Here is a 101,959-nt window from a genome sequence, read left to right as displayed (position 1 = left end):
TTAAATAGAGGTTATTAATAACTTTAATACCAATTGACTAAATTTTTCAGAACTTGAATGAAGAAACTGATGGGTCCATGAAATTAAGATCAAGTAACAAAAAAAGTTACATGAGACTGAGTAACTGAAGATTTTGACTTTTATTTGAAATATTTTTACTTAAATGTTTGTTTTCCATATTTAAGGAAATTCTCTCATGCTGTCTACAGTTTACAGCAATTTGGTAAAGTATACTTTCATGAACAAAAGTGGAAATATTTGCTTTTTCTTTCTTCTTGATCGCTCCAAGATTTGGAAATTGAGTATTCTTTCTGTTTTTGAGATGGAGTCTTGCTCTCGCCAAGATGGCACAATCTTGGCTCAATAAAACTTCTGCCTCCCTAGTTCAAGCAATTCTCCAGCCTCAGCCTCCCAAGTAGTTGGGACTACAGGTTTGCACCACCACACACAGGTAATTTTTGTATTTTTTAGTAGAGAAGGGGTGGGGCGGGGGGCTCATCATGTTGGCCCGGCTAGTTTCCTACTCCTGACTTCAGGCGATCTGCCCGTCTTGGCCCCTCAAAGTGCTGGGATTACCAGCATTAGCCACCGTGCCCAACCTATTTGTGAGTATTCTTAAGGCAATATAATTTGCTTAAGTTGAATAAAAATCTGCTCTCTTTATAACAGGATACGAATGGAAACAGTGGTTATATTACCAAGGCTTTGTCTGAAATATCATCTTTGAGAATGTATAGAATGCCTGGCTTCAATGGTTCTCAGCATTACAATGAGTTAAAAATTGTGATTTCCTGGCAGGCCCAGGAAACCTTAAAAATATAGGTAAAATTTAAAGTCTACCTTGATTTAGCTTCCTAGCCTCAAGGGAGGTTTTTAAATCTGAGATTACTGTGACCATGCTACTATTCTTGCAGACAAAATCTGACAAATTTTATAAATCGGTTTTATTCTGAACATTATTGGTAAAAATCAGGGTAACTAGGTTTCCGAAGAAAGCTATACGTACCTGTTACTAATAGTATCACAGCTCTGTACCCTTTTTTGAAACTCCAGTTATCCACCTGCAGACTGGATTCTCTCCTGAATTCTAATTTCCTTCAGTATTTGGCTACATCTCTCTAAGAAAAAACAAAAAACAAAAAACAAAAAACTATTTACATGCTCTGAGGCCTATAAACTAAGATGCGATGAATTTTTAAAGGAATAAGTCTCATGCTGATGTATGGGTCACACAAAAGTTCACACCAACCAATGCCATAACTAGAGACATTCGAACTGTAAACCAGGACAAAAAGTTGATGCTTTCAGGCTTTGACATTTTTCCGAAGACATCTGAGCAAGAATTGTATTATAATTTGGTTTATTCAATTGGTTGCCTTTAAGCCTACACTCAGGGCTCAAAACCATTATGCAAACTGGGAGTGTCACATTACTATTAATTTTACTTTGTGTATTCCCTTTTTACTTTGTATCTGTTGTTAAATTTTTTGCAGAAAGAAGCACAATTTCTAACAGACTAGCCCAGCACTTTGTGGTGACAGCAAAGGACTAAGGAAAAAAATTGAACTCGGTAATGCACTCCAGGTGGATCTAGCCTGGGTGCCACTCCCTTCAAGCCTCCCTACCCTCAAATGTGGCTAAAAGGGTTTTAACACTGACTTAGTTGCCAATCACTCCTGCCAATACAGGGCCAGACCAATAATCTGGAAAAGGTCTATTCTGTCACCAAGGGACAATCTAACTACAGGGTGACTGATCATAGATGCTTTTAAGAAAAAGATCTTGATCAAAAGAGGGAAAGGTGAAAGCTGTCAGATTCAAAACAGAGTAATGTTTCCAAAAGCCCTGACAAGTGGAGCCGGGGAAGTCCATGAAGAGAGGGTTCTTACGCACTACCTCAAAAGACCCTGAAGACATCAGGCCAGCTCGCACGACTATTTGCAACCTTACATAGAAAATACTTTAGCGAGGACATGTGCCCAGAAGCTGATTGCCCAACCCTGAACTGGCAGCATCCTTGTTATCAATTCCTGTAGCCAAGAATAATTATTTCAAGACAACTATACAAACCTCTTTATCTGTCATTTAGAAACCTGTCTACCTTCCCAAACACACAGTTTACTGCAACATGCATATTCCCTTTGCAATGCCCTATTCCCAAATCAACATTTTCTTTTAGAAAACCTGTTATTTAGGTTGACAGTTATTATATCTGAAAACTAAGTGCTAGCTGATCAATACAATTCTTTGGTTCTACAGTATACTTTTATTTTGGGACATCTGCTTCCAAAAACACTAATTATAGTATACTTTTTAATATACACAGTATACATTAAAAAAGAATCACACAAGTATGTCTAAAATTTTTATATTTAATTTGAAACACCAAATTTAAATAGATTAATAACACAGATCTTTTGTGGTCCACAAATCATGGTAAAAAACTTTTATGTTTTCATATGCCCATTAGCTTGCTGACTGGATTACTGCATTTTAGATTTTCCTTATGATTTTAGTAGTTTTCTCCAATGGAATGTGCTGTCAGTGAAGCTTCAAACATTTGCTATTGAATATACACAGACATTCAAATAAAGACTGGAGAAAAAATATACACCAAACAGTTGTTTTCTCTGGTTGTTGGAATCTGGGTAATTTTTTGTTGGTGATGCTTTCGTATTTTTTTTTTTTTTTTTTTGAGACAGAGTGTCGCTCTTGTTACCCAGGCTGGAGTGCAATGGCGCGATCTCGGCTCACCGCAACCTCCGCCTCCTGGGTTCAAGCAATTCTCCTGCCTCAGCCTCCTGAGTAGCTGGGACTACAGGCACGCGCCACCATGCCCAGCTAATGTTTTGTATTTTTTTTAGTAGAGACGGGGTTTCACCACGTTGACCAGGATGGTCTCGATCTCTCGACCTCGTGATCCACCCGCCTCGGCCTCCCAAAGTGCTGGGATTACAGGCTTGAGCCACCGCGCCCGGCCGATGCTTTCGTATTTTACAAAAATAATGGGTATAGTAGAAAGGTTGAAACCAACAGCAACAACAAAAAGATTTTTAAAAGTTCCATCCATTGGGCTGCCAGAAGACCACAAAATATTTTTGTGTATTTACAGGAAGGTGATAATCAAAAGTTGTGGGACCATTCAAGATGAGTGTGGGGAGGGGAAGCCCATTTAAACATACATTCAAGGAAAAATGTATTAAGTTACCTGAAAATTTTGGTAGAAATATTGCGCACTGCTATGGTTCGTCTCCCAAACTGTCCCTCAAACACATTGTGAGATTTTCTCTTCATTGTGGTGGTGCTGAGAGCTGGGGCCTAGTGGGAGATGTTTGGTTCACGGAGGCAGATGCCTCATGAATGGCTTGGTGTGGCTCTTGCGGTGAGTTCTCCCTCTCTCAAGGCTAGATTAGTCCCCATGAGTGGGTTGTTAATAAGAGACTTGTTTAGTTGTTGTTAAAAAGTGGGTTGTTTGGTCTCTTTGCACGTCTGCTTCCCCTTTAACCTTTTCCATCAAGCTATGAAGCAGCAGCAAAGCCCTCGCCAGAAGCCAGGGCCATGCCCTTGAACTTCCCAGCCTGCAGAATTGTAAGCTTTCTTTGTAAGTGACTCTGCTTCAGATATCTTACTATGGTAACAAAACAGCCTAAGACAGGCACACAAACACTGAAGACTGATGTTGACTCCACTTTCTAGGCTACCAAGCACAGCCAAATCACCAAAAAGAAGCTTACTTCCTGACTTCCTTGGAAGCAAAAACTTGACTCTCCAGGTAAGATAATTGCTGTCTTTTAAAAATTTCCGTGTCAAAGTAAAACAGACCTTGATCAGTCAACCAAATTACTGCTAAAGCAGTATTGGAAAGTTTCCTAAAAGCACTCCAAGCTTCTAAAAACAGTCAGCATGTATAGATAGCAGCTTTGTATCAAGAAGTCCCAGAAAGGTTTTGGAAATGGCATTAATGTAAATGTTCACATTAAGAGAAAAAGGTTTCCCTGAATTGAATGACTCTTTCTTCCTCATATATGAAGTGGACTCTTCTAGTGCTATACAGGATAGGCTCAGAGTTAGTGGGTGTTAACTTCCAGTCATGTGATAATGGCCAGGAGCAACCACAATAATGAACTTTTAGATAGAAAACACATTCATTTGCTTTTGTCTTCCTAATGTATGTCAGATTAGGCTTTTACTTGATGCTCCATGAGTTAAAACACTTCGAACCAAACAGACCACTCTATTAAGACCCAGCTTGTGCAATCTTTAGCTTCTCCACATTTCTATTACTTGCTAGCAAACCAGTACAGTAACCTGTCAAATACAAAGCAAGGGTGTAGTAGACTGCACTGCACTTAAGGCTCCAATTCTTTGCCCCTGTGTTCTCTCCCTTGGTCTAAAAACTCTGTAGTACCTTTCCACACTGGGTTTAGCCATGTGGCTTGCTCCTGGTGAATACTGTAGCAAGAGGCATGCAGACTTGAAAGGGAGTTATGGGATTGGGCTTGGTTGTTATTGCCTTCTACAACCTCCACAAAAACATGCTTATTTAATGGAGGATAGGAGGCATGTGGAAAAATGCCAAGTCCTTCCACTTGAGGCCAACTCCCTCATTAATGAGGAAAGATTGTAACTGATCCAGAGACACCTACCCAAAATCACTTATCAATTCATAAACTGTTTATCGCTGCATACCACTGGGTTTTTGTGGTTGCTGAGTTACTTTTGTGGCAATAATTGCTCCAATATGTTTTATGTGACATTTCTGAGTTTGACATCTCATTTGCAAACTTTCTTAGAGAAAGATTCATTATTGGCAAAGACCTTCAGAGTAACCTTTGCCTTGTATTCTGCAGACTGTGCAGATTCAGCCATCTAATATTGAGTACCCACTTTGGACTGAATGCTCTCTCAAGTGTTCTCATTTAATTCCGATAACCACCCTGAAAATTAACTTCCTCATTTTTGGGGAACTGGAGGAAAAGAGGAACTTTAAAGCACACTGATGAAAAGATTTATCTAAAGTCACATAAATTGGCACAATCAGGGCCCAAACTCCAGATCTCTGACTCTGAGTCAAACTGCATTTTCCATTACGTCGGAAATAAGCAAGGTTTAAAATTAGCAGAATGTTATTCTGTCCAGCCATTAAAATCCAAAAAATTTTGTTCAAAGTAGGCAACTGAGTTTTCATTCTATTATCCAAGATAACTGAAGTATTTGACTGTATAGGACGGTTTCCTTCAAGCATTCCATCCTTAGCATTCTTGTTAAAAATGGCCTTTAAGATACTGCTATTCCCAGTCGAGAAACACCAACTAGATAGAGACTAAAATTGTGTAAATCCTCCATTTCTCAGTTTAATCTTAAAAATAAATTTATGTTCAATACCCCTCTTTAGTCAATCACTATGTAAAGTGTGAATTAAGAGATGATTACTTGGTGGCAATACAGGTTATAAAAAAAAGCACATCCAATTTTACGACAGTCATATACAAATTGGGAAAGAGTGGATATAAAAAATATGCACCCACCTTCAATCAAATGTGATCTTTTAAAGAATATCAACAAGCCAGATTCCTAGGTATCTCTCCCTTTTGTAATTTTGATTCTGAAAAAATATTTTAAAAAATCAATTAGGTATTCTAAAAGAGGGCAGTTTTCTAGGTGTTTAATTATAGGGGGTTAGGAGTAGAGAGATAAAAAGGGGAAGCAGCACCCAGGTAGTATGAAGTAGACATTTTGGCAAATAAAAATTGTCCCACATGACACGTCACAGAGAGACTGTTAAGAGACATTGAATCCTAAAATTTGGCTTACCAAATGTAGCTTGATTTTTGTCTATAAACTTTTATGTTAAATTTAAGAACCTGAATCCTGAAATGATAAAGAACAGGAAAATAATGCCTATGCTAATGACTAAACTTTTCACGTTTAAAAGTTGGTTAGTGGTTTTCATTTTAGAATTAAAAATATGAATTTCCCTTTGCCTACAAGTGCATGTAACTTGTGGCAGCAAATTCCCCCACTGACAACTTCAAAGCATAGCAAGAAACCACAGTGGTTTGCAGGCCACTAATTCTTTTACAGATGAAAGCATTCAATTATCTCTGTAAAATTCAATTTTTTATGTGTTTTTGATTAACTATGTTCATTTTTAAATGTGGTGATAACATGCTATTATTCATGATTTAAAAGTTGAAGTAGTACTTGGGTAAAACAGATATGAAAATGCTTTTTTCAATATAAAAGAGCAATGTAGGTATTCCTATAAAATATTTATATTCCAGGTGGTAAGCTAGGCTTATTTAAATTTTCATTTTTTCGGCCAGGTGCAATGGTTTATGCCTGTAATTCCAATACTTTTGGAGGATGAGGAGGCAAACCACCTGAGGTCAGGAGTTCAGGACCAGCCTAGCAAACACTGTGAAACCCCATCTCTACTAAAAATACAACAAGTAACCAAGTATAGTGGTGTGCACCTATAATCCCAGCTAGGCAGGAGGCTGAGGTCGGAGAATCACTTGAACCCAGGAGGTGGAGGTTACAGTGAGCTGAGATCATGCAACTGCACTTCAGCCTGGGTGACAGAGGAAGAATCCCTCTCAAAAAAAAAAAAAATCGTTTTTCCCACTGAAGCACACTTTCAAATGGCAAACTATGTAAAAGTGCGTCATCCTTTGTATTAAAATAGTACTTATATCTCAAGTAGTTTGATCAAATACCTCCACAGTATAAAGACCTCTAATGAAGAAAAACTTTGTAAGATTTCAAATCAGAACAAATGAATTTCTTGCTTAAGTTCAGGATATGTAGTCTCAATGGAGAACTGCTGTTGGGCAGTGGTTAAGGCCTCTGATTTGCTACTTATCAGAAAAATCCACATACATATAAAACTCTGCTAAAATTCCAATGGCTTCTCTAGAATAATCATCTTTGGCTGTGAGCAAAAAAATGTTTCACACACACACACACACACAGAGAGAGACAGACAGACACACACACAGAGACACTAGTGTGTGTATGCAGCAACTTCCTCATCATTCCACATCGCCCATTCTTGGCTAGGTTATGGCTTGTATTCACAGAATGACTGTCCCCCAAAATGACTGCTCAGTAGCACAATCTCACTGTAAACTATGGAATCCAAACTATACAGCTATCCTTGGCTTTTAACTCCAAGCCACCTAGGCCTTGTGATTAGATGTGAGCTTCATAGCAGAACCTACCCAGCTTGTGATTATCAATTTTCTGCTCACCATGTAAGTAGCTCAATAATACTGCTCAGTTTTCATGCATATCCATACATACAGGTGAGAGTTCTGTTTCAGTGTCTCATTTTGACCTGCTTCAAAAGTCCTCCCCATCTCTCTAAATTCAATGTATTCTTCAACCCTGGGCTTAAACTGCATTGTGCCCATCTTCTTCCTGGACCAACGTGTTCAGAAGTTAACTTCTCTTTTATCTGTCATCACACTTCTTTCCTAAACTACTTTAAAACTGAATTGTATTTTCACATAACATTTAGAAGGTGCAGAGGCAGCCAACAAAACTATTGCAGACTGTAAAAATTGGCAAACCCCCAACTCAAATTCCATTTATTCTATAACCAATAAAGTCATGCAGCTTGGACTGGAGCACAGTAACACATTCTGTTCCCATGCAGCTTCCTAAAGAGCATGCTTAGTCTATTGTTCACTGAACTTGTTATCCGCTAAGTCTAACTCAATGTTCTTACCATCTACTAACGTGATTTTAAGAATTGCTGCATGTCTCACTATGGCAAAATAGCATGACATTTGTTTTACAAAATCAGTTAAACCAATTCTACAAATATTTCCCTATCTATTTATTGCAGCAGAAGATAATCTTTATGTGTAAATTAGCTTTCTGGGTTTTTCTATTCTTACATTTATAAACTTTAATTTTTAGGTTGGGCTTACTGTGTATTTTGAAGAAAAGGATGAGTCTGTCAAAAAAGAAGCTGGATAGCTGTATGTTGCAAACATGTTCTTGAGTAGCAAATTAACACATTCTTCACCCAAACTTAGACAAACCTGGAGCTTAAAATAACTGCACTGGATGACATCAGTTTGATACTGGTATGTCTGCTTTAAGCACTAAGAGGGTTTCAATCCATTTTGAAGAAAAAAAAAAATAAAAAGAATAAGCCAAGTGTGGAAACAGCTCACAGACTTTAATACTTCTCTCACACTCTCCAGCCTCTTGATGAACATGTGGAATTATGGATGCTAGGGCCACTATAAAAATCTCCTGATATAGATCAGTGTCACCTTCAAGCTAAGCAGTGAAAGGCAATGCCAGGGCGAAGTGACAATGTAGAAAGATCTCTAGTCATCCCTCAATGTTGTTCAACGTTGTTCAATGTTGGGAGGCTCCTTTCAGATTTATATAGTGGCAGGTGGTAGCAATTATAGTAAATCTTCTTGGCTTTCCTCCTAAAAGGTGTTGATAAAACTGCACTAGTCCCAGGGCTATTCTATGCCAAACAGGATACTGTGATGTAGTATTTGAGGTCGCTTTTTATTGCATACTGAAGCATGTTTAAAATGGTTTGCAGAAAACAGTCTGCTAACCAGAAAAATACTGATTCATCCACAGAAGTGAATTCTTGCAAGGCACAAAGGAAGCATGGCTGATATAAATATTTCTCATTTTAAAAATTATTTCATAATTATATATTATGAGATTATATCTTATCTAGTATTTTTCAATGGAGCCTTAAAATTTTTATTTTGCTAAAAGTACATTGGAGCAAATTTCAACTTTGAATTTGTTTTTGTTTATGGCATAGATCTTATGTATTAGAGTGCTAATGTGGCATAGGCAAGCTCAAATAAATCAAAATGTCTAACTATCACTGTGCAGTGTGTGGCGTGTGCCTGTTGTGGGCTATATTAAGTAGTACAGATTTATCTGCCGGGAGAATAGGAAAATTTTTTATGTAACACCAAATTAAAAAAACAAAAACATGCACTCTTAAAATCGTATGCCCATATGTGAAATATAATCACTTTTTTTGGTTTCCACAAAATTTAGGGAGTGAACACCAAAATGTAATCCCATCTAAAAAAAAATAAACAAAAATTTGTCCCATAAATAACATGGTAAACAACTCAAATGGCTTTCTTTTAATGCTAGGAAAACTGTCCACCTTTCAACGGTGACAGTGCTGTTAACACAGGTAAGATCAAACAAGGTAAAAAGTGAAAGCACATACAGATGATGCACACAAATATATATAAAAATTGACCAGAAATCACAGGACATGTAAGCAATGCTTTCTTAAGCAGAACTTTTTTTTGTACTTTAAACAGAATAAAGTATTTGGTGTAGGTGGGGAAAAGACATAAGTATTCAACAATTTTAACTGAACCAGCTGTAATACAGCCTCAGCTCATTGTTTAATAGAAATAAAAAAGGAACTACATCGTATTTTTGACAGTCATAGAATGAAAGCTTACAAAGAGCACATTTAATATCTCCATCACAGTGCACCAAGGATGCAGCCACTGAGGACTACCAGAGAGAAACAACAACAGGGTCTGCATCCATCATATTGCATTACAAAGTTAATCCCATCAGAGGAAAAAAAAAATCTCACCTTACGTGCTCAGTGTTCCAGCTGGTAAGCACCTTATAGGAAGGAGGCTATAAGAATTGAAAGCAACTGCTCAGTCTGCATCAGGACACTCGTGATTCCTTCACTTGCCATTGGCTGATGCACTTAGTCATTTCAACACAACATTCACTGAAAAATGTAACAACACATTCTAGCTTCTTGAGCAGGACAGACTGGGAAATGCAGAAGAGGCCAGAGCATCAAAGGCCATGTATTTCCTCACAAGAAAAGAAATCCACAACCACAATTGGTTTCCTTTTACTATGAAAAATCTAAATTTCAGATGAAGTTTAACCATGTAAGGACACATGATTTGTACTTACATATACACATAGGTTCAGAAGAACTTAGCTATCTAGTTGGCCCCTTCTGTTCCATTAAAACATTTATCTTTGCTGGATCACTGTGTGAGAGTCTCACCACCATGCTGGTACCTTCAGCTACCACTTGTGTTATAAACCTCATGTTCTATTCACAGTAGTAAGTGACTAGAGGACACATATCCCAGTATCAGAAATGTTGACAGCCATGGTGCAGCTGAGTTGAGAAGCAACTATGACAACGTAAGGAAGTGAGGGTAAATCACAAGAACACCTAAGGTGGTCAGCTCCTTCTGGTGTGCCTGGGACTTGCTTGGGGTTAGTACTGAAAAGTCCCACATCCAGGGAAACCCTCAGTCCCAGGCAACACTAGGGCAACTGGTCACCCTGAGAACACTACACTCCTTCCTTAATATCACTAGAGAAAAGGTAAGAATTTTCAAGAGCATAAAGCTACCTTTAACGGCTTCAGTCCCCAAGATATCACTAGCTAATGGCTAGTTCCTCCAAGCTTGCTAAAAGGCGAGGAAGTCCAGAAAAACCTTATTTAAAGGTGTTAACATTAAGAACAGTTGGTAGTAATCAAGCAAATTAGTGAGCAGTGTATAAAAGCTCACTGTTGAAACCTGTTTTCAGACAAATCTTCTAAAGATTATTCTAGCTTTGTCCAGTTGTATGGTATTTTACTGTATTCTCTTTTTGCAATTAATCCAGTTCTATAAGCCCTGTCTTTTTTTTTAGGTGAAAATATTCTATGCCAACTGTTTTCCACCATCTTGCATCATACTAAAACAAAGACTGGCTGGGTGTGGCAGCTCACGCCTGTAATCCCAGTACTTTGGGAGGCTGAGGCAGGCGGATCACCTGAGTTCAGGAGTTTGAGACCAGCCTGACCAACATGGTGAAACCCTGTCTCTACTAAAAAAAAAAAATACAAAATTAGCCAGGTGTGGTGACTCATGCCTGTAATCCCAACTACTCAGAAGATTGAGACAAGAGAACTGCTTGAACCTGTGAGGTGGACATTGCAGTGAGCCAAGATCACACCACTGCACTCCAGTCTGGGCAACAAGAGTAGAACTTCTTCTCAAAAAAAAAACAAAAACAAAAACAAACAAACAAAAAAAGAACTGCCAGCTGGAGAGACAGCCCTCTGATAACAAAGGCCCAGAATGTTACTTTTAAATGCTCTCCACCAGGAGGTCTGGCCTTGGGAAAAGACGGCAAAAGGAATATTCTCAGATAGGAACATTTTTATTCTGCCCACCATGCTGTGATCTAATTCAACAACTGTAGAACTGTTTTCATCTTAATCTGTGTAGTTTTTCTTTCTTTACTCTTTTGTATAAAATGGTTAGTGTCACATCTTCACTATCACTAATAAAAAGATACAAATATGCCTTTAAAGTCAGGGTTGGAAAAGAAAGAATGAGGCATGAGGTAAAACTGGTCTAAGAAAGTACCAATTTGAGTTCTGCGTTTTGTCAAAAAGCTGAGTTTTTTTTTTTTTTAAATTCAAAACTCAGCCATGTTACCTGTTATGTGTAAAGTATTTTTCACAATTTTAATTAATCTGTGTGTATATTAGTTGTATAAAGCAACAGATTTCCAATCGTAAAGCAGGAACCTATTCACCAGAAAAGGACCCTATTGTTTCTCACCAAAATTTTTTTTTTCAGCTTGAACAATCCAAGATTAGGAATAATAAGAGTGGCAAACAAATATTTTCTTAGGGACTTAAAAAAGAACAACCTTACTGGAAGAACAGACTTAGTAAGATTTCTATTGCTACAGACAAATGCTGAAAACCAACTTTATAATAACAGCATTATAAAGGGTAGAACTTAATATAGAACCAGAAATATGGCAAGTTACCTACTAACATTATAAAATAGTCAAAAACTTTAAAGCTACAGAGAAAACAGAACAATTATGAAATGGAAAATATATAATATTTAAGTATTTTTAAAATTCTAAAACTTCACTTTTGTCCTTAAATCAATATATTATAAATTTCATTGTTCAATAAATTACCATCTTTAATTAAAAATAAGAAGTAAATCAAAGAGCATATTTTGGAGAAACTAACAGCTCTTACTTTTTTGGAGGGTAAAAGAATGATATTTTTCTTGAACATTTTTGAAGAACATCTAAAAGCCTGTATATTGAGTTAGTAACTTTCTGATCCCCATCATTAGTGGCATTCTTCTTCCAAGAGACTCTTACATCTAAGCAATGGTGAAGTTCTGGGTCCATTATGGATCTCATGGCAGCAAACCAACTGACACTGAAGTGAATATACTCCAGTGAGATCACCTGTGGGTCAAGGATGGCCCAGAGAATCTTGGAAAATCCATTTATGTTGAGCAAAGATAAAGTCAGAGCTGAACCACCTTCAATCAGGCTGTCAGATACAGGAAAATCTGACCTTGCAAGTAGTACTTCCCAGGGCAACTTAAGCAGCAACCTTACACCAGGGGAGAATTAAAGAGGAAGCAATCTAATATTATCAACAACAACAAAATTAACTGTAAGTTAGTACATCCCAGAGTCTGCTGAATGTAGAATAATTTAGTAAAGGGGTTTATGACAGAGCATTTTTTGATGTTAATGAATTTTAGCTGTGAGTCTTAGTTACCAAGTTGCCAAAAAATGGTATAATAATTGAACTGCCAAATAGCAGATTAAGAAAATTAATGTACTTTGATGGTCTGTCCATGAAAGAAAAATGTACACAGACAAATTAAGAACACTTTACTGAGATCTGAGATTTAAACAATGGAACAACTGTTTTAACACTGTTAGAATAACCCCAACTGTTAGTTTTTCTATGAGTGTATATGTATATATAAATTCATATACACACACATTATTTCCTACTAAAAAGACTGAGGCAGTTCTGCTATATACAGTTAGCTATAATATTCAAGATAAAACAGTTCCTACTCAAAAAATTACATAAACACACAAGATAAGTTCTTATCATAAATGCTATCATGAGGCTATCTAGTATAGCTCATATTTCCTGGTTGTAAGGCTCAAAACACAGGAATTCCACTCCGAGAGATAATTTCCCCTCAATCCCCACATACAAAGTGTAGTCTAAACAAACAAAATTTGAAAAGAAAGATATAAAAAGAACTCAATAGCAGGATTCTGACTACCTCTGGAGACCACATAGTATCATTACTCCCGATTGTCCTAAATCCAACAATCCAATATGCCCCAAGATGGAAATCTGGTATCGTAGGGAAAAGATTGGTTAGAAGTGTCAGAAAAGTTCATCATCTTAAATTTATACCATTTGCCTGTCACAAAGACATTTACTAAACAGAATTTTTGAGCCATTTGTAAAATTAAAGCGACTGATCAATTTGAATAGCAACCTTCATAATGAAGAAATTAGGACTCTAGGTATGAAAAGCACATTCCTTTTTTGTTAGTAAGTTCAAAGGAAACACTTTGATATATGCAGATAAAAACATGGCTAACAAGAAAGAGGGTAACCAGCAAGTACCACCTGGATACGTGTTGTCAGGAGGGGAGGAAGAATAAAATTCAGGTAATGAAAATAATGATTTAACAAAGTAAAGTATATGACAGGAAGAAAATGTTTGCTATGTCTAAGTATCAATGCCTTAGATCAGTAAGAAAAAAGTCATTCATTGTTCGTGTTCACAGACTAGGTATCTAAAGAGATACTTGGTAGAGAGGGGCTTGGAATGGAGGGGGCAAATTAGGAAATTGGAATGTTCAGATTTTAAAGCAAAGACTGTACATGAAGACATATTTTAAGTACAGTGAAGATTGTCTTGTATTACTTCATATCCCACCAAAAACCTACCCTACCCTCAGACCAAGACGGTATTTAATGCTGAACAAATGCTGAAAGTATTTACTAGTTAAAAAAGAAAAAAAGGGTATTAAAGGTATGTATGGGAAGCTTTTGGAAGAGGTAGAGAAACCAACTGGGTATATATTCTCTTTTATTTGATTTCAACTAGCAAGAGACTAAGAATGATGTTTGTTTGTTTTACCATCGAAGTCTTAGTCTTAAACTGACAAAGGCACAAATAAAGTGAAATTAAAATAATTTTAACAAAAGAGAAATCATGATAGTGTTCAAAAGACAGACAAATCAAGCAAAACTGAATGTGGTTTAAGGTAAAAAATACAACTAGATATTAAACAATTTGTAAAACCATACAAAGAAAATTTAGTTTTCAAGAAAATTAGGAAGATTTCCTTCTGGCAAAGTGACAGGTCCCCAGGAAAAAACATAACCTCTACAAGACCAAGCACAGCTCAAGGGTCAGGGCCCCATTCTAGTCATCTTTTTATAATTCAGTATCTATCACAGTGGCTGGCAAACAACAGACATCAATAAATGTTTATTGACTGAATGTATATCATAAGGTATAACCAGTATAATTGGTAGAGCTTAAATCTAATCAGGAAAGCTTCTTTAAGAAGAAAAGAGCACAATCAATGGTATTCCAGAAGGTAGGCATAATTCCAGTTATATTTTCTAATCTCAACCAGTGGTTATAAAGACTTTGAGTTTCTTTTTAAAGCAATGAAACTCTTTCCAAAAGAAATCTCATGCAGTATATTTCAATACAGAATAAAAGTGCCACTGGTTATACCAAAATCAGTGGGAACCCCAAAAGCCTCCCCTAAACCAGCCCCCAAGGTGTCCCTGTGAAACCTACTGGAAAAACTACTACTCATCTTAGAAATCTGATAGAAAGCACGGGCATTCAATTCTCAGGTCATCAAACCTAGAAAATTACCAGTATTGTGGAGAATAAATCCTAAATAATGTTGCTAATTTAAATAAAGATAAAATTCAACAAAGAGAGCATTCTATCACTTACAAAAATGAAAACCACACCTATAAATGAGGGGCAGGGGGCAGAAATCAATAAAAATTAGGCCACAGTAGACAAAACGCAAAAAAATCATCTCATTAAAAAGCATCATGTTCACACAAATGTAATTATGACCATGAAGTAAACTGCTCAATAGGTATAACTGCTCAACAGGTGTTTTCAAAGAGTTGAGTCCCAATTTCATACTGCTCAGAAAAATCACACCAGAACTGTAGAGATGTGCTCCACTATTGAAACAGCACAGTAGGCACTGCTTCACTTAACACAGTAATGCAAGAGTAACCACCAAGACCAGAACCTTCTAACACTTTCAGAGTTGTTTTCTGCCCCTAGAACTGTTGCCTAACACCACTGCAAGCTCTCAAGTAAGTAAAAGGGCAGAGGCTCCAATGAGTATCTCCCACAGGCCTGACAGCGGTAATACCTAGGACATTTACTCTGCTCACAAGATGGGTAGTAGAAGACATAATTACCGGGCAGCACGAAGTCTGGAAGCAAGCAGCTGGGCACTATAACGGTGAGAGTTTATACAAGAAAGGGTTGTTAAGTAGTACTGAGGTGGTGCAAATAAAATTTTTACAGCAAAGGTTGAGGAAGAAGATACATTAGTGAGAATAACATGAAGCAGACTATCACAAAATAAGGCTACCTTGAAAATATCATAAACTGTAGAACCATTCTGATCTTCAAGTTTGGATTTGTATAGTTTTCTGTATAAAGCATTAATACCTAATCATGAGTTTCCTTTAGTGTGAGCCTTTTTGCATTTGATGCTATTCTCTTTGCCAGGAATGATTATCTTCCCTGGCTCATCACTTGGCTTGCTTCTTTAATGTCAGGTATTAGCTCATGAATCGTTTCCTTAGAGACTTTCCTTGATGTCCTACCTGAAGCATCCCTCTGTTATTCTCCAGTTCAAGTACCCTGTTTATCTCCTTCAAAGACAAGTAAGATGATTAAGGATTAGTGTAACTGCTGTCTCAGCAAAGGCAGGAACTGTAGCTGTCTTGTTCACCTTTAACCAAAGACTAAGAAAGTTCCTGGTACAAACAGGTGAACAATAAATATCTGTTGAATGAATAAAAAATTACTGTACCAAATTTACATGAACACATACATATACACACAAATACAGGAAAATGGGGAGTATCCAATAGAAAACTACCAAATGTTGAAAGTATCGAAAATGATACCTGTAGAGACAGGTTGAGTATGATTTCAAAGAACAAGTACCAAAGATAGCTTCAAATATATGAAAATTTATGAAAAGACGACCAGGAGTGGTTATTTTCCATTTCTACTAAGATGCAAACAAGAAGAAATCTTTAAACTGCAATGAGTCAACATTAGACATAATAATAATTTGCTGCAGAATGAACTGCCAACAGAGTTTTGGAAATCTGCTCTCACTACAGAGTATGAAATATGCTCAACCACAAACTGAGGATCAGTTAAGAACAGCTCAGACTGCAGGTAACTGAGAAGCTAAAAAACTTGCTAAAGAAATGGCTTTTCCCCCAATTTTTAAAATTCTGAATTCATAATTACAGGTAGAATAACAATCAATTTACAAATTGAATACAACATACTTTAAAAACAGATGGCCCATATCTGCTGATCGTACCTCAGCATCGCTTTTCTAGGTATTATGCAGAAACAATTACATCTACAAAAGGTCCATTTCATAATACAATCTGGTAACTAAATCAAATGAAACTACTTGAAGACCAGAAGGTCTGCTGTTGAAATATTTTAAAATACCTTTTGAAAAAGGGTTATTTATAGATTAGCTTTTTTAAAAAGGGAAAAATATGTGGAAGTGATTCTAGCATATCCCTGAAAATAATTACATTGCCACCTATGTATTTTTTATAGGTGTAAGGTTAAATCAACAGACTGCTAGGTTATACAAGCTAATTATTCCTGTTGAAAATTGGGTGTAAGACAAAGGGACTTTCTCCATATGAATTTTTCCTGTACCCCAGAATTAACTGGTGCCAGCAGTATCAGTGCAACTATTACTGGTGAAGAGGTCATGCTATGCTGTTTTGATTATCAGGACAAAAATGGGAATGGAGAAAAGAGGCCTGAAAAGATTTTCAGTATGGTTTCCTTATAGTAAGATTTAGCAGGAAAAAAACAACAACAAAACAACAAAAAAATCCCACACACAAAAAAAGAATGACTGTTTAAGCCCCAATGAACACATTAAGGATAAGAATTTCAAAGTTAATCCACTTTTCTTCCCCCAAGAGTTTATTTTTGGTAAAAGGCAGAAAAATTAGTTTTTCTACAAGGAAAATCTGCTTCTAAATAATTTGAAAATCTTGATATATATTATATATTAAAAAAGACACACAAAAATAACAGAGAAGTGGAAATAACAGATTAGGTACTGTAACTTTATAAAGGTTTGCCTAGATCAAGAAGCAGCGCACACACACCTCATCTATGCAAACTAAAAATGTATATAAACAGCACAATACTGTGATACTGGATCATGATACATTACCTGTACACATAACTACTACTGTTATTAATAAACCTTTGGGACACTCAGTTTTATGCCCAATAAGACATCACTAAGTCTTTAAAATCTTCTCTTCCTCTTTTATGGGAGAGTATTTCTAGACACTAATTTTCCCATCTAATATTCAAATATAGGAAACAGATTCCACAAGGTGCTTTAATTGATGAGACCTCAAGTGCTGTTTTCTCTCTTGAACTTTTGGATAGTAAACAGTCCATGGGGACCACACACAATACTATGACAGAAGAGTTGTTACATTAAGTCTTTTGATGGAAACTGATTGGTGATGAAGCTTTATGACATGCTTGAGCAACGCACTGAAGGGGATCCCATCTGAGTTAATACTTTGTCCAACCACTGAAGAGGTCCATTCAGATGAAGTTCAATCCAGCAAGGAGTACTTGTTACCGTCTGCCTTCTGTTTAAAAGAATATAGGAAAATGATTACAAATTAAAGTCCACAAGCAGGGAAAATGGCTGTTTATGTTCACTGCATTAAAAATTTACAGAAATTAAAAGGTTGAGTATATAATTTTGGACACATGATTGTTTTGAAAAACGGTTGATCCAGAGTCAAAGTACTTCTGATGACCTTGTTTTAAAAGTGATTTACAAGAACATCTTTTTCTCATCAAACTAAAATTAATAAGGTGATCTTATTATTCACCATCATCCCAAACTGAACACCTGAGAGAGACTGTAGGTATTATTAGTAATCAGGCCAGGGCTGAGTGCAGTGGCTCACACCTGTAATCTCAGCACTTTGGGAGGCTGAGGTGGGCGGATCATGAGGTCAAGAGATCGAGACCATCCTGGCTAACATGGTGAAACCCAATCTCTACTAAAAATACAAAAATTAGTTGGGGTGGTGGCAGGCGCCTGTAGTCCTAGCTACTTGGGAGGCTGAGGCAGGAGAATCGCTCGAACCCAGGAGGTGGATGTTGCAGTGGGCCAAGATCACACCACTGCATTCTAGCCTGGCAAGAGAGCGAGACTCTGTCCCAACAAATAAATAAATAAATAAAAATAAATAAATAAATAAATCAAGCCAGAAGGAGAGACATGAATCAGGATTCTCCCAAGCAAACCAAGACATACCTACAGTCACTGTATGTAACAAATCAACTACAGAATCGTAGATACTCAAATAATCAAATGGAGTCTAAATAAAAGTATATCAAAACAAAAACAAAATCCTGGCCCAAGCTAAACCCTTACCACAGAGAGTGTTAAAAGCTGAAGTTTAACTTTCCCTGACAAAGCCAATGAACATCCCTCTTAGCAACACCATTCGGGCTTTTAATAGTGCTTCAACAAAAGGGGCAACTCTATGGGAATTACAAATTATTCAATGATATCCTGTCCCTTCCATGCACTGATTTTAGTTCCATCTTATCCGCTATACAGCATAAGTCAATAAACCCACTTGCTTCTATAGACTAACAGCCCTTCAATTATGAGAAAAGCCCATTATTAACTGTTCATCTCCAAGTGACACAGGTTCAATATAATTTAAAAATGTACTCCCAAGAATGTCATTTTCTGAGGCAGATGGTATCAGTACCACACCATACCCTTCAGATTTTTCAGTGTGCTCTCGGCAACTTCCAGCTGCAGGTATCTGCATTTCTGTCCCCAGGAACTTCTCTGATATATCCAGAGAAGCAGGCTAGAAGTACCAGGAAATTAACATCTCCAGGAGCAGCCCTCAACCAAGGAAACAGAAATTGACATTTACATGCCCAGCAATTCTGTTCCCCTGGGTGGGATAATTCTGCACACTGTGTACTGTTTCCCTAAAGTTTCCCCAAGGGTGTCAGTTCTAGTGACCCACCCACTGTGGCAGATGGCTTAAAAATGGTCCTGGCTGCCCTTGTCTCCCCTGTCCAGCTTCCCTTTCAAGAATAATTCATAATCCAGGTCACGCAAAGGGAGTAGGTTTAAGAAGGCTGCCACTCAGATATATTTCTCAAATATGAATTCTTCATACATCTAAATTCCCTGTTTACTACATTTCCGAATTTTTATGCTATCAACCAAGATGGCATTAAAGAAATTAAAAAAAAATAGCTTTAGAAACCTGAACATTAGGTCTATTTCCTCAGCTCCAGAATGATTAATGATAAAAAGTTCCTGGTGGCTACCCACAAGTCCACAGATAAATGGGTATTTGCCATTTTGATTTGTAAGTGTTACAGGAAACGACTTGATTTTCCAAAGTCAGATGTACCTGACTCCAAATATTCATAAAGACATACTGTATATTGCTGCTTCTGTAATTAAAGATTTTACTTTATATCTTAAAGAACAGCAGAGTCCACAGTCAATGAAGGGTAGTATCTTGACCAATTAAAACTGTTCTTAGAAGATTTATAGATACACATTTAATTCTCTCTGCAGTTCACTCTTACTTACACTAAATTCCTACCACATTTTGCATTATTCTAACCTTTGGAAGAAAAAGAAAAGTCTGACCTGAAAACTTATTATTAGACAATATAATTTAAATCCAATTTTGCTGTCAACTCAGGTCAAGTCTAAAGTTTTGAAAAATGGCATTCAGCATTCTTTACAGGTAACAACATCTCAAAAGGGTAATACTCAAAAGAGAACTACAGCAAAACCACAAAATGAATTATTCTACCAATACAGCTCAGGCAAAATAGTGACAAGTCTTGATTCTCAGACAGAAACATATAACATATTTTTTAAAAAGTATTCAACAAGTAGACCTCACATTGCACAATCTCAAAGCCAGATTTCTGACAAAACTTTAGACAAGCAAGTCCAAAAGAAATAAAATAAATTTGGAAGGCACCAAATTGCTGGAAGAAGCAGGAATACAATCACTATACTACATGAATATTTCTTAAGCAGGCGTACAAAGAGTAAGCAATACAAATTGAAGGAAGACTAAGTATTTTATTTAATTTCTACCTTTAACTATGGTAAAGAAGTCTTCCCTCTGATGTGAAATCCAATCTATAGCTTATCAATAATCTAGTCTGTCTTATCTAGTGATGGCAAATTAGTTTTTGTAAAACTTAAATATATAACTGAATAGGTTAAGAGTCCAGAAGAACTATCTTCCAGTCCCATCTCAACCAATTATAATGTAACCTTGGGCAAATTATTAGTTTTCTATGCCTATTTCCAAATATTTATTAGTTTGAACCATTTGTTACCTACAAGGACAGCAATTTCATTTATTTCAACCTTATAAAGATCTAATTAAGAGAGAGAGTAATTTTTAGATACTACACTTTAAACAGCACAGTGTCTGGCACATTAGCAAGTATCCCTTCTACTTCTGAATGAAGTTCCTCCTCTTAACCTACGTTTAGTTTGTCTCAACTTATTTGTCCAGCCTTATTTTTTCTATACTCCATACTGAATTGCTAATGCTATTGTCAAGATTATCACTTCTCAACTCTGCCCATCCCATTTATGACTAATGAAATCCAATACCCCTTTTACAACTAGATCATGTGCCATTGAAGCTTTCCTTGAGCACCATCTCTCCTTCCATAAACTGACATAATCCTTCATATACACCCCTTTTATGATACTTAACACTGTGTTATGTTAAAATGCATGCCTGTACATATTTTAATGATATCTTCAATAACGGCAGCCCAGTAATTTTCAACAGTTTTGAATTTGGAGGCCTCCAACTTTTTTACATAGAGATCAGCTGACACTATAACCTCAATGAAAATAAATACAAATGAACTCCAGAATATGCAAGACTAGAATGAAACACAATTACACTGTGGAAATTTAAGAAACGAATATGCATTTCATACCGGTATTCTGCTCCCCACCCTTTCACAAAACTCATTCTTATGGTGCACATTCTAGTTAGCTGATAGACGGCTTCAAAACCCTGATTAACAGACTGAGCCAGAAGAGCAGCAAATTCCTGGTTGTTGAAGATCTTCAGATTACAGCCTATGATTCAAAAAAGTACAAGAAACTGTCAAAAAAGAGTATCATTATTAAAAATAATTTTAAAAGGTTACATGTTTTAGAATATGAGCATGCAATCATCTCCCGATTCCTAAAATAAGCAACTAGAAAAACAAAGCAAGTTGACGTAATAGGTTTATTTACATTATTGAATCCATACCTGGTGGAATTTTACACACTGTTGCAGGGTGCCAGCCATATCTCTGATTACAATTGGGGCTCTGCACAAAGATTGCACTATCACTTAGGCACTCAGCAAAAACTTCCCCACCTATGTAATATAAGCGCACTCCTCTTCCTGAAACAAAATATGTAAGAGATTAGTTTTGCAACATTTACTATTTCAGTTTGACTTTGGAAGTATTTTCTTGGAAAAATTCTAAAATGATATAAGGTATTTCCAGGATCTTTTTCACAGATAAAGTCTTTCTGAAATCTAACTTTAAATATACTACGGTATATTTCTCTAAGTATTTTCTAACAATAATTTGATTGATTTTAAAATACATGCATATCAAAAGTATTTAAACAATGTAGAAAAAGTAGACAGTAAAATAGTTTCACACAAATGATATATATTATTTTAAAAGAAGTAAGATTGAGTTAACTTTGAAGGAATTCACTAATATTTGGAGAAATATATCTTCATTACAACTGTATTTTTTTTAAAGATGCCACTAAGGTTAAGAAAAATGATATCAAGAGATTAAGAGTCATTCACCATTTTAAAAACTATCTATTATGGTAGAAACCAAACCTCTAGATGTATAAGCATAATTAGGTGAGAAAAAATTCTACTGGGAGATTTTTAATATGTACTTCTTTCAGAACTTGACAGATCACAGATGCAAAATAACATGATATAAGGATATTTAAAAAACAATTGAGAGGCAGAGTTCTAACAGCACCTAAGAGTCTCAGCCTTGATATGCACATACATTCTGTTAATCAGACACTAGGTGCTGCTGTTCAGAAATTTCTCAGATGTAATTAAGGCAGCAGATCAGGTAATCTCAATAAAGGGAGGTTAACTTTGGTGGGCCTGACTTAATCAGGCAATCCTTTAAAAAGGACCAGACTGTCCTAGGCTAAAGTGATTCAAAGCATGAGAGGGATTCAACACAAAGGCATGCTCCACTGCTGACTTTGAAGAAGGATGGGACCGTATAGCAAGGAATTCAGGTGGCACCCAGGAGCTGAACTCTGCCACAACCATGTGGGCTTAAGAGGACCTCAAGCTCCAGGTAAGAACACAGGCCAGCTGACACCTCAATTTTTGCCTTGTTAAACCCTAAAAAGACCACCTAATCCATGTCTGGAATCCTGATCCACAGAAACTGTGAGATAAAAAACTGGTATTTTAGGCGACTGAGTTTGTGGTAATTTGTTTCACAGAAGAAAAAAAAAAACTGAAACTCATAAAACAACATGCCAGATTTAATAACTACAGAACCTGGTACCCTGGTTCTGTTAAGATTATGGAATATTTGTAGAACAGTCATGCGCATGGTCATTGGGAAAACATTAAGTCCAAAAAGTAGAGCTTTTTCAGGCTATATTCCCTGACCGAAATCAGCTGCAAAACTAGAAATCAAAAATGAAAAGATAACCTAATAATTACAGCAATCTAAAACTTTGGAGGGAGAAGTAAATAGAGCAGAGAAAACCGATTAAATTTTTTTTGCAGACCCTCAATTAAGACAGAAGAACAAAAAACTCTTAAAGCACCTACAGTGACACCTGGGTATCTGGTATCTTAACAAGCTCATCCAAATTTATACATCAAGCAAGATTCGAGAACTTCCACATGGAACCAAGTAATAGATCTAGTCACTATCATTTTGCAGTATCAAAATCACCTTTTGGTAACCAGCATTACATCTCACAGATGATGGTTAATTAGAAGAAAAAAAAAACAGAAGCAAACTATTGTTAAACGAAGTTACTGTAAGGTGGTAAGAATGGTGTTCAATTATTAGTGGCTCTCATACTTTTTCACTTCATTGTTAAGGAAATACTGAAGACCCCCAGAGTTTTTGTTTATGTGAATATTATGAAAAATGGCCAATTAGATATAAAAACTGAGATTTTTAAAAATTCATTTAAAAATCACACAATAAATCCATTACGTATTAACACAACGTTTATGAAACTGTTTCCAAAGCAAAAAAAGAGTAGCGACATTTCACATTTTTGCAAATCTCTTTAATGTCTAGTATAACAAAGTTGGAGTCTCATTACCAAATCTACATTTCATCTCTTGCAAAATCATATGCATATAGGCCCTGGAATATTCCACTGTGTACTCATGAGAGAATGAAAGTAAAAATGGTAAACAGCATCTCAGTACTACTATGAAAATAGCTTTTTTTTTTGAGATGGAGGCTCACTCTGCAGCCCAGTTGGAATGCAGTGGTGCCATCTTGGCTCACTGCAACCTTCACCTCTGGGGCTCAAGCAATTCTCATGACTCAGCCTCCCAAGTAGCTGGGACTAGAGGCACACACCACCAAACCTGGTTAAATTTTTTTTTTTTTTTTAAAGTAGAGATGGGGTTTCACCATGTTGCCCTGGGGTGGTCTCAAACTCCTGAGCACTGGTGATCCACCCGCCTTGGAAAAATAACTTTGACCTCAAAAACTAGCTGAAAGGGTTTCTGGGACTACCAGAAGTCCCCAGATCACATTTCGAGATCTCCCTGAATTACATTTTCAACTATATTAAATGACATTGCTTGTTTCAGAGATCTCATTTCAGATGAATAGCAAGCAAAGCAGATTTGATTTAATACATGAGTTCACCAAAGGGGGAAAAAAACCCCAGGAGATACATAAAGAAACTGGGGAAAAAAAAAAAAAAAGATTTACAAAAACGTATTAACACCAAAATCTGAACATCACAATTTTATGACTGGTAGAGATTCAGCAAATTAAACTTATCTTAACACATATTTATTAAAGAACTTTCCAGTATCAAGGATGCCAAATAAAAGTTGTAGAGTTTGCAGCTGAAGAATCACCAGGATCGATTAGAGGCAGTGAAGCCTGTGCACTTAAATATGCTGGCACTTAAACTTCCAGAGAGAGTCCCGGTTTTACTGCACAGAAGCTCTTCATGTGGCACACCATGCAGTATCTACATTATGAGTATACAGCACTGGTTCTTCACAACAAGGGAAATGAAACATACCTATGTGCCTTCTTGTCATTTCTACTGTGGCATTTCGGTTAACATTGGAGAGTAAACCTAAGCAGAACCTCTCTGAATTTGATGGGTCTGTAAAGCCATCTACAGTGAGTGAGGGCTGTGATGCATGGAAGGTTTCTCCAACCCTCTGATTTAATTCGTAATACGCTATTGAACACCAAAATGCAGGTTCTGAGTAAGTAACTGGCTGTAAATCTGAAAAAGAAAATAAGAAAAAGAAAAAGAAAATGTGTGAACAATTTAAGCCAATAATGGATTGCATACAATCATCTTTACATGCTCTATGCAAGCATGCATTGGCAAAAGCTCAGAAGTAGACATACATCCGTATCAGTTTCCATAGATCATACTAGATTCTCAGTATTTTTCACTCAAAACTCCAGTCTCATAGATCATACCAGATTTTTTCCAATTTCTCCCATGTCATTAAATCACTTTATGTTGGATTATTTGTTTTACCAGTAGTTTTAGTCTAGCTACTGTTCAACCACAAAACAATCACAAAGTCAACTTGCCATACTTGATACATTTCTAAAGCACATAAAAAAACTAATGTGAGGTAAGATAAAGCTGGAGCAAAGACGAGTCAAAAGCCACACAAAGAAAACATTCATGATAAAAGTATACAAAATATGACATTTTTGACATTTGTCTATTTTAACATCAAATTTTTGGTGAGATACCCTAGCTACAAAAATAGAGAACCCATTCATACATAAGAACTGGAAAGCATCAAGCAAGTGGAAACAGACCATAGAGTCAAGAGACTACTTTTTTCACTGGAAAACTATATATTTAGCTGCTGCAATTTTGACTAAAACATATTGTTAAGAAACATTACAAAAGAAAAAACTTAACAATTTTGTAGAATAAATTCCAAACATGTAACAACCAAAGAGAAATAGTGAAACAGCAGGATAAAATGATGGCAAAAATAGTAACAGTAATACAGAAATGTATATATAGTCATCCTTTGGTATTTACAGGGTATGGTTCCGGGACTGCCCCCCGCCCTGCTATCCAACTAAAAACCCTAAGATACTCATGTCCCTGACATAAAATCGCGTAGTATTTGCATGTAACGTATATTCACATCATCCTTATACTTTAAATCATTTCTAGATTATTTATAGTATCTAACAATGTAAATGCTACATAGTTGTTATACTGTATTTTAAAATTTGGGCCAGGCATGGTGGCTCACACCAGCACTTTAAGAGGCCAAGGCGGGTGGATCGTTTGAGGCCAGGAGTTTGAGACCAGCCTGGTCAACATGGTGAAACTCTCTCTCTACTAAAAATACAAAAATTAGCTGGGTGTGGTGGCATGCACCTGTAGTCCCAGCTACTCAGGAGGCTGAGGCAGGAGAATTGTTTGAACCCAGGAGGCAGAGGTTGGAGTCAGCCGAGATCATGCCACTGCATTCCAGCATGGGTGACAAAGCGAGATCTGTCTCAAAAAATATGTGTTAGCTTTTATTGTTATTTTCATTTTCTCCTATTTGCAATCTGCAGTTGGTTGAATCTGGAGATGCTGAACTCATGGTTATGAAGGGACTGAACACATACACATTTGTACATATACACACACACTCTCATTTATATCCCCATACACGTGTATATATATTTATGTCAATGGGTATATATGTACTGCACATCTTTTATTGCTACAAGACATCATAAAATAAACATAACCATAAAAATCTAGCCATAATACGTTATATGATTTTCTATGAGGAATATGATTTCAATAATAAAAAGATCAAACCCATTTCTTTTTCCAGCAGAAAAGACTTTTAATAATATTGAGGGATGATATCAGTATTCTTTTTTAAAAGCATCATTGTAAACCACATACATAATTATTTGATTATTCCTTAGGATTTCTTTCTCATATACATATATATAAACTTCTAGAGAGGATTTTTATTATTAAGCAGATGATACAGTATAAATATGATGAGGGGAACGTATTTGCAACTTACCCAAGCTATGATTAACAGGGGAAAGAGTAGTAGGAGACAGTTCTGCTGGAGAGCCTAAAACAAAAGGATTTAATTTAAAAATAAATGAAATATTTCCAGAACTTCTGATCAAGTAATCATAAAACTAGCTGTATCTGGTTATAATTATCAACAATAATACAAAGATAATTTAAATACTAAGAATTCAGAATATGTAAGTGCTTACATTTAATTGGGTGGGGAAGAAAGGGGGCTCCTGTATAAAAGGTACAAAAGGGTACAGTTTTGGCTTTTAGCCTACCAGTTCATCTTCCCAAAGGTATCTAATGTTGACAGTTCCTTGGGTATCTTTCCAAAATATTCTATGAACCACACAAGCAGATATATTTTTGTTCTGTGCCTTTTCTTTTCACACACAAGTGGTAATAGTTTATTCTCAAATTGTTCACGATGTGTTTCCTTATTTGTCTGTCTATGTTAATTAGTCACATAAGATTGGGATCCCATATTGATGAATATTCAGGCTATTTTTTTATCTTTTGCTATAAGAACCAGTGTCATAAGATCACAATAACTAATCGTGACCACTTTGCATGTTTCCAATCACATCTGAAGGATAGACTCCTAAAAAAGAAACTGCCAGGTTGAAAGGTTTGTGCCATGTGCAATTTTGATAAATTTAGGTAAAATTATCATGCATCAAGGTTGCACCAGTTTACATGACGAGTCACAACATAGTAAAGTGATACCTGTGGTGCTACTGCTTATAGATGAAGACATGGTTGCAAGTACAGTTTTAATTTTGAGTGGCTTTACACGTTTATATTGTGTTTCCTTTCTCTATAGTCTGTTCTTTTCTTTTTGCGATGTTGATCATTTTCTTACTGATTGTTTGGAAGCTCTTTATATACATTAGGGATATAAGTCTTTTTACAGTATGAGTTACAAATATTTGGTCACTGGTTTTATGACTCTTAATCCTCATTTTGATCATGCAGCACTAAAAAAACCCTTCTACATGATTTATCAATCATCTTTGGGTTAGTGTCACACTTTGGGATGAAACAGTGATGACAGTGGATGTTATCTTACTCTGGACTTTTAGGGTAATGTTTCTACCATTTTTCCAATTAAGCATGGCATTGGCTTTGAGGCTGACAGCAATAAAATACTTATTTAGGAGTTTTGCATCAATAGTCTCAAGCAGTATGAGCCTAATTTTACATGAGTGCTATGTTTGTAAGGCTCTGTGGTCAATGTTATGACAATCTAGCAACTTTATCTTCTGTAAAGGTTCAAATAGCATTGTAACAGTATATTCTTTAAAAGTTTGGTAGAATTCTTCTGTGAAATTATTTATAGTTAGTAACGTTATAGGGTTTACTATGGGACATTATTCTATGAAGGGTGACTTGTTCTGATCAATTTTCTAGAGTCAGTCTTGGTAAACTGCACCTTCTTAGAAAACGATCCGTTTCTTCTTTTGAGTAAACAGGCTAAGTCTACTCAAGAAAATAAGGGGGTACAAGTACACAAAGTAAGAACCACCACAGACAACAGATGAAGAATCATGGCGCAACTACTCTGTTCAATTCCATGCAACTCAATTTTAAAACACATTGGCTGTAAACATTGTTAAATAATCGTATTAAAAATATAAAAATATATTTTATGAACATCATTCTCTGTATGTTTAGGGAAAGTTATCTAAAAGAGCATGACCCAAGTTTCAAAGGTATGCCAAGAACATAAATGTAGAATAAGATAGGTCAGGCCAGGCATGGTGGCTCACACCTGCAATCCCAGAACTTTGGGAGACTGAGGGAGACGGATCATGAGGTCAGTAATTCAAGAACAGCCTGGCCAACACAGTGAAACCCTGTCTCTACTGAAAACACAAAACTTAGCAGGGTGTGGTGGTGAACACCTGTAATCCCAGCTACCTGGGAGGCTGAGGCAGAAGTATCACTTGAACCCAGGAGGCAGAGATGCAGTAGGCTGAGATCGTGCCACTGCACTCCAGCCTGGGCGAGAATGAGACTCCGTCTCAAAAAAAAAAAAAAGAATAAGATAGGTCAGACTGCCTTACATACCTCCTCCCTACCACACACCATTATGACCGTGACACAAAATACCAGGCAATAAAGGTGAAATGGCAGCCCGTAAATAAATGAATCAGAAATAGAGAAAAAAGGCTTATTTTTTAGAAGACAGAACAGTCTTCCACAACACAATTAAGTTATGTTCATTTTTTATTTCTCAGTTTGAAAAATCTGCTAGCAAGTCACAACAGGTATAACTATGAAAGGTCAAAATATATTTAGAACAATGAGCTAAAATTCACTGCTGTTTCCTGAAGCCAACATAAAATAAACAAAGCCACTATTAGAAATGGAGGAAACTGCCCAATTATTCATATCTTTTAACTGTTTACTCGTCTATTAAATACTTAGAAATGACCAGTAGGATCACTTAACTAATAGGCGTTCCGTGAGATGTGACAAGCTAGAATTACAGATTATAAAAAAAAAAAACAAATGTTAAAACTTGAAATAAGCTAATAGAAGCCTTTTTTTAAAAAAAAATTTTTTCTGAAAAACAACAGAGGCAAGGAACTGATAATTAGCTATGAATTATTCATACATAAATGCTGCTACTGAAGTTTCGCCTACCACAGGCCTTCCACTTAGGAGAGGTAATATTATAAATATCCTATTTGAGAGCCAGTGTGAATATTAGCAGTATCTACTTACAGCTAAACCACCTAGAGAAATCCTTGTGCATGTATCTTTATATACAAGTTTACATATATTTGTAGAACACATTTGTCAAACCTTTGTTTGACAAATTAACAAATATCAAATGAAATGTGTTAAACTTTTGTTAAGTGCCAAAATACCCTCTCAAAAATATTTCATCTTATCAAGAATTTATAAGCTAGTGTTTCACATTGTGTCACTGCATGTTGACACCTGCCGATATAATAGGTTTAAGGGGAGCAACTTTTTATTGTTGTTGAAATAGTGTATTTCTGTTCTTCTAGCCAATTCTATTTATTTTTTTCTTGATATGTAAATTTTCAAACTTAAAAATCAGTTTTAGACTTGTCATCTGTTTGCAAATATTCACCCAGGTTTTTTTTTTTAAATCTGTTATCTTTTAAGGGGACATTAATTTTTAATTATAGACCATGTTTTTAAAGAGTATTTTCAAGATAACACCAAAACTGAACAGAAAGTACAAAGAGCTCCCATATGACCCCTGGCCTGCTTCCCCAAGTTCCCCATCGACACCCGCACACCACAATGGTCCATTTGTTATAATAATGAACCTATACAGACAAATCGTTATCACTGAAAGTCCATAATTTACATTAGGGCTCACTATGTTAACAAATTCTCTGGGTTTTGACAAACGAATAATGACGTGTATCCATTTATAGTACCAAGTAGAGTAGTTTCACTGCCCTAAAAATGCCATGTGCTCCATCTAGTCTTCCTTCCCTCCCACACAGTCTCAGTAACCACTAATCTTTCTGTCTGCATAGTTCTGCCTTCTCCAGAATGTCACATATAGTAAGTCCTCATTTAACATCTTCCATACATTTTTGATGACTTTTAAAGCAAAATAATTGTACAACAAAACCAACTTTCCACAATCATTATAACAAAATGACATTACTTGAAGACATGTTGTACATTACTTGGATGTATCAGTTTATTTACTCAGTCACCTATTAAAGACATCTTGGTCGCTTCCAAGTTTGCTAATTTTAGAAAAAAACTGCTATGAACATCTATCTGCAGGTTTTTGTGTAGAACTAAGTTTTCAATTCATTTGGGTGAACACCAAGGCGAAGCAAGACTGCTAATCCATACATACAGTAAAAATATGGTTAGTTTTATAAGAAATCACCAAACTGTCTTCCAAAGTGGTTATACCATTTTTCATTCTAACCAGCAATAAATGAGTGTGCCTGTTACTTCCCATCCTCACCACACCAGCACTAATGAACTCCCTCGGCTTTTGTTTGAGAAATTTTTTATTTCTCTTTCATTTCTGGAAGACAGCCTTACTGGTTATAGTATTCTTGGTTGGCAAGCGTACTTTCTTTTTTAGATGAGGCCTCACTCTGTCACCCATGTTAGAGTGAAGGGCAGTAGCACGATCTTGGCTCAGTACAATCCCTGCCTCCTAGGCCCAAGCAATTCTCCCACCTTAGCCTCCTGAGCAGCTGGGACCACAGGTGTGTACCACCATACCCAGCTAATTTCAGTTTTGTTTTTAATTATTTCAGCCCTTTAAATACACCACCCATCTCTCCTGGTCTGCAAACTTTCTGCTGAGAAATCTGATTGTCTAATGAAGACTCCCTTATTATGTGGCATATTGCTTTTTCTCTTGCTGCTTTTATTCACAATAGCAAAGATACAGAAAACAACCCAAGTGTCCCATCAACGGATGAATGAATAAAGAAACAGTGGGTTACACACACAACTGAATGTTATTCAGCTTTAAAAAGAGATATCCTACCACTTTTGGCATGGATGAATCTGGAAGACATTATGCTAAGGGAAATAAGGTGGACACAGAAAGAAACATGGCATAATCTCCTATGTGGGGTTTTTTGGTTAACCAAACACATAGAAACACAATAAAATGGCGATTACAGGTTGGGGGGAAACAGGAGGATTATAGGTCAAAGGGTATAAAGTTGTACATATGTAAGATAAGCCTAGATATCTAATGTACAACCTGAGGACTACAGTTGCAATATTGTGTTGTACACTGGAAATTTACTGACTTGATTTTAGGTGCCTTTATCACACACATAAAGAGGTGACTATGTGAGATGACGGATTTAGTTTACTATTGTAATCATTTCACTACATACACCAAACATCATGTTATATACCTTAAAAATATACAATAAAAATGTATGCTTTAAAAAGTCTCATTTACTAAAATACAGACCTAAGTGTTCACAAACCTTCCAGCAAACTGGGAATCATCCTGGATTGGTCTTTCGACCTTATCCCAAAAATGCTCACTAATTATATTCTAAACCTCAGGAATATGTACCAAAAGCACCCATTTCTCCCCCATGTCACCTAAAATGAGCCAGAGATAATAGTGCAGTAAACAAGAACAGGAACTCTAGAATCTGACATCCTACTGAATTTCTCTGCATTTTCTAGCTATTTTTCTGAGGTTAATTACAGTGTTGTTTTTTTAATTTCTGGTAAAAGTTGAACCTTTTAAAATTTTAATTTGTTGCTAGATACAATTACATGTAATGCTTAGGTTTTCCTGTTCTAACTATTCTAATTTTTTATAATGAACATCCATTTGTTGTATCATTTTAAATGTTACACCATAACCTTATGTGTAGAACACTGTTTAACTTTTATCTGACATAGAATGGTAGAAATAAGAGGTTAAGCCTCCCTGCCAAAATGATTGTCAAATTCAGCTTATGAAATATATAATGCATGAATAGCCATTTTCTCATTTCTTGTTTTAAAAAACTTAAATCCCCAATGTGATACTATCTTAGGTTTTATATATTCCCAAATTTTCTATGAGCATAATTCCATTCATAATAAGAAAAAAAGCAGCTTTTCTTTTTATTAGAAACTCCTATAGAGTTCCCCTTATAGTTAGTAGGTAGAAGACTGGGGAAAACCTTTGCTTCTGAAATAGAGGTAAGACAACAGATTTTTAAAATCCTATTTTTCTTTAAAGTTATCATACAGATATAGATCCAAATAAGTCTGCAGGAACTAATTTAGAGAGAGGGATGAGTTCCTCCTCAGTTAAGACAGTGGTAATCACTTTCACTACTGATAGCATCTGCCAAATCAGGACACAAAGGACTGGGCCTGCCAAAAGTGAAGCCAATTAAAATTTCAATGGCCATGCAAAGACAATGGGAACCTAAGAAGCTGCAAGCACAAAGCTAGTCCTCTTCACCAGTCAGTTCCAACACGTTTTTAGCTGAGTACATGGTCGCACAGGAAGTCTTGAGCAAGGCTGGAAAGCAATGAGAATATGCAGTTTTGCCATATGCATACCTCAAAGTCCTGCTGACGTAGAGGACTGATCCTCCCTGAAACCTGAGTGATGTGATATTAAAGCATGGAATTATCACGTTTTCACCTCAAATCCTAAGAGCAGGGAAGGGATCAGCTCCTCAACTTAGCAATTGGAGAGAGAAAAGGGTGAGTCTTTCCAAAGAAAGTATATTTATTTTAGTCTCTATTATTTTATATAAAATACCCAGTATCTAGTTAAAAACAAAAGATATTCAAAGATGGAGGGAAAAAAAATAACCCATAATCAAGAGATAAAACAGTCAACAAAAGCAGGCCATATTACATATTAACTGGACATAAATTACCAATGATTTTTACATGAAAATTATATAGCTAAAAAATAAATTTCTGAAATAAGAAATTCATTTAACTGGATTAAAAGCAGACCCGAACTCAGACTCACATACATATTATCACTTGATTTTCAACAAAGGAGCCAATGTAAATCAATGGAGAAAGGAAAGCCTCTCCAAGAAATGGTGCTAAAACAAATGAAAGAAATGTCCGTAGGAAAGGAATAAAGAGCAGCAAAAAGGAGCAAACAATGGTATATATGTGGGTAAATACAAAACACTCCTTTTTATCCCTTCTCATTTTCTTTAAAAATCAACTTAAAGTCTAAAGCAAAAATAACACTGTACCTTGGGGGTCATACATTTTTATTAAGTAAAATCCATGTCAATAATCGCACAAACAACAGAGGTGGATGAATGAAATTAGAGTAGTGTTAAGTTCTTAAATTTTTCAAGATGCTGTAAATAAAATATTACAACTTAAGTAACGTTCTAGGTATAACACGGTAAGTACAATGTAATGACCAGAATACCAACTGAGAAAATAATACTGTTATTGGTAAAAAGCCAAGAGAGTAAATAGAATGAAACAAAAATTATTTGATTAGTCTAAAAGGCAGGAAAACTGAAAAACAAAAACTAGAGAGAAAAAACAGAAAAACATCTGCAAAATGGTAGCCTAAACCCAATGGTATCAATAATTCCTCTAAACATCAGTGGATTAAATTTCCCAACTAAAAGACAAAAATTGTTAGATTAAATAAAACCAAAAAAATGCTGTCCACAAGAAACACACCATAAATATAAAGATTCAGATAAACTGAAAGAATTAAAAATACATCATGTAACCACTGAGGTAAAAAGAAAGATATGGTGATGTTTATATTAATTCATTAGGATGATGTTGTAATTCTAAATGCATATCATCTCTGTATCATAGTAACAGAGATTAAAGATACATGTAACAAAAACTCACAGGACTAAAGGCAGAAACAGGTGACTCCAAAATCAGAGCTAGAGATTTTGTCATCATAACTGACAAAAGAGATTTTAAAAAATCATAAAGGATTAAGAAGATATAAACACCATCAACCACCCTAACCTAAATGACATTTAGAACACTATAGTACACTATTTCCAATGAATATATGAAACGCTTATCAAATAAGCTACAGGGTTGTAGCATAAAATAATTTTCACAAATTTCGAAGGACTAAAGTCACACACACTATGTGTTGGACTGTAACACAATTAAATGAGACATCAATGAAGTATCTAGAAAATCCTCACACTCCTTTAAAAAACTCAAACTTCTAAATAAGCCATGAATCAAGAGGAATTAGAAAATATAAATATAAAAATTGTAATACACAGCTAACAAAGCTTAGAGGGAAATCTACAGCTTTAAAATGCTTACATTATAAACAAATCGATGATCTAAATGTATACCACAAGAGGCTAGAAAGAGATTAACTGAAGAGTAAGTAGACAAAAAGATGATGAATACAAACAAGTGAAATAGAAAAGAGACCAAGATAACAGAAAAAATTAACAAGACAAAAAATTGGTCCTTTGAGACTACTGATAAATCCCTTGCAAGATGTTTTAATAAAAAATAAAAAGTCAAATTAGTAACATCCTAAGTTTTAAAATCTCACATACATTAAAGGAATAACAAATATCAGAAATAACTTTGTATCAATAAATTCTCCAGCCTGGGCAACATGGTGAACCCATCTCCATATAAAACAAAGAAATTAGCTAGGCACAGTGGCATGTACCTGTGGTCCCAGCTCCTCAGGAGGCTAAAATGGGGAGGATTGCCTGAGCCTGGGAAGTTGAGGCTGCAGGGAGCCAACTATGCCATTGTTCTCCAGCCTGAGCAACACAAGTGAGGCCCTGTCTCAATCAGTTCTACAACTTAGATGAAATGAACACATTTCTAACAAAATACAAGTTTATCAAACACATATACAAAATTAAAAATGTAAATAATCCTCAATTTAAAAATCCCTTTCCTACAAGAGATGGTTTCCCTGGTAAAATCTATCGAACTTCTTTTTTGGATACAGGGTCTCAGGTTTTGCCCAGACTGGAGTACAGCAGTGCAAACATGGCTTACTGCAACCTCAACCTCCTGGGCTAAAGTGACCCTCCTGCCTTAGCCTCTTAAGTAGCTGGGACCACTACTCTGGCTAATTTTATATATCTATATATATATATATATATATTTGTAGAGACGAGGTCTTGCTTTGTTACCTAGGCTGGTCTTGATCTCCTGCGCTCAAGTAATTCTCCAGCCTTGGCCTCCTAAAGTGCTGGGATTATAGGTGAGAACCACCATGCTCAGTCCTATCAAAAATTTAAGAAAGAAATAAGGCCGACCTCAAAGAAACCCTTTCAGAAAACAGGAGAAAGCCCTCTCCAGCACATTTTATTGATATTAAAACTAATCAACACATTAGAAAGAAAAAAATCCTATAGACCAATCTCTCATAAACACAGATGGAAAAATTCTCAAAAATAAAACAATTCAATCAAATCCAACCACGAATCTATATGATCCTCTTACAAATGCACAAAAAAATTCAAGAGCCATTCATAAAATACAATTAGAACATTAGGAACAAAAAGGAAAAGCAACTTCCTCAATCAGATAAAATCTCCAAAATATCCACAACATCATACTTAAAGGGGGAATTGTAAAATGTATTTTACAATTATAACTTCAACACTTTATTGTAGGTCTTAGGACAGAAAAAGGAAAAAGCATAAAGACTAGGGGAAAAAAATTGTCCTTATCAACAGATGACATGCTTGTATATGCAGAAAATCTCAAGAACCTACAAAAGTCTAGAACCAAAAAGTCAATTTAGCAAGGATGTGAAAGAAAAGATTAACATACAAAAATCAAATATTTTCTATATCCTAGGAACGAACAGTTGGAAAATAAAATGTAAAAGCAAAAACATGTATAACAGCACTAAAAGTACAAAATACTAAAAAATTTACCTAATGAAAGACATGCTATACATCTACATCAAAAACTGTAACAGCATGGCAGAAATAAGGCATAGTTAAAACTAACACGAAATTGTCAAGTCTAATCCTTCCTTTTTGACAAAAACCTTACTTTTCTACTTTATAGAGATGATCCTAAACCACAAAGGTCAAGTGCTTCTATGTCTGGATCTCAATTAATCATTTTCCTTCAAATCGTTGTGCAATCTTACTATCTTCCTTTTTCTGAACAGTTAACTCCTCTTTTAACATTTTCTTTAGCTACATTCATACAGTGCTTATTACAGGTTAGGAACACGTAGATGCTTTATAAATATTAGGCCTGTTAATACTCTGTGAGTTAAGTGCCATTATTATCCCTATTTTACAGATTTTAAAACTAGGTTACCTAGCTAGTATATGGAAGAGAAACATTTTAAACTCAGGTAGTCTAGCTGAGAATCTGACAATGCTATCTTGATTTTATGTATTTGCTTAAGAGAAGTAGTCTTGTAAGTGGAGTATGTGAACAATATCTAGGAGCACACAAAACTACTAGTTTACAAAAAGAAAAAAATTAAAACATGTTTTCTATTTAATCTCATCCTTCAATTTCTAATTTTTGTTTATATTTTAAAGTGTATATAACTTAGAAATAACTAAATACGCATATGAGTAGGATAGTCTCAAAATCTTAATACTCACCGTATTAGCTTTCTAGGGCTTGCTCTAACAAAATACCACAAACTGGGTGGCTTAAAACAACAAAAACTTATTTTCTCAGAGCTCTGGAGGACATAAGTCCCAAATCAAGGTGTCAGCAAAGCCATGCTCTCTCAAAGGCTAAAGGGAAGAATCTGTTCTATGCCTTTCTCATAAGCTTTTGGGTTTCCCATTAGGAACTGCTCAGCTTGCAGCTGCTAACTCCAGTTATCTGCCTCCATCTTCATATGGCGCATTCTTCCCTATCTTATAAAGACACCAGCCACACAGAATTAGGTGTCCATCGTTCAGTATGACTTCATCTTAATTACATTTACAAAGATGCTACTTCTAAATAAGGCCACATCCTGAGGTATTGTATCTTAGGACCTTATTGAATGTTCTGGGACACAGGCAGATTAAAAAACCCTTTAAGTCTCTTTGTTAGTGTATCTTGGACCAAGCATAGTGTGTGTAGAAGATACAAAACTGAACTGAGAGTTATGAAATCCACATCTTATGATTATATTCTATTTCTCTATATACCTATTTACACAAATATGTTCATAAAAATCATGACTTGAAAAGAGACTGATTATCCAATACTACAAAGGTTAATCAAACTTTTCAATTTCTTACGATGTCCAGCCTGAGCTCTAATGTCCACAAGACTATAAAGAAAGAATAAAGTCTTGACCAGAGAAATCTAAATTAAAAAAAAAAAAAAAAAAGTAACAAGTGCTTGTTCATATAGTTACTCATCATGCCTAATTTATCCTCTGGTTGCCCTTTTAAAAAATTTCAATTCATTTTTTTCCCAGCAGGATTCCCTCTGGAATCCACAGAGAGGTGGCCAACTGTATTCTAAATTGGAGCCCTGCATCAGTCAGAATTGTGTTTCTTGCCATGGCCCCCAGAGACAGAAACTGATACTGGGTAAGAGGCTGGCAGCCAAACCAACTGCTGGCATCTGATGAATCAGATATTGCCATACAGTAATTTTAAACGTGTCATTCAGAAAGCCAGTAACACTACTCCACTGAAACAGAAATATTAGGTTGGGTTCAAAGTTAGCCCTAACACTGCAATCATCTTAGCTGGCTGACTCAGGTTATTCTCTACTTTTTTACTTTGATTCATTTATCACAACCAATACTTGTATTATTGCTCCCTGTGTTTCAGTTACATTGCTGAATAGGTGTCTGTGCACTAATTAGAATACCTACAGCCTTTTTTATCTGGCTTCTTTCACTTAACATCCTGCTTTCCAGGTCCATCCATGTTGCCAACTTCAAACTTCATGTTGTACTGTCATTCCTTTATATAGTTGAATAACTCTTGCAGAAACATACCTCATCTTATTTATCCATTCATCATTTGATGAACATGAGTTGTTTTGAATATTAAGAATAACGCTTGCATAAATGGTCATGTACAAGTTTTTGAGTAGACATGTTTTCAACTTGCTTGGGTACATAGCTGGCCACATATGTTAACTCTATATTTAACTTTCTGAGGAACAGCAAACTTTTCCAAAGTGCTGAACCATTTAACATTCCTACCAGCAATATATGAGGACTCCAATTTCTCCACATCCTCACCAACATTTGTAATTGTCCTTTTTTGATTATAGCCATTTAGTGGGTGTGAGGTAGTATCTCACTGTGGTTTATGATGTTCAGTATCTTTTCATGTCATTCACTTTTTAATGTCACAGTAACAGCTGTCCATCACAGGCAAAAAAGAATATTATTGCTTCAAGAAGAGAGTTGATATCTAATGTTAGAAAGACATGTGGAAAGTCAAATATCATTTGCATTAAGATATTTGCATTAAGATGTATAACATGTTATTTCCAACGTTCATTAGATTATCTACCTTTCTTAGTTATCTGGTACTCCTAAACAGCCAAATGTATGATTAGCTACAGCAGAAACTTCTTTACCTGGGAGTCTAAAAAATGGAAGGATTTAAACAACAGAATTATTGTAACCCCTCCCTCCCCCACCAATGGTAACCCGTTTTAAAATAATTTGTCATAACCACAAAATACGTTAGTATTAAGATGTGGAGAAAGACTGATAGCATAATTTGTCTGTGATATTAAGACTGATAGCATATATTATCTGTGATATTTGGCTGTGATGTTAAGGTGTCCAATAGTTAAGATACAGACAGGATCAAATGAATCAAACTGGACAATTAAAACAACATCAAAGTGATTTCACTGGTAATTTATTAGTTGTGCTGAGTTATACATTGTATTACATGAAATGCGATTTAAAGCTTTCTCTATCATTGTTTGGAATTTATAGTTAAACATAAGAAATTAATCTACTATAATTAAAAACTCACTATTAGGTTCAAGCAGTGAACAGCTGATCCCTATCCTTCAACCCCAAATTCCTCTGAAAATCAGTTATTTGACTAATTATGGTCTTTTATCACAGAGAGGTATTTAGTCACAGGGTTAACTAAAACTTTCAACAGAAGCAAATACTTAAAAATAGAAGCATGTGCATGTTTTCAAATTTTCCATTTACTCTAATAAAAAATATAACAATTACTCTGCAGAGTATATGGTAATTTTTCAATGACAACATGGACCCCTTTGATGGTTCAGATATGTTAAATCAAGATAGATCATCTTTTGTGAGTTTCAAAAAACAATACAAGAAATGTATATCTAATCACTGAGGAATTTTCAAAGACTTTTTTTTTTTTTTTTTTTTTTTTTTTACCTGTGTCCATACTTTGATTCAACTGTTGGTCACTTGTTTCTCCATCTTCACTGATATATCCAGGAGGTGGCGTTTCTACAAAAGTTTAAAACAAATCAAGCATAGCTGCAACATAATCTCACTACCTTTTCTCCCAGCTACAAAAGGTAACCAATGAATCACTCCAAATAATAAATAATATTATATATTATTATAAAAGTAATATGGCATACTGAAAGTGTATGATTCAGGATCTTGTCTAAATTTTGCAGGTGAATCCTTAACATCTACTTTTAATAAACTCCTGCTCTCCAGACATATTTTCTTAGACATTATCTACATATCTTGCTCATTCCTATAGGTACATTATTCTGGGGCAAGAGCCAAAAACCTAACTTCAAAAATGCCTCAGATCTGAATCAGTAGGCTGCAAAACCATTAGTAACTACAATGTCTTTCGTTGTTGTTCAATCTAATGAGCATCATTATTTCATGACTTAGAAAATTAAAAGCACACACACAAACACACACACAAGATTTTGGATTATAAAAGTATTAAATATTATAGGCTTACAACTTACACTAAGTTATATAGGCTAAAATAGGGTAGTATGGTTCAGGATTGGTCCAGCCTGAATTCTACCTAAAAAGTATGTTTCTCCAAGGCTTCCTAACTGGTAAAGTCTAAGTGTTTGAAGCAGAGAATTCAATTCAAATATATACTACTGTATAAAGAGGTAAAATGCTCCCTGAAAATAAACATTAGGATACTAACATGTTACTTCCAATATGCTGTCCGAATAAAACATTTACGTTCAGAAAGGCTCCTGAATAGCTGAATAAACTGCATATAAAATAAAATCATGTATACAATTTCATCAACTGTAATTCTCAGGAGGAAAAACAAGTTCAAAAGATTTTTATCAGTTTAACATTTACATTGCTGAACATTTTTGAGCAATTCAAGATAACACCGACACGTATTCAAACAGAATTTTAAAATTAGCAAAAGAAAGAGGCTGGGCGTGGTGGTTCATGCCTGTAATCCCAGCACTTTGAGAGGTGAAGGTGGGCAGACCACCTGAGGTAGGAAGTTTGAGACCAGCCTGACCAACATGGAGAAACCCCATCTCTACTAAAAATACAAAATTAGCCAGGCATGGTGGCACATGCCTGTAATCCCAGCTTGCTCAGTATGCTGAGGCAGGAGAATCACTTGAACCCAGGAAGCAGAGGTTGTGGTGAGCCAAGATCGTGCCATTGCACTCCAGCCTGGGCAACAAGAATGAAACTTCATCTCAAAGAAAAAAAAAGGGGGAGGGGGCGACATTTAAGTGTCAGTACCCCCAAATTTTAAAAACAAAAATTCTAATAAACTATACTCAAACAATAAAGAACATAAGCGTACATATTATGCGTATTTTAAAAGTTAAAGCTAATAAAATTAAACAGAGCTAAGCTTTGTGAGTTTAACCAGTATCTCAAAGATCTAATCAGAAAGAAATGCTGAACCTTAAAAATGTGTATCCTATTTTTTCCATTATCATGATAATAAATAATAAAGCTATTAGCATTTTTGAGAAAATGTTAAAATTTCCTTTAAGTGGTTTTGCTGTTGCTTGGAACTGGATAAAGCCCCACTATCTAGAAAAGCAAATGGGTATAATTTACTTCTATTTTCTACTTTATAAAATATTCCAATCTAAATAATTAAAGGAATAAAAAAGAAAGAAAAAATGAGCCCAAACATTTTCACCAGTGAAAGCCACTAAACATTCTGGTGAATATCCTTCCAAATAATTACTGGGTATGCGTGTTATAATACTGCATGCTTATATCTAAGTTTCTTAGTACTGCTGGCTGAATAACAGTAATTCCCATACTAAAATGACTTAAAATGCCTCCCCTTCCCGACACCAACATTCACAAAACTCCACTCGCAGCCAAATTTACAAAAGTAAAACCAAATTTTTCTACCTAGCAATTGCCCTGTTTCACAGTCTCATGTTTTCCCTCATCCTAGTATATCATACTATACCTCACCCCCTCCCTCTCTTAACTTTAGTAAGTTTGTATTTCTTAAAAACCCAAAAAGTAGCCTTAAATCCTCTTCTGGAATAAAACAGTAATCACAGAAATATACATTAAAACAATCAAAAACCACTTCCCATCTGTAAAACCAGCTATTAAAAAAAAATACTACTTCTTTTCTTAGTTATCTTCCTTTTCTTATAGATTAAAAACTATCTTCAATGAATAAGCATTATTTCCATGATGGATACAAGAAATAATTATTTAAGTAGTAAAACTGTATTTTAAAATTTTTGTAAATGCTCTTAGTTTTAAGTGTGGAATAGAGGAACATTACAAAAGGAAGAAAGAAATCAAGACACTATAGCTTAATCCTCAAGCTAACATCATGCTGTTTCTGCTAAGGAGGAAAATCAAACAAAAAGGGAAACATACAAGAAAAGTTAACAAAATATTAGTTGTTCTCCTAAAAAAAAAAAAAAAAATGAAAAAGCCAGATATCACATGGTGGAGTATTACTGGATCACATAATATATTAGAACAAAATTTGAGAACCATGTAGCTGAAGTCATTTTTCATCAGGAATTACTGAGACACAGACAAAACATAATTAAAACAGAGGTTTTCTGATGTTCAGTATAACATGGAAGCATTGCTATGTCTATAAAACTAAGTATTATATTTCTTATAAAAACATTACATTTCTGTTAAATATTACCAAGTTAGCTAAGAACAAATGATCAATGGGTGGATTTTCAGTTATATGTGCTTCGGAGGTACTTTTTTCCTACACCATTTGTTTTGCTTACATTCTGCATCTCGCTTAGCTTCAACAACTAAGACAAACTTACTAAGATCTTTTCTTTTCTGCTTCTCACAGTACTTTGATTAAAGTCACTGCAAAAGAAAATGAAATATAAAGTAAAACTCTTCTCCAAACAAAACTGTTTAATGTACTAGGCTTATACATTTCACAAGATACTCACCCAACAAACCAGATTTTTCTCTTAAAAACTAAGAAGCATTTTTTTAAAAAGTGAAACCACAATTTACTAATACTTGAATGCTTACAAACAAAATTTGTATCTATCCAAGTTTTAGGAGATTCAGAAGGCAAAAATACCTGGAATATAATTACTCTGTGGCTCAATTCCTGCTGGGAAGTTAGTGTTTTCTGGAATGGAGTGAGTATAGTCATCCAGAGGCGGAAGTTCTGTTAGGATCTCAGTGTGTCGGGGCACTAATACTGGAGGCAAAACTGAAAAAGTTCAAGAAATCCAAGTTAACGGCAAAGAGCAAAGGAGAGTGGGGGGACCTTTTCAGTTTGCAACAAGACAACGACAAAGCAGTTGTAGCTTAATTTTTAAAGTTAGGGTCCACCTATTTGACTATTTAACTAGGTGTCAGTTATTGAAAAAAATGACAAATCTGACTACGCCTTTAACTTACATAGTCTACTATTTAAATTTCCAAATTCTAATTTATCTCAAACTTTTGGGAACAATGTGATCCTGGTATTTTATTACCATAAAAGTTCATAAATTCCCACTGGAAAAGTTAACATTATCTTTATCTGTAAAATCAGATATAGGAAATTCTCACAGCTACTGCTATATTTTTTAATAGTTTCAGGTAGACAGCTAACTAAATGAAAAGTCCTGTCACAAGCTTTACTAAACAGGTTATATACAAACGATGTCATTAAAGTACTTCTAAAAGCACTCCAAGTGCAAAACGCTTGAAAATCAGTTACTGCAGCAGACATGTAAAAGCACATCAGTGTAGCTCTAAGCAGACTGCCCATCTACAGTATTTCCTGGATACGTATTTTCATGCCAAATCATATACTATTCCAAGAAACAGACATATCTTTCCCTCTAAGATATGCTTCCCCATTAAAAATTAAAAAAAAATAAAAAACACTTTACCACCAAATAACATGCACAATTTAAGGTAACTTATTAGAATTTTACACCAAAATTTTCCTGGGTCACAACAGTACCTAAATATACTTAAGTTCAGGCATTTAATACAAAACCAGGAAAAAAACTTGCAATGTTCCTACCTGGTGTCTCAACTCTCTGATAGTGGTAAGGGTTTACACATACTTCATCCTTTTTAAGATTAAAAGCATATTCGCAGTTTTCAATTGCTTTGAGTTCATGATGACTGTGAAGATCAGGCCAGCGCCATAATCGGCAATATATAACATGTGGCAATCCTTTTCGATGGGATACCTGGAGACGACCATCAAGAGACCTATGGGGAAGCAAGGGAAAAAGAAAGGAGGGAACTTTAGGAAAAAAATATAGTCAAATGGACTAAATTCGTACATTAAGAGCATAAAGAAAAGAATGACAGCCATTTAGTTAGTTTTAGTGAGAATCAAGAAGAAAAATGTACTATTTAATGGATCTGATAAAAGTATGCAGCAGCACTAGCAAATGTTTCTTATAAATATGTCACACAAATGACTCAAATGCCAATGAAAGGCTAACTACTTGTGAAAAATTGATTTTTAAAAAAGTGTTATGCACTTATACTGGAAAAACTTTGTCAACTTCTATGTTTAGTCAATCAAACTCATTTTAGAGATGCTTCTAAGGGTATTAATTCTGGAAGTGACTGAACAGTCAAAAAAGGAACTAGTGTGAAGAATGAGAAATAGCAACAATGGTGTGATAGTAACTTCCTCAGACTACTGCAACTCATTACCCAGTTTGACTGTTTTGAGAACTGAGGTATACTTATATAGTTCACAAATAAATGTGGATGGTAATGAATATGATGAGATGAAATGAACAAATACCATATACGCAAAAAAGAGAATGAAATGATTTTTAAAAGTAACATAAAAACGAGTTAACCTACTGTTAATTGTAATATAAGGGGTTCATTAAATATGTATTAGTATAAAGATGAGATTTTGATAACAAATTTAGCAGAACTGATCATGTATCTACTTAAAAATTAGCCCAACAACAGATTATAATCTGATCTCAAGCTCAAATAAATAGTTATCAAACTTCTTATTCTTTAGGGGATACAATAAAGAAGATTCAAACTAGAATTGCATTGATTAAAACATCAGCTGAAACATTTCATATATTTTTTATACTGGCAAGCAGATATTTTAAATGCTATGCCTTATTTTACATTAAGGAAACATCCTAGGCAAAATTATACTAATCAACCCCATATAGGTCTTCCAAAATATACCCCCCCTCCCACAAGATCTCTAGGATTCGACAGAGGGCAGAATATTCACCTGGTTTGTTCAGAGAAGCTGTAAAGGCCTGTTGTATCCCACTGATCTATCGTATTTGGTGTACTCAGTCCCCAAATTTCAGAGCAAGTGCTGTGCATAAATTGAAAAACAAAAAATTGATGTGAACATGGAAGCATGGTTATTCAAAATACCATGATGTAAAACATGGAGAATGTACAGAATACTTCCTTCACCCAGAAAATATACAATTGCTTCACTTTTTCACAGGTATTTAGTGCTGGTTACTATATTTTCTATATGAAGGAAGCCAATAAAATGGAACATGTGACTCCAGATAAGTCATGATTATGTTTTTAAAATGTGAACACCAATGCCCTCTAGCTCAATGAATCACACCTATAATGCCCTTTCCGATTTCCTCTATTCAAAAGATCTAAATCCTGTGCCACGAGCTTTACTAACAGTGCTTCATTTTATAATCCAGTTTTTAAAAAAAATATCTAAAAACAGATGTCAACTGATTTTTAATATAGAAAAAAAATCTATAAAAATAGACATACATTCACAGTTAAGATTTTTAGGTTATTTGGTCATGATACTTCTAAGTTTTACTGAAAATTACTTTGTTCTCTTATCACTAGAACAGACAAAGAAATCGATTTTGAAATCATTCTAATTTAGCATAGCACCTTAAAATTTTTCTCTCACATTTCTTTCCAGAATATGGGCAGCCCAGAGATAATTCTCCCTTTTTCTCTACCTCTACTTCATGTCAAAGTAACTTCTGGGTCAGTGAGAGAAGGGAAAGAGCTTAAAACAAAGTTTTGGAATGGAACTTTTGATAGCCAATGTCTCAGGTACTAAGTTGTACTTTTTAGGCTAGTCAAAAGATAATTTCTGAAAAGTTCATTTCTCACATATTACAAAATCATCAAAACCTCAATGCAGAGAAAGGAGTATTTCAAAACATCTTTTGAAAATAAATCAAGCAGCTGATAAAATTTCAAATGTACACGTTAGTGAGCTCAACTGGATCAACATTTCAAAGGGCAATGGTGAGAAGTGCTGGCTTCCTGTGGCTAGGCAACAGAATCGTGGGGCATCCTCAGTTTCAGTGCTACAGGAGCTGTCGCACAGCCATCAGGCTGCAGGAACAAGACATGCCCGGCTTTAGGGGCTACAGTGACTGGACAGTTCAAAACAAAACATGTTTGGAAATTTTCCAGCACCTCACTGAAGTGTTTTATAGATTCTCTTGCTTTTTCAGGCTGCAATATTTACCAGACAATAAAAGTCAGAAAACGCCAGGTAAATTACAGCTAACTTAGACCTTTGCCTTTTTTCCAAAGATAAACTGATTTAAAAACCATGACATTAATGATTTAAAAGATTTGTCAAATAACTATTGGAAACATATAGCAGGATGTAGTTTAAATCACAACAGAATCACCTAAATTCTACAGACTTGTGAGTCTGAGTTTATTAAAGAAATGGTATACAGCAGACTCTTCTTAGAAAATAATTAACAAAAGTGTGGCACAAGAGGCTATTTGCTCTGCTATCAGATCATTTCACTCAAGTTATTCTGAGACTGATATGAGAACCAGAATCTAGAGTCTGAAGTTTAAGTTGTACTTTATTTAATCCTTGAAAGGAATCACAAAAGAATAAACAGTAACTGTGAAGAATTTGCAATCAATCTAGAGGCAGACCGACCTAGACCCCAACTCTAACTCTGCCACTTTCCAACTACTGTCATAGGGTATATTTAAGCCTCAGTTCCACCATTATCATACCTAACAAAATTGAAACGTTTATTTAAAAATATTAAATTTGTTCCTAGCTAGTAAAACCATTGCCTGTTTACATAATGAAAAAATATTTTTAAAAATAATCCAATTTATAACAAAACAGTCCTCTGTATCCAAGGGTTCCACATCCTTGTATTCAACCAACTGTGGATCAAAAAAAGTAAAAATAAATTTTAAAAACTAAAAGATAATGCAACTGAAAAATACAAAATTTAAAAACAATATGGAATATAACAACTATTTACACAGCATTTACATTGTATTATATATTATGCATCATACAGATATGATTTAAAGCCGGAGTCTCCAAGGCCACAGGCCACAGACTGATACTGGTCCATGGCCTGTCAGGTACCAGGACATACAGCAGGAGGTGAGCAGCAGGGGAGAGATCATTATCGCCTGAGCCCTACCCTCTGTAAGATCAGCAGCGGCATTAAATTCTCATAGGAGCGAAAACCCTATTGTGAACTGTGCATGTGAGGGATTTAGGTTGGGCACTCCTTAAGAGAATCTAAGGCCTGATGATCTGAAGTGGAACAGTTTCATCCCAAAACCATCACTGCACTGCCACGGTCCATGTTAAAATTGTCTTTCACAAAACTGGCTCCTGGTGCCAAAAAGGTCAGGAACAGCCAACTTAAAGTATGAGAAAATGTGCATAGGTTATATGCAAATACAATGCCATTTTATTTTTAAAATAAGGCTCACTGCAGCCTTGACCTCCCAGTCTCAAGTAGTTCTCCTGCCTCAGCCTCCTGAGTAGCTGGGACTACAGGCATGTGTCACTACCCTTGGGTAATTTCAACACTTTTTGTAAAGTCAAAGTCTCACTGTGTTGCCAGATACGGTCTTGAAGTCCTGGACTCAAGTGATCCTTCCTCCTCAGCCTCCCAAAGCGCTGGGATTACAAAAGTGAGTCAACATGCCCAGATTTACAATGCCATTTTATATCACAGACCGGAGCATCCACTAATTCTGCTATCAGTGGGAAATCCCAGAACCAATTCTCCCTAGATAATGAGAGTTGTATAAGCAGCATCTAGATAAATGTAATTATAACTGCGTCAAACTAGACAAAGAAACATTTTAAACATAACTAAAGAACACAAAAGTACACTGAGCAAAGAGAAAAACCTATGACCCTAGACAGGAAGATACCATCATAGAGATAATTCTTCCACCAAATTTATACATTTCGTACAATTTCAATAAAGTTTTTAAAAATCCAGGTATTCGTCCAAATACTGTAATATGCCAAAATAAATAAGTATGACCAGAAAAATTCTAACAAAAAATAGTAAAACGTGCCCTACCAGATTCTGAACCACATTATAAATTCTCAATAATTAAAACAGTATGCAATTAGCAAAACACACAAAACAGAAGGGAGGTTCTACTACCAGTAATGGCAGAGCAGCCTCGGTCAGGCTAACTTTCCTTCAAATAACAATGATAAACTGAACAAAATATAACAATCAACTATCTGAAAACAGTGGAGACAGATCAAAAACAGACTAAAGTTGAAGGGAGGACCACCTGTCAAAGCTGCAAACTGCACTGAAAAAGAGCTGCATTTCTGTGGCTGTGTCCCCAAGGGCATTCCCCCGTCACTGCTAGGCAGGGCAACTAGAATTCAAACAGAACACTGCAGGGTTTTTTTGTGTGGTTTTTAGAAAACTGCAGTTTTACTGACCTAGAATCAGAGGACTCATTTGGGACTGCCAGAGTTTGAAAAAAGAAGGAAGGTATCCTGTAAAGAAAGAGGCACAAGGGAAAAACATCAAAATGTGACTGTGAACTCTGCCCAAACTCAACTTTGCTCAAAGATATTTTTTAAAAGCTAAGTATATAGAGATAGAGCATATGGGTCAATATTAAGATGTCCATCTGACCTAATTCCCTAATGACTGTTGCTTATTTGTTTGATAGCTATTACAGTCACCATTTCAGCAAAAATATTTTTGTAGCAACTGACAAGCTGATCTAAAATGCATATGGAAATAAAGAATCTTGAATAGCAAAACAATCTTGAAAAAGAATTACTGACCCATGGATGAATCTTGGGAATATTCTGATCAAGAGAAGTGGAACATTAAAGTATCTACACTGCATGATTCCACTTACATGAAGTTCTAGAAGTGGCAGAACAACTTCAAAGTGAAAAATTTCAAACAGTGGTTGTTTCCAGAAGAACCACTAGGAAAGGGTATGAAAGAACTTTCTGGATGACTAAAATGTTCTTTATCTTGAAACAGGTAAATGCATTTGTCAAAACTAAACTTAATATATGATTTGTGCACTTCGCCGTATGAAAATTTTACCTGAATAAAGGAAAAACACAGAACACAAAGAAAAGTAAAACCCAAAACAGAAAAAGTCCCAACAAAAAATTCACAGGGCAATTTAGGATAAGATGAAGATACCCTAAGAATTGATATGGAAAGGTCTCTAAAATATGCTACTACTTCTATAAAAAAAAGGACAGGTAAAAAGATCTGTAAGTACTTGCAAATATATGCATAAAGACACACAAACAACATGAACAGTAGTTACCTGAGATGCAGACAGAGTGGGAAGGAAGACATTCCAATGTGTATTTGTGTGTATGCATGCTTGTATGTGTATACACACATAAACATACATATTTTTGAACTATGTGAATGTATTGCCTTACACCAAAATTTTAAAAATAAAAGAAAATATCACCACAGAATTAAATGCAAGTTTATGTCATCTCGATGTTTCTATAAAAAGATACGGTTCTAACCTTATATAACTAAATATCAGAGGCACATTAGTTCTGTACTGCATAATTTAAAACACAGTTTTAGCATAACTATAAAAGACAAACAATAATATGGCAGCCTGAGCCCTGATCATTCTCTTCTGACACAATGTCCTTTCTGTCTCACATGAACCTTTGGTACCAATTTCCTTCCACATGCATTTATGTCAACTGCCCCTTCTAGCTACCTTTTAACTTTATTACTAGTTTTTTAATATGTCTAGCAAACCAGGTCAGTTTTTTAGATGCCTTTTGGTAGGTTTTAATCCAGCAGTTTTAATCACCCACTCGTCCTTAAATATTAATTTTGTCTAATTACAATGTATTTCCCCACCAACACCCTGAGCTTCCAAAGGCCTTTGTGTACCACCCAGAAAACAACATATTTGGTGACCCAACTGGTATTTTCATAGCACAAAAAGTGGATTGTAATAGTCCTAGTCACATTAAATTATAACAGTCTAAATAACACTGGAGAAAAATTATACCTCCCAGGTTTTCAGTTTGTTAATAAAAAGTACAAGTTATAACTGCAGGTATGGCCAGTTTCTAAATAATATTAAAACAAACAAACACAGGGAAAATTTTAGAGAAGTAGCACTGATTATAACAACTATATAAAAAGCCTTTTACACATGCAATAAATTTCACTAATCTAAGATAATCTACTTTAAAATGCAACATTATTTGTGTAACACCTGAAAAACCTCTTCCAATTTTATAAGGTGCATCTTAGAAAGAAGTATTTAATAACTATTGTCTTCATAAGCTAGCTACTTCATATCAAGTACTGTGTAAGACTAAATGGATTATGGACCTCACAGTAACCTGCAAGTTATGTAAAAACAGTACCCATCACCTATGAAATTGATGGTAATCGGAATTTTGTGGGTTACATAACTGAGTATAAATTTGTCTTTTGGTTAGCATAAGTTTGCACTTAAGTACGTTTATTTACATTTATATAATACTAAAGGAAGTCCATAAGAAATGTCTGCACATTACTCAAATGTGAAAAACATGAAGCTGTACATCAAGCTGTTTACAAAGTACTAAGGATAGAAAATAGGTCTGAAAACGGTAAGACTACTTGTTATGTGAAATCAACAACATACCCTAAAGAGATTAAGTTATTATAACAATGACAGCAATATCCCAAACACATTGGCTCAGCATTTCCTAAATTTGTTTGACCACCTAACTTGAGGATATTCTTAAAATTCTTATGTATTGAAAAATATCATGCAAAAATTGTCTCATAAATTCTGCCTGAACAAATTTGTTATTGTTTACTAACAAACAAATTAAAGTCAAATATTACAATATGATGAAATAAGATGTAATAGACCATTAACTAACTACAGTGATGTCCCTGCATCAATTCACAGATGAACAAGTATACGTACATTAGTATCTCGTGCAAAGTCCCAAAGTTCTTTGCATGGAACAGTTTCTTAACAACAGATTATCCCCCTATCAACTATGTAATGTTCTTACTTATATATCTGGCTTGAATTTAAAAAGATGTGGGGAGAAGAAGTAAAACAGTTATTAAAGTCATAAATACACTAAGACGGCAAATACATTTGTTGGCATACAGTATATTAATCCCTAAACTAACAGGATGACTTGATAGTAAACCTGACAGAAATCCTTATCAAATTTCCTTAGCAATAACTTTTACAGTATCAGTAAAACAAACACATTAAAGATTTTCTTCATCTAAGAATAAGCTGACTTTTGAAAACTGAAGTTAAAATTCAGTATCTAGTGTACAATTTACAAATTATACACTTGCCTACATATATACACATCTAAATTAACATTTGGCACTTTGTTCCAATCATCCAGATATTATGTTTATGTCAATTAATATACTACCTTTTTTGCATTAATGATATATATATTTATTCAAATCTTTGTTATGGAGAAAGAAAAGAGAAGCAGTGAGAGTTAAGAAAAAACTACCAACTTTGGGTAAAAAGGGGTTCGTATCACAGAATCTGGTAACCCTTTAAACCAGTTTTACTGTTCCTGCCATATCTGCAAGATTTATTGCTGCAGTTAGACAACCAATGTCAAACGTAATAAACCCCATTGTTTTACTAATTTATTTTTCATGATCTTCTTGCCTAAACAGTATATTTATTTAAACAAATCAAAAGGATAACAACCTAAGTTGTCACCTTGGTAAGATTAAAACATGCCCAACACTCAGCAAAATTAGTTAATAAATTAGCAGAACAGTATCAACAAAAGGAACTTTACCTGAGGCTCCAGTTCTTGATTACTGATCTACTCATTTAATATAGAGTTCTAGGGGAATAATTTGTAACTATGCATCCATAATTATTTCTACTTAAAATAATCCTTTCATTGTAGACTAAAAGTTTAGATTTTTAAACAGCTCAGGAATGAAGAGCTAATCGTTGTAATAATTTCTTTAGGTCTCCATAATTACAAGTACCATGTGTGCCTGTGAACTTTATCTTCACTACAAATATAATTGAGACACAAAATAGACTGTAGTATTCAATTACAAATGTTTAAATGTCATTTATTTATCACATCACTGAAAACACTGTGACTGCTTTGATTAAACTTAAATTCTTCATCAATGATTAAGAATAACAGCATTTCATTTGCCTCGGAATCCAGTCACTTCCCTATATTATGTTCACAAAATGTAGACAATCCTGATTGAAAAGCAAGTAGGTGCAAATGATTTTTTAAGTTGCTGCATTACAGATGCAAAAAAAACTGTCTCTCTTGAAAACTTGAGATATTCTTGAAAAATTGAAAATATAAAAGAAATATAGTAAGAAATTTATTTCAAAAACGTTGAATCTTTAGTAGCTAGTAAGTGCTCACATTCCATTATAATTAAGGCATAACTGAGTAGTAATTAAATCTGGAGACAGTTTAACAGGGTTCTTAACCGCCTTAAACCTTAGCTGTGTAGAAAATGTTTTTGATTTTATTTTGTAGTGATCAGATAGGAACCATTCAAAAACAGAGTCACCAAATGTGCATCCCCGGAATCAGGGTTTCATTCTAAGTTTCAAATCAGAACAGTGCATGTCTACATTCCAGATACCTGAGCTGTACACAGCTCTAAGTAGAGCTCACCACACAATGCTGTGGTACTCTTATAATTTTATAATACACACAAAACAATTAAAAAAAAAATAAAGTCGTGCTGAGTCTTTCTAATCAATAACACAGTAAATTCAAATATACATCCAGATATCAGACCTTGGTTTTATTCCAAGGTCTCAGATGCTCATGTAACAAGCACAATTTTAACAACTAATTCTATTATGAAAGTTTGCGGAAAGCTTTGTAGAGCTAAGTCCCTACATGTTCTTAAGAATCAAGCAATCCTAGCCTGGGCAGCGAAGTGAGACCCCCATTTATCTCTACAAAATAATTAAAAAATTAGTCAGTCATGGTGGCACGTGCCTACAGTTCCAGCTACATGGGAGACTGAGGCAGGAGGATGATTTGAGTTCGGAGTTTCAGGCCAAAGTGAGCTATGATGCACCACTGCACTCCAGCCTGGATAACAGAGAGATCCCAGTTTTAAATAAATAAAACATAAAAGGATCAAGCAAACTTTTGAGGAGAAACACCTCAGAAAAGAAAAACTTAACAGTTTCCAAGTATTTATTCCAACTTCTCAGATACTTCAATGAACAAGCTTTCCATCTTCTCCTGAGTTCTGTATTACGAAAAATTTCAAACATCCTATAGAGTTACGAGTAAGCACCCTACATATTCATTAGCTAGATTCTTCAATTAAAATTTGTTTTCTTTGCTCTAACATCTATTTACTTAATCTCTCTTTCCATCTCTCACGTTTTGGAACATTAAACATAAAGTTGTACCTGAGCAGCCTGGGCAGCATGGCCAAACACCATCTCTACCAAAAATACAAAATATTAGCTGGGTGTGATGATGTACGCCTGTGCTCCTAGTACTCAGGAGGCCAACCCAAGGCTTGACCCCAGTAGGCGGAGGTTGCAGTGACTGCACCACTGCACTCACTCCAGCCTGGGTGACAAGAGATGGACCCTGTCTCAGCGGAAAAAAAAAAAAAAAAAAGCTGCAGATACCACAAATCCAGACACTTAAGAATGCACATTAAGTAGAGTTTGCTGTTCTTTTTTACTTTAGGTAAAATTTACATAGCCATGAAACATAAATCTTAATGGTACCATCTGAGTTTTCTCAGATGCATAAAGTTTATACTTTTCAACCCTGTTAAGATCATCACCCACGTCCTTTCTCAATGTTTGCCATCCATTTCCCCATCCCCAAAGGCAACCACTAATCTAATCTGATCTTTTTTCACCATAGGTGCAGTGTCTTCTGCAAAGTCTATGAACGGAATATGGTACATATTCTTTTGGGTCTAGCTTTTTTGACTCAGCATGATTTTGAGATTGATCCATGTTAATGTATATGACTTTTTTTTCTTTTTTTAAGTGCTAAGGAGTTTTTCATTACTTGAACAGGCACAATGTTTAGTCATTCTTATACTGATGGACACCTGACCTGTTGCCAGGTTTTAACTATTGTGAATAAAGCTGCCATGAATATTCAAGAAAGTACGTCATTTTATAGAAATATGATGTCAATCAGGCATGTCCGCATTTGACAAATGAGGTAATGGAAGCACAGAGATAAAGTAGCATGTCTAAGGTCCTACAGCCAGCATGTGGCAGAGACAGAGGCCACATTCTTAATTACCAACATTATTCCGCCTCATATAGTTACTAAAAAGAAACAAGTAATATAAACATAGCAAATCAAAACTAAAACAGTAACACTGGTATAGTATCCCAGGTATATAAAACATTTACAGTACATGTTTAATTATAAAAACTGAAGATTTCACTGTAAGAGATATCTTCTCAGGAAATAAAATTTCTTTGGACAAGTAACTTGACAGAGCCCTTCCAAATTAAAATAAGCTTAGGTTTCCAAACATTAATAACTAAATAAAAAATAGGGGAAGACAACAGAACTTACACAGTCACAGTCCAGTAAGTTACACAGTGCTTTAAGAATAAAATTGACACTTCTACTCATCTTAAATATAGGATAGCCTTTCTTAGGAGGAGGACCAGGTGACGATTGAAAAAAACTTTCTCAGTATTTTCCACCTCTACCTCCAAATGTTGTATTAAAAACTCTACTTTGAGATACTGCTTGATATTTCTGCTGCCTTTGAAAAAACACCTCCCACACATATAAAATAATCTCTACTATTGAAAAGATTTAAATATCAATTCTAAAAATGGTTGCTTGAAATATTTCAAGCCCTTCCAACTACAAACTTTTTACTTAAAAAAAAAAAAAAAACTAGCACTGAAAGGCTTCAGGTACATTTACTTTAATAACACAGCTTATCAATTTTCTAGATTTAGTCATATATATATTTGTATATGTAAAAAAATATATATATATATATATATACATGTATTTTAATTTTTCAAGACAGTCTTACTCTGTTGCCTCAGGCTGAAGTGCAGTGGCACAATCTTGGCTCACTGTAACCTCTGCCTCCTGGGTTCAAGCAATTCTCATGCCTCAGTCACGCAGATAGCTGGAATTATGCCACCTGGTCTGACTAATTTTTGTGTGTTTAGTAGAGACAGGGTTTCGCCATGTTGGCCAGGCTGGTCTCAAACTCATGACCTCAAGTGACCCACCCACCTCGGCCTCCCAAAGTACTAGAATTACACCATGAGCCACTATATCTGGCCAATATATGCGTTTTTTAACAATTAAAAAATAGTATTTTAAATGACAAAAGAAATAAATTTAAAATGTAAGTATATGTCATTTTAATCTTTTTTTTTTTTTTTTGAGACGGAATTTCGCTCTTGTTGCCCAGGCTGGAGTGCAATGGCGCGATCTCGGCTCACCGCAACCTCTGCCTCCCGGGTTCAGGCAATTCTCCTGCCTCAGCCTCCTGAGTAGCTGGGATTACAGGCACGTGCCACCATGCCCAGCTAATTTTTTGTATATTTAGTAGAGACGGGGTTTCACCATGTTGACCAGGATGGTCTCTATATCTTGACCTTGTGATCCACCCGCCTTAGCCTCCCAAAGTGCTGGGATTACAGGCTTGAGCCACCGCGCCCGGCCTGTCATTCTAATCTTAAAATAAGTGCATAAAAATCTGGAATACATGGTTGGTCTCTATATCTGTGGGCTCCATATCCATGGGTAGAAAATACTGGAGGAATAACTCTATTTAAAAAAAATACAATACTAAAGAATACAGGCTGGGCATGGTGACTCACGTCTGTAAGTGAGGCTGAGGCAGGCAGATCACTTGAGCCCAGAAGTTCAAGATCAGACTGAGCAACATGATGAAACTCTGTCTCTACCCAAAATACAAAAATTAGCCTAGCATGGTAGCATGCACTTGTAGTCCCAGCTACCGGAGAGGCTGAGGTGGGAGGATCACCAGAGCCCAGGAAGCTGAGGTTGCAGTACGCCAAGACTGCACTACTGCACTCCAGCCTGGGTGACAGAGCCAGACACTGTCTCCCCGTCCACCTCCAGAACAAAATATAAGCGGGGATGTACACAGGTTATTTGCAAATACAATGCCATTTTACAAAAGACACTTGAGCTCTCCAGATTTTGGAGTTATGGGGTATCCCAAGGATGACTGTACATCAAACATAAAACAAGGATTGCAATACAGAATGTGATTTCATGAAATTCAACTTTTTAAGTTATAGTTTTATAATGCTTAACTGATTGTAATGTTTTATAATCTGACAATGTTTCAAAATTAGAATCCCACAAAATAAAAATCAACTCAAATTTGTACAGCACTCTGAATATGATAAACAGCTTTCACACAGAGGCTATGTTTAGAAAACATGTTTAGGCAAATGTTTAAGCACATAGATTAATGCTTTATACCTGTGGATGCAAACTATATAAGGCATCATATAAAAATTATAGGAAAACCCTTTTAAATTACTTAACTTCATTATAAATTTTTGTTCAGTATCTCTCGATTTCCCTATTATCCTCAATATAAATATAATCTTCTGTCACCGCCCTCAGCCCTCATTGTACTAGCAAATTTCAGAGAAATTATATCAACATATACATATACATAAAGCCATAAAGATAAGCAAAATTCTAAAACACAAAAGGCTGAGGTGAAGAAGTTAGAAGTCTCCTTATATATTTCAATTCTAATTTAAGTTTTATTAGTGATCACAGTTTCATAAGAACACGAAGACCATTTCACAGTGCTTCCCATCATAACCCAAAGGCAGAGCTAAAAGTTGGATTTTAATAGTAAAGACTAACCTAATGCTTCAAGGAAAACGATAATAATAGAAGAAAATTGTAGTTTTAACTTTTCTTTGAAAATAAAGCAACCAGTGCCATGACTGCACGTTTAAAAAAAAAAAAAAAAAAAAAGCTTTTGTTAAAATGGCATGTATTTCATGCAGACGCACATAACATCCCTCTGTTCTCCCCACATATTCTCTCTGTCCCCAGCAACCACTAAATTTGGAATTCTAAACTTTCAAAATGAAGATACAGACAGTTCATGAAACAAGCTGGACTTAGTGAGCTCCCTCCCGCCACCACTCTAGTCATTGCTCTCCAACAAGCAGCTCTTCTCAAGCGGCTTTTATCCTATCTGCACAAAATCTCAAAAAGATTTCAACACCTTTCCAGTCATGTCCAGATATTTGTATTAATTTCTTCAGAAATTAAAAATCCAGCCTGAGCAAAGACAAAATCTTACTATCTCATGAATTCTTTGCACTCTACCTCTTCCAATACTCCAGATATTATTTTAAGGGCCCCTCCAAGTTCTGAAATATCAGGAAGAGGGTGTCTGAGAGAAAAAGGGCACAATCTTATGTGGCTGGTTGGACAGTAATCTGATGCGACAGTCATGTGGTGGTCCTGTGGAGGTGAGAGTCTAAATGACGACTCTCTTACCTACAGTTAGTTCCTGATGCAGGAACTTCTCAGGCTGGTCTTCTTGGATCATTGTGACCCTCCAACCAAGTATGGCCTCTTGACCCTTTCAAGGCAAGCCAATTTCAACCATTATGTCTTACTAAAGTCTGTTTAGTCCATGGGGGTAATTCCTCCATCTTTGACCTATCAAACTCTGACAAACTGCTGGCCACTCCCATTGTGCCATTTATTCATTCTACTGATAAAAGGGCAACGCCAGCCTTTACCTCACTTTTTAGGCTTTTTCAGATAGAAGTCAAGTACCAGTCTATTTATCTCTCAAACCTCGGCAGACACATGTCAAACTCAGAAGTTCTTGTCAAGTCCCTCAAATTGGATTAACAAAAAAGGGAGAAAGACTTTAACATATACTACTCTCACCAAAAAAGGTTCTGACTGTGGGGTCCTTCTCCTGAACTCATGATCTTTATATAGCCTAGAGGTGAGTAATGGGTTTTAACTGTAGCAATGCTTGACTCAGGTAGTCTTTCTCTGCAAATTCTGCAAGAACACTGTAGCACCTCAATTTTGAATGTAGGTTATTTGCAATCTACTGTTCTCAGATATGGGGTAAATCTCAGATTAGGTAAATACCAGAATAGTTCCTATAATATTCTGCTACAGTTCCACTTTCAGGTAAAATATAAGCAGGTCACAACAGTCCAATGTTCTTACTACAATAACTAGAAGGGAAAAAAAAGGAAAAAGAAAAAGAAAAAAAAAAAACTTGCTCAAAAGACAATGGAGAGCTAACAAACTAGTGAGATCCAGATGAACTAAAACTGCAGCACAGCAGCTTTCTAGGTGATCTGACAAATGCCTATCACTTCCTCCCCTGGGGTCATGTGAAGATTCTAGGTGCAGGCTGAGGATAAGGCTTGATCTGAGAAAAGCAGCTCTCAGAAATAAAAAAACAGAACTTCTGACAATCACAGGAGTATTCCCCCTCAAGACAATTATCAGATCTTAAAGCTGAGAGTAAAGAGCTCATACTTTGAAAGTCACCTCATACTTCAAAAAGGTAGAAGTGAATCTCCCAGTGTTTCAGGACTTAGGTGACAGTCTGCCAAGCTTTCAATCAAAATCCCTGGAGAGCTTTGTTTGCAGAAAAGGTATAATCTAGTGGCAGACAAAACCAAATTAAAATGGCAATCTAGCCCCAACCCAGCTCAATCACTAATCAGATTAAAATGAGCATCCTCTCTGTCTACCTGATACAGGTAGGTAAGGTCAAATATTCTGGGGAAAGCACCATTTACAAGATCTTTCTTTTATAAGTGAATTTCACATAATGTGCACAATATATAGCATACAATAAAAATTGTATGACACGAAAATGCAGGAAAATTTGAGGAAGAATGGACAGTAACAGAAGCAGAACAACAGATGATCCAGGTATTAGAACTGCCAGACAAAGGACTTTAAAGTAACTATCATAAATATATCAAGGAAATAAACAAAATGGATGGAGAATTTCAACAGAGATTTGGGATCTATAATACCAAAGGAACATACTGTAACTGAAGAATATAATATTTGAAATTAAGAACTCATATAGGCTTAACAGACTGAATACAGCACAAAAACAGGACCACTAAACTCCAAGTAGATCAACAGAAAATATCTACATTGAAAAAGAGAAAAAGAAAAAAAACAGCCTATAAGAAACGTTTTGATTTTAGTCTAAGTACAAGAGAAGATTTAAAGCAAGATATCCTAAACTGCTGTTTTACTGTCATCTCACCTATCCATAGTCCGTAAGTGGGCACTGTCTATCTCAGGCACTGTGGATAGTGATACATTTACTTATACTGCCAATGAGGACCACCTAGGCCTGGAAGTACTCTACTACAAGAGAGGAAGGGGAAGGAGTAAGCAGTATGGTTTTTCCCCAGAATGTAGGCAGTCACCTAAGAATGGCCTGGGTATGACATTTTGGGCTGGATAGCAAATACTTAAAAAAAAAAAAAAAAAAAAAAAATGACCTGGGTAGACTGGAATGGTTCCAGATAAGACTGGAAACAGACCAAGGATGTTGGGAAAACAAAAGACTATTGTTATGTTTTAAATGCCTATTATTTTAGCTAGGTTGACTCTCTTTCCTGAAGCTAATGTATTAAATTAACGGGATGAAAAACGTCGGTATGTTGTCTATTGCAACAGGTGTTACATGATGAAATTAAAGAAATTAATTTGGGTATAATTCAGTAATTTTTGTAAAGGGACAAAGGTAGGTTTTTTCCCTGATAAGTGATAAAAATGTCCCATGCAAGAATGTATCATATACACAAGGGACTTTGAATACCAGGGTCCTGGAACAGGAGCCCCCTCAAAATACTTAACTGTAAATGCAGGCACCAGATAAAGATCCAGGGTTTAGCAAAGCACCTTCTAAAGTGTGTTTCAGGTGATCCTTGACTTCACCACAAGTGCTTTCACATTTACAAACACTGTATGACAAACTGGATTCTAAGGCTGATTAAATGTCCCTATTCCCCATAACCTCAAAGTTCTAATTTGTATTTATAAAGTTTTATTGTTCTAATTGACTTTATCAAACAAATTTTATACATTTAATAAATAACACATTACACAATATTGCCTGGCAAAAACTTTTCCTAAGCAGAGACAATATATTTTAATGTCTACAATTTAATGTGAGTTCTCTTGGGGGAAAAAATGGAAAGAAAACAAAGACCTGAAATATCTGAATTTTTCCAGTTAATCATATTCCTAGCTATAATGTTTAATAGCTTATGAAGCTCATTTATATTATTCCAATGGACCCAGAAGTTATACTGTGAAAGTACTCAGCACTACTGCCTTTCACAGCTGAGAGAATAGTAATAAGTACAGTCATATTCCACAGGATCTACACTCATCAACACTGAAGAAGCTGACAAAAAAAACAGGTTATCAAACTTGAAATTCAGAGTTCCCTCCACCATAGTGCTTCCTACATATTACAATACAGACACACACACACATGCCTATGTATGAGTGAGAAGAAAGAATTATCCTATTATGAAAAAGCACTCACTTAAGAATGAAAGAATACCATAGTTTGGGTTCAAAGATACTTCTCTTTTGCTAGCCCTGGTTATCTAAAGAAGCAAAAGAGTATGAACATGAAGTTAGAAATAAAAGATAGTTTTTTTTTTTTAACTGGAACTGCTCTATTCCAAGATAGTCTGCATAAAGTTACTAATTACTCTGATGTCTAAAAGTTTGTAAGAAGCAAAACAAAATCCAAATGTTAATGGCAGCATTAAAAAGAAACATCCTGGAAAGATACATGAGGCACTACTAACATAAAGTTCACTACAGAGGAAAACTGGGTGACAAGAGAACAGGAGTGGGAGGGAGACTGATTTTTCCCCTGTATAACCATGGTTGATTTTTCAGTTACATACACACTACTTTATGTTTTTAAGTAACTTTTTTTTTTTAAGAGACAGGTTCTATTTTTATGTTTTTAAGTAACTTTTTTATTTTTAAAGAGACAGGTTGCCTAGTCTGGAGTGCAGTGGCTGTTCACAGATGTAATCACTGCACAGTGCAGCCTGGAACTTCTGGGCTCAAGTGACTCTCCTGTCTCAACCTCCTAAGCAGCTGGGACTACACGTGTATTCCACCACACCTGGCTAGTAACATACTTTTGAAGGCAAAAACAGTCATAAACGTACATATATCAAAAGAGAATGCTAAAAAAAATAGAATTGCTTTGTAACAGAAAAATTGACTTTAAAGAAAAAAGACAAGAATAGTCTTGTCATAAAGAGACAAGAATTAAATTGCCCAAAGTCCTATTTAACCATTTAATTGTGTTGGCTATAAAAGTAATATACTTTTATATATAAAATTAGGAAAAAACTACAGGACTTTTCGAGATCATCCATTGTCACTACTAAAAATTTGGTCAATTAATGTCTAAAAGTTTCATAACTATTAACATTTTTAGAAGTATGCTTTATCAAGCTAAGAAAACTCCCATTCCTAATTTGTAAATATGAATAGGAATGTTCTAGAAAGCCCTCTGTATATCTGTAATGATTGTAAAGTGCTTCTTAAATATGATTTTGCCAGGCTACTCTCAAACTCCTGACCTCAGGCAATCTGCCTGCCTCAGCCTCCCAAAGTGCTGGGACTATAGGCGTGAGAACCATGCTTAGTTATGTTTTTATGATTTTGTTTTTAATAAACCATTGAACTCTAGTTTGATATTTTATTTATAACTTTTTTATCTATGTTTATAAGAGTGGTATGAACTTCTCTTTCATTATCCTTGTTCAATTGTGGTATAAAATAAGCTCGGCGTTCTTTATTAAAGAAACTAAAGGTTAGGACTGGGTTTTTTTTTTTTTTTCTAATTCACTGTTATTAAAAACAATACAGATTCCAATGGACTGGTGGAAAAAAAGGAAAAACAACACTGAAACGCACATCAGAAATCTTTGACAATATTCTGATTTTTTCCTTAGGATGAAAGATCAAAAATGTGTTTACATTGTCAGCATACCACCCGAGGAAAGTCCTTTTAATTTATGCATATAAAAATAAATTCTGCATTTCTATACATTTATGTGTATTATAATATTGCCATTTTAGACCCCATAGTCCTCACATTTAACTTTACAGAACTCCATCCCTTACTTTTAACTTTACAGAATGTTTAACACTTCAGAGTCCTTTACTTTTAACCTTACAGAACCCCATCCCCACTGCAGTTTCAATTTTGCTTTATTGTGGATAATATATTGAAAGCCTTTTCCTTATGTCTGATTCTTTACCTAAATATAAACTGCCATTCTGGCTTCATGACCAAATTGTCTTCACTCCTCAGACTCAAAAATGTTTGAGATTAAAAAGCTTCCTGAAATTTTTTATTATAGCTCACTGTGGCTTTTATTGAAGTTAAGTTCTACCTATAAATTACTCTGTCACCACAGAAAATAGTGGGAAGGAAGCAACAGTGACATATGTGTAACTACAGTTCCAAACTGCCAGAGGCAACAAGAGTAATAAGGTGAGGGGAGTGGGGGTGATACAAAGCCAGGACTATGTTTCTGCCCTAACTTTAACCCCCTCTAATATTAAGGGGCTGAGAGTAGAGGGGAGGAACTGTTTAGTAAATAAAACATTTCAACAGAAAACATTTGCCATTTCTTATAATTAAGTAATTTATTTCCTGTTCTTCATCAGTTGAATTTTATTGTATTTTTTGGCTTATAAAACCATAAAGGTATTTTATTAACATTTTACTTGCAATTTTGAGTAAATGTGCTTAACATTAAATCCACTGTGTATCACATTTTAAATAATTCTGTTTAAGCTAAGGTTTGGATTTATCCATAACAGATCTTTTCCATCCCACTCCCCATCTTTTACACTCTACATATAAATGAGTTCCCTGAATTCCAACTAAATTTCTTACGTTTAAGTATGTTTCGTAGTTAAGAAATCACTAATAATCTGACAAAACTTAGTTGTTCTACTAAAAACAAACTTTATAAAATATGTGACACCAAGCTATAGTGTGCAAAAAGTTACAACATTTTTGATAGACCATGATCAATAACAAATCTCAATTTTTGCAACATCTAAAATCATCAATCAGGTGAAAAGGCAGAAAAAAATGTTTTTAATGATGAAGCAGCTCTAGTATATGAGCGCTCAGAGAGCTCTCTACCCAAACGTGGCTGAAAGAAAAAAAGGGAATAAAAGAGTCATGATGAAGGTGACCTCGGACCTCCGCAGGTTAAATACCAGCACCGGTCAATTTTAATACTGTTGTACTTCCTTAAAAGATTAGACCCTCTCAGGCTCTGCTCTGTGGATAACCTCACTGCAACGAACTTGAGCCTTGTTGAAGCTGTGCAAAAACATGGCTCAATCTTTGCCTCTATCACATAGCTCCCTTCGATCAAGTGATAACCTACTAACCGGTCTCCCGGCCTCCATTCTTGACAGCCTCACAAGGAGTTTTCTCACTGCAGCCCACATTACACTTGAAATTAATCTGACTTCTGAACCTTCAGACCCTAAGGCACTTCAATGGCCCCCAACCTCACCAGTCACCCTCAGGTTAAGTGTGAACTCTCATAGAGCATGCAATGACTCCTTACTACCTCTACCCGGCCACTTACCACCCCTTACTTTATACTCTAAGGACACCAACTTGCTTGGAACACTTCACCAGTCTGCACCACTACACTACCCGTGATGAAACAGGCTTCTCCTCTAATTCCTCCTTTACCCTACTCAACTCAAGCACCAGTATTCCTCCAAAAGGAAACTTTCCACAAGTCTCCTCCCCAGGTGGTCCCCCTGAGCATACTTCTAACATCTACCATGCCTTATAAACTTTTTCTTTTTTAAAAAAATTGATCTCCCTTACTAGAAAGCAAGCAGTTTAAAAGCAAACATTGTATCTTATCTCCAGTGAGAAAGAGCACACCAGGCACATAATAGGCATGTGATAAATGGTTACCTAACTGAAATGCCAGGTACTACACAATGAAAAATAGAGCCTGACTTCTCAGCCAGTTCACTAGCAAATCCTGTTCCACTCCTAAAACCTATGCGCTAGCACAGCCACCGCACAGTCCATTGAGATTCCTCAGACTCCTAATTTTCCTGCTTCTATCCACCCTACTACACACATACCATTATGCCCTCATTTGTCTCCAGCACCCAGAAAAATCTTGGTTAAAATGTGAATTTCAAAAATCCTCTTTAAAATCCATCAGAATAAACTTATTCTCTTCCTGTTATATTTAGACTAACATCTGAACTCTCACCATGCCCTAGGATGTCCTATAGAAGCCTTGGGCAAGCTCATCTATTCTGGGCTCCTTTTAAATCTTCTAATACAAGAAGCCCACCTCAGTGTCTTCACACTGTCTCTTCCCTCAGTTGGCTGCTGCTTCTCGAAGCTCTACTCAAGCAACACAATCCAAGCCAAGGCAGCTTTTTAATTCTTCAAATTATTCTATCATATCACTGCATTTGGTTGCCTTCTTTGCACTCATTACCATATCAAATCACAATTAATTTGTTTACTTGTTTACTGTGTATTTCTATCCCTTAGGAAGGCAGGAGTTTTGTGTTTTGTTCATCACTGTATCTCCATATGTCTAGAAACAGTGCCTTCTACACAGCAAACACTCAATAAGCATTTGTAAAACAAATGAACAAACTAAAAAAGCAACCTTTAAGATATACACAAAACAAGTAAGGGAAAGAAATGGATGGTCCACCAAACAAAGCAAAAAACACTCTACTGTTAGTATTTGCAACCAGACAGGCTGCGCTCATGTTATTGGAATCTATTATCTAACAAGCATCAAAAGAGTCCTTCTTAAAGCTCAAAGCCAAGTAGAATGGTTTCACACTCTACATGCTAGTCCATGGTATAACACTGCAAACAATCATTTTAGAGAATTCTACATTTCTTACAGTCCCCCCAAAACTCGTAATGCATACAAGTAGTAGTAAAACGTATTTAGAAACACCTGCCACTTTATTAAAAAAAAAAAAAAAAAAAAAAAAATACTATTACAGTGGTACTTATCTGTGTATGATTCAATTTATCCTTAGAAAACTTCAGCCTTTTAAAGCAATAGGTCCTTCTAACCTAAGAGGTAGGTCTTTAAGACAGGTCTGACTAATGTTTACAATATTTAAGAAGCCACCTAACTCACTATTCTTTTGGAAGTAACACTGCCACTCAAAGAAAAATCATATAAAACTCATTAAAAATTGAGCAGCCTCTTTTCACCCCTGACTGATGAAAGTTTTGACCAAGAGGGGAGAAAACCATAGGTTGCTACTATGTTGGTGGTAGAAAAAGCTTCCACTCTTTATTCAACTATCATTCAATCACAGAAATGAAGATAACATACAAATTTAGGCAATGAAGATAATAAATCTAAGTAACTGGTTAAGCTTGATTGAACCTTCTCACTGTTCAAGAAAATGATTTCTAAAACAAATCAGCTAATAAAAACAATTTATACAACAAGGTTAAAAACAGTCATATTTTAATCATCACTTTTTACAGGCGACTTGAACACAAATTCAGTAACTTTCCTTCAGATTCCTTTACACAATTTGATCATCAAACTTGGGATCTAACAAAACTTACCTTGGTATGGTAACACATTTAGTATTACAGTTTTGAGTGGTGATGGCTTTCTCAAGCTCATCTAATCGTCCTGTTTTCTTCAGCTTCTTCACCAGACTTTTCACTGCTTTCTCACACCACTTTTCTTCCTGCCCATTCTGCTCTCCTCCGCCTGCTCCTCCAGACCCACCAGCTGACTTCTTCCATCCCAGCAGTCTCTTCACAACTGGCGGCGTGAATGGCAAGATGGACGACATGTTCTTACCAAAGGCAGCAAGCCACGCTAGGAAAACAGCCTCTTGTATCGAACCTAGCAAAGACATTGAAAGGATCATTTAGAGACTAACTTGAATACCAAGAAATAATTTCAATGTATCATAGAAAGCAAACTGCAAAACGAGAAAGAAATTCAAATTATGACTTTCCCAACAGATTGCCCAACCCATGAAAATGTTATCTTTATGAATTTAAATGAATTATGGAAACAAACTAGTCTAAAAACAAGACACTGTTATAAGGACTTGTCTCGTAGGCAAACAGTAATTTTGCAAGTAAAATCAGATACTTTTAACAATGTTTCTCTACCAGTACTAAACTCTTAAAAGTGTCCAAGTTATTTTCACAAAAAAAGGTTTTCTCACTTTTTAGAACTTCAATCTACTCTCAAAAGACGATACAAAAATACATTGAAAATTTATAAGCCCACTCTCCCCCAGGTTTTAAACTTTCATAACTACCAGGAGGCAAAATCTACAGTTACAAGTAAGAAGGGAAAATACATAGAGTGTGAAGAAATCAAGAATAAAGAAATAAACATGGCAAACTGCAGAGAAAAGCTGTAGTCCAGTTTCACCTGCCCTCGAAAGAAACTTTTTATATTTTTTTCATTTTCATCTAAACAATTTGCATAGTGAGTAAAGTTAGAGGGTTTCTCTTCCCAATTTAAGGAATAACCTGTCTTTTCCATAGGAGTCATTTTTATTAAGCTGTTTTGTCTATTCAGTGTCATTTTACAAATATAAACATGTGTTCATATATCTATTCACATTCCCACCACCTTATTCCTACATAAAAGTAGCATAGGATACCTTGATTTTGTAAACCTTGACATTTTTTTTTTTTTTTTGCTTAATTTGCTGTAAATCATTCCTTGTAAGTTCACACAGAATTTAGAAAGCACTGTCCCCTCAATTTTCTAGAATCCACTACTGATAATAGGTCTAACATAACTTTTATTCCTGATCCTTTGATTAAAGATTGATATGCTCCAGAAGCTCTTAATATCTTATCTGTGGTTCTGAAATTTCATCATGTTCTAAGAGGGTATGCAGTGTTTACTCTTTTTCTCATCAACTGTTCTGAGCATTTAATTGATAGTAAAATTCTATGAGTCTTATTTTTTATTATTTCTTTGATTATTTTCTTCCCTATTTTCCCTGTAGTCTCTCGTGGAACTTAAGATTTCAGCCTTCTAGTACTGCTGTATCAGTTGAGACATTTCTATATGTGATTCACATTCCAAGATCTGAGTAACCTCTCCTTCCACTGCTGTTTCCGCTCTCATTCCTTAACTCTTATGTTTTTCTTTCTTTGCCAATTTTAGTGAGATATAGGAAAAAGGAAAATATGTTGTTCAATCTGCATATTTAATAAAGTTCCCAAAAAGCATCCCTTTTAGAAAGTAAAGAGGTCTGTAGTCTTTACATCACACACCCCAAATACTGCAACTGCAGTTTTCAAAGTGTATCTTTATGAACACAATCATGCTTACATTTTATGAGTTTGTTCCTTAATAATAACGATCAGACAACAGTTTCTAAGCACACTTTGCACCTACTCTTAACATTAAAGAAGATCCAGACGGGTGTAGTGGCTCACGCCTGTAATCCCAGCACTTTGGGAGGCCAAGGCAGGTGGATCACAAGGTCAGGAGATGGAGACCATCCTGGCCAACATGGTGAAACCCCATCTCTACTAAAATACAAAAAATAGCCAGGAGTGGTGTCATGCAACTGGAGTCCCAGCTACTCAGGAGGCTGAGGCAGGGGAATCGCTTCAACCTGGAAGGTGGAGGTTGTAGTGAGCCGAGATTGTGCCACTATACTCCACCCTGGCAACAGAGTGAGACTCCATCTCAAAAAAAAAAAAAAAAAAAAAAATCCTAACACAAGATGGAAAGTTATTCCCCATCAAAGAACTGGCTAATTTTCATAGATAATCTGCTAAGATTCATTCCAATGTACACAAAGTGCATTCCTGCTCCAACGTCTCCACAATTCCAATATTTTGGTTTAAAAACAAATATATACAGTAGGCACATACCACATGAAAGAATAATTTTTTTTTAATATTTCCTCTTCTCAGGATGGTCATGACAGTGAAGAAGACTGCCATGATTAAAATACACATGACAAATAAGATTAAATTGTAATGGGAATTACAGGTACACAAAGAAACAGCACCTGACTTTGCCTTAGGTGTCAGTAAAGGTTTTCCTGAGGAAACATTTGCACCCCCTTAAAAGACAGCTTGCCATTTATTCATTATTTCTTGCATTCAACAATTTTTTTTTGGCCCATCACTGTGCCTGTATTTACCTGTTTATTCTCAAATCCATTCTGTGTTACTCATCTGCAAACTACACTTTTGCGCTGGGACTGGTAGGAAGAAGAGAAACCCTTTGTAGCAAGGTACTGGCAGTGGGGGATGGGGAGTAAGTGGCAAATTTCTAAGGGCAGAGATCAACCAGCAGAGAATTGCAATACACAGAAGGAAAGAATAGGTATTAGGGAGACAGAACAGAGTTGATTAAGAAAAGGTTACAAATTACAGGTTCTTGCTTGAAAAACCAGTTGAATGAAAATACAACTGGGCAAAATATGAAGTATTTGGGGAACACAAGTGTTATGTTAGTCAAGCTAAATTTGCTGTGACTACAAAATTCCAGAAGGAAGTGTCCAATAACCAGGTAGAAATAAAGGTCTGAAGCTGAGCAGAGAAATCAAACGGTCAAGTAGTAATTAAACACTGGTATACGGGGGAGTTCAGAAAGCGCCAAGTTCAGTGAAAAAAAAAAAAACCAAAAAACTAAGAAATACATACAAAGGAGTTATCAGATGGGGATAAAGTGGATGATTAGGGAGATAGGTGTTACGAATGCAAAGGACAATTTATAGCAACACAACAAGATAACACAACTTTTAAGTGCCAACACTAGGATTTCAATCGAGCAGCATGATGCCAGAGAACAAGTACTTGATTGTGTCAATATACTGTGTTGCACATAACAATCTGGAGCTAAGACGTAAAAAGAGCCATCATTAAAAGCTGAGCTCTCTATACAATCAACAGAGCTATCAACGCCTGACAACTTAGTCCACTGGATGGGATTAGAATGACACATTTATCTCCAACTCCTTTCTCAATCTACAAACCCTTTAGTCTTTCAGTCTCCACCTTCCACCTTCTCTGATGCATGCTGCATGTCACCCTACTACTAAAAAATCCTTCAATATTTGCAAAAAATGACAGTGAAATGACTTAATATCCTTTAAAAACACATAAACAGTGTAATGCTTAAGAGAACAGATTCTGAAGCCAGTTAGCCAAGTACAAATCCCAAGGATGCCACTTACCAGTTGTATGGCAACCTCTATATATCCCTGTTCTCTCAGCTGTAAAACAGGGATAATAACACTACCTATCTTAAAGGCAATATAACAACCTCTATAAAAAATGTAATGTGAGCCACATATGTACTTTAAGTTTTCTAGTGACTACATTTTAAAAAGTAAAAGGAAACAGGTGACATTTTAATGATATATTTAACCCAATATATCCAAAATGCCATCATTTCAACAGGCAAACACATAAAAGACAAGATTTTAATACATTTTAATACATTTTTTTCATAGTAAGTCTACAAAATCTGCTGGGTACTACACTTACAGGACAACTCAACTAGGACTAGCCACATTTCAAGTATTCAACAGCTACACAAAAGTACTGTCTATTAATATTGAATGGTCCATCCCTAAGTACTCAAAATTTCTGCCCACTCTCCCTATCCCATATTCTCCACAAAACTGTTCATAAACACTTCTATTTAGGATCCATAGAGATGTGTCATTTTTCATTCCTAATATTTAAATTTATCTGTCTCCCCCTCCCCATCCTCTTTCAATCTGTGTTGCTAAGTGGTCAATTACATTAATCTTTTCAAAGAACCAACTTTTTCTTAGCTTTGTCAATTTTCTCTATATAGAATTATTTTCCATTCACTAATTTCTATTCATCTTCATTATTTCCTTACTTCTGTCTTTTTAGGTTTGATTTCCTATTCCTTTTCTACCTCTTTAAAAAAGGTTTCTTTTCCAATGCATAGATTTAAGACTATAAATTTCATCTTAGCATTATAGCAGCATTCCAGATCACTGTAGTTCACCTTCATTTTCAATCAGTTTAAAGTATTTTCTAATACGCATCGTAATGTCTACTTTGAGCCATATATTATTCATAAGCATAGTATTTAATTAACAGGCAGTTGGAAATTTTCCAGTTTTTTGTTCTTTTTACTTACTATAATAGAAACAACATATTCATTTATTAAAATCCAGTGATACTTGCTGAGACTTTATGGCCCCAGCATATGGTCAATTCTAGCAGAATTTCCATGTGCAGGGGAAAAGATGGTCAATACCACCATTAATAGTTTCTTTTTTTTTTTTTAATTTATTTATTGCATTTTAGGTTTTGGGGTACATGTGAAGAACATGCAAGATTGTTGCATAGCTACACACATGGCAGTGTGGTTTGCTGCCTTCCGTCCCCTCACCTGTATCTGTCATTTCTCCCCATGCTATCTCTTCCCACCTCCCCACCCTCCCTCCCCTCCCCCATTTCCCCCCAACGGACCCCAGTGTGTAGTGCTCCCCTCCCTGTGTCCATATGTTCTCATTGTTCAACACCTGCCTATGAGTGAGAATATATGGTGTTTGATTTTCTGCTCTTGTGTCAGTTTGCTGAGAATGATGGTTTCCAGGTTCATCCATGTCCCTACAAAGGACGTGAACTCATCGTTTTTGATGGCTGCGTAATATTCCATCGTGTATATGTACCACATTTTCCCTATCCAGTCTACCATCGTTGGGCATTTGGGTTGGTTCCAGGTCTTTGCTATTGTTTCAACGTTCTATGTATGATAATTAGATCAAGCCTGCTAACTGCAATGTATGTAAGTGTCCTATATACCTGCATCCATTGTGGTGGCGTATTTGTCTGTTTCTTTTAGTTCAGAATAAAATTTTTGGTTTATAGGTGTTCAGGTTATTTTAGTAGGTACAGATTATGGATTGTGGTAACTCTGGTGGATCAGTCCCCTTACACTATAAAATGCAGTTCTCTTTTTCTACTAGTGTTTACTGTATTAAAGTCTCCTTTGCCTGATTAATATGTCCATATTTATTTCTTTCAGTTAGCATTTGGATGGTTTATCTTTTCCCATCATTTTCTCTCAACCTTTCTAGGTACTTATATTTAAGTAATTATTATTTGTCCAGTCTGGTAATTTTTGCCGTTTGCTTGGAATATTTAGCCTATTTCTTTCCATTTAATTACTAATTTAGCTGTCTGTTTTATATTTTTTTCTTGCCTTCTTTTGAATTTATCACATATTCTATATCCAATTTTTCTCTGTATTCATTTGTTACACATTCTTCCTTTCCTTTTCGTGGTTACCCTATATAGTTCCTTATTTATCCTTCATTGAACATAATCTCATACATATACTTTTACTACTTCCTCTATAATGCCAGAATTATAGAACACTGCTGAGTAGCAATTTTGCTATGAATAAGACTACCTCTGGCTTGTCCCTGTTCCGAGGACAAGGCTCTGCTGAGCTTTCATTTGAAAGGCTAGTAGATCCTTATCTTCTAGGTACCTAGATACTTTAAGAGTAGCTTTGTGTAAGAGATTTCTGGTTTAGCTCTTTAGCCTAAGCAGCTCCAGAATTTGGCTATGTCTACAGGGGGAAGAAACTGGGTGTGTTGAAAATCATCAGTGTGTATTCACCACTTCCTCAAGTGCTTTCAACTCTCACCTATTGTTCAAGTCGCTTCCCCTAGAGAATCTTTATCTCAATGCCACAGGACTACAAAATATCCCAATCTCCTTTTGGTTTATCTCTTCCGCCCAGTTGAACTATGGAATTTAGCAAATATATCGAGAGGGTTTTCTCTGTGTTTAAAGGTCCCTCACATTTTCAATGTGCCACTCAGGCTGCAGCCCAAAGGCCTTCTCTACTCTGTACCCATAAATAACAATGCCTCACGATCTGCTGCACACCTCTCAGCTCACTTGTGAAAGGCCAAATCAGTGCTGGCTATGCCCCTGTACTGGATTGCCACACAGCTCACATTGCCTGCAAGTTTGCTGAGCTGAAGGAAAAGATTGATCGCCGTTCTGGTAAAAAGCTGGAAGATGGCCCTAAATTCTTGAAGTCTGGTGATGCTGCCATTGTTGATATGGTTCCTGGCAAGCCCATGTGTGTTGAGAGCTTCTCAGATTATCCACCTCTCGGTCGCTTTGCTGTTCAGAGTGCAAAATTTTGCTTTCTTTAATCATTTTTACACACACTGTTCTCTATCTCTAAATACATAATTTTTGCAAATTACCTGACTTTTCTAGTTTTTATTATTATTATTTAGAGTCTTGGACTACCAAGAACTACATTGCATCCTTATTCCCTCAAATTTTCTCATTCCATTTCAGTAGTAAATCTTCCCCAACTATTAATCTTTGAGTTGAAATAATTTTGTTGATTAATTTCAAAATAAGACACAAGATCACTTTTGAGGACAGAAACGGAGAATTAAGATTTGAGAAGAATGGGAAAAGATTTAGAAACCTAGCCCTGAGAAATCTAGAAAATCAATCAGAATGAAACAACAGAAAATGTGTCAGGTATATATTATCAGGCTATATATTTAAAAAGTATTCCATAGAAGGAATTTCACTTATTAGGATGTAGAAAGTTACAAGAGACCATCACTTTCATTCTAATAATCAAAACTAGCCAGATAAGCTACAAAATCATGGTTTCTCTGAACCGGAGAGTTAAGGATACAAAGTGCTGTAGAACTAATTCCAAAGTGTTGAGCCTTGAGAGAAGACAGGCTGCATGGATGGTCTCTTTCCTGGTGGAGTGACTAAAGGGGAATAATCCTGCCATAAATGAAAGTAAGAAGAAACCAGACTGACATGACATATTAAAACTGCAAGGATCCCACAGAGTAAGCCTGTATCAATCCCAGCCACTCAGTCCCATGGGTTTCCACTAAGTACTTGCAAAAGTATGTCAAAGATTGGGGAACAGGGCTGAAAAGCTGAGAGAGATCTCCTAAGAAGCTTAAGATCTCCCACAAATGCAAAGAATCTACCCTTTGAATGGGATGTGGGGGGAGGAACAGGCAAGAAAGGTGAGAAAAAAAATGATCCCAGGAGACTTTAGACATTGAGCTGCCAAGGGCTGGGGTAGAACAGGAGAGATGAGAGAAAAACTTTCACCCAGATACTCAGGACATTGACCTACCAAGGCTGAAATGAGCAGTGAACTTGAAGACAGGATAGGCTTGCTGAGAGAAATCTCTGGAAGGTATTATTGGCAGAAAGATCTCTCATTAGGCACAAAAGCTAGGAGGCAGGACTAGAGAGGTGGGGGAAGGGAAAGAAAATCAGAATGACCAAGGAATTGACAGCTGAGCTACAGAAAAATCTCTCATGGTTCAGAAAGCTGGTGGCTCAGCTACAAACCAAAAAGAGATATCCAAAATCATTCCTGGACAACAAACCTGACAAAATGGGAATACATGCTCTTGTCCTCAAAACACCTGAACTAAATCAAACTAAAGTGGAAAGCAATCCCAGGACTAGCTCAACTACGTTATCTTAAAGACTTACCAGACTGACATAAGAATCTTGATGAACCATGTTCTAAAGGTAAATATTCTTTACTTCAATCTCTACTGTTTTTATACAAATGTTCAGCATTCAATCAAAAATTACAAGATATAGGGAGTAGCAAACAGTCAAAACATGAATTAATAACATCGGATAACTATGATAAGAATGCTGAAGAAGCTGATGGAAGAGATGACAACATGAATAATGAAAAAATTTCATCAGACATCGAAGCTACAAAAGAGGACCACAGGAAGATGTTAGAAATGAAAAATACAGTATCAGAAATTGAAGATATCATTAGATAGGCTTAACAGAAATGAACAGTGAACTTGAAGACAGGCCAAATTAAAGTACGCATATTTAAACACAAAGAGGAAAAAAAATTTGGGGGGAGGGGGGGACTCAGATCATCCAAAACCAAATCTCAGTTGGATTTAACTGGAATGCCAGAGGAAGATGAAAGAGAATGGGGAAGAAAAAAATGTATGAAGAGATAATGGCCACAAACTTTTCAAGAGATGACAGACACTAACCCACATATGGAAAGAAAACACATTCATGGTCAACCTGCTGAATATTAAAGATAAAAGCAAGGATTAAAGGCTGAGCTAGGATGACAGTTAAGAGTCCTTGGAAGTCCCAGACAGAAAGAGAATCTGTACCCATTCGCGAACTCTTTTCCAAGAGCCTCAACTGAATGTTCTTGAAAAAGGAAGAAAATGGGAGAGACCTCCTTTCTCCCGCTTGATGACATCTCATTTCAACCATGACAGAAGATGCAGGGAAGTCTACCAAACCCAAGGGCAAGCAAAGATGCCCTGCCCTCAAGGGGAAGAGTAGAGCAAAAGACATGTGCTGTTGGGTTGGGAGGTTTGCGGAGCACAACTTACTGGCCCATCTCCCACACACAAACATGCCTTTCAGTCTATAACAATAACCACCACATTATACTGCCAGAGAAAGGGAGGAAACATTGTCACCACCAGTCCCAGACAAAGGTACACTGATGCTGAGGAATGAGAGGCAACAGCTGTTTGACACTGAAAAAGGGAGAAGAAACTGGCCTGGGCCCAAGATCTCGTACTAATACACATCAAAGGTTTGTTACTACTAGACGCAAAAATCCTTAACAAAATATTAGCAGATCACATTCAGCAACATAATAGAAAAGGTCATCATCACCAAGTAGGGTTTATCCCAAGGAACAAAACTGGTTTAACATTTAAAAAATCGAGCACCTCACTTACAGTATAAAGCAGAAAACACCCCTATGATTCTCTCAAATGAGCAAGAAAAAAGGCATCTGAAAATGTTAATTCAATACTCAGCTATAATTTAAAACCCTTAGCAGCACTAGAAAAGACTTCTAGTGCTGAAAAGGACATCTACGAAAAACATAACATCATATGCCATGAAGAAACATTAAATCTCTCCCTTACAACTGGGAATAAGGCAAAGTTGTCCACGGTCACCCTTTCTATTCAGTAATGCATTGAATGTTCTAGCCAGGACAACTACACAACCAAGAAAAGATACATTGGAAAGAAAAAAAAATAAAACTGACTTTATTCTCCAGTGATGTGACTGTCTTCATGGAAAAGTACATGGAATCTACAAAAACACTGAACAAGTTGGCAAAGTTTCAAGATACAGGGTGGTCAAGAGGCAAATTCAACATACAAAAACTATTTCTACATAAAAGCAAAAACATCTGGAAAACAAAATTTTAAGAAATATACTTCAAACAACAGATATTTTCTACGTATCTAAAGAAAGATACTCAATACCTCGACACTAAGAATTACAAAATACTGCTAAGAAAAATGAAAAACACTGAACAGAGAGAGACCGTGTTCATAGACTAGAAGACTCACTTTGCTTAAATGTCCATTCTTTCCAATTTGATATATGGATTCAGTTTAATCCCTACCAAAATTCCAGCAGAGTTAAAAAATTCGTATGACATAAAATTCATATGGAAAAACAACAACAACAAAAACTAGAATAGCCAAACCATTCTTGAAAAAGGAAACTGGAGGACTTACACCACCTTATTTCAAGGCTTACTAAAAAGACACAGTAATCAAGATTATAGACTACGCATAAAAGATCAGTGGAACAGAACAAGTCTAGAAATAGACCCATACATATTGTCAACTCATCTTCCACTAAGGCACAAGGTCAATCTAGTTTTCAACAACTTTTCAACAACATGGAAAATAATAAGACTCAACCACAATTACATACTATCTTCAATGGAAAAGCAGAATCTTAAGCTTATAGAAGAAAACACAGAATACATTCATGACCTTAAAACATTAAAAACCATTAACCACAAAAAAAACACAGGTTGAGCCAGGCATGGTGGCTCACGCCTGTATTCCCAGCACTTTGGGAGGCCAAAATAGGCAGACTGCTTGAGCTCAAGAGTTTGAGACCAGCCTGGGACAGGATGGCAAGACCCCGTCTCTACTAAAAAAAAAAAAAAAAAAAAATGTTGGGTATGGTGGTGCGTGCCTGTGCTCCCAATTACTAAGGAGGCTGAGGTGAGAGGATCATTTGAGCACAGGCATGCAGAGGCTGCAGTGAGCCAAGATCACTCCACTGTACTCCAGGCTGGGTGAGAGTGCAAGACTCTGTCTAAAAAAAAAACAAAAGAAAATACAGGCTGACCATCCCAAATCTACAATATGAAATGTAAAATCCTGTAAAATCTGAAACTTCTTGAGTACCACCATGACACACAAAGAAAATGGTCATTGTAGTATACAGCTATAATGCAAATATTCCAAAAATTAGAAAAAATCTGAACTACTTCTGGTCCCAAGCATTTTGGGTAAGGGATACTCAAATCCACCAAAACTTAAAATGTCTGCTTATCCAAAGACACCAGAGACTGGGGCAAAATTTTTTTTTACAGTACATGTATCTGACAAAGGACTATCTTAAATGTACAAAGAACTCCTGCAAATCACAGAAAAAGATGAGCTCTTAGAGACATTTCATAAAAGAGGATACAGGAGCACATTAAGAAGTATTTAGTATCACCAATCATCAGGAAAACGCAAAGTAAAACCATAATGCAATACCATTTCACACCATCTAGAATGGTTTAAAAATTTTCTGACACTACAAAACGTTGGTGAGGGTGTGGAGTGTATTTATTAGTATACTACTGCTGCTGTAACAAATGATCATAATCACAGCACAAATTTAGCAAAATCAGTTTCAATGAACTAAAGTCACAGTGTTGGCAGGACTGATTCCTCCTGGAGTGTCTGAGGGGAAGTTCATCCTTGTTTTTTCAGCTTCTGGTGGTTACCCGAAGTCCTTAGCTTGTGCTCCCTTTCTCCACCTTCAGAGCACATCATTCCAATCTCTGCTTCCACTGTCACATTGCCTTCTCTTCTGTATTCAAATCTCCCTCTTCCGTCTTCTAATAAGAACAGTTGGCATTAAGCCCACCCAGATAATCCAGGATAATCTCTCCATCTCAAGATCCTTAACTTAATCATACCTGTAAAGTCTCTTTTGCTATATAAAACAACATGCACAGGTTCTTGGGATGAGAACCTGAATCTCTGGAGACCATGATTCAGCCTACTACATCACGCAACTAGAACACTCAAACACTGCTGAAGTGGAAGTGTAAAATGGTATAGCGCATTTGGAAAACAGGCAAGTTCCAAATAGTTAAACATAGATCTACCCTGTATCACACATTCAGGAAAAATGAATACGTATGTCCACAAAAAGAAACCTGTATGAGAATGTTCATAGTGGCCATATTAATAATAGCAAAAAACTAAAAACAGCCAAAATATCCAAAGAAAACAGAAAAAAATTCTGGCGTACTCATAAAAACACTGCTTAGAAACAAAAATGAATGTGCATATACACTCCACGACATTGATCAGTCTCTAAAATATGCTAGGCAAAAGACAAAAAGATATAGACTGATTTCATTCATGGCTTCCTGCAACAGGCAAAACTAATCTAATGACAAGTCAAAATGATCGTCTCAGAGGCATCAAAGAAGAGAAATGGAAATGTTTGGACAGAAGCACAAAGTACCTTTCTAGGGGTGTAAAAGTGTCCTCTATCTTTGTTTTATTCCCCCACCCCTGTATATCCACTGCTGAATTCCTGAATGTTTTCTATGTTATTTGAAAGGTAGTCACACGTGAGTACAAATGATCAAAACTCACAGAACTAGCCGGGCCCAGTGGCTCACGCCTATTATACCAGCACTTTGGGAGGCTGAGATGGGGAAATCACTTGAGTCCAGGATTTCAAGACCAGCCTGGGCAACATGGCGAAATCCCATCTGTACAAAAAATACTGAAAAAATTAGCCATGTGCGTGTCTATAGGCCAGCTACTTGAAAGGATCACTACTCGAGTCCAGGAGGCAGAAGTTGCAGTGAGTCAACATCGTGCCACTGCACTCCAGCCTGGGTGACAGGGTAAGACTCCATTTCAAAAACACAGAACATTTAAAGTTTGTGCATTTTAGCATATGCAAATTACAATTTAAAAAAATTTAAAAGATGCCTGAACAAACACATTAAGAAGTTCCTAAATAAACTAAATAGACTTCTTTACTGAAGAACTTCTCAAAAGCTTCAACCTACCAATGCACATTGCCAATTTCAGAAGGAAGGAGGTTGCAAATGACCAAAGATGTAAGCTTAGAAGTGTCTGTCCACAACATGCAGACAGCCTATGTAAGTACATCTAGGCAAATGTTGGTGGACGGGGGATGGAAGGGGTATTATTTTAAGGACAAAAACTGAGAGCCAAAATGACAGCCAATCACAAACTTAGGTGACGCACTGACAAAATAGTTGTTGTAACAGAGCTATACAGTTGATCCTTGAACAACACAGGTTTAAACTGTGTAGGTCCACTTATTCACAGATTTTATTCAAGAAATATTGCAAAATGCCTTGGAGATTTGAGACAATCTGAAGGGGAAAAAAAAAGCTCAGATAAAGCAAGTAGACTACAAACACTGAAAAAAAAATAAGAAAAAGGTTATGTTATAAATGCATAAAAGATACGTAGCTACTAGTCTATCATTTACCACCATGAAATACAAAAATCTAGTATAAAGTTAAAATTTATCAAAACTTACACACGGACCAAACATGGAACCATTTACAGTCAAGAGAAATGTAAACATACATTCAAAGGAAGTATTTAATTATAACTACATAAGATTAACCGTAGTACATACTGTATTACTGTAATAATTCTATAGCCACCTCCTGTTGCTATCACGGTGAGCAGAAGTGCTGCGAATACCCACTGAGCGAGGCTAATCATCTCTGCATGAGCAGTTCTTCTCTCCAGTAAATTAAGTTTCACAGTAAAAAGTGATTTCTCACAATTCTCATGTATTTTTCACCATGCGTAGTGCAATACCATAAGCCTTAACTAATACCACGAGATCCATACGATGTGCCACTAGTGATGCTCAAAGTGCTCCCAAGTAGCAGAGAAAAGTCATGACATTACAAGAAAAACTCAAATTGCTTGGTATATACCGCAGACTGAGGTCTGCAGCTGCAGTCACCCGCCATTTCAAGATAAATGAATCCAGGGTAAAAACTACTGTAAAAAAAGAAATGGAAATTTGTGAAGCTGTCACTGCAGCTACACTAGCAGATGTAAAGACCTTGCACCTTTTGTGAAACAACTTTTATCTCACATTGGAAATGCAGGTTTTATATAGGTACAGAATTACTATAAAGTCAGGCATACCTATAGACTATCACATGGTTCGAGAAAAAGCGAAGTCATTATATGACAACCTAAAGCAAAATGAAGGTGAAGGATCTAAAGCTGAAAAATTTAATAAAAGCAGAAGATGGCCGAGAATTTAGAAAGAGGCATGGCTTAATAAATGTCAAGATTAACAGGAAAGGAGCCTCTGCCGACCAAGAGGCAGTAGACGAGTTCCCAGGCACCATTAAGAAAATCATTGAGGAGAAAAGGTATCTGCCTGAATAGGTTTTTAATGTAGACCCAAGTGCTCAATTCTAGGGATAAAAACTAACACAAAGGACATTTATTAGCAAAAAGAGAAGCAAGCACCAGGATTTGAGGCAGAAAAGGACAAGTTAACTCTACTGTTTTGTGCAAATACAGTCAGGTTTATGATCAGGACTGCCCTTTTCTATAAAGCTGCTGACCTCCAAACCTTGAAAGGAAAAGATAAACACCAGCTGCCACAACAAAAAAGCCAGGGCAACCAGACCCTTTTTTCTGGATTTGTTTCATCAGTGTTTTGTCCATGAAGTCAAGAAGGAGCCTGCCAGTAAAGAACTGCCTTTTAAAGTTCTTTTAACATTAGACAATGCCCCTGGTAACCCACAATCCCATGATTCCAACACCAAATGTGTCAAAGTGATCTACCTGTCCCAGAACACATTAATAACATCTCTAAATCAGTCTCTTCATCAGGGAGTGGGTTAAGGACCTTTAAGGCTCATTACACATGGTACTCCACGGAAAAGACTGTCAATGCTATGAAAAAGAACTCTGATAAGAGTATCACCAAAGTATGGAAGGATTATGCCATTGAAGATGTCCTTGCTGTTACAGAAAAAAATAAAAATAAAAAAAAAAATAAAGCATGAAAGCCATCAAGTCCAAAATGATACATTCCTGCTGGAGAAAACAGTGTTGAGATGTGCCTGACTTCACAGGATTTGCGCCAGAGCCTATCAAGGAAATCATACAAGACTGTGGATATTGGGGGGCGGAAAAAAACGTAGGGGAGTAAAGGGTTTCAGGACATTGATCTTGGAGAAATTCAAGACCTAACAGACTCCACATCAGAGAAATGAACAGAAGATGACATCATGGAGATGAGTGCCTCTAAACCAGGTCCCGACGAGGAAGATGCAGAAACAGCAATGTCAGAAAACAAACTGACACAGGACAATCTAGCAGAAGGGTTCTAGTTGTTCAAGGCTGCTTCTGACTTCTTTTATAACATAGATCCTTCTATGCCACGGGCACTGAAACTAAAGCAAAAGGTGGAACGAGGATTGGTACCACACAAACATTTTCAGAGAAATGAAAATGAAAAAAGTCACACAAAAATTACTTATTTTCATCATGTTACACTGAATGTGCCTGTCTCCCAATCTACCTCTTCCGCCGTGAGACAGCATGACCAACCAAACTCCTCAGCCTACTCAGGGTAAAGACAATGAGGATGAAGACCTTCAAGATGACCCACTTCCACTTAGTCAATAGTATATGTATTTTCTCTTCCTTATGATTTTCTTGGTAAGCTTCTTTTCTCTAGCTTAAAGAATACAGTTTATTATGCATGTGACATACAAAATATGGTTAATCAACTATGTACTGGTGAGGCTTCCACTCAACAGTAAGTCACTAGCTGAGTTTTAGGAGAGTCAAAAGTTATATACAGACTTTTCACTGTGCAGGACAGCATCCCAGACACTTCACTGGGTCAACTGTACATTTACTAAAAAAGAAACATTAAGTAAAGGCTCAAAAAAGAACTATAAATTATCAAAAGACTGTTCTCAAAAAAGGTCTTCAAACTGAAGATATTCAGGCCTTGGTATAATTAGCTAGAAAATAATAGCCATAACCTAATATAACCACACTCACACCCCCTAAGGGAAAAACAATGGCTCCTCAAGCTCAATTCAGGAGACTGGCCCCAGGACCTCCCTAAAGGAAGAGGTAACACAGCATGCCAAATGTCATAAATTTGGCCATGTCAACCCTCCTTTAGGGAGGCATGGAATGCCACATAACAATACTGTAATGGCAACCTTGGGAGTCCAACTATGGTTCAAACACTAAAAATTTGACACGAGTCAATAATAGGATTATGTGACTTTCTTTAGCAATATAGTAGAAATGGTGGAAAAGTGAGGTTTGCACAGAATTTGGGAATTGGAATGCAAATAAAAGAGCAACAGAGAACTTAACAGTAGCCCTGTTAAACTGTCTATAGTGGTAGACCCTATAATACTACACATAAATAAGCACTAAACTATGTAACTTGATAAAATAAAGCAAGCACACATGTGTAATAACCTACCAACTAATAACCTGGGACTACTGGGCAGCAAAAAGTATCTCTGGTTACCTTTGGCCCCTGCTGGATTCCTACTCTGTGCCATAAAGCATGCTCTAGAGGAGCCAACTACAGACACTGTAGTATCTTGTGACGCAGTCTTATCCTAGGCATGGAGAACAGGATTAATTCAACCTTTGGAGGGAAAGGTGTCACAAAAGTTGGCACCAGAGCGCAAGTATGAAGAAAGAATGATAGTACACCAGGCAGAAAGTTCAGCATGTTTTCTAAAGACAGGAAACATTTTAGGAGAGACAAAAAATTTAGGTTATCACTAAAATACGGTGCACAGGAAGCACTGTGGCAGTAGATGAGGGGCAAATAAGGCCAGCACAGATTTAAAGAGCTGAGGACAGAAATTACTGCTAATGACAGTATTACTTTATTTCAGTAACAATCACATGTTTTACTGACCTACTGGACATGTACAGTTTAGGGAAAATGATTCAAACACAACTGTGACCACCTAGTAACTAACTGACCAGCAGGTAATGATACAGTCATTACTACTTGGAATGAGTAAAGAGAAGCAAACCTGAAGGCTAAGGTGAAAGGGTCAGTTTTATACATTTAAGTAACTATATTCAACACATGGCCAGGAGGCGGCCTAAGATACAGTAGACTCAGGAGAGAGAGTAGTCAGTGCTCAAAGAGTGTGTGCCCAAGCTGGGCAGAGAGAACTGGAGTCTTAAAGAAAAGCAGAGCAGCCAGTCACTAGGCTTGGTTTCTGAAAACTGTCCAGGCCTGTTCCAGCTCCACAATTATATCTTCCAAACAACACCTCTTTTGGGGTTAGCATGAGTAATATCTCTGATCCTTGCGAAAAAAATGATAGAAAAAGCAAAATATAAGAATCTCCCTAGAAGTGTCTATATCTTTGGTTTATTTCATTCACAAGAATTTAGCCTACAAAAATGAATTTAAAAATGAAACCTCTGTACAATCAGCAAAAATAAAAGATTTCCAGTATTAGAAGAAATCAGAGTGAACAGTTTCCGTTATATTTTTTTTTCTTGGAGACAGAATTTCGCTCTTGTTGCCCAGGCTGGAGTGAAATGGCATGACCACGGCTCCCTGCAAACTCTGCCTCCCAGGTACAAGCAATTCTCCTGCCTCAGCCTCTGGAGTAGCTGGGATTACAGGCACACACCAAACCACCACACTCAACTGGTTTTTGTATTTTTAGTTGAGACGGGGTTTCACTATGTTGGTCAGGCTGAACTCCCGGATGATCCACCTGCCTTGGCCTTCCAAACTGATGGGATTACAGGCGTGAGCCATGGCACCCAGCCTGTGTTACACTTTTGTTAGGAGAAATGTTTCCTATGAGTTAAGCTGTGTTCCCGGGGATCTACAAGTTTCCTATAAAACTTCTACCATATTTTTTCTTCACGGGGATCTACAAGTTTCCTATAAAACTTCTACCATATTTTTTCTTCACAGAAATGAAACTACCTTAAGCTTAAGCCTACCCTAGGTCATCTGAACGGCCACATGACCTGGTATTGCCACATGATTTCAGTGTCCCATGACTTACAAGAGGAGTTAAAACCATTTTGGAACCTAAGTTACCAGCCTTATCTTTACATGTCTCAGTAACCACTGTTGGCTGACATCTGTCTAATATCTCTGGAGAATTTTTAAATCATATAATAAAATAACATTTGTTGTAAGTAATGCTAATAATACTTCTCAATTAGTTAAGCTTTTATTTTAAAAGCTAAAGTATTATATTTAGCCAATATTTTTGAAGTGTAAATAGACTGAATGTAGGTTGACAAAGAACAGATAACAAGTTAAAAACAAGTTAAAAACAATGAAATACAAAAAAAGAAAACTATATTTATGATCAAGTTGCTATCAAAATGTGAATGAGTCATTTACAGAATACACAGATTTCCTTCAATGGTATGGCAGCAAGTTTTCTACTAAAATAAATTTTCAACATCTGCAAGAATTGAAATCCAAGTTCAGACACTAATTCTAATTCCAGCAATAAGCGATACTTACATAATGCAGATTTCAAAAGAACACAAAGGCTTTATCTTTACAGCTGAATAAGTAAGCTTACCAAATGTTATACCTTAGTAAAATCAGGATTCTGAGATTACTCACCATTAAGTTTCAATTAGGTAAGAGGTCTAATTATCTTGAACTTGTAGTCAAGCCTTCAAGTTACTAACTCTAAACTAAGTTTGACAAATAGCATTCTCTGCATATTTAATTAAACAACAGTTCACATTCATTCCAGAGTCCTCAAATACATGGTCCTTTTCTTACTGTTTTTATTCTGACATAAACCCTGTCACTGAATAAGTATTACAAAAAAAAAAAAAAAATCTCCAAATCCTTAAAATGACTTTTCATTTTATGTCGTCTTTTGGAGCACACAAAGTTTTATTTTAATTCAAAATCTTTTATGACACAACCTTGCTTCTTTCCAAAGAAATCTTGCTCTGCCTCTAAATATAGTCGGAAACATTTATTGAGTGCTTAAGCCTAAGAGTCCAGTAAGCATGAATTTGCAGAATTCTAAGAACCAACTGGGGTAGGTACTATTATTTATAAATGAGGAATGCGAAGCATAAATATCCTGATGTAATACAGAGAATCCCCTCTAGATATTCTTACAGACACTTTAATTTGACGTTTCATATTTGAGTTTCTAAAAGAAAGATCAGAAATCTGGTTTTTGTTTTTGAGTTTCGCTCTTGTTACCCAGGCTGGAGTGCAGTGGCACAGTCTCGGCTCACCACAACCCGCCTCCTGGGTTCAGGCAATTCTCCTGCCTCAGCCTCCTGAGTAGCTGGGATTACAGGCACGTGCCACCATGCCCAGCTAATTTTTTGTATTTTTAGTAGAGACAGGGGTTTCACCATGTTGGCCAGGATGGTCTTGATCTCTTGACCTCGTGATCCACCCACCTCAGCCTCCCAAAGTGCTGGGATTACAGGCGTAAGCCACCGCGCCTGGCCCAGAAATCTGGTTTTAAGAGATGAGATAGTGATCTAACCATCTCTCATAAGGAGAGCCTGTTTATTAAAGTTTACCTTTCACTAAGTCATAATGCTACTTCTGTTGCATAGCAAATTCCTACTAAAGGTCTGCTCGCACACTTTCTATTCTGTTATTTGTTCACACTTAACATCAGTATAAGAGATTATTAATTACTACTGCTTTCTAGTCTTGGTATTTGTCAAGGTGAGCCTCCCTCATTTTTCAAATGTGTAGCATTGCTGATTACAAGTTTAGCATGTTCTACAAAAATCCTACAGGATTTTGACTGGAAGTGCAATGAATTTATATTAGTTTAGAGAACACATTTATGATATCAAGTACTCCTACTATGCAAATGGATATTTCCATTTATTATCTATTGATAAGTTGCATAATTTTCTGCAAAAAAAACCTTACATCTTGTTAAATTTACTTACTTCTCCAGGTATCTTGGTTTTTTATTGTAAATGGGGACTTCATTTTTTTAATTATACAAAAATATTACATGGAACACTCTTGTACTTTCCATCAGGCTGTCATATCTTACAATTTTGCAGTATTTGATCAGATAGAAGAAATAAGACAAGCCATGGATACAGCCAGGATACAGTACCCTACGTATTCCTTTTTGATACCATTTCCCTCCCTCTTGCTTCTCAGAGATAATCACTATCCTGATGTTCCCCCACAGTCATTTAACAGTTTTGCTACATAGTGTATCCATACAATATACTTCTGTACATTTTATGAATTTATATTAAAGTTTGATACTGTTCGGTCCATGCTGATACACACATAATCCTAAATTCTAGTTAATTCATTTTAGCGGTTACATAGCAACCTATTTTATGACTAGCACAGTTCATTGTCCATTCACTCTGGATGACTATTTAGGTTTCCAATTTTCCTCTCTCATAAACTGCTATAAATAATCTGGTATATTTCATTTTATACGATGTAAAAGCTCTTCTAGGGCAGAAACTTTCAAACTTTTTAACCAAAGAAAGTCCCACAGTGAAAAGTTCCTTTTACACTGCAACCTAGTGCATAAACACACATTCAGCTAGAAGAGACACTTCACCATATGCTGTACTCTACAATTTCTCCAAACTGAAGGTTGTGAACCATGAGTGAACATGAAATCAATGATTCTAACAAGTGTTTACACTCATATAACCACCATCCCAAAGAAGACAACATTTCCATCATCTCAGATGTCTCCCTTATGTCGCTTTTCAGTCAATCCACCCTCCCCATCCCAGGAAACTACTGACTTCTATCACTTAGTATCAATTTTACCTGTTCTAGAAATTCGTGTAAATGGAATTATACCATATGTACTCTTCTCTGTGTCTTAACACCCTTTTGAAAATTCTCTTGTATTTCTAATTATTCTCTCATTTTCTAAGAATTTTTGTCACAAACAAGTACTAAATGTTATCACATGCCTTCCCGTCGTCCATCAAAATTATATGGCTTTTCTCCTTTAATGTGTTAACATGAATTTCTTTCACAAGTTTTCTAATGTTTAATCATCTCCAAATTCCTAAGACAAACTCTAATTAGTCATGGTATTTTTTTGTTTTGAGTAAATGCTAACATTTTACAAACTACAATTTTTATTGCCATGTTCATTGGTGAGAATGCAGCCTATATCCCCTTCTCACACTCTGTGGTCGGGGTATCAAGATTATAGAAGCCTTGCAAAAATTTTTCTGCAAGATTTTATAGAAGATTGGAGTTAATTCCTCACGTTTGGTTGCACTTGTCCATATGGGGTTGTCATTTGTAATCTGGTGTTTTGCTTGAGGATTTGAAATTTTATTTTGGTACAGGTATATTTATTTTTAATTTTCTTGTTTTGAGACAAGAGTCTCACTCTGTCACCCAGGCTGGAGTGTAGTGGCACGATCTTGCCTCACTGCAACCTCTGCCTCCTGGGCTCAAGCAATTCTCCCACCTCAGCCGCCCAATTAGGATTACAGGCACCTACCACCACGCTCAGCTAACTTTTGTACTTGTAGTAGAGATGGGGTTTCACCATGCTGGCCAGGCTGATCTCAAACTGCTGACCTCAAGTGTTCCACTCGCTTGGCCTCCCAAAGTGCTGGGATTACCAGCATGAGCCACCACGCCTGGCCTGGTATAGGTATATTTCTAAGTATGACTTTAAGTTTTTAAATCATAATCTAGTGAAGCTTCTAATCCTTATTAAGCCAACTCTAATTTACTTTGCGAGAAACCGTCCACTTTACCTATTTCCAAATTTAAAGAAATAAAACTGTTCCCAGTATTCTTGTAGTTTTAAAATCTCAATTTGTTTGCAGTTACACCACCTTTTCATTTCCAAAAGATTTGTACATTATTTTTCTTCTCTATCAATCCTGGCAGTCTTTTCAATTTAATTACAAACACTAAATCAAAGGTGCTATTTTTTGTTTGTTTGTTTGAGACAGAGTCTCATTGTCATCCAGGCTGGAGTGCAGTGGTACAATCTTGGCTCATGGCAACCTCCGCCTCCTGGATTCAAGCAGTCCTCCTGCCTCAGCCTCCTGAGTAGCTGGAACTACAGGTGCATGATACCATACCCGGCTAACTTTTGTATTTTTAGTAGAGATAGGGTTTCACCATGTTGGCCAGGATGGTCTCAATCTCCTGACCTCATGATCCGCCGGCCTCAGCCTCCCGAAGAACTGAGATTACAGGCTTGAGCCACTGCGCCCATCTGCCTTTTTTATTAATGTCTACTTTTCTTTAATGTCTGATTAAACTTTATTATTTCCTTCCTTTTTCTATTACATTCTAAACTATTTTTTCTAACTCCTTATATTAGTTAGCTCATTAACTTTCAGTTATTTACAAGTAAACATTTAAGGTCCCAAGCTTCCCATATAGTCAAATGCACTTTTGTTCTATCTCACAGCGTCAATAGGTAGTATTTTCATACTCTGTTTGAAATATCTTCTCATTTTCACTGAGTCGTTCATCCTGTAAGTTCAGAAATGTTTTTGGGGCCAGGCGCGGTGGCTCAAGCCTGTAATCCCAGCACTTTGGGAGGCTGAGGCGGGTGGATCACAAGGTCAAGATATAGAGACCATCCTGGTCAACATGGTGAAACCCTGTCTCTACTAAAAATACTAAAAATTAGCTGGGCATGGTGGCGTGTGCCTGTAATCCCAGCTACTCAGGAGGCTGAGGCAGGAGAATTGCCTGAACCCAGGAGGCGGAGGTTGCGGTGAGCCAAGATCGCACCATTGCACTCCAGCCTGGGCAACAAGAGCGAAACTCCGTCTCAAAAAAAAAAAAAAAAAAAAAAAAATGTTTTTGGTATTTGACTGCAAATTTGGGGATGTTGCTATCCTCCTATCATGCTACTAACTTAAATGCACTGGGCTCCAAGGATATAATTTGTACAGTATAAATTTCTTAGAATTTGTTAACACTTGCACTGGAGTCTAGTATATAACCAATCTGTAAGATTCCACAGGTACCTGAAAAGAACGTATCTTCCGCAATTGTTGGGTGCTTGCTAATCCTTTAAAACTTGTAATTTTTTAAATCTACCTTTTCATAAATTACTGAGAGATATATTAAATTTTTCTACGATGATTACAGATTTGATTTATCCCCGTAATTCTTCCAACTTTACCTTATAAATTACACCATGTATATCTTTTCCATTCCTTTGCTTTTAAACTATGTCATCATACCTTTAGGAGTATCTCCACTTGTAAAATGCAGTTGTTTGGGTTTTTTAAATTTTTGTTCTCCTTTAGCCAGAAGTTTAATCTGAGATTATGTATCGGGTTTATGGCAGTATCTCAGCTTATTTTCTACCATCTTATTTTGTGTTTTCTACTACCTATGCATTTTCCTTTGCTTCTTTTTTCTTCTTCCCTAGCTTATATTGGAGTGATGAAATTTTCTTCATTTCTATCCCTCATCTGCACTGACTTGGAGTTATGCATTATTCTTCCATTTCGATTCTTTTGGAGAGTTACTGGTAAAAATGTTTAATGGAAAACTTTAACTCATCATTGCATTGCAAATGAAAACAGTAGCCTATTCAAAACTATAATAAAAGGATTTTTTTTTTTAAGAGATGGGGGTCTCCCTATGTTGCCCAGGCTTGAACTCCTGTACTCAAGTGATCCTCCTGCCTCAGCCTCCCAAAGTACTAGGATTACAGGCATGAGCTACAGCACCCAATCAAAGGTATTTTTAAAAAACAAAAATGTGGTCATGAGGATGGGGAGAAGGGGTAAGGAGAAAACAGAAGCAAACTTTTAATGGCTGGAAAATGGGTGAGTAGTAACTGAACAGATTAGAAACTATTAACTCTAGGCTAGCTGTAGAGAAAGCTGAAAACAATTGGTTACCACGGAATCCTCAAAAAGTTAAGGAACCAAAAGCAAGACATGGCAGGAACTGAGGGTCAGGAGGGGAAAGGAGTAATAGGTAGCACTTGTTAAGAGCTATTTAGAAAGGAATTCAGTTCTTAGATCTGTGCTCCCACACTGTCTCTGGATAACTAATCCTCTGCCTCAATGCTTACTTACTGCAAAGGGTAAAACAACATCCCTGGATTAGGAGATGGCCTGAGTATAAGTAGGAAGAAAATAAGATGTGAATGCACACGATGCTAAATGTCAACTCCCAAACCCCTTCCTCCACTGGGTTCTGGCTCCCAACTACTAGCAGCCAGACTTCACCCAGTTATTCAGATCAAAAGACTTCACTAGGGTACCTGGCCGGCCCAGGAGGAAAGGCACACAGGTGCTAATATTGAGAGTTTACCAACAAACAGCCTGCTCAGATTGCTCTACAGTGAAACTGAAAGGAGACAAACTTCACCCACATGTTCAGTTTCTGACCAGCTTTTTAGATCCCTACTTCATAAGGATTACTTTGATTATCTGAGGAAAGTATCAAACAAAACCAGAAAAATTCAGCTTCAACAGAAGACCATATAGAGAAAAAAAAAATTTTGTAAACCATCAATATAGCCAGAGCAGTAAGACAGCAACCCAGAAGCAAGAGCAGCACGCTCTCAAAGGCAGTAGAGAACTGAACAGCTCCTGTATAGCTTGATAGCTCATGACAGCAGAAAGCCGGGCAGGGAAATCAGCAGAAGTGCTAGAAGATAAAGTAGAAGAAATCTTCCAGAAAGTAGAAAAAGATGGGAAACAGTAAAGTGAAAAAAACTGGAAGGCTGGTTCTGGAGCGCCAATGTCCCAAGGAGTTCCAAAGTACAGAGATGGAGAGTAGGGAAGTCAAATAACTAAATTAAGAAAAAGTCCCTAAACTGAAAGATGGGCATTTCCAGATGGAAAGGGCCCATCAAGACCCCAGGGCAATAGATGAAAACAAACCTACATGAAGGCCCATGGTAGCAAAACCAAAATGCCAAGAACAAAGAAAGGACCTAAAGTTTCCAAGGAGGAAAAAAAAAAATCGGTTATATAGAAAACAATCAAACTGGCTTTGGTTTTGTCAACAATACACTGTAAATAAAGTCGAGAGAGCAACGGATTCATAATTCTGGGCTTCATAATTTAAAAAAAAAAAAAAGTTTTCCAACCTAGACTTATGTTACCCAGAACAAAGGCATTTTCAGACAGGCAACATATCCAAATATTTACCCCCCTTCTCAACACTCTCTCCAGAAGGTCCTGAAGACTATGTCTCATCAAAAGGAGAGACTAGAAAACAAAAAAAAGAGTATAATCTACATGAGCCCAGGAGTACAAGGCTGCAGTAAGCCATGATCACCCTACTGGACTCCAAGTAGGCAACAAGGTAAGACCTGGTCTCCAAAAAAAAAAAAAAAAAAAAAAAAAAAGTATAAAAAAATAAGAATAGGAGCTCTAACAAGTAAGAAAAATGAAGGAAATCCCCAATACGCTCCTGAGGGAGAATCTCAGGATGACTGCTGCGTACTAGGTGTAGATGCAACCAGCGCAAATTGGAGCAAGTTAAAAAAAGATGGAGCCAAAACAATGGCAGCCTTCTCTCCAAAGTGAACACTGTAAAAGTCAATGGAAGCATAGCCTTCACGGATTTACATCCACAATGATAATGATAAATGGAGGAGGGTGACTGATGGGGCCATGAAGAACAGCCTTGTACCACTTTTTTGTAACCAACATCTCAGCAGATTTCTGATTCCATAGATTACCACGCAAAAGAAAAAAAAAATTGCCTAAGAGGAATTCCTGTATTCGTACATGTTTATGTATGTATGGATTTCTTTAGACCAGTGCTATCCAACAGAAATAGGATGCAAACCATGTATTGTTAAATTTTCATCAGCCACATTAAAAAAGTAAAAATAGGTGTGCTTTAGTCAGTTGAGGCTGCTATAACAAAGTACTATAGACTGGGTGGCTTCTAAAAAACAGAAATTTATTTTTCAAAGTTCCAGAGGCTGGAAGTCCCAGATCAGGGTTACCAGCACGGTTAGGTTCCAGTAAGGGCTCTCTTCGAGTTGCAGACTGCAGCTTTTTGGGGGTATCGACACATGGAGGACAGAATGTTAATAGGGGTCTCTTTTATAGAGGCACTAATCCCATTCATGAGGGCTCTACCCTTCTGACCTCATTATCTCTCAAAGATCCCACTTCCTGATGCCATCACAGCAGGAATTCCAAGATGAAATCATAATAATTTTATTAATTTAACCCAATACATCCAAAATACTATTTCAATTTGCAATCAGCATTAAAAACCACTGAGATATTTAACATTCTCTTTTTGTACTATTAGAAATTTAGTGTATATTTTACACTTGTGGTCCATCTCAATTCAGACTAGCTACATTCCAAGAGTTTAATAGACACGTGTGGGTAGTGGCTATCATACTAGACAGAGCAACTCTAGAAAGATAAATGAGAAGCTAGTAACAGTAATTATTACATTTCTAGAAAGCATAACTGGACAGAAGGAGGTAGGAGAGGTGAAGGAGACTTACTTTTTTCAGTATCTACTATTTTGTTCTCCTTGACTTTTATACCATGTGCATGTGTTATTCAAAAAAATGAAGTACATTCTCTAAAATAAATTACAAATGTAGATATTCTTTGAACTACTCCTAGAAATCTATCTTACAGACATACCTGCAAAGGAGTAAAACACTATATAAACAAAGTTATTTGTTGTAGCAGTGTTTTTAATACCACAAGACTGGAAATCATCTAAATGTTCAACAGAGGACTGAAATATATGCAGACACCCAGCCAGGCACAGTGGCTCACGCCTGCAATCCCAAAACTTTGGGAGGCTGAGGCACGTAAATCACTTGAGCCTAGGAGTTCAAGACAAGCCCGGGCAACATGGCAAAACCCTCTCTCTACAAAAAATTTAAAAATTAACTAGACATGGTAGGCATGTGCCTGGAGTGTCAGCTACTCAGGTGGCCGAAGTGGGAGGATCACTTGAGCCCTGACAGTCAAGACTGCAGTGAACTGTGATCACACCACTGCATCCCAGCCTGGGTAACAGAGTGAAGCACTGACTTAAAAAAAAAAACAAACAAAAAATTAAAAAATTACAGACATCCATACAAAAGAATATTATATAACCCACTCCAACAAAAAAAAAAGGCATGCATTATATACTGACACGAAGTAAGATGTACTATTAAATGACATATATGACCACTTGTATTAAAAGGTAATATACATATAAAATTGTTCATAGATACATAAAATCCCTGGTACACCACACAAAAACCTAGTAAAGCTACTTGCCTTTGAAAAGGCAACTGTATGGCAAAGGACAGACTAGTAAAGAGACTCTTCACTGTGTATCCTGAATTCTGGATTGTAGTAATGTACCGTATATACAAAAATTCACTATTCCACATGCAGCTGCAGATCTGTTTTCCTTTATTCTGCCTTGCCTTGTTGTGATGTTTAAGTCCATCTAAAGCCTACTGCTTTTTCAATTCCTCCATAGAGAGGTCCAAGGCTTCTTTCTCCCAGAATCCCCAGATGTTTTGATGATACCAGAACAGTTTTTATTTTTAATTTTTTTAAGCACACAGTTCCCAGAGTTCCGTCTCTTCATTGAATAACCTCAGCCCCAGCTACTGAATCTTATCTCTAGTAAATCCCCCAAGGCCAGCCTTTCCTTAAAGTTGACTTATTTTTCGGAGTTTCTAGTACTAGGGCACTTTCTCTCTCCCTTAAGTTCAACTATATACGTAAGAGAAAACTTGTTTTATGTTTTATCCAACATTTTTATCTCTTTACAGTAGGAACAATGGACCGAACTTGTGTCTGTGCCATTTTAAGAAATTTAGATAGAGTATAAGCAATAATGGCAAACAATGAAGGTATGATTATTGAGAAAAGATTACTAAACTTGGTAGTTTATCTGGAAGGCCAGTAGGAAGAGATACGTGAAAAAGAATGGTTAAAAAAAATTTCACAAAGTTGAAGTCAAGAACAGATAAGGTGATTACATACAGAAAGCAAATGTAGACCGCACTTTTCAAAGGTATGGAGAAAAGAGGAATTTCAAATCTTCAAACTGCAGGGAAATACAAAATAGTCCCCAAATATCTATGTAAATTTTTATTTCAAAAGAAAACCAAGATTAATTATTTCAACATAAAATACTTTAAATATGATGGTGCTGCCTCATCTAGAACATTTAAGGGCCCACTAGAAATACAAAATCACTGTCCAGTCAGTCCTCCTTATCTGTAGGTTCCAAAAATATGGATTAAACCAACCATTGATAACAAATATTCAGGAAAAAACCGACTGTATTGAACATGTACAGACTTTTTTCTCATCATCATTTAATACAGAACTGTTTACACTGCATTAGATATTAAGCAATCTAGAGAAGACTGAACAATAAAATGCGCATAGATTACAAACAAATTCTACACCATTTTATACAAGGGACTTCAGCATTCTCAGATTCTGGTGCCTGCAGGAGGTCCTGGAAACAATCCCCTAAAGAGACTGAGATTTTTAGCAATGTATGGTCAAACATACTACAAGACAGAGAAAAAAGCAACAGCAACAATGACCTGGAATTTTACAACTGTTTTAGTCAGATAAATAATTCATTAGTAATCAGGACAACAGAAAATATCACAAAAATTAAAATACATAAAAGCCAGTATTTTAAAAACAGATTTTTCAATTCTCAAAAAAAGACACTACCAACTAGAAAGCTAAGTTGGCCCCCATGGGTGATGAGTGATGTGTCTTTCAGACAAAAGCAAACAGGAAACATTCACATGTTCAACTTTATGGACTGTCAAACCTAATGCAAGCTCGAATTCAAGAAAGTTATTATTTTACCAAAAGCCCACATTAAATAGGAACTGCTGTGTAAAAAGACTACCCTTTTTTTTTTTAACCTACGAGTTATATTCCTATCACCTATAATGAGTTTTGTGGACTCCACAACTCTATCATCAGCTTGTAAACATTAAACTTATTTATTGGTTTATCATTCCCAGATTATTTTAAAAAAAAAAAAAAAAAAAAAAAAGCACCTATGACAACACTACACAGGCCCAGACTCAAAACAGCACAAATATTAAGTACCCCAACTGCTCTACAATTTTCCAAAGTCTATCTTGACCCTCTTCTGAAGCAGCAACTAATACCATGTCAAATCACAAGTGGGGTCCTCAGGCCGTAAAAGTTCAATTAAAGTTTAGAGTAGTACCCTCCAACAGAACCTTCTACAATGATGTAAATGTCCTTAGGTATCTGCTGTCTAATACAGTAGCCATCAGCTGCATATGGCTATATACATTTAGATTAAGTAAAATTTAACATTCAGTTCCTCAGTCACAGCAGCCACATCTCAGGTGCTAAATAGCTACATGTGGCTGGCAGCTACCTGTTAAGATAGAGCAGGTCTACAGCAAAAATTTCTCCAAGACCTATAGTTCTTCAGTGGTGCTTCAAAGGTTTCCTAGGGGGCCGGGCGCGGTGGCTCAAGCCTGTAATCCCAGCACTTTGGGAGGCCGAGGCGGGTGGATCACGAGGTCAAGAGATCGAGACCATCCTGGTCAACATGGTGAAACCCCGTCTCTACTAAAAAATACAAAAAATTAGCTGGGCATGGTGGCGCATGCCTGTAATCCCAGCTATTCAGGAGGCTGAGGCAGGAGAATTGCCTGAACCCAGGAGGCGGAGGTTGCGGTGAGCCGAGATCGTGCCATTGCACTCCAGCCTGGGTAACAAGAGTGAGACTCCGTCTCAAAAAAAAAAAAAAAAAAAAAAAGGTTTCCTAGGGTTGAGGATGAGAGCAAAACTGATCAGGCAGAACTTAAACTGCTTACTCTTCCTTCCACAAAACAGCTTTACTCTTTTTATCTACTTTACATTTTGAGATTCTGCATATTTCTCTCTAAAGTCTTTCTAGTTGCTTCTTTGTGTACAGGTGTGCATATGTTTTAAGTCTGACTACTACTGGTTTAGAGTAGAAATGGCCAATGTACAAACCTCAGGACAAAGCCGGATCTTCTTGATAACTAAAACATTTTTTAAAAGAAAAGCATAATTGATCAGGTAACATGAACTACAACCTAACTACCTGTCTATTAAGAATTTTAGGCCGAGTGTGGTGGCTCACGCCTGTAAATCCCAGCACTTTGGGAGTCCGAGGCAGGCGGATCACCTAAGGTCAGGAGTTCAAGACCAGCCTGACCAACAAAGTGAAACCCCATCTCTACCAAAAATACAAAATTAGCCAGGTGTGGTGGCACAGGCCTGTAATCCCAACTACTTGCGAGGCTGAAGTAGGAGAATCACTTGAATCTGCAAGGCAGAGGTGCAGTGAGCTGAGATCACGCCATTGCACTCCAGCCTAAGCATAAGAGCAAAACTCTATCTCAAAAAAAAATTTTTTTAAGTTGATCCAAATAAGGAAAATTTGCATTCACTGCCATAAAGTATCTCTAGTCAACAAAAAAGTTTCAATCGTTTCTTCAAGTCAAGGGAGAAGGCTTGTGGGCCCAGCTTCCCTTGCATCATTTATAAGGAGTTTATACAGGGGACTCTGCAAAAAAGATTTGCCACTCCACAATCTTTTTTTTTTTTTTTTTTTTTTTGAGATGGAGCTTCACTCTGCTGCTCAGGCTGGAGTGCAGTGGTGGGATCTCAGCTCACTGCAACCTCGTCCTCCCAGGTTCACCCAATTCTCCTACCTCAGCCTCCCAAGTAGCTGGGACTACAGGCGGTCGACAACAGCACTGCTGCCACCACCGCACTCGGCTAACAGTTGCATTTTTAGTAGAGACAGGGTTTCACCATGTTGGCCAGGCTGGTCTAAACTCCTGACCTCAAGTGATCCGCCCACCTTGGCCTCCCAAAGTGCTGAGATTACAGGCTTGAGCCACTGCGTCCAGCCTCACCACCCCACATTCTGAAATGAAAGAGGTGATTAAGATGGAACATTTCCTCGATATTTACAAGACCTTAACCGTGATCTCTTTATAGGATTTCTGGAAGTAGTTGAAGCAGCATATGAAAATGTAGTTTACTTTTAAGTACAGGCAAACTATAATATCAACTATACAGATTTACTACACTACTTCCTCAGATAGCTGTTTGTTTTTTTGTTTTTTTGACTTAAGAGACTAAAAGTAATGAACAGACGGACTACCAGTGGTTCACCAAAGATTACTCTTTCTTATTAACTGAATACATTAAATCTGAAACTACATCCCCCTTCCCCACAGAATGAAGGTATGAAGGTATAGCACTGTAGATTATTCAAGGAAATGCAAATTTTTACATGTAAGGTAGACACATGCACTAAACAAGCAACTAAAGTCTATCCTAGCTTTCCACTGCTCTACAGCCTTTAAGCCAATGTAAAACCAGATTTTGAAAAAAAAAGAGCTACCTAGGAGAATTAGTGACAATTTCACAGTAAATTCACAAATTTTGATAAGAATGAATCATGGTAGGATTTCTGTTTTCTTAAGAGTACAAACCTAAATACATCAAGTACCTGAGCCACTGAGCCAAGGAGAACCACTCACACTGTACAATGTAAGGCAAGCACAGAAAAAACAGAATCGCCCTAAAATTTCTGGCTACCTAATCAAACTAAAGGCAGTGTCTAAATCTACCCGGCTTGGAAAAAATTACATTCTCTCTACACGAAACTGCTGAACTGAGGCTGAGAGCTATCTTTGAGATGTAAATCTAGAATCAACACTGAATTACGTCCTACCTGAATATATCACAATTATACCAACCTGAAAACAGTGATCAAAACTGATCAATGGCAAGCAATAGGACTCTATGCATTTTTAAACCAAAAAGGCTAGATTACTTTTGTACTACTGATTAAAAAAAAAAAAAAAAAAATCCAATTTTTAATAGCCTAGGCAACATATTACAAGGTTACCCATAATTATCTGATGATACAGATGGTTTAAAAAGTAACCCTGAGGTAAGGTTAGAAGAAAGGGGATCAAAGAAAGTATCAATGCTAATACTGGGCAGAAGTCACATTACAAGAGTCAAGAAACCCTCAACAGAGAGATCAGCCAACCATCCTCTCCTGCTTTGTCGCAGAAATCTCCAGCATACTCTATCACAAAGCACAGTGAAAAGCATACACTATTCTCAAAGCACTAGTGAAATTTTGTATGATACTCCTGCAGACTGACAAAAAAATTACTTACTTCGAAGAAAGGGGTGGCATAGGGTGCTACCACACTGAGACAGCCTTCCTTTACTGCTGGCTACCCTTTCAGCTTGGAATCTGAATGGCTGCTTGAATGGCAAAACAAACAAAAAACATCTTGGTCATAACAGGTACTGTGGATCTTTCATGAAATAAGTCATAAGCCATAGCACAATCTTCTACCCCTTTAAGAACATTTGTTAATCATCCTGAGTGACAATCTAAAGTGTATTATGTAGATTACTGCACTCTTAAAAAGATTTTCCCAAACATGATTTAAGCTAATTGATGAACATTCATTACTATGCTTTCAGGTCTGGTCCTGCATGGAATGGCCCCAGACATGCTAGCCAGGCTTTGACTATTTTTGTGTCTTGTAGATTATCTCTATTATCCTCACTAGGCTGTTATCTGTTTTTTCTTACAATAGACACTAGGCTAACATCCTACTATCCAACCCCCACCACACCCCCTTTAAACCTCCCACAGTACCCATAATCTACTTGTTTCTAATCTAGTGCAGGTTTAGAAGCCAGATAACTTTGCTTGTTAGAAACACTTTAAATAAATGCCAACACATTCTTATCAGGGGTCCCCAAGGCTCTCCTAAGCTTTAAGCTGCAGACTGGGACAATTTGGCTATCCCAAGCCTTTGCTGTTCAGTCTGCTGCTCAAATAAGTTTTAATAGGTCAATAATAACAGTGTAGGCAAATCGTTTTGATTAGAAAGAACCCAAGTAACAAACTCACAACTACAAGAGAGGAAGAGGTCATTTAAGGGGACCCTTAGTAATGTTCTAGGTACTTTAATTGTGATCACTTAATAAGAAGAAGGGGTTATTACTTCCATTTTTCTCTCAGAAAACCAAGGGTCAAGGATTAAGCAGTAACCGAGAAACAAAGTATTAGCCTAGGGGCTCTGCGATTCCAAAACCCAAGGCCTTTGCACTACATGAGATTGCTGTCCAATTCTGGTTCTCAGTATAACTAATTGTTTTTACACTTTATTCCTAATCCCTTCACTGGAACCTGATTCATTCAAGTCTGCTTTCTTTCCTTAACCAGTTTCTGTAACTAAAGGGCAATAAGTAATCAAATTAAGGCCAAATGAAGCTTAGCTCTCCAAGTGTACATCTGTTCAGCAATAAACACGTTTCTGAAAGACTGACCATATCTTGTTTATATAGACTGTGCAAAACTGGTACCAATTCGCCCCCAAAACACATCAACTGTTCCCAGTGACACTGAGTTAACACTTCACATCTTCCCCAGTGCTGTACCCACTACATGTGATAGGAAGCAAGGCCAGCATACTTGAGGAATCGCTCAGTAACACATGCTCCCTCAGCTTGCACACTAACGATTTTCTTACTCTAAACACTGGAGAATCGGGCAATGGACATGATTTTCCACTTTTATAATTCCATTAAGGAAAAGAGGTGTACTTTTTTGCTGATACTTTATTGCCCAGACCAAAGCCCCACTCACAGAAAAAGCTGTTTGATGAATAAATGCTACTTGGTCAATACAAGTTATTTGTTGAATAAATACATACCTCTCCTAAATTGGCTTGGAATTCTTTGCATTTCACATTTTCTGACACACTTTTGCAAAACTTAGAGGAAAACATCTTCCCTCTTACAGACACTAAGGGCCTAAAAATAGCTGTTCTATACACATCAAAAGACTAGGAATCTTAAAAGACATGAACCCCTTCACCCTCTAAAAATGACTCTTGTCCCAAGAATATGAAATCTCCATTTGCAAAATGTAAAAATTCAATAGGTCTTCGGCCAGCAGTTTATGCAGCTAAACTGAGTTTTTCCATTCAAATATATTCCCCCAAATGTGAAGTAACAAGATTATAGCAACATGATTCTAATATTTATTATGTAAAAATGAAAAGGGGACAACCTCTTGCCATCTTGAAGTAGAATAGAAATAACCTTTGTTCCTATTAAAGAGCTCTGTTGAAATACACAAAACCATCGCCAATATTCCTACATAAGAGTTAAAAACATACCAAGCCTGATAAGACACACACAACAGGAAATTACCCTGCACAGTTTCTTAAAAGACTATTATTTCATGAGGCTTACAGACTCTGTGGAGACATGACCACTTATGACTAAGTACACGTAGTTACAACCTTGGAAACACCAAACTTTTGTTGAACACCTACGACGCTTGTAGCTGCACTTTAGAAGGTGTGGCAAAGCATAAAAACCAAGCTGTAACAGCAATTTCTTACTAAAACCCCAAAATGAACATTTCTAATCACATTCCATTAATTAAACCTGGCCAGAGAACTGCCTTGAACTCAATTAAATCCAGTTAATATTTAGAGTAAGTGTATAAGTGGGTACTCGCTTTAGAAATGCCCAAAGGTGTGAACTATTTATATTTACTACCACAGCCAAGTTTACCGCAAAGGCTAAGGAACTTTAAAAATTAAAGTATTACTTTTGAATTTAATAGAAACGTTTGCTAAATGATCTTTTGGCAGAGGAAATTCTTTAAATATCTTGTGTGGGTTTTCTGAAGGCAAATTCTTAAAAAACCCTCAAACTATGATACATTTATGAAGCCCATTTTAAGTTCTTTCTCACATCTCTGCCACATTTGCTTCACTATTTCATGCATTAAAAAATGTTGAAACTCCATTTAACTATTTGACTAAGTTATATGTAAGACGCAAACTTTCTGAGAGGGGGTTAAAACAGAAGAGCAAATTTTCAGCATAATAAGAGCAAATTTATTATTAGGCTCAAGAAAAACATCCTATCAGTGATTCATTCATACAAACCTATCAGGTTCAATTCATATGAAGTCATAAGAGAGAAAAGGAATTTTGGAAATTCATTCGCATTTCAAGGACCATTTCTAAAAAAGTGAAATTACTTCCAAGTTATTTATTTATTAACAATTATTTTACACATACCTTTTTAAAATTTTCACACACCAAAATTTAAGAGTATCAGCTGTGTGCGTGTTTGTGAGTACAAAAAAGCCATGGAAAACTGGAGACTACTATCGTTAACAAAGGTTACCCGACCAAAAAAAAAAAAACTGTTAACAAACAAGCCAGGACTAATGGAAAAATGCTGCTTACAAATTCGTTTCACCTGGAGGATTTTTTTTTGTTGTTGTTGTTGTTTTAAAGGTATGGTTGACACTACACTCGTGGTGGTTTGCTTTTAAAGGGTCAAGAGGAAGGAATAACAAAACCAACCCAGGTATTCTCTTTCTGTTTAGGATCAAAAGGAAATCGTAAGGATAAGTAAAAGACAAAAGTACTTGACCCAAGGACAGTATCCCCCTCCAAGAGAACAAAGTAAGTTGCAATTTTGAAAACCAAATTTGAAATACGTGAAATCACTCAGAGGGCTTTCCAAAGGCGTGTGATAAAAACTAATAGGCTCCACCCGCAGAACAACTTTCACAAGTGAGTGAAGGATGATCACAGAGTATCAGCTGTGTGCGTGTTTGTGAGTATACACAAGCCATGGAAAACCCGAGACTACTATGGTTAACAAAGGTTACCGGACCAAAAAAAAAGTGGAAGCAAAGTATTAGGCGCCCCTAACACAGCTTTCCCCACAACTCCTGAAACAAGAGCTCTGGTCCTTCGGCTTTAAAAATCAGAACCACAAACTATGGAGCGTGTGAGCGGCGAGGGGAAGGGACGCAGGCATCCCCCGCCCCCGCCAGGCTGGGCGGCAGCACCGACCGCCAAGCCCCGTCCCTCCCGGGTTCTCTGGCCCCCAACCCGCACGACCGGGCCCGCGCACCCACAGCCCCCGAACTCGCCACACCCCAGCCCCCACCCGCCGCGGCCATGTGACACGGCCCATCGCCCCAAGCCGCGGCCGCACACAAACACACCCCTAGCCCGAGGCCCGCGGGCGCCGAGGCTTTACCTGCACAGAGGCGCCAGGTCCCGCCCCGTCAGATCCGGGGGGTCTGGGACCTTTTGTTCCTTCCTCTTCCGATGGGATGGAGGGGGCTGGGAGGGGAAGAGGGGAATGGGCGATTGGAGGCGGAACTGAAAACACTCCCGGCCGCCGTCTTCCCGCCCCGCCCCCAGGCCCGGGCCCGGCCAGCCGCCCCGGCGCGCGCGAGGGGAGGGGAGAGGCGGGGGCCTGGCCGCCGCCCGCGGGGAAGAAGCGGGTGAGGACGCGCGCGCCCGCGCCGCCCCTCCTCCCCTGAGGCGCGCGCCCGCAGCCCTCTCGGCCGCCCGCACGGCCGCGCCCTCCCCCGCCGACCCACCTCCGCTTCCGCCCTCCGCCCTCGGCCGCCGGCCGCCGCGCACCCACCTCCCGGCGGCTGGCGGGCTGCTGGCTGGCGAGCTGCTCCTCCGCCGCCGCGGCCGCGCGGGTAAACCCGCCTGCCACCCCGGGCCGCGGGCCCCGCCGATTCGCCGGCGCAGCCCCGGGGCTGGCACCCTGCCGCCCGCTGATTGGCGCCTCCAGCCGCCCGTTAGGGCGCGAGGCACGCTGGCCGAGCGCGGCGCGGGGCGTGTACGGAAGACGGAGGGAGCGGAGGAGGAAAGGAACGAGGCCGAGCGCCGCGGGAAGGGCCAGGGGGCGAGCGGGGCGCGGGGAGTCGCCGGCCACCGCCTCCCCACCTCCCTTTGCCTATGGCCCGCCCCGCCTCCCGGCCGGACCGGCGGCGCCCGCAGCCAATCAGCACGCGGAGAGCTCAGGGTGTGAGCCGCGCGTCGGGGGCCTCGAATCGGAAGGGAGACGTCGCTTGCTGATTGGTCCCGCCTCCCCCGTCTAGCGTGAGGCGAGGCGGGGCGCGGCCGGGCGGGGCGGGACGCCCGCGGTTTCGCTTGAGTTGGGCTTCAGCGCGCTCCCATCGGGGCTCG

General features: G+C 36.8%; 1 protein-coding gene across 7 annotated transcripts; it reads right to left on the bottom strand.

Annotated features, from left to right (window-relative positions):
* Positions 1–17,084: 17,084 nt before the first annotated feature.
* Positions 17,085–101,721, bottom strand: SMAD2 (SMAD family member 2). 7 transcript variants are annotated; one of them, XM_039463704.2, is made up of 13 exons: positions 101,359–101,721; positions 101,010–101,095; positions 65,350–65,638; positions 48,096–48,152; positions 44,628–44,717; positions 43,425–43,618; positions 42,483–42,617; positions 39,350–39,424; positions 26,540–26,593; positions 24,538–24,750; positions 21,509–21,646; positions 21,186–21,330; positions 17,085–17,797 (listed from the first exon to the last, which is right to left on the bottom strand). In XM_039463704.2, exons 3-13 carry the CDS (start codon positions 65,583–65,585, stop codon positions 17,674–17,676), a joined length of 1,461 nt encoding a protein of 486 aa, XP_039319638.1. In that variant the 5' UTR covers positions 65,586–65,638; positions 101,010–101,095; positions 101,359–101,721; the 3' UTR covers positions 17,085–17,673. The 7 variants fall into 7 exon arrangements, with proteins under 7 accessions (XP_039319638.1, XP_039319637.1, XP_039319640.1 ...); XM_039463703.2 differs by having other exon boundaries at positions 101,406–101,721; XM_039463706.2 differs by lacking the exon at positions 101,010–101,095.
* Positions 101,722–101,959: the final 238 nt, after the last annotated feature.

The sequence above is a fragment of the Saimiri boliviensis genome, chromosome 13 (genome assembly GCF_048565385.1).
Source record: "Saimiri boliviensis isolate mSaiBol1 chromosome 13, mSaiBol1.pri, whole genome shotgun sequence".
In the NCBI taxonomy this organism is placed as follows: Eukaryota; Metazoa; Chordata; class Mammalia; order Primates; family Cebidae; genus Saimiri; species Saimiri boliviensis.
This window is presented reverse-complemented; position numbering and strand designations above follow the sequence as displayed.

Bases quoted from the DNA above. Each gene is read 5' to 3' on its own strand.
- SMAD2 (XM_039463704.2), bottom strand. From the start codon at position 65,585: ATGTCGTCCATCTTGCCATTCACGCCGCCAGTTGTGAAGAGACTGCTG. The intron at 48,153-65,349 runs GTAAGTTTTGTT...CTTTCTTTACAG, and splicing joins AAATGTGTTACCATACCAAG to GATACCTTCCTTCTTTTTTC. The intron at 42,618-43,424 runs GTAGGAACATTG...GAACTTTTTCAG, and splicing joins TCAGAGAGTTGAGACACCAG to TTTTGCCTCCAGTATTAGTG.